The 131,160-nt window shown below is 41.1% G+C and overlaps 2 protein-coding genes across 2 annotated transcripts in view; one reads left to right on the forward strand and one right to left on the reverse strand.

Moving 5' to 3' along the window:
* LOC111221354 (magnesium transporter NIPA2-like) overlaps positions 1-8,265 on the forward strand; it is a 9,037-nt gene extending 772 nt beyond the window's left edge. The window contains exons 2-10 of the mRNA XM_022744714.1: positions 1,331-1,435; positions 2,897-3,028; positions 3,996-4,052; positions 5,548-5,638; positions 5,754-5,914; positions 6,431-6,598; positions 7,206-7,285; positions 7,394-7,606; positions 7,697-8,265. Coding sequence (XP_022600435.1) covers positions 1,331-1,435; positions 2,897-3,028; positions 3,996-4,052; positions 5,548-5,638; positions 5,754-5,914; positions 6,431-6,598; positions 7,206-7,285; positions 7,394-7,606; positions 7,697-7,897 — 1,208 coding nt within the window. The 3' untranslated portion in view covers positions 7,898-8,265. The remainder of the gene's footprint in view (positions 1-1,330; positions 1,436-2,896; positions 3,029-3,995; positions 4,053-5,547; positions 5,639-5,753; positions 5,915-6,430; positions 6,599-7,205; positions 7,286-7,393; positions 7,607-7,696) is intronic.
* Positions 8,266-32,907: 24,642 nt separating this feature from the next.
* LOC111221323 (glutamate receptor 1-like) lies at positions 32,908-89,388 on the reverse strand. The gene is made up of 18 exons (XM_022744679.1): positions 89,320-89,388; positions 68,700-68,939; positions 59,146-59,330; positions 55,788-55,841; positions 55,453-55,611; positions 54,623-54,790; positions 54,045-54,149; positions 53,147-53,257; positions 52,587-52,793; positions 52,234-52,449; positions 52,053-52,124; positions 51,773-51,867; positions 47,861-48,059; positions 47,493-47,740; positions 41,761-41,875; positions 35,867-36,001; positions 33,084-33,147; positions 32,908-33,014 (listed from the first exon to the last, which is right to left on the reverse strand). Exons 1-18 carry the CDS (start codon positions 89,357-89,359, stop codon positions 32,908-32,910), a joined length of 2,520 nt encoding a protein of 839 aa, XP_022600400.1. The 5' UTR covers positions 89,360-89,388.
* Positions 89,389-131,160: the final 41,772 nt, after the last annotated feature.

A 131,160-nucleotide genomic window follows, 5' to 3' on the forward strand; every position in this document is an offset into this window, starting at 1 on the left:
ATGTGTAGTGTTTGTTTGTTTGTTTGTTAAATGGTGTTATACGGTGTTTGGAGGGTGCGTTTGTTTCAGCTTCACCTGCGACCACAGCACTGAAAAGAACATGTTTAGATGAAGAAGCTGTTTTAATGGTCAGAGTTCAAATACCTTCAAAACTTGTACTTTTCTTATGAAGTCTTGAGTCTACAGTTAGAGGTGAGAGATGAGAGAATAAGATGTTAATGATGATTTATCAGTATTTAACTAATGGAAGTTTAAATAAATAAAGCATGTTTTACAGACTCTTATTTTGTAATCATTTTCCTTGATGTTTCCTGGAGAGAATTTAATGTAACATGGCGCTAATTACAGAAAAAATAGAGATAAAGCTCCATTTAAACCCAATAAATATTTATCCATTAGTTCATCATTAGAAACTTTATTCTTTATTCATATTTGATAAATTATGTGTTTGTCTGCAGATGAATTTCACATTTTTTGTAATTATTTGTAATTTGAAAAATGTTTTTTCCACCAAATTAATAATTATTTCTAGGTTAAATAATTAAAATAATTAGGAAATTGTTTTTTAAAAAATGACTAAAATGAACTGAGTTTCTTCAGATTTAGATTCAAATTGTGTCATGATTAAAGACACTGTGATTTTTGAGAGGGTAATGTGACCTCTGACCTTCGCCTCTATGTTTTTGCTTTTCAATAATTTTTGTTTTTTGAAGAATTTAATCTTGTTGCAGGTGAAACAGAAACATTTACCTTTTTATCAAAACTGCAGCGTCAGTGTTATCGCAGCCTGTGTATACTGAGGCCTCGCCGTTGTTGACAGTGTAAATATTGAACTGCTGCGTCGCTCCTCTCGTCGCTCCGATCAGCGACAGTGGTCAAACCAGTGTTTCAAAACCCGGCAGCAGTCTCACAAATCAAATGTTCAGCTGGGAAAACACCCAGGACACTCTGGTGACGTTTTAAATCATTTCCAAACATTTAGAAAAATGAAATTCCAGCGCTGAGTGTGAGTTTTGAAACTAAATCTTTGTGCTATAATTTATATTACAGCGTTATTTAATAATGTAAACTACAAAGGAAACAAAGGTATATGATTGCAAGTTATTTTCTCTAATTAAACACAATCTGAACATGTTTTTGTTTAAATCGGGACAAAAAAATCAGATATTTGATGCCAACTCGAAAGTTTTTTACATTTAATGTATTTATATGTTTCTCATCTCAGAGGGGGATTCTGGGAAACTGTCTCTGTAAACAGGAAATGAGAATAAACAGTTCAAACAGTCCCAGGGAATCAAACCTGACCGGTCATGCTGCTCTGTCTCTGCAGGGTCCGTGGTGAGGTTGTGGTGTGGCTCCCAGTCCGCCGTGTGTTTGGTCACTGGAGATCAAACACTGTTCCAGACTCACCTGAACAACAGCACTCACATGACAGGTAAACCTACACACACACACACACACACACACACATAGTCACTATGAAACGCCACGGTCAAACAATGACTCTCATGGTGAATCAAAATGATTTAAAGGAGCTATTTGTAAGTTTTGCTATCGCTACATAGCTAACGTTAGCATTAGCAGCTGTTTACTCACCAGTCTTGCCGAGAGCTTCAGTCTTTGTTGGGTTTACAGGACAAGAGGTTTTAATACATCCTCTGAGCAGCGCTGCTTCTTCAGGGCAGATTGGACGCTACAGTGACTCGCTATCGGAAAGTGGCGACACGGGGCGGGGCTAACTGGTTAGCATGCTAATTTTGGTATAAGAATAGAAAGTGATAGAAATAGAAGCAAAACAAGGTTGGTTTCAACCTCTGGAGACAGATGTTGATGAACAAAGGAATAAAGTTTGATGCTGAACTTGCAATGTTTCTTCTACATTGGTACATGTGGTTTCAAAAACAACAACGCACTTAATGTGTTTTTATATATATATATATATATATATATATATAAAATATAAAACCCTTTGTTAACAGGAAGAAAGTGTCTCCACACTTCCTCAACACTCAGTCACAGAGAAGAAGAAGAATAGATCTTTGTTCTGATGTTTCTGCTGCAGCAGGTTGAATTTTAAATGTTGAAGTGACTGATACTTCCCACATTTTCATGGTCAGACAGTGATTAGATCAGTTCAGATTAATTTGAATAAAGTGATTATATTTAATATTTGGTGTCAGGTTGTCTGACTGTGAAATCACTGGCTGCAGTCGGTGTGATAACATCAGGAGTGGGTGAAAGAGTTATTATGTAAAGAGGGACGTGAATGTGACAGTGGAACTCATTATTATTACATCTGGAGGGCAGATTATAATTATTATTATGTAACATTCACCGCACGGATTTATTCAATGTTTAAATTCTTCAAAATTCTATAAATGCAAATAGTTAAAGTTAAATGTTTGTATTGATAAAGGTAAAAAACAACAAATTGTTGATTTGCCGACCAATCATTTTATTTCCTTGTTGAATTAAAGTTTAATTATAATTTTTAAATGGGATCAAAAAAAAATATTTTAATTAATTTTTTACTCATTTATTTGTATTTGTTTCAATTTATTTTTGTTTTGAATTTTAGTTATTGTGTTCATGATACAATCTGAAGACACTTTTAAATTACATATTTTACCTTTAATAATTATTTTAAATAATTTAATTATTTGATTTTGACTTTAAACATTTTTTTGTCATTTATTATTTTTAATGTATTCTATTTTATTGTGTTTTAATTTTGTGAGTCTTTGCTATTCTGTAAACTTGTTAAATGGACTTGTGCTATATTGTTATTATCATCAGTAAAGTCTCTGGATGTTTCCAGGTGTGATTAAGTCATTAAACACACACACACACCCTCATGAACACACACTCAGCTGACTGACGGACTGTTTGTCTGCAGATGCAAACAGCTCCTACAACCTGTGGCTGGGTCTGACTCTGGCCCTGCTGTCGGCCTTCCTGATTGGTGGGAGCGTCATTCTCAAGAAGAAAGCTCTCCTCCGATTGGCCGACACCGGGCACACCAGAGCAGGTGAGCAGAGCTCAGGAGACACGGGAGGAGGAGGAGGTCTCACTCCTCCCTGAATATTAACAATGGTTCTGATTATTATCACAGACTCAGATTATAAGGCTCCATTCTCTCTGTCATTTCAACTGTGGCATATCTGTGTCTCTGTTGGAGTATGGAGGAGTATGGAGGAGTATGGAGGAGTATGGAGGAGTGTGGAGGAGTATGGAGGAGTATAGAGGAGTATGGAGGAGTATGGAGGAGTGTGGTGGAGTGTGGAGGAGTATAGAGGAGTATGGAGGAGTATGGAGGAGTATGGAGGAGTGTGGTGGAGTATAGAGGAGTATAGAGGAGTATGGAGGAGTATGGAGGAGTATAGAGGAGTGTGGTGGAGTATGGAGGAGTATGGAGGAGTATGGAGGAGTATGGAGGAGTGTGGTGGAGTATGGAGGAGTATGGAGGAGTATGGAGGAGTATGTAGGAGTATGGAGGAGTATGGAGGAGTATGGAGGAGTATAGAGGAGTATGGAGGAGTGTGGTGAAGACACAAAGAAATGAGGAAAATTCCCGTCATTATTTATAAAAGCCAAATTTGATTTGTACAAAGTTTGTTTAATCTGATGGAAAACAGAAAACAGAGAAAAGCAGCAGATCCACAGATTAGAGAAACTCCAACAGATGAGCTGTGAAGTTGTCTCTTTGTTAAAAACACTCATGGTTTTATATTTTCTACGAGTCGAGGAAATAAAGTCAGTCCCAGATTAATCAGAAGTTTGGACTCTGTTATGAAACTAGTGGTCAAATGAAAAGTTGCTCAACTTGGACAAACTTTGAGCAACGGGTCACTTCATGTTCTCTGACATCACTGTGATTATCTCTGAACCTGACGACGCGTTCGAACTTTGTCTCTTCATGAAATAATATGGTAATGTGATGTAAAATATGATGTGTGTGTGTGTGTGTGTGTGTGTGTGTGTGTGTGTGTGTGTAGGTGATGGAGGTCATGGCTACCTGAAGGACTGGCTGTGGTGGGGAGGCCTGTTGACCAGTAAGAATCTGTTATTTTTATGATCCACAGCTTCGTACGAGAACGACCGATAATTTTTACTTGAAAAGTGATAAAAATGATTAATTGATTTTTAAAACAGCTGCCTATAAATTATCTGATGATGGACTAATCAATGAAGTGAGTAATCATTACAGTGTTACCTTAAAACAACTCTTTTATCTGCACAGATTTTCAGCCTGTTCTGCTGCGTTTGTGGGAAAAGTTTCATTCACAAAAATGAATAAAAAACGCTAAATGTCACATTGCAGAGCTTCGGGTCGCACTGTGACAAATCAGCAAAACAAATATACAACATATTTAACAAAGTCCGCGCTCGTAGTAACTGTTCATCTGACAGAAAATATCATATTCTCTAATGACATCAGTTTTATTCAAAAGCAGCAGTTTCCAAACCTTTTCCAAATGTTGGTGACCCATGTCTTATATTTTTAATAATAATAATAACAATAGTAACTTTATCTATAAAGCACTTTACAAAATGCAGTTAGGAAGTGCTGTACAAACATAAAAACAAAACAAAGCAATATAAGACACATAGGCAAGTATAACAGAGGATGTATGTATTTTAAAATGATAAAATCAATTGAACAGACAAAAGAAAATAAGATCAAAAGTAAAAACCAAAGTTAAAAGTATTGCAATCCCAAATTAAAAGCTGCTTTTTACAGCTATGTTTTGAGTCGTGTTTTAAACTCGGGCAACGGTTTTAGCGTAAACATTATTTATATTTATATGTGTGTGTGTGTATACATCAGGGCTGGGACGATTATCCGACGTAATCGACGTTGTCGATTATAAAAATTATTCGACGTGGAATTTTAGTGTCGACGCGTCGTGTAAAACCACACAGGGTAAATGTTCATAGAACAAAACCGGAACTTTCTAATGGGACCGTTTATATTCATCGTCTTTGGTTTACCCGGATACAAGCGCAGCGCAAGGGCTGGGACAACGCGGTGACGTAATTGAAGTCATTGACTACGTGAATGATTTGCGTCTGTGTAATCTATTTAAACAACATGGCGGCGTCTACCAGCAGTACGACGGAGCGTGTGGAGCAACACGCGGCAAAAAAGGCTCACACACGGTCCTCCAGAGTTTGGGAATACTTTAATCTTGACACCAACAGTGCGGTAGTCTGCAGACTCTGCAAAGTGCATCTTCATTTGTATGTGTGTGTGTGTGTTGGACAGGGCAAATTGTTATATTAAATGACTAACTGGAAAATAATTGCAATAAAATTACTGTTAGGTTAATAAAAAAATAATTGTTAGATTAGTCTAATAATCGAAAAAATAATCGCTAGATTAATCGTTTACAGAATAATCGTTTGGGACAGCCCTAATATATACACAGTGTGTATATATATATATATATATATTATAATGACATTTTCACCATAATCGTACTGTTTTGCAAATGATATATTGGTCCACTTGCGATGTGTAATATTAATATTACGTCATGTTCGCAGTGGGAGCCGGAGAGGTCTGCAACTTTGTCGCCTACATGTTTGCTCCGGCGACGCTGGTGACTCCTCTGGGCGCTCTGAGTGTCCTCATCAGGTAGCCGTAGTTCTCAAACTCCACCTCAAGGTCCAGTTTGTCGGCACATTTTCATAATAACTTACTGTGTGTGTGTGTGTGTGTGTGTGTGTGTGTGTGTGTGTGTGTGTTGCAGTGCAGTCCTGTCCTCCTACCTGTTGGGGGAGGTGTTGAACGTGGTGGGGAAGCTCGGCTGTCTGCTGTGCGTGCTGGGTAGCATCCTGCTGGTCCTCCACGCGCCAGAGGAACAGGAAGTGACGTCACTGCAGGACATGACCAACAAGCTGCTGGAGCCTGGTGAGTCGCCCTAAATATGCGTGGCTAGGTTACCATGGAAACTGATCCCCGGTCCAACGTGCTGCAGCTCATGACTTTTTAAATTTAAAGAAGTTTTGTGGGACTTTTGCCATTAAACACATTTAAGTTGTCCAGCTTTAGTTCGGGGCGTTGTTGGGTGATTGTCTCTGATGGGTTTTGTCTGGACTGAGCCATGCTAACTGCTTCCCCTGTTTCCAGTCTTTATGCTAAGCTAAGCTAACCGGCTCCTGGCCTGAGTGGTGTTGATCTGAACGTCCATCTCTCTGTCAGTGTATTTTCTATAAATGTTGAACTGTTCCTTTAAGAGAAACCAGATTAACACGGTTACAGTGTGGAGCTGAAACGTGACCCCGCCTCTTCACCTACAACACGAGCGTTAAACATACACAGAGAAACTTGATCGACTGCCCTGTTTTCAGTGTTAACTCTTTCCTGTGTGTGTGTGTGTGTGTGTGTGTGTGTGTGTGTGTGTGTGTGTGTGTGTGTGTGTGTCAGGTTTCCTGGTGTACGTGTCGGCGGTGTTGGTGCTGTGTGCCGTGCTCGTGTTGTACTTCTCTCCTCGGTTCGGTCGCTCCAACATCCTCGTGTACATCGGCATCTGCTCGCTGCTCGGAGCCTTCACCGTCTCCTCGGTGAAGGGCCTCGCCATCGCCATCAACACCGGTGACAGACACTCAACACATTGATTTACACTCATTCACTGACGGAAGCTGAGGATCTTGTTACAAACACAAACAAAAGACAAAGAAAATAAAAATGGAGGCTGAAACAAAAGCACACAATGAGTCTCTTGCAGCAACAGTTTAGTATTTTTATCTTGAACTCTCTTTTTAAACACTGTAGGTTCTTCATTAATAGAGACAGTTTTTCATTTCAGGCACTGAATATATAAAGTGGTAGCCTCATTAAAGCTCCATGTTTTCTTCTTCTTCTGTGTTTTATTTGAAGTGTTGATCCATCAGAAGATATAAAAACCATCTCAGTGTAGTTTTACATCTCCTCTCTCAGGCTTCTCTCTGGAGCTCTAGTAACAACAGGTCGGTGAGCCAATCAGAAGAGAGGAGGCTCTGAGCCTCTCTTCTGATTGGCTGACTGTTTTCTGAGTGATCCAATAAAAATAAAGCAGATTTCAGGTAAAAACACTCGGAGAAACCAAATCCTGCAAGGTTTGGATGGTGGGTCCAGGTGGGCGGGGCTTGGTGACTGCTTTGTTGTGACATCACAAAGTTACAGAAGAAGAGTTTGACAGTGTCTGTGTTTCTGTGTTTAGTCTCTTATGATATCTCGGTGCTTGCTAGTCCTCTCACCTGGATCCTGCTTCTCACTCTCATCGTCTCCATAGTAACACAGGTAAGCTGTGATGTCATTGATCATGCAGAAGTGTTTTTGTGATGCTCAGATTTTTCCCGCTGCCATAAAAGGGAAGTCTCCCTCACCTGTGCGTGCGTCTTCCTGCAGGTGAACTACCTGAACAAGTCTCTGGACACCTTCAACACCCTGCTGGTCTACCCCATCTACTACGTCCTCTTCACCTCCGTCGTCCTGTCCACCTCCATCATCCTCTTCCAGGAGTGGAGGGGCATGTCGGCCGTGGATGTGGTCACGACGCTGGGAGCCTTTGTGGTCATCGTGGTGGGCGTGGCCATGCTCCACCTCTTCAAGGAGCTGCAGGTAGAGGCCCCGCCCTTCCTCATTAATCTGAGTGCATCACTGTTTTTTAGACATGTGATGTGAGATTACATAATTTTTTTCTTAATGCAGATGACGATGAAGCAGCTGACCAATCAGCTGTCTCAGCCGGTGGAGAGGGAGGGGCTTGCGGAGGAGGTGTCAGCCAATGGAAGAGCAGAAGAGGTACAGAGGAATAAAAAAGAGGATAAATACGGACTGATGGACAACATGGTGATCGAGAGTCTTCCTCCTATGAGAGAGGAAGGACCGAGAGTCTTCATCATCAGCTGAGACAGGAAGCAGAGACGCAGGTTTGTGTTTCCTGTCTGGACGTTGTAGTTCGGACTGCTCAGTTTGTAGTCCTCACTCTGACTGATACTGTAAAAATCCTAGTGCACTTTTTTTAAAGGCCCAGGCCTGTAGTTTGAAGACGTTTCAGTTCACTGTAGATTATTGATCCACGAGCTTTCACACAAAACACTTTTTCATTCACCTGAACACACTGTGCAGCTCCTGGACACAAATCCCCCATTTACACTCAGTGACTCCAGAGTCGACAAATTCAACAGATTCAACCAGGTGTTCAAACCTCCTCAGAAGTAACAACAGAGACACAAAATAATTTAACAGAGACTAAAACAACTACAAAGAGACTGAAAACAACCACAGAGACTGAAAACAACTATAAAGAGACTGTAGTTGTTTTCAGTCTATTTGTAGTTGTTTTCAAAGAGACTAAAAACAAGGAAAAAGAGACTGAAAACAACCACAAAGAGACACAAGTGTAAATGGGGCCACTGTCCGTTATCATCTGGAACAACACACCTTCAGATTGACGTATTTACTGTCGTTTACATCAGGACGTCATGACACGTCTCGGTGTCATTTCACCCGCTTCATTAAAAAGTTGTGTATTTTATTTATTCAGCATTTAAAGAATGAGGCTGGTGTTGGACAGTATTGTTTTGTTGTCATCACCTCCCATGTCCAGATCCAAACCAACAATGTGTTAGTCCGTCTCTCAGTACTTTCCGCGCTCGTCTGAATCTCAGCTCACATTGGTTCCTACTTCTTCTGAGGTCTAGAGAAACCACCTGAAACCCGGATCTGAATCAGCTGTAAATAAATAATAACCTGCAGTACATTTGTCTCAGATGAGACACTCGTGTAACTTGAGAGCGTTTTTACTGAAGCTGATGACGACAAGGATCGTTGCCAAAAGTCAAGTCGCATTTCTTATTTACATTTTAGAAGCAGCTGGATCAGCTGTTAGCGGCTCCTGTTCACACCGTAAACACTGATGTTCACACAGCTGTCACTGGGTTAGTTTGAGTCTGAGGGAAACTTGAGTTCTCCAGTTCTGCAGCTATAAAAAGCTATTTTTTCTTTCTGATTTCTAAGCAGGTTTTTTGGACATTTTATTCACAATGGAAATCAGAGATAATTACAAACTCAGGAAGTTAAAGTCACTCTGAATCCAACAACATGTGTTTCATGTGTGTGTGTGTGTTCAGATTTGAGTTATAACTCCCAAGGAGAAGGAGGATTTTTGATGCAGATTTTGCTTTTAAATTACCTTCAGAGCTGTGAGAGACTTTGAGCTTTTCTTGGTTTTATTTGATTCAGTGTTCTTTTAAATATTATACTTCTATAACAGTCATCAGCTTCAGTAACTGTTAGAGACACTTTTGTTCTGACATTTTACAGAAAATAAAAGATTAATCAAGAAAATAATCGGCAGATAAATCGATAACGATCATGATAGTTTGTCACAGCTGTAGTTTAACAGCTCTTAATGCTGATAGTGAACTGTTGTGAACAAGATGAAAGTGAAAGCTAACTGTCAACGAAACTAAAAATGCTCATCCAGACACGTCACGAAACCCAAAGATCTTTAATTAAATATGATGTTTAGACACAGAAAAGCAGAAAATATTCTTTCACTCTGAAACCGAACCTGGACCCTTGAGAGGATTTGAGGGTTTTTGTCCTGCATCTGATAAATTGATTGGTTCCTTTCATTGTTGGTTTTGATCTGTTCAGTGTTGACAGTAATAAAAATATGGAATATCACCAGACTCCTGCTTTAAAAAACGAGGTTTTAACAGAAACAAAATCACACTTGAACACAACATTTCAGAAAGATGTTTCCAAAGCACTTTATTCACTTTGTTAATGATCCTGTCAGGAGCTGCACCGACTCAGAACAAAACTTCTTTAACTTCCTCTTGAACAACCTCTACACTCTGCTCTGCTGCTGCTCTCTGTGGTGCCAGGATCTCAGAGCAGAGTGAGACATCTCTGTTTCTGTTCCTCTGATTTTAATCCTTCGAGTTTAGACTGTGTGAACGTTTTCCTCTCCGCTGAAGCCGGAGTCCATGAAGCAGCCAGACGCCACACACTCTCTGTCCATCACTCAGTGTTTAACTTTCAACTTTAACTTTATTAATCCTGCAGCAACGGACAACACAGAACACACACAGGCTAGAACACAATAAATACACAATAAAGTTCATGTGTCTATTCGTCTATAACGTGGGTCAGATTCACTGAAGTCAAACACATTTGATTTGCAAATTAGAAAATTACCACTAAATCTGTGCTGCAAAGATTTCTTCATGGTTTTGGTTTTAAGGTTAAGGTTCAGAACAATTGGTGATTAGTGATTAGAAATTATTTACATTAAATCAACAAGAAAAGATTAGTTGCTTCCACTAAATTCAAAATCCTAGCATCATGTTTTCCCTTTAGAGAATTTACACTGAGTGATCAGTACGTGTGTGTGTGTGTGTGTGTGCGTGTGTGTGTTTCTGCTGCTGAAGACTCAGTTTATGAAGCTCAGAGGAACAAACTCATTAAAGTGTCCTGATGACACAAACTGTTTTTCACACGTACTTTGCATTGATGCTGACCACAGCAGTGTTTGTGTTTTTTAATGGTGTGTGTGTTTGTGTGTGTGTGTGTGTGTGTGTGTGTGTGTGTGTGTTGTAGTAAACAGAAACACAACATGTCGAAACTTATTTTTAAAGCAACAGTTCAGGTGATTAAAGTTCAGCATAAAGACATCTCTTCTGTGAAGCTACAGCCAGTTAGCTTAGCTTAGCATAAAGACTGGAAACAGGTGGAAACAGCTAGCCTGGCTCTGTGAAACGGTGAGGTCTAAAGATCAGTGATCCAAGAAAAACACAGACTCTTTTTTTTTTGTTTAGCAGATTAAACAAACGAGGCTGATCAATATGTTTGATTAACAGTATCAGTAACTCAGGAACTCTGCTTTTGTCTGTTTCCTTAAACACAATCAAACTTTTATTTTGTTTGTTTTCAGTCAGTCTTTATATTTGTGATGCCGTCAGATCATTTCAATAAAGTTCAGTAAATTTTACAGTTTATTCTGTTTTTATTCTTTCCTCTAGAATCATGTGTCGGCACTTTGAGTGTCTGTCAGTTGTTTTGTTTTTCATTTGATCTTATTTTTTTAAATCATGAGAGATGACATCACCAGAGGCCAAAGGGAAAAAGAGCGTTCACAGGTGTCATGAATACAAATACATTAGTCAAATGACCAATTATCTTCGTCTTAATTTTGTCATTATTCAATGTTGTAACATTTTTTTCAAGAGGAGCTATAATCCACCTCTGTAGATCGTTACACGCTGTTCTGGTTCTGCTGTGTCTCCTGTGGGAAACTGTCACAGAGGAGAGAGAGACTGTCGTCAGTCAGCCGCCTCAGAGGACTCATTACCACCACAGCTGAGTCATCAGGAGACAGACAGACGGACAGTGAGACCCTCTTTGTCTCCTCATGCCCCCTCTTCCTTTCACTTTCACTCCGACACTACAGAGAAATTTGAATTGTAAATAAACGACACGAAGCAGCTGATCAAAGATGAAGTCTTCAGATACCAGAGTAAAAAAAATACTCCATTACAAGTAAAACTCTGCAGGCGACATGTTATTTAAATAAACGTGTCAGTAAAATCAGAAAAACGCTTAAAAAAGCTTAAATATCAAAGTAAAAGTATGAAATGCAGTAAAATGTGATTGACTCTGATTCTAACTGACATTATCAGATTGTTAATAGACGTTACAACATGTCTCACCTGTGTTGCAGGTGATTTTTACAAATATATATATAATATATTATTATTTATCATAATATAATTCCATTCAAAAAATATTAGCACAAGTGCTTTATTGAGCACTAATTAAACCTTTCATCAGCTGATTAAAAGACAAGTTGCACCATGTGACCAATGATTTACCGATTACTTCCTGGTTGCGTTCTTTCTGCACGTCCTCCGTCTGGACGTACGTGTAACTGTCACCACGTCAGAACCTGATTACACATCAGAGCGATTTAAACACAGTCCTCCTGATGTCTTCAATCAGTAACCGCGGTGATGTCAGTCGTTTCAACAAACGCCTGCTCCTCTCCTCTGATTGGCTGATTGGCTGCAGGTGCTGAGAACAATACAGGTTGTTTATTTCCCTGAAGAAGACACTGTAATGTTTGTCAGGTGAACTGACCAAAGTTCTGAGTTCTTCTTTCTACCAGGTAAGACTGTCTTTGTGCATTCTGGGTAAAATATGTGTTAATGATAACACTAACATGAGACAGTATGAATTAAACAAATTTAGACATAATTAATTTTATTATTTAAACCTGTTTTTCCTGCTGTGATGTCGTTCGACATCATTTCCTGAATATTATTAAAACCCACGGCAGGGAACAATGTGCAGGTAAAGGTTCTGGTTGACAGACAATATGTTGAATTATAATATAAATATTGTAATTTGTTATAAAGTCTTATTTTGGAAAGCCCAGTCCCCTCAGGTGATGTTCACCAGATGACCAGCAGGTGTCACTGTGACACACCACATCAGTGAGAACACAGCTGAGGAGTGTGTGAGGGAGGGGTGGTGGGCTCCTTCCATACAACATTATCATTACTCACACTTCATGTATGAACGAACACACACACACACACACACACACACACAGCTCCATAAGACACACACTTCACACACCTGAAGCTCGACACCTCCATCCCCTGTGCTCGTGTCGCCGGCGTGTCTCCGCCTCCTGCTGTGTGGTAATTGGTGCTTAGAAACTCAATAAAGGGGGAACGTGTTTTACCTGGATTCACCTCATCAGTGAAAACAGCGACCTGAATATCTGCTCGCGAGGAGTCCCAGCCTCCCCGGGGAGGTTGTTAACGGTCGTCTGCTCGACAGTAAATGTGGAATGGAAATGTTCTCGTCGTCGCCTCCACGTGACGTCAGCTTCTCGTGAACTTCACTTCACTGATGATGATGATGATGATGATGCTCGTCTGATCGACGGCGTCTCGGAGCCTCAGAGCTCCAAAAATTAAATCATTAAAAACACATCAGTGGGTGACATGTTCTTTCATCACCATGAACACACTCGCTGTTGTTTGTTTTGACTCAGGCCCACACACGCACACACACACACTCCTGCTGCCCCAGATACAGCACCAAACGTGGGTTAATCCGCCACTGAAAATAGTCCCCAAAAATTCCTTCTGTTTGATAAAAACGAACAACAGTGAGCAGCTGGGTTATACGGAAGCTGAGAAAGGCCATACTCAATATTTTATTGAATGAGATAATTATCAGGAGAAAATTATTTTTTGTGATCTTGAGATAACGGGATAATTATCTCGTTAACCAATTTTCTTGAGCTTTGTTACCTTGAGATAACGGGATAAAAAATATTTGTGAGTATGGCCTTTCTCAGCTTCCATACTTTTATGAAATGAGCCTCATTTAAAAATGAAATATTTATGACAGAAAGAAAAATGTAGAATAACCTTAAACAATCCTTCTATGGAACAGTGTTTTTTTTTAGTTTTTTTTACTCTTTACAGAAAATGTTAAATCAGGGAAAAAAACGTTATGAAATCCTGATCTATTTCATATTGAAGGAGCAAAATCTATTTCATCTCCTCACTCTTGATCTCCATCGTCATCGGCCTACTTCTGTGTCAGAGTTAACAGCCCAGGGTTAAAGGAGACACATCTAAAGGAATCTGATTAATGTAAGGTGGATTTTCAATTAAAAATAACACAGCACACTCCCCAGAGAAACTCCTCACCCCCCCCCACCCCACCCCCCAAACGTCCTTCCATGAATGGCTCTGTGCGTCGCAGCCGGGCGTTTAAGGAGGCTTATAGACAAATTACACCCTCTCAATCCAGGATCTCCGTCAGTCTCAAATAGCTTCCGTCACAGTCTTCCTACCGGGGAAATAACAGCCGTGCTCAAATCACAACAGCCCCTGCCTCCCCGTGGTTTTTAAATGGGCGGATATGCAGCTATAAACGGAGCCACACCGGCCTCCTCCTATCTGCTCGTTCTCCTGGTGTGAGATCGTGAGAGACACGGATACGCTGTTGTCTGGTGGTGTGATCTCTGAAGTCCAGGAAATGTTTTTCTCTTCAGATTCAGTCCTGAGCCTCACCTTTCAGTTTCACTATCTGCAGAACAGAAATTATGAAGAAAAAAAACCTGCAGAAATGTCCCCTACTCTAGTTGTTTCCATGATTCAGTTTTATTCATCCAGATTTTGAGATTTCCCTACCCTATCTTACCCTACCTTCATCGCCATGGTTACTATAATAACGGCCATGGCTTGGGTAGGTTTAGGAAAAGATGGTGATTTGAGTTAAAATAATCCTTGTTGTCATGGTTACAATATAAACTGCTACTTCAACATGGGAATTGAACACAACGCTCTCCTGTGTCACATTCATCCGTCCACCTCCTCCTCCTGACGTGGACTTTGTCTCTCTTTATACTATGTCACCGACACGTTTCCCCTTCGCTCCTGTCATCATTACTACGACCACTAGATGTCGCCTAGCAACAAAACCCACCTACGGGTCATAACAACCTGCTGCTCAGACGACCTGTGGGCTCGTTTTTTACAGGAGGACAGACTCCATCCAATAGTTGTTGATCTGTTTCAGGTTTTATCTCAGTTAAAACCTTTTCATTTACTTGTTGATCTGCTACTTAATTAGCCTGCTGACAGCTTTTATTAGCTCTGTGGTTAAACTTCAAAATCCTTTATGGTCGGAACAGTGTCGAGTTCATCTAACATCACATTGAGATCGCATTGAAGACAAACATTTACAAAAACTGTTAACTTTTAATGTACTGTACATACGAGCTTTGTTTTGTAAATGTGAACCAGGTTCTTCTGCACCAGAAATCATTACCACAAAACACACGACATCAATGCTCAACAGACACACACATAACAAGACATACATGTTTAAAGTCACGTCAACACTCGTCTATGTCCAACATTCAGAAGCAACAGGACGACGACGTTCTGCTTTGAGTTGTGGGATTAGAAACATAACGATGAAGCTGTGGAAGCAGACGGACGATTTATGGAGGAATTATGGAAGAACATCTGTTAAACTGTCAGATAAGAAGAAAAGTGCAGAGACGTCAGTGAAGCTGTCAGAGCGCCGCAGGATGGACACAGAATGAGCTCTTTGTGTTTGTGTCTGCGAGGCAGCCGGTTCAACCTCTCAGAGGGGATTATGGGGGTTTTTAAAATGACCATCAAACGTGGACGCAAGATGAGCAAACCCAGAAAGAGGAGCCAAGCTGATTGGCTGTCAGGGAATTAACGAAAGCCAATCAAAGTGTGCAAAATGTAATTATGGCTTTTGGTTTACAGTGACTTTTCACGGCGGAGAGTCCTTATCAGCAGCAGCAGATAAAGCTGTGATTATTATTATCATCGTGTGCTGAGTGACTGTAATTATTGGGCGGCGGAGATGAGCTGTGTGATGGTGATCATCTGGCTGCAGAGGAAACCTGCATCACACTCCTCACCGTACATTTCAGACGAAATTATATGAAATTTACAAAGTGAAGTTAGTTTTTACAGCCTAAAGTTAAAAGATAAGTCGTCATTACCAAATTTCATGAACAGGCCAAAACTAACAACATGCTGAGGCGACGTTAGTTTGATTCAGACTGAAAACAGTTCTGTGTTAATGAGTTTAGAGGTCTGCAAGACAAGGAAGTACGATCCAGGAAGTACCGTTTGAGCAACAGATTAATGTGTTTAAAGGCTAATCAGTTCATAACAGGACAGTGGTAATATTTTATCTTTTGTCAAGATGAATAGCGTTTTATCTGAATATTTGCTTTTGTTGCATCGCAGCGTTTCAGGACGACTGTACATTAGCACTATTGTGCAGCACACCAGTCTCGTCCAACATCTAAGAATCTCGTATGTTTATTTTGGTGACGAAATGTCGTGCTGACGAGTTCATTCATTTCAGTTGATGTTGATCATTTACTATGATGTTTTTTATGCCTTTCTATACCATGACATTGTTATGACTTTTTATGACTGTGAATGACTTTTTATGCCTTACTATATTATGACGTTTTTATGCCTTACTGTACTATGGGATTTTCATGACTTTTTATGCCTTACTATACTATGTTGTTTTAATGCCTTATTATACTATGAGGTTATTATACCTTGCAATACTATGATGTTTTTATGACATTTTATGCCTTATAATACTATGATGTTATTATGACTTTTTATGACTTTTTATGCCTTATTATACTATGACGTTTTTATGATTTTTTTAGGACTTTTTATGCCTTACTATTCTGTTTTCATGACTTTCTGATTTTTTATGCCTAACTTTACCATGACATTTTTGTGACTTTTTATGACATTTTGTGCCTTATAATACTATGATGTTTTTATGGATTTTTATAACATTTTATGCCTTACTATACTGTGACATTTTCATGACTTTCTTTGACTTTTTATACCTTACTATATGATTACATTTTTATGTGTTTCTATGACTTTTTATGCCTTAACATACTATTAGGTTTTTATGACTTTCTATGACTTTTTATGCCTTACTATAGTATGACTTTTTATGATTTTTAATGACTTTCTATAAGCTTTATGCCTAACTATACTATGAGATTTTTATGACGTTTGTATGACCTTTTATGCCTTACTATACTACGACGTTTTCATGACTTTCTATGCCTTACTATACTATGACATTTATGACTTTTTATACCTTACTATACTATGATGTTTTTATGACTTCTTATGCCTTACTATACTATCTTGTTTTTATGATCTTTATGACTTTTTATACCTTACAATACTGTGTTGTTTTTATTACATTTTATGACTTATTGTACTATGACGTTTTAACTTTTTATGACTTTCTGTAACTTTCTATGCCTTACTATAGTATGACTTTTTATGATTTTTAATGACTTTCTATAAGCTTTATGCCTAACTATACTATGAGATTTTTATGACGTTTGTATGACCTTTTATGACTTTTTATGCCTTACTTTGCTATGACGTTTTTATGATTTTTGATGACTTTCTATGACTTTTTATGCCTTACTATACTATGATGTTTTTAGGACTTTCTATTACTTTTTATGCCTTTCTATACTTTGACCTTTTCATGGCTTTTTATGACTTATAATACTATGATGTTTTTATGACTTTTTATACCTTACAATTCTATGATGCTTTTATGACTTTTTATACCTTGCGATATTATGACGTTTTTATGCCTTACTATACTATGACGTTTTTATGACTTTTTATGCCTTGCTATACTATGTCGTTTTTATGACTTTATTAGCCTCACTATACTATGTCGTTTTTATGCCTTACTATACAATGAAGTTTTTATGCCTTAATATACAATGAGGTTTTTATGACTTTTTATACCTTACTATATTATGACTTTTATGCCTTACTATACTATGAGATTTTCATGACTTTTTATGCCTTACTATGCTATAACATTTTTATGACTTTTCAGGCCTTATTATACTATGATGTTTTTAGGACTTTCTATTATTTTGTATACCTTTCTATACTTTGACCTTTTCATTCCTTTTTATGACTTATAATACTATGACGTTTTTATGACTTTTTATACCTTACGATATTATGACATTTTTATGAATTTTTATGCCTTACCATACTATGTCGTTTTTATGCCTCACTATACTATGTCGTTTTTATGTCTTTTCATGCCTTACTACTTTATGACTTTTTATGCCTTACTATACTATGTCGTTTTTATGACTTTTTATGCCTTACTATAGTATGTCGTCCTTATGTCTTGCTTACTTACTTACTTTGAGGTTTTTATGACTTTTTATGACTTTCCTAGCCTTACTATAATATGTCGTTTTTATGACTTTATTAGCCTTACTATACTATGTCGTTTTTATGCCTTACTATACTATGACTTTTTATGACTTTTTATGACTTTCCGAGCCTTACTATAATATGTCGTTTCTATGACTTTATTAGCCTTACTATACTATGTCGTTTTTATGCCTTACTATACTATGACTTTTTATGACTTTTTATGACTTTCCGAGCCTTACTATAATATGTCGTTTCTATGACTTTATTAGCCTTACTATACTATGTCGTTTTTATGCCTTACTATACTATGACTTTTTATGACTTTTTATGACTTTCCGAGCCTTACTATAATATGTCGTTTCTATGACTTTATTAGCCTTACTATACTATGTCGTTTTTATGCCTTACTATACTATGACTTTTTATGACTTTTTATGACTTTCCGAGCCTTACTATAATATGTCGTTTCTATGACTTTATTAGCCTTACTATACTATGTCGTTTTTATGACTTTTTATGCCTTACTATCCTATGTCGATTTTATGACATTTTATGCCTTATTATACTATGGCATTTTTATGATTTTGATGACTTTTTATGACATTTTATGACTTTTTATGCCTTACTATACTATGTTGTTTTTATGACTTTTTATGCCTTGCTATAATATGTCGTTTTTATGTCTTACTATACTATGAGGTTTTCGTGACCTTTTATGCCTTGCTATACTATGTCATTTTTATGACTTTTTATGCCTTACTATAATATGTTGTTTTTATGCCTTGCTATACTATGTCGTTTTCATGACTTTTTATGCCGTACTATTTTATGACTTTTTATGCCTTACTATACTATGTCATTTTTATGACTTTCTTAGCCTTACTATAAAATGTCGTATTTATGCCTTACTATAATATGTCATTTTTATGACTTTTTATGCCGTACTATTTTATGACTTTTTATGCCGTACTATTTTATGACTTTTTATGCCGTACTATTTTATGACTTTTTATGCCGTACTATTTTATGACTTTTTATGCCGTACTATTTTATGACTTTTTATGCCGTACTATTTTATGACTTTTTATGCCTTGCTATACTATGAGATTTTTATGACTTTTTCTGACTTTTTATGCCTTACTAAACGATGAAGTTTTTATGACTTTTTATGCCTTGCTATAGTATGTCATTTTTATGACTTTTTATGCCTTATTATACTGTGTCGTTTTTATGACTTTTTATGCCTTACTATAATGTCGTTTTTATGCCTTGCTATACTATGTCGTTTTTATGACTTTTTATGCCTTATTATACTGTGTCGTTTTTATGACTTTTTATGCCTTACTATACTATGTCGTTTTTATGCCTTACTATACTATGAGATTTTCATTACTTTTTATGCCTTACTATACTATGTCGTTTTTATGACTTTTTATGCCTTGCTATACTATGTCATTTTTATGACTTTCTTAGCCTTACTATATTATGTCGTTTTTATGCCTTACTATGCTATGAGATTTTCATTACTTTTTATGACTTTTTATGCCTTACTATACTATGAGGTTTTTGTGACTTTTTTTGCCTTACTATAATATGTCGTTTTTATGACTTTTTTTGCCTTACTATTTTATGACTTTTTATGCCTTACTATACAATGTGGTTTTTATGACTTTTTATGCCTTACTATTTCATGACTTTTTATGCCTTGCTATACTATGTCGTTTTTATGACTTTTTATGCCTTACTATATGATGTCATTTTCGTTTTCATCTTAGCCTTACTATAATATGTTGTTTTTATGACTTTTTATGCCTTACTATACTATGTCGTTTTTATGCCTTACTATACTATGAGATTTTCATTACTTTTTATGCCTTACTATATGATGTCATTTTTATGACTTTTTATACCTTACTGTACTATGTCGTTTTCATGACTTTTTATGCCTTACTATACTATGAGATTTTCATTACTTTTTATGCCTTACTATAATATGTCGTCTATATGTCTTACTATACTATGAGGTTTTTATGACTTTTTTTGCCTTGCTATACTATGTCGTTTTTATGACTTTTTATGCCTTACTATAATATGTCGTCTATATGTCTTACTATACTATGAGGTTTTTATGACTTTTCATGCCTTGCTATACTATGTTGTTTTTATGACTTTCTATGCCTTACTACAATATGTTGTTTTTATACTTTGCTATACTATGTCGTTTTTATGACTTTTTATGCCTTACTATTTTATGACTTTTTATGCCTTGCTATACTATTTCATTTTTTATGACTTTCTTAACCTTACTACAATATGTTGTTTTTATGTCTTACTATACTATGAGATTTTTATGACTTTTTATGACTTTTTATGCCTTGCTATACTATGTCGTTTTTATGACTTTTTATCCCTTACTATTTTATGACTTTTTATGCCTTACTATACTATGATGTTTTTATGACTTTTTATGCCTTGCTATACTTTTTTTATGACTTTCTTAGCCTTACTATACTATGTCGTTTTTATGCCTTACTATGCTATGACGCTTTATGACTTTATATGCCTTACTATACTACAACGTTTTTATACTTTTTTATACTGATATTTTTCTGACTTTTAATGCCTTACTCTACTATCTTGTTTTTATGACTTTTTAAGCCTTTCTTTTTAATGCTTTTTTCATGACTATTCATGCCTTGATGAAATAATATACTGTGTCATTTCGATGACTTAATATACTTCAATCAGGAGAGACTCATATGTGTGAATAAATAATCTTTTATTGCCATATACAAAACAACAGAGGAAAATAGAGAAACATGAGAACCTTTGGAGATAAACTCCCATCGTGATATCATCATATGTGAAAAAGGGGGTGAGGCTGTGCGAAATATAGGAAATCTCCCCACAACCCCACATGGATCCAGACACTGGTGGTGGCCCTGTTGATAGGTAGAAGAGAAGCTGGAGATCTGGATGTGATGAGGAGTGATGATGAGCTCGGCTTGGCTGGATATGAAGACTGGAGGTTGATGGAGTGGAGGAGGGTTAAATCAAGCGCACAGAAATCACAGTTTTTATGCATTTTAATGCCTTAATGTACTGTGGCATTTTTATATCTTAATATACTATGAAGTTCTCATGAGGTACTTTAATAGTATGAGTTTTTGATGACTTTTTATGCCTTACTATACTATGAGATTTTCATTCCTTTTTATGCCTTACTATCCTGAGATTTTCATTACTTTGTATGCCTTACTATACTGAGATTTTCATTACTTTGTATGCCTTACTATACTGAGATTTTCATTACTTTGTATGCCTTACTATACTGAGATTTTCATTACTTTGTATGCCTTACTATACTGAGATTTTCATTACTTTGTATGCCTTACTATACTGAGATTTTCATTACTTTGTATGCCTTACTATACTGAGATTTTCATTACTTTGTATGCCTTACTATACTGAGATTTTCATTACTTTGTATGCCTTACTATACTGAGATTTTCATTACTTTGTATGCCTTACTATACTGAGATTTTCATTACTTTGTATGCCTTACTATACTGAGATTTTCATTACTTTGTATGCCTTACTATACTGAGATTTTCATTACTTTGTATGCCTTACTATACTGAGATTTTCATTACTTTGTATGCCTTACTATACTGAGATTTTCATTACTTTGTATGCCTTACTATACTGAGATTTTCATTACTTTGTATGCCTTACTATACTGAGATTTTCATTACTTTGTATGCCTTACTATACTGAGATTTTCATTACTTTGTATGCCTTACTATACTGAGATTTTCATTACTTTGTATGCCTTACTATACTGAGATTTTCATTACTTTGTATGCCTTACTATACTGAGATTTTCATTACTTTGTATGCCTTACTATACTGAGATTTTCATTACTTTGTATGCCTTACTATACTGAGATTTTCATTACTTTGTATGCCTTACTATACTGAGATTTTCATTACTTTGTATGCCTTACTATACTGAGATTTTCATTACTTTGTATGCCTTACTATACTGAGATTTTCATTACTTTGTATGCCTTACTATACTGAGATTTTCATTACTTTGTATGCCTTACTATACTGAGATTTTCATTACTTTGTATGCCTTACTATACTGAGATTTTCATTACTTTGTATGCCTTACTATACTGAGATTTTCATTACTTTGTATGCCTTACTATACTGAGATTTTCATTACTTTGTATGCCTTACTATACTGAGATTTTCATTACTTTGTATGCCTTACTATACTGAGATTTTCATTACTTTGTATGCCTTACTATACTGAGATTTTCATTACTTTGTATGCCTTACTATACTGAGATTTTCATTACTTTGTATGCCTTACTATACTGAGATTTTCATTACTTTGTATGCCTTACTATACTGAGATTTTCATTACTTTGTATGCCTTACTATACTGAGATTTTCATTACTTTGTATGCCTTACTATACTGAGATTTTCATTACTTTGTATGCCTTACTATACTGAGATTTTCATTACTTTGTATGCCTTACTATACTGAGATTTTCATTACTTTGTATGCCTTACTATACTGAGATTTTCATTACTTTGTATGCCTTACTATACTGAGATTTTCATTACTTTGTATGCCTTACTATACTGAGATTTTCATTACTTTGTATGCCTTACTATACTGAGATTTTCATTACTTTGTATGCCTTACTATACTGAGATTTTCATTACTTTGTATGCCTTACTATACTGAGATTTTCATTACTTTGTATGCCTTACTATACTGAGATTTTCATTACTTTGTATGCCTTACTATACTGAGATTTTCATTACTTTGTATGCCTTACTATACTGAGATTTTCATTACTTTGTATGCCTTACTATACTGAGATTTTCATTACTTTGTATGCCTTACTATACTGAGATTTTCATTACTTTGTATGCCTTACTATACTGAGATTTTCATTACTTTGTATGCCTTACTATACTGAGATTTTCATTACTTTGTATGCCTTACTATACTGAGATTTTCATTACTTTGTATGCCTTACTATACTGAGATTTTCATTACTTTGTATGCCTTACTATACTGAGATTTTCATTACTTTGTATGCCTTACTATACTGAGATTTTCATTACTTTGTATGCCTTACTATACTGAGATTTTCATTACTTTGTATGCCTTACTATACTGAGATTTTCATTACTTTGTATGCCTTACTATACTGAGATTTTCATTACTTTGTATGCCTTACTATACTGAGATTTTCATTACTTTGTATGCCTTACTATACTGAGATTTTCATTACTTTGTATGCCTTACTATACTGAGATTTTCATTACTTTGTATGCCTTACTATACTGAGATTTTCATTACTTTGTATGCCTTACTATACTGAGATTTTCATTACTTTGTATGCCTTACTATACTGAGATTTTCATTACTTTGTATGCCTTACTATACTGAGATTTTCATTACTTTGTATGCCTTACTATACTGAGATTTTCATTACTTTGTATGCCTTACTATACTGAGATTTTCATTACTTTGTATGCCTTACTATACTGAGATTTTCATTACTTTGTATGCCTTACTATACTGAGATTTTCATTACTTTGTATGCCTTACTATACTGAGATTTTCATTACTTTGTATGCCTTACTATACTGAGATTTTCATTACTTTGTATGCCTTACTATACTGAGATTTTCATTACTTTGTATGCCTTACTATACTGAGATTTTCATTACTTTGTATGCCTTACTATACTGAGATTTTCATTACTTTGTATGCCTTACTATACTGAGATTTTCATTACTTTGTATGCCTTACTATACTGAGATTTTCATTACTTTGTATGCCTTACTATACTGAGATTTTCATTACTTTGTATGCCTTACTATACTGAGATTTTCATTACTTTGTATGCCTTACTATACTGAGATTTTCATTACTTTGTATGCCTTACTATACTGAGATTTTCATTACTTTGTATGCCTTACTATACTGAGATTTTCATTACTTTGTATGCCTTACTATACTGAGATTTTCATTACTTTGTATGCCTTACTATACTGAGATTTTCATTACTTTGTATGCCTTACTATACTGAGATTTTCATTACTTTGTATGCCTTACTATACTGAGATTTTCATTACTTTGTATGCCTTACTATACTGAGATTTTCATTACTTTGTATGCCTTACTATACTGAGATTTTCATTACTTTGTATGCCTTACTATACTGAGATTTTCATTACTTTGTATGCCTTACTATACTGAGATTTTCATTACTTTGTATGCCTTACTATACTGAGATTTTCATTACTTTGTATGCCTTACTATACTGAGATTTTCATTACTTTGTATGCCTTACTATACTGAGATTTTCATTACTTTGTATGCCTTACTATACTGAGATTTTCATTACTTTGTATGCCTTACTATACTGAGATTTTCATTACTTTGTATGCCTTACTATACTGAGATTTTCATTACTTTGTATGCCTTACTATACTGAGATTTTCATTACTTTGTATGCCTTACTATACTGAGATTTTCATTACTTTGTATGCCTTACTATACTGAGATTTTCATTACTTTGTATGCCTTACTATACTGAGATTTTCATTACTTTGTATGCCTTACTATACTGAGATTTTCATTACTTTGTATGCCTTACTATACTGAGATTTTCATTACTTTGTATGCCTTACTATACTGAGATTTTCATTACTTTGTATGCCTTACTATACTGAGATTTTCATTACTTTGTATGCCTTACTATACTGAGATTTTCATTACTTTGTATGCCTTACTATACTTTGTCGTTTTTATGCCTTTCTAAGCTTCACTATACTTTCGTTTTTGTGACTTAATATACTATGAGTTTTTTAATGACATTTTTCTGCCTTACTATACTATGTCGTTTTTATGACTTCTTATGCCTTACTATCCTATGAGATTTTTATGACTTTTTATGACATTTTATGACTTTTTAGGTCTTGCTATACTATATCGTTTTTATGACTTTTTATGCCTTATTATACCTTATAATAGTACGTTGTTTTTATGACTTTCATTGCCTTATTATACTATGAGGTTATTATACCTTACAATACTATGTTGTTTTTATGACATTTTATGCCTTACTATACTATGTTGTTTTTATTCCTTACTATACAATGTCGTTTTTATGACTATTTATGCTTCACCATACTATGTCATTTTTATGCCTTAATGTACTATGACATTTTTATGACTTTCTAAGCCTTAATATACTTTGTCGTATTTTTGTCCTTTTATACCTTACTGTACTATAAAGTTTTAATGCCCTATTATAATATGCTGTTTTTTTACTTTTTATGCCTTACTATACTATGTCTCATCTATGACTTTTCATGACTTTTTATGCCTTACTTTAGTATGACGCTTTTATGCCTATGACGTTTTTTTGAATTTTTATGACTTTTTGTGCCTTACTATACAATGACATTTTTTATGCCTTACTATATACTATGTGATTTTTTTTTAGTTTTTATGCTTTACTAACCTATGACGTTATTTTGCATTATTATACTATGAGGTTTTTATGGCTTTTTATGCCTTACTATACTATGTCGTTTTTATGTCTCATTATACCATGTCGTTCTTTTGACTTTTCATGCCTTACTATACAATGTCATTTTTGTGACTTCTTGTGACTTACTATACTGTTGTTTTTTGACTTTTCGTGATTTAATATACTATGAAGTTTATATGCCTTATTATTCTGACATTTTTATGCCTTACCATACTATGTCAGTTTTATGACTTTTCTTGCCTTACGCTAGTATGACGATTTTATGCCCTTTTTACCTACTTACTATATGTTTTTATGCCTTACTATCCTATGAAGTCTTAATGCCTTATTATACTGCCGTTTTTATGACTTTTTATGCGATACTATTTAACGCTGTTTTCATGACTAATTATGCCTTGATGAATTATTATACTGTGACATTTCGATGACTTAATATACTTCAATCAGGGGAGACTCATTTGTGTGAACAGATAAACTTTTATTGCCATGTATAAAACAAGAGAGGAAAATAGAGAAATGTGAGAATCTTTGGTTATAAACCTCCATCCTGATATCATCACTCATGAAAAAGGGCGTGAGGCTGTGCGAAATATAGGAAATCCCCTCCCCCCAGGGTCCAGGCACTGGTTGTGGTCCTGTAAATAGGAAGAAGAGAAGCTGGAGATCTGGATGTGTTGAGGAGTGATGATGATCTCGGCTCGACTGGATATGAAGACTGGAGGTGGATGGAGTGGAGGAGGATTGCAGCAAACGCACTGAAACGACAGCTGACAGCAGGAGGAGAAAAAGATGTAAAATATGACAGGGACAGTGTGATTAGCTCGTTGAGATCTACCATGACGTTTTCATGACTTGTTATACTGACATTTTTGATGACTTATATTATGAGATTTTTGTGTGCCATGGAATCTCACTTGGTAAAGTGTGTGTCTTTCTCTCTCAGTGTGAGTGTGATAAAGGCAAAAGCCTGAAAAAATAACTTTAGTTTGTCTCCTAACTTTCTCTCTGGAATCACAGCTCAGTCTTTGTCTTTCATTTATGTGTTCCTTAACCTTACCCATACATCAGCAAAGCTTTATCATAACCACAATGTTTCCCTAACCATAACCATCCAGGAAGAAGATGAGGATGGTGTGTTTGGTCTGTTCTTTAGCTGCAGTCTGTCTTTGTTATCAGGGTCTAACGGTGAATCACAGGGTCTGAAGACGAGTTTTACAGTTTTTAAAATATATGTTAGAAACAGATTCTAAGACGAGCTGATAGTGTGCACATGAATCAGAGTCATAAATCAATGACTAGATACTTTTGTTCCTTTTAACAAACTAAAGTGCCTCAAAGTGAAAGAAGCTCATTTCACTTGTTTTATTTCACACTTCTGTGTATTTCTTTACAGTGAAGGTCTGGTGTTTTGCTTGCAGCCCCTCAGGGACCCAGTCTTCCTCCTCCTCCTCCTCACTGTTATAAAAGTTTCCATGAGGACAAGCAGCAGAAGGTAATGGGCCACAAACTCCTAATCAGGGCCTTTCTGGGGCTAATTGTCGGCTTTGTTTCGGCCCCGTCTGTCTCCGTCCTCCCTCACAGCCGGGAGAGTAATGAGGTGTTACGTGATATGATGTCCCCCCTCAGGACACCAAACCATTCAATGAAAGGTCCCGGGAGCGCTGAAAAGAGCAGAAGCTAATGGAGAGAAACCAGGATGAAAACACCCAATCAAGAGAGAGAGAGAGAGAGAGCGAGGTGGAGAAAGACGGAGCAATAAACACAAAGAATGTTTGTGCAGGAAAGAAAAAGAAAAGAAGGAAAAGTTGCAGAGAGAGAAATTAAAACATTGCAACAAGAGATGGATCGATAAAGGAAAAGACTAAAGATAAAGAAAAGGTGAAGAGCCTCTGGAGGAGAACCAGAGATCCAGAGGCCAAGTTCATCTTATTGAACTTTCTGGTGTGAAACATGATTTTAAGAAAAAGCCTCATGTTCTCTGCAATGCCTCCGGTTCGTCTGTAACCTTGTACATTTTACACAAAATCGGCTGCTGCCTCATTTTCACAATTTTCCCACAAACTGAAGAAACATTTCAACCATTGAAATGCAAATCAGCCTCTTCAGGATTCACTCACGGTTCAGTGAGACCTTAACGAAGTGAGAGAGGTTTTCATTCTGCTTCTAAACAAATGAGTTTGTTCTGTAAATGTGTCGACTCGCCAACGTCTGAAGTCACCCGGCTGCTTCGACCACTTCTGTCACACACCTTGACTGGGTCTTATCAGTCCCACCGTATCCTTTCCTGATTCGTCACACTGCAATCACGTGACCTTTTCCTGGACGAAAAATGATTCGCTATCTGTTTTCTGCCGCCATGACAGCCTTCTCCACCTGGTCGTTGGTTCAAGCTGAGAAATCTCTGGTGTTACTTTTCGCCTCTGCCGTTCCTGGTTCTTCGTATTTTCTGCAGCTAAGCAAACAAACTGCTTCCTGTTTACGCCGGCCCAGTGGACGTGAATGGTCATGTGATTTGTGTTTCTCAACTGTACGTCATGTGGCTCGCAGCTGTCAAAAGGCTTTTTGTCATGAATCAAATCAACAGTAGAACCAGTTGTTTTTCCTCAACGCATGAAACAAAACTCCTCACTCGTCTTGACGGACTTCGGTTTCCCGAGGAGCAGCGTTGTTGTCATCCAATCTCACAAAACAACCTTCAGATTTTCCACCTCAGGAGTATCGATGGTGTTGATGCGTCGTGCTTCCTGCAGGGTGGTTTTCCTCGGCAGCGTCAGTGAGGTGACAGCGGATCCAGTCTGTCACATTATCATTTCAACCGCTGAGTGAGGTTTTCTCTGATCCGTCACAGTTTCTCGGCTCAGCTCAGATTTCCCTGTTGATCGTCTCTAAAGTGGATGTTTGGGGAATGCTGCTCATCAGAACGACTCCTGCCGTCTCATTTCATGTTTTTGTACTCAGTCGTTTTAGCAGCGTTCAAAACTTTTCTCTCAGAGGTTGACGTCTGTAACGAGACGTAGAGTTTCACAGTCTCAGTCTGCTGTCCTGAGCCCGAAAAGGTTCATCAGTAGATACTTAAACAGGAGAGACTCAGCCGACAGATGTGTACTGACCTACAGAGTTTTATCATGAGCAGGATCCAGATAAAGAGTTTAAAGCGTCTCTGAGCATCAACAAATTATATCATGTTTCACAAAGCGATGATTAAGGAAAATACACAGAAGATTTTAACGCTGCAGTTAGAAGAATGGTTTAGAGACAAGGGCTGGAAATCATTCCAACTAATACATGTTTTATCTGTAAGGCCCTAATATCATTTTATGACCCTGGACTCCCACATGGGGAGGGTTTTATCTGCAATATTGAAATGTTCCATTATGAGCATTAAAAGTAAACTAATGTTCATGTTTCTAAAAACCAAATTAGAGTCTCTCCCTCTGAAAGGTGCACACGGTGGGATACAGTCACACCAGACAAAAATAGTTTGTCTTCAAACGCTGTGAACTCGCTGATGCTGAGAACTTCAGGTGAGCTTTGATCCAGTTTTGTCATTTAAAAACAGGGAAAATGAGGCTACTGAAAAAAGAAGTTAATATTTTAAAGCTCCTCCAGTGTAAAGGTCTGTGTCCATGTGTAGTGTGATTATAGATCAGGTCTAGCTTCTATATTAATACTGTGAAAGTATCAAAGCCTCAGTCCACAGAGAAATGCACACAGCCTGTATTCAGAAACTGAGCCTTAAAACCAGCCGTCAGGACTTCTGGAACTTTGTGATGTCACAACAAAGCAGTGACCAAGCCCCGCCCACCTGGACCCACCATCCAAACCTCGCAGGATTTGGTTTCTCTGAGTGTTTTACCTGAAATCAGTTTAGTAACTCACTGCAGCCTCTTGTCGGCCCTGACGATGTAGCTTTTCTCATAGGACGTATTATAACGTTTTGTCTTCCAAACGCAACGATGGCTGAAGCTCTTGTCAAGCTACAATCACCATGTCGAGAAAACTTACAAATAGCCCCTTTAAACTTTACTAGAGAATAATTTAAATTTATTTTTTAAGCATCTCTTCAAATTGGCTCAGAAAATTTAATTTTAATTTTAACCAAAATAACATAAAATCCACCAAACAGACGGAGCTTCAGGACTGAGCTATGAATCTGGAATGAATTAGTTTGTTGCCTCCAAATGCATTCTGAAGGAAACGTGACATTAACGATGTTTCAGCCCATGTGCTGTGGTTGAAAGCTCCGGAACAAGCCGGTAAGTGACTCTCGTGTGGAGATTGTCAACATGAAACGGAAAGAACTACAGAAGTCGAGATAATGTAAGAGTTTTTATTAAATAGCTACTGATCTGAATGTAATCAACAAACTCAAAAGATTATAAACTCATAAATCAATTAAAAAGAACATTATTTACAGGTGTAGCTCGGCACATGTTTCATTCATATCATACAAATGTGGACGTGTTGATTCCTGATATTTGTTCGGTTTCAGAGTATAAAAAGTTCTGCCGTGCTGCCGCCTCGTCACGTGACCGACCCCCCGCAAAAACACTGAGGAGAAAATACAGGAGAGAGACGCAGAAACACGTGACCGACCTCGACGCAAGCAGCTGATTGGTCAGCACGGCCGGGGGACGTAAATGCTGACGTTTCTGAGGGTATTTTAAACAGGATCATGTAAACGCCTCCAGTTTAAAGGAATATTCACCCTCATCGTGTCTGTTCCTGGAAATGAACCAACATGGCGACATGAACGTGAGTTGTGTTTAGTCACGGTGACGTTTAGTGTTTAATCTCCTGCAACTGAAGAAAACAAACAAACGAACAAACATCTTTAACAACACAAAGGAAACAAAACAAAGTTGAACAGAACCTTGTGACGTTTCCAGGGAAACGGTGAAATCTCGTGTGTTTGCAGCATCAGTTTTTTATTTTTGCTGGATGTGTCGTCAAAGAGGTGAAGACTATGTTTCTCAGTTTGCTTGTGTTTTATTTATTTGCAGCAAGTTTTCCCTCCCACATGTGACACGATTTTATAAACGACAGCCGGTGATTTACAGTGTGAATGAGTCGTGAACCGATCAAATATTTAACGTAGAGTCAGTGGGAGAGAACGAGGGAGAAACACCTGGACATCTTAGAGGAAAAGTTTTCGTTTGGTCGGTTTAATACTGGGAATTATAATAATCTGCAGAACTCTGTAAGATGTATTTTATGTTGCTTGTTTACTGGACATTGTGTTTCTGTCGGGGAACTGACCTGATGAACATTTTTTAAGGAACAGCACCTTCACACTGTCGCAGAGGCGGTCGAGAAAGGACACTTCACAAATCGCTTCCTGTATCCGTGTCACATGGTGTCTCCTCCTCCCCGCCCCCTTCAGGAGACCAGCAGCAGGTCAGAGTCCGTTCACTCCCGTGGGAGAGGTGAACCTGAGCGGGGAAATGTCATTTTTCAGACAAAATCAGGAGAAAAATTTATTTGAAACTCTGTCTCATACTCTGGGCAGATCTGGCAACACAGATCTCCGGTTTCACTGCTGCCAACGCCGCTTTCCAACCGGATAAACAGAAGTTTAGAGGGACTTAAAAGTTAAAACCCAAATAAAACTTGTGTTTCTTTGCTCAATGATCTTCTTACTGTTATTTTCATTCTCCTGTTTCTGGAGGGAAAACAGAGAATATCATTAAGACTGATGATCTTGTTCTGGGTTGATCACATATTAAACCAGAAGATGAAAACAAACATGAATGGTGTTTCATTTCACACCATCGGCGCCGCTCGTAATGCGTCATCTTTGACCACAGAACAGCGGGCTCAGCGCTCCGTTAATAATTAACATTATTATAGATGTACACCCCCTTTACGTAAAGCCCCCTCCCTCAGATCTGTGGTGGAGTATCGCAGCTGTGAAATCCATTAAACCATAAAAAACATTTATTTTTCCTTTATTCTAAAACAAACCTCCATGTTTCTTTTCTTCCTGTTGCAGTCAGGATCTTATTGATGACTGATTGATACACAATCACACTGTGAGTCGCCGGCTGGATTTTTAAAGAGTTACCAAAACTTTCTCTACAGCTGAAGTTAAAATCAAGATGATTAATTGATTAGCTGATCGACAGAAAATGAAAACTCCTGCTCCTCGTTTTTTTTTGTTTTTTTTTAGGGTTTGAAAAGTTGATCAAGACGTCGCCTCGGACTCTGTGAGACTGTGACGGCCATTTTTTTATTTTTATTTGTTGATCTAACGTCAACATCTCGTCAGCGTAGATTCGCCATTAAATCTACTTTCAACGGCAAAAAAAGAAAAAAGAAAAGAAAAAGGATTTAGTGCCAAAATGAATCATGTGACTCGTGCGTTCGTCCCTCAGCTGTTTCACTCATCGTCAGCTCAAGTGTTCGTTTGTGTCTCAGAGTAAAAAGGTTTAAAACGTCGACATGCTCAAACTCTCCGATATGAAAGTGGCTTTTTGTGCGAACGTGACGAAACTCTCAGTGTTACTGCTGAACAGGAGGAAGAGGAGGAGGAGGAGGAGGAGTGAAGGGGAGGATGAAGAAAGAAAGAGGAAGAGGAGGGTGCATGAATTCAGTCTTTAAAAGTTAAAAAAACTCCCCCCCGCCCGCCCCCCCTCTGTTTCCTCCTCAGGTTCTGTTATTGCAGAGGAGGAGTTTCGTTTAAGACAGCGCTCGTAGAAAAAGTTCGTTAAGCCCAGGTGCTCGTCTCGCAGGAGCTCAGTCCCAGTTCAGCTCAGGTGTTGCGTTCAGGTGCTCTCTGTTCATCAGAGTTCTGTTGTATACAGTCTGTTCGGGTGAATGTGAACACTCCTCCGTCTGTCGGCCTGTCGGGTGTTTTCATCTTTTCTCCTTCACGTCTTTCTTATTGTTCCCTCCTTTCTTTCCTACCCTCACATCCTTCCTTCTTTCTTTTTCTCCTCCTTCCTTCTATCGCTTTCTCTCACCTTTCCTTCTTGTTCTCTCCTTCCTGAGATCTCCTCTCCTCCTCTTTCTTTACCTCCTCTCGTTTTTCTCTCCTTCACTCTCTGATCCACCCCTCCTTCCTCCCTCACATCCTTTCTTCTCCCACCTCCGATCTATTTCTTCTTTCTTTATCCACCCCTCCTTCCTCCTCTTCTTTGTTCTCTCCTCTCTCCTCCTCCCCTTATCCTTTTTCTTTCTTCCTCTCCTCTCATTCCTCGATCTGTTCTTTATTCTTTCTCTACCTCCCACTTCTTATTCTCTCATCTTTCCTCCTCCCTTTTCCTTCCTGCCCCCTCCACCTTTTTCTCCATCACTCCTTCTCCCTTTATCCTCCTTTCTTTCTCCTTCATCCATTCTCCCTCCCTCCTCCATCTCCTCCTTCCTTGATCTCTACCTCCTCTTTTCTTATTCTCTCATCTTTCCTCCCTCCATCCACTTCTCTCCTTCCCTTCCTCAGCGACCGACAGACAGACAGACAGGAGCGTTCTGTCCAATCAGGACTCTCGGTTTGGATCACATGCCTGTGGAGGACAGTCCCAGGCCGGCTGCCTTGCTCATGCAGGGTAAACCCTGAGCTCCGGCTTTTGGGAAGTCGTGCGCCACCACGCGTCCATTCTCGCCTCCGAGTCCCGACGCTCCGCCTCCTCCTCCTAAAACGCCCACCGCCGCCATGCCGCCGCCGCCACTGCCTCCTCCTCCTCCTCCTCCCATCCCGCCAAGGCTGGTGCTCATCATGGCGGCATCGATAAGCTCCTGCAAGACAGAGAAAGGGGAAAATTTACACTGACGAACACAGTGACGTTAATGAATCAGAGTCAAAATCGAGGGTCATGTTTGTCTTTTAACAATCAAATCATCTCACACAGAAAAAAGTGATTAAGAAAATAAAAACACGCCGATTATTTATTCATTTTTAAATTAGAAATTAATTGTGGACTGTCAACTTGAGCCCAGTACTTGTTTACATTTTGTCCCTTAGTGATTAGTTATCAGCACTTCCTGTTTGCAGTGAACGTACAGAGTAAAGTTCTGCAGGTAGAAGGAACACATCAGAGATAAGGACTTCCTCTGGAGGTGTAAATCACATTGAATCAAAAAATATGTGCAACATGTCTGTGTGTTCAGCTTATAATGTTTAATGTGTTCACGGTCTTAGTTTAGCATGTTAGCATGCTAACTCAAAGTCCAGCTGAGGCTGATGGGAAAGTCATTATTTTTACTCATAAAAAGAATTGAACAAATTCCAACTTTGACCTAACGATGGCGCTGGATGAAAAGTCATAGGATCGGCAGAGTGAGCGGGATTCATCCTCTGGGGATCATGAATGTCTGTACAACATTTTATGGTATTTCGTCCAATAGTTGTTGAGATATTTCAGTCTGGACCGGAGCGGCGGACTCATCCAACAGACCGACACTGCCACACTGCAGCGCCGCCATGAGGTTAGAGGATAAACCCTGACCACTTTGGTGGACACCACATCATTTCTTTGTTTCAGTTTCTATTTGTCCAATATTTCGGTTCATGACCAAAATACCTGCTAGACTCCAAACATTCTTGAATTTGGTGCTAATTAGTATGTTAGCATGGTAGCACCCCCAGATTAAATGGGTGAACGCAACATTATACCTGCTGAACATCAGCATGTCAGCATCACCATGAGTATTTTACCACGCAGACACTGCCGTGCCTCCACACAGCCTCAGAGCTGTTGGCCTGGACATAGACACTCCACCTCAAGCCTCTTCCACTGTGTCGCTACATGTTCGCTTGTGTTGTAATAAGTGAAATGTCAGGAAGCGATAAAGTGATAAAAGGTTGTCTGAAATCCTGACAGTGTTACAGGAGAACAAATTGCAGTGTCTCTGTCCCAGGTCTGGATGTGTCAGAAGAGGATGTGTGGAGGTAGGTAGCTGTATTGATTCCTCGCCCTCTGTGCTGCAGTGCTGCTCCGTGTGCATACATCTACCTCTGCAGCAGGTAACCGCAGTGTAACCCTGCTCCGCACGCTCCTCCATCTGCTCCGACTGATGAAATCCTCCACACACGTTGTGTCACCGCCGCCTTCAGCGGAGGGTTTTCAAGTCCTCGCTTTGTGCTCACACGCACATGTGAAGAGAATAACAAAAGTCCAGCAGAGAGGAGGGTAACAGACTGCTGCCTCTGCTGTGGAGAAAATGGCTCTAATGACTTGTTTGTTCCTTTTGAGAAGCCCATCAAAGTCTCAGTATAAAACCACCCCAGTCTGTAATGAGGCGACTGCAGTTTCATCACATACAGACGCCGGCGATAAAGAGCAGCTCGAGAGCAGAGTGTCAGATAAAGAATTCAGCTGAAGCACTTTCACAGGGCAGTAATGTTGATGCTCCCGCCCTGTGGCTGCTGTTAATCTGCTCGATCAAGAACCACTTTAACACCAGAGACGCAGCGAAGACAACGGTCCCGATGGACACGGTTCTGAAAGACGGAAACCATGAACGGTTCTCCGGTCTAACGAAGATAAACTCGACTCGTGTCCAGGTTTAGTGAGTGAAAGAAACTCCAGTTGAAAATGTCTTTATTTACTGAGGTTAAAGAGGAAGTAAAGAGTAAATTACATGGAGGTTTCCCACAGTGAAACAAACAACACCTCTGATAAAGACCACAGATTAATAATGAGTGGTCATTATCTAAACAATCATCCAGTCACTGATTGATAAAGAGACAATTGACGTCTCAACCGATCATTTGTTTCCTTTGTGGGAATTAATCAGAGCAGCTCACCAATCTCTGATCACATTTTTATTCCACCACTTTGGTCCAGACTCAAATTTCTCCACAACTATTTGATGGACCACCGCGACCTTCATGTTCTCCAGAGGATGATCCCTTCTGACTTTCATTGTCAAGTGACTTCTGCCTCCAGCGGCACCACGAAGTTCATGTTATGGTTTTGACTGAAATATCTCAAGCGTGATTAGATGGATTTTCATGACATTCGGTTCAGACGTTCATGTTCCCCTCAGGATGAACTGACTTCTCTTCTGGTTACCAGTTCACCGGCTTTACGATACTCCATGGCAAAACATTAACGACTCTGAAGCCAAGACTGAACCCATCACAATTAACCCTATAACATGTAAATCAATAAAATTTATTCCATTTAAAGTTCGACCAAGCTGTATATTTTGTAATCATTACACATTATACCTTTTTCACTTGTATTCCAACTTCCATCACGTGACTATTTTTGGTCCAATCATGATCGAGTGATAACGTCTGTGGTTAAAAGTTAGGCTAGTTTAATTAGCTCAAGATGGATAATAACTACGTGGTTGCAGAAGACCAAACAATTTCGGCCTCGTCAACAGAACTCTTCAACAGCAGTTTGACCAAAAATAATCACCTTGTCAAACCCGTTAAACAGAAGGAAAATAAAATAAAACAGAACCTCTGGACCAGGTCTTAGGACAGCTAACAAACTGGACTCACCTTCATCCTTCTCGACTCGATCCGGGACTTGTAGCAGAACTCGACCAGAGCCACGAGCATGGCCAGCCCAAGCCCGCCAATCAGAATATAAAACACTCCCGCCACGTTGCTCAGACTGAGAGCGCTCGTCTTGTCCTGTCAGCACAGAGAGGCGGGGTCAGGGGCAACCAATCGCGGCGCAGACAGTCGTCACATCGCTACAGTTTGAATTCTGGATCGTCTGAAGCTAAACCGGTTCATATGATCTAGGACATCATCATAATCTCCAAAGCTAACATAAAAACAAACATCCTTCTCACTAAGACACTCTCAGCTTTCAGAGGCTGTGACACAGGGGCAACATCAAGATCAATTTATTCATCACGGGGCTTTTTACTCGGCCCGTGAAAACCCCCGGTCCTGGAAGTAAAAGTCCTGTTCATTTTTCTCCATAGACGATGCTACAGTACAAATATGAACAGGCGCTTTATAAAATATCAAATGTACAAACATGTGGACAAAATAACTACAAGAGAGAAGTTTACTACAACTCCCAAGGTGCATTTCAGCTAGAAACGTCCAATCACTGACCTTAAAATCAATTAGCTTGCCAATCCTGGGTGAATAGAGCAAATATGGCGACGTGTTTTTCATTAAATCAAAAACAAAGTATTTTGAATTACTGCTCTGTACCAATGGTGCTTATTGTAAATACAGAACTGGGGAAAAAAAACTTCCAGAACCAGCAGCTTCTCCCGTTGCAGATGCTATTCCGTTGCACTGTGGGAAATGTAGTATCCTGCAGATCAAAACTCTGGATATCTTTGAATATTCTTCTATTAATCTGTCTTTAATAAACTTTATGGAAGTGAAGCACTAAATTGGTGAAGAAGCCCTTTAATTTTCATCCCTCGTCTCCGTTGCCTCAAATCACAGCCTTTGAAAATCCTTATTTAAATGTCACATGCAGCTTCATGCAAAGAAATTCAAACAGAATGAAGGAAAATAAAATAAAAACTCATCTCTACAGACAACGCTGTTCTTCTTAATCTCATTAATTTAATCTACTTAGTTCTACTTTCAGTTTCTACACCACAGTTTTATTGAGTATTAAAACAAAAGGAGTGATATCTGTACAATATCACTTCTGTCTTCTCAACTCAGAGAAAAGTTTTCTTAAACACTAAAGACAATGGGACTTTAATTGGCTGTTGAGCTCCTGTTTCAGTGTTTGTGTGTTCGTCCGTCACATGCATCACTTTTTGGTTTTGGTGGGCGTGGCATGACTTAGCTTTCTCATCCAATAGCATGCAACCTGTTAGGAAACAAAACAAAACAAAAAATCGAACAGGAGGAAACAGCGCTCATAGTGAACGAGGCCTTTTCCTCAACAGGAAGCGCTGTGAGGTTGGGGACAGCCTATCAGTGGGCTTTCCTCTCCAAACTGTCATGGTAACCTCAGCCAATCAGCTTCTGAGAAAACTTAAAGATGCTTAGACGTCAGACTGAAAACATATGAGGAATATGTCTAGTTGTTAATGTGTTTTATAACTCAAAATTTGAGGATATTAGATGTGAACATTGTCTCTTTCACCCATAAAACCCTGTTTTCTTTTACCTGTCCAGTTTCTGATAACAAATAGAAAGTTTGCTTCTTCACATTGCTGTCAAGTGGAAGATCAAGCCCGTTTCAACTGATGATGAGGATCAGTCAGGGCTTTTAATGCGCATAAGTAACTGGTCTCTGCAGGACTAACATGTAGCACTCAATCTGAAATTGACTTGAGAAAATCTGCCCAAACTCAACATTAACTTTCCTGGTCCCAAGAGACAGATAAAGGATAATTAGAGAAAGGGAACATTAACACCTGCAGCAGCATAACGATCTATAAAGAAACAAATAGCTGCTGTGGAAAAGAGCAAGGATATTATAATAATGTCCTCAGAGCTAATTTAGAGCCTGTCAAGTTTTTATTGGAGTTCTGATATTATAGACTTGTCTATAGTTTACAGTGAATTCTGAGGTTGGAGGCGACCGTACGTCCATTTTCCCCCCAAAAACATCAAAGCAGAAATTCTTTAAATCTGTACAGTACAGCTGAAGCAAGACAAGATAATGTTTTTATTTCATGTCTGCTTTGAGTGAATGGAATAAATCAGGTAGACGAAGGTGCGTTTCGGAAATGATTTTGCATCAGTGTGGACATGTCCTGGTGTCTCTGTGGGGTCGTCTGTCTCTCAGTGATCACTTATGTTGTAATGTCACATCACTGCCGTTTCAGTCTGACGTTAAGATCGCCTCTCTCTCTCTCCTCACCGACGACAGACTGATGAACGTTTCCCCCCGTTCGTTAGTCACGGTCTATTACACAGCGAGCTCAGAGGAAACAGGAGGTACATGACAGATTGGAGACAAAAACATCAGCGTTTGTGTGTTCGAGTGTGTGTGGGAAGGGAAGTAAAGGGAGGGGGGTAAAGCTGTGGTCAGTGGCTTCAATTTCTTTTGGTTAGCAGCCATAAACAGAGAGAGAGGAAGGGAGAGAGACATAGAGTGATAGCAAGAGAGAGAGAGAGAGACAGGAAAATATATTTGCAGTTTCAAAAATCTGACTTTTTACATCTGACGTGTATGTTTAAAAAAAAAAAAAAAAAGGAGAAGAAGAAGAAAAAAAAATCTGGCTTTTAGTCTGGAGCTTCTCCTCCAGGCCAGATTTGTCACGTTGACGCAGAATAGCTCCTTCTCTCTGGAGAAAGGCAGAAAATGAGCCTGAAAACGAGTCCTTCTCAAAACTCCAGGACACTGCACAACCACCAGGATGGACTAAAAATATAAATGTAAATGTAGCACCCACAGGCAGCCGGGATTTGCGATTAAAAGTAAAGTGATGTAAAAAGTCACATTTTTCCAGCAGAGTCGCTCGTCCGTCCGTCACTCTGTCTGCAGCTGCTTCCAGTGAACTGTGCTGACCGCAGGATTTTCTGGAGAACAGAAGGAAGGCTGAGCAGAGAAAAGCCTCTGAAGAAATCTGATGGATTTCTACTGATCTGGAGCCATGAAAACCCCTTATCTCCAAAACGTCGGCTAAAGCCCGGCTCATTTTCTCATCAATTTGCATAAAGTTTTGTGGAAACTAAGTTTATAAAAAAATAAATAAACTCAGAATATAAGCGTTAAGTACAAATTGGAGTCATTGGGTTTTCACTCGCCATCAGAAAACAAGATCAAAGTTTTGACTGATTCATCCTCCAGCTCTTCAGAAGGGTCAGCTGAACAGCAGCGTTACACTCTGAAAACAAAAAGTTTTTCAGGAAACCAAAAATAATTCTCTGACTGTAAACACAAAGGCAGAGTTTGTGCTAGCAGGTACTGAGTCTGAATTTAGATTTCAAAGTTTGACGTCGTACATCTCATTTTGAAAGGAATAGTTTTATTCACCGTCTTCCCAAGAGTTAGATTAACAGATTGACACCACTCTTGTCCATCAGGAAAAACTGAGCTACAGCCAGCTGCCTGTTAGCCTAGCTTAGCACAAATACTGGCAATACGTTGAAACAGCAAGCCTGGCTCTATCCACAACTCTAAAGCTTTCTGATTAACTGAGCTTTACAGGCAGATATTGTTACCTTTGGCTAGCTTTATGCTAAGCTAAGCTAACCAGTTGCTAGCTGTAACCTTATATTTAAGGGACATGAGAGCAATATCGATGCTGTCATCAAACACTCGACTAGACTTGGTCAAACTTAATTTATGTCCCATATTCTGAACTGACTTTGAAGCTGAAATCAGTCTGTATCAATACTGAGGCATATACTCATAGAAACAGAGTTACATTCAAGTAACTACTTTTGCTATTCGGGGAATTATCTAAGTTTAGAATCTAAAACAATCACATAAAAAGAAGAAAAGACAAACTGAATTGGACAATAGAAATTTCCAATTAGTACCAAATAATGTGCCAAAAAACCCTTTAACTATTTCTACCACACTTAGAAACACTTTACATCTGCAAAAACATCTTCCTTTTCAGAGTGTACCGGCTGTGGTTTAAGGTTTCGGGGTGTGGGTCTGATGGGGGAAACAGGGGGTGGGGTGGGGTAAACCAACACATGACCTTGGGACCAGGCCTGAGCGACCTAAAAAACTGACCTTTCTGCCGGAGTCCTTGTGTCCACACTCCCCCTTGTCATACCACCACTTGTTTTTCAACTTGTCTAAGACGGCTTGTTCATTGAGCTTCAGTACTGCTAGGTTTACTGGGATTCTTCAAAGAACCATGGGAGGAAGGGAGGGGGGGGGTGGGGGGTGGGTGGGAATAACATAAATAACATTATGCACCTCCATGTTATCTTATGTTATTGTTCAGCTCCACAGCAACAGGGCTGCGGTGGCTACAGCAGCAACAGCGGCAGCAACGGTGGCACCAACGACTTTAACAATAGTGGAATAAGCAGTAACAGATGCTGTGGTATGCTACAGAGAACACCTCAACAACAATAGAAAGGAAAACAAAAACAAACAAAAAAACAGGCACAATCACACATAAAAACTGTTTTGGAAAATGTCAGCGTCAAAGTGATATGCGTTAATACTCCATCTAGCTTGGTTTGGCCTAACTCCCTACGCGCGAGATGTGTATTACTATATCACTTTGGGTAACCGGCAAGAGCTGAAAACACTCCAGGATCTTTGGGTTTACTGAGCAAAGCTGCTTCAAGAAGATACAACCTGCTGTCCCAAAATCACAGATCATGTCAACTGTACTGTGTAGTTTGAAGGGCTGCTGCATTTTAACTTTTTGGAGGGTATGGAGTCAACACTGTTCATTAACAAAGAACTGACTCCGGAGGGGTATTTTACTAAGTGAGCTAACTGGATAAGCCTAGTTTATTGTAAACTCGGCTTCTGGACCAGAATCAGGAAGTTCTTTAGCCTTCTGTTGGTATCAAGATTTAGCCTGGCTCCCATTTTTTCAGAGCACTGCTTAAAATAATTTTCATAAATGACTCTTATCTTTCAAAAATTACAGATAAATGTCCCATATCTGGTAGACTAATGGTTAGGGCGCATTCCACATAACAGCAACGTCCACAATTCATGTATCTCTCTAGACTGTTAACTGTCAAATAAAGGTCAATTTAATACATTATACGGCTCTTGCAAACCAGTGGGTTTGATGAGCGAACTTGTCAAACTTTAATGCCGAAGGACACAATCTTAGATTTGTTAAGTGATTCAAATAGAATCTGGAAGTTCTTGTGTTGTGTTTTGGGATGCATCTATTGATGGCCATTAACCCTGTTTTAAGAAACAGTCAACCAATCAGAGCTTTGAAAGTGGGATTAAGATTGCTAATGCCATCATCCTACATAGTTATCTTACTATCAAGCTATAGACATGAAGAATAGCTTCAGAAAAATGGCTGCAAGGTTGGGAGAGACTGATGCCGCTGTGCAGGCAGTTGTAAGTCAACTTATAAAAATAGGAACTTTAAAAATCTGCATATTTCTTGGATAATGTTGAAAAACATTAACTGCCCCTAGCAACCACTACCAAAGCTTCTGTATTGACTGAAAATCAAGTCATTTACAACTGATTAGCATTAGTGTTTTTGTATTCTGAAATGTTCAAAATTGGATGAGCTCAGTTCTAGATGTGATTCTTGTTTTGTTTTTGAAAGAATAAACTGGTTCAAGTGTGTTTGTAAAATACCCCCTGGATCAGAGGGTGAGAAAAGCTAGAAATTTTTAAGGCCAAAGATTAAATAGTTGAAAAGACACCAAACATTAAGTTATATGTTTAGGTTCAGTGGTGTCATCCGGAGTGTTTAATGCTTGATAGTCAAGTTGTGGGTTGTTGCCGGTTACCCCGGTGTACCATTGCCTGTCGTTACCCGTTGGGGTTACGGTGATCTGACCTTGGAGTCCCCTCCCCCGGTGCCGCACTCTCCCTTGTCATACCACCATCTGTTTTTCAATTTGTCCAACAGGCCCTGCTCGTTCAGTTTTAACACTGCCAAGTTAACAGGGTTTCTACGGGGATAGTAACAATAGGGGATAAAAGGGAACTAGGTGTTAATGAGCAGAGGATTGCCATAGTGAAGATAGCAACATCATTACATGTATCTGGTTATGACAGGCATGTTATTATTAGTGTAATCATGAAAATAATGGGACATTAAAGGACAGCTTCACGGCTCTTCAACCCAGACCTTGTTAAAATGTTGTTTTCTGTCATTTAAAGTTGTGCATGTAACAGCCACATAGCTTCAGTTTGAAGGATTCTGTTGCAGACATTTACGGTTGTTATTTAAGGTGGTTGAATGGTTTGGTTGGGGTTAGGCACAAAAACTATATGGTTAGGTTTAGGAAAAGATCCGGGTTTGGGTTAAAAGAAGTACTTCCCTTAAGGTTAAAGGACCTTCGTCGACATGGCTTTGTCGCTCAAAGGTCCCTAAAGGTTGCCCAACAATGAAAGGTAATTATGGGTCGTAATAAGGCCCTTGCACAGATGAGCTATGGGATCAGTCTCACAAACGCAGTCACAAACCATGCTTCAATTCTTGTGACCAGACAGATTGTAGCTTAAAGAAACAAAAGTGATGTAATCGGAGTAAATCCTGGTTTGAGCGTCTTTCTGATGGTAGAACATGTAAGGCACGGGCTGACTGTGAGCTGCAAGGTTCCCAATCTCCAAAAAGAAAACACATGAATGTATATAGAGAAAAAATTGCCCCATGAGAATAATAATGCACGATTCATGGAGCATAGTGTTATTTTAGGCAGAGCACTCATAACTTTGCTACCAGTGTCAGATCCTGGAATTACAGGTGATCATCTATGGATCCAGGTATCTTCCGTGATCAAGAAATCTGCCAGGAAATCATCTTGGAACCATCTCTTTGTTGTCTCAGCAACAAAAAGGGGAACGTTATGGGCTGAGTCCAATGTCTATTAGTTAAAGAGTTGGTTCAAGACAGATTTGGACATTAATGATGTGGGATGACTGGCTCTTGGATTGTCACCTTTCTCAGGGGGAGAAGACCTAGTGCATGAAGATCACAGGTATCAAGTTGATAGTCTGACTTTCATCCACTTCAGTATTGGCTTTGGAACCAACCTCATGCACCGAGGCTGGTCTGAAGGTTTGATTGACCTCGGCTTTGGACATACCCAACACAACATACATTTGAGACCCAGCAGGCCGAGGTGATTGGGAGTTGTTGGGGACAAAACCATTGAGGCTACTCCTTTTGCCTGCGACTTGTAAATGGATGGACGGATGAAACAACTGCTCCACTGGCTTATGTTGAGCCCAGTGATACGCTAAAGCAGAAAGGTCAGGTAATCATATCTGAAGCTGTCTGTAAAGTATACAAGTGAAGGAAAACAACACTTTAATACGGTCTGGGTTGAAAAACAGCAAATTAATCCTCCAGCTGACTACTGTGCAGCAAACCTCGACTTGCATTCATTTCCATTCCTTACCTGATAAATAAAGGAGAAACAACAGTCAAATGTTTAGACATAAATACCACGTGGAATATAAAAATAACACGTTAAGGTTAGAATTAATGACGGGCAGCAGGTGGCTAAACATCTTTTACGCTTGTGTCAATTTCCCACCATCTTGTATTTCCTTACAAAATACACAAATACCCAGAAGTTGCCTGTTGTTCCCCTTTACATACCAGTGATGATCAAAGCTATAGGCAGAGAGGAAGCAGTGAAGTTTTAATGGTGGCAGCAAAGGAACAGGAATCAATGAAAGTGATCAGTGATGAGTCAGCCAGTGATGCGTCAGTTTGAAGAGACAGTAACAATAATTAATCCAATGAGAGCAACAGCAACAGAAGAGTTTTGTTCTAAAGTGAATTATGTATTGAAAAATATAGAATACATAAATAAAATAACATGAGGAGAGAACAAAAGAATCCAGTTACAATGTGCACAAATTAAAAACATGAATCCAACTACTAGAATACTATTACTACTAGAATCAAGAACAACATTGTTATTGTATTTAAGAAATGGAGGCATGTGGTAAAACTGAGAAGCTTCCTCACTTAAAACTTAAATTTCATGGTAAACCTTTGCTCAGACTGGTAGTATTCCTCAGATATCCACAACTGAATTAGAGAAATATTATCTAAATCTGGTCACAGTCAGTTCAGCAGCAGCGCTATAAAAGCTTTTACTCTTCTTGATGTTTCTTCCAGGTTTATGGGAGAGTTTTTCCTTGTGTGAACTGAAGCACAGAGGATGTCGTATGCTGTACAGACTGTGAATTGAAATTCACCCATTGAGGTGAATTTGTCATATTAGATTATAGAAATAAAACTGACTTGACCTGACATTTGCTATCAATCAATAGCCTGTTAATAACTTTATATCTCACCTGGACACCTGGAGTATTAGTCTACCTTTCTAACACTGATTCTAAATCGTCACCGTTTTGATGTTTAAAAACTGCTATTTATTTGTTCAATAAATCAATTGGATACTCTGAAAACATGTGAATTGTAACGATGTCATTTTGGAACAATACTCTCCAAATAATCCACTTAGAACAGTAGCACAGTCAGAAGTCTGACGACATCAACATGAGTGGGAAGCAGATGCTGGTTAATGGGAGTTTTCTCAGTGGAAATGATGAAAGGAAGTAGTCAACGTTAGTACTGAGACCCAGTCAACCCAGAGACCGAGAGTACAGTCTGTTCAAACTCATGAGCCACTATCTGTGATCTGTAAAAGTGATTACAAAATATGCTCAGCATTCAAGTGGTTTAAAACAACAGCGTTGCTTGGCAACTGATTAGAGAAGCTGACACCGCCTTAACTCTTTTAAAAAATGGTGAATTATTTTTCTTCATCTGCAACTCTGAGCGCATGAACAAGGAAACAGCAGAAAATCCAAGGAGAGCCACTTCTACAGCTCTGCTTCTTTTTCTTCCAAATTGTCAGTTCATGAAATTATTAATTTTCTTTACCCAAACCTAAAACCATTTTACTACGAGGGCGGAACGGCAAATCAATTTGCTTGGCTCTAATTTTCTGTCTCTGCAACAGTGACTGATGTAGTCAGGCCCAACACACACACAAACACACACACACACACACACACACACAGTTCAGGGATTAAATAATTTTATAACATACAAATTATTACATTCAGCACGTGCTAATCTCATTTTCGGACTAATTTCCTCTCTGTGACTCTGGGTTGGCTGTAAAATGCTGATGTGAAGCAGAAAGAATGAGAACAAGATGTTCTCTCTCAGAACATCTGATAAAAACATGGACAAAGTCCACTGACGTCTGGAACAAAGAACAGGAAGGAATTATTTTCAGATGCTGCTGTCAGGTAAAAACCAGGAAGCTTCCCAGGACTGAATGGATGTTGAGTGGTCTATAAATATGTAAATGCACATAATTAAATCATCTTCTTCATTACTATTAAACCAACGATTAAATTTTCTACCAAGTGTAACATTTATACATGAACAGACTTGATCATAATTAAACAGTCGAACAGATTCATTTCTTTTGCTTCTGACCCTGAAAACAAAATAACACAAAAACTACAAAGAATAGATGTATTCTTCCTGACAAAAAATACCTTGGACTAATTTGTTGATAAGTGTCTGTAAGGCTTTACTCGGTGGTCGCTGGGTGGTTGCCAACATGTTATTAGATTGTAAATCAAGTTGTAGCTGCTCCAGGTGGAACTGCTTTTAACTACTTAGCTAAACAGTTAATTTAGGCCAGTGGTTCCCAACCTAGAGGTCGGGCCCCTCCGAAGGGTCACCAGATGAATCTGATTAATGGAATAGGAAAGAGGACTCACAATGGTTGCTAGGGTGTTTCCAGGTGGTTGCTAGATGGTTGCTAAGGTGTTTCCAGGTGGTTGCTAGATGGTTGCTAAGGTGTTTCCAGGTGGTTGCTAAGGTGAGTGTAGGTGGTTACTAAATGGTTGCTTTAGTGTTCTGCGTGGTTGCTAGGGCGTTACTAGGTGGTTTCATCAATGCTTTGGGTGTGAATTAGCTCAAAGGTAGCAGTCCAGTTAAAGGCACAGTTCACTCGTTTCACAGTCCAGTAGTAATTTAATTAAATTATCAGTACTTACTTCAGTAACTATTAGTCAAACTGTTTATCCATTAAATAAAGTCTTGTTTTTTTTGTTTTTAATGTGAGGTTTTACCTGACAGCAGCAGTACTCAGATAGATATAGATAGACCGACAGATAGATAGATATATATAAAGATAGAAATGTAGGTGGGTAAGAGTGTTAGTAGCATTGTCAGTATTCTGGTGATTGTAAGGCAGAGAGACAGGCAGGTTGGCAGTCAGACAGGCATAACAGATGACAACAGACAGGTAAACAGGCCGACAGGGCAGGAACAAGACAGAGGGACACACATACTGACAAGGACAAACAAAAGAGAGAGAGAGACAAGACAGACAGAGAGACAGATTAAGAGACTGACAGTTGGACAGATGGACACACTGACAGACAGACACACAGACAGTAAACAAGCCTAAAACCCAAGACTGCTCTGTGAGGGTCAGGTTAGTTTTTGGACGTTGGTTATATTCCAAAACAGATTTTTGAGAGTAAGAAGAAAATACACGAAGCTTCTCGTTGCCTCTAAAATCTGGATTTAGAGATGCCAACAATCAAGGACACCAGACATCAGCTGTCTAAGAGAGCGTCCTGTTTGAAGCAGCGTTTCACACTCTGCAGAGGTCGGACCAAGTCACTGTTTTTCAAGTCTCCGGTAAGTTTTAGATCTTGACGCCGTATCGAGGCAGCAAAGTCCCAGATCAGGTTATAAAGGCTGAACTTTGTTATTTCAAGTCCATTTCATTTTTGCTACTGTTAAAAAGAAATGTCAAATTTCAGCACAAGTACTTTTCCCCTCAGCCTAAACATATCACGTCCCTGTGGCGCTCACCACCAATTTTTTTCTTTACAGCAAGAAAGCATTCAGTAATATTTTAATCCAGCAATAATATCAATAAGAATAAAGTAAAAAACTTGTATAAAATAAATTCATTTAACTGGGCATACTGATATCATAAGTCAACAAATCACTGTGCACCAAACACGGCGACGTTTTGATATGTAAGCACCAGGAGTTACAGTTCAAAGGTTAACAGTGTAAATGCTCCAACTGAGAAGCTTCAGGGCTCAAAGTCCATCTTCAGTCAAGAGTCACTGTTTGTTAAAGTGCAGCCTTAAATCCTTTTAAAGTCTGAAGTCAACAAATCTATGACTTGAGTCCAGGCCTCTGCATGTCTGCTCCTTGTTTACATACTGACATATTCATTTCATCAAATTATTAAAATACATATTTATTTTGGTTCCTATAATAAATCTGTTGTTTTAATTAAAATCTCATTAAAATAATATTTTAATCCATTCATTTACCTTTGATTCAAAACCAAGAAAACAAAAACCCACAGGATATAATGTCTCTTAAAAAGTAGACCCCAGTTTACTAACTCAACATGTGCATGTGTAGGTGATGTGGATCTATACATGCACATGGCTGCTCTGACTGCTCTACTTTCCCACAAAAACAGACAGAACAGGACAGCGACATCGACCCCACACTGACCGACCCCTGTCTGGAGATTCAGAGTGTACCTGAGGGGCGATCCTTTGGGCGTGGCCACTCCGTAGCCTTTAGAGTCCAGGTTGCCTCCTACTTTCATGGTGTCGCAGGGCTTCCTCTGCTCGATGTACTCGTTCATGGAGGACTCCAGCAGGTAGGCATACTTCCCCTTCGACTTTCTGACTCGCAACACACCTTCGTTGGTGTTCTTGACGAACACCGAAGGGTCTGCGCTCCGCATGTATGACCACATCTTCTCAAAAACGGCAATCTTCGACCTCTGAAGACGGAGAAAGACAGTCAGGTTGTTTTGACACCGTTTGTCTCTCCTTGAGAAAGGGAACTATAGTTTGGAATAATACTGACATGTATAAAAGCAAGAAGAGCAATGTGTCCTCACCCTGAAGAACTCTTTAGTGGAGCCTCCGTCCAGGGTACCGTAGGCGATCTCCGTCTGCTTGGCCAGGTCCTCTGCGCTCTCTATGGGGGAGACCATCCTCTCTACAGTGAGGAAGGCTGCCAGGTTGGCTGTATAGGAGGAGATGATGATGAGGGTGAAAAACCACCAAACTCCTCCGACAATTCGCCCTGAGAGAGACCTGGAGAGAACAAGGAGGAAGGGGAGAAGAAAAGCTTTTATTTACCCAGGATAGTCTTTCTCAGGAACACCTTGTTCAGACTCAGTTATGAAGCTGCCCAGAGCTGACGCAGGCTGATGAGCAGCTCCACTGGATCAGTTGGGTTTCAGGACATTGCTTGAAGGTAGTCACTCTTCTGAAGCAGCAAACGTTCAGTTGCAAACCTCAAGATGGCGTTTCTAACCTAAAGGCATTTCAGTATATTAATAAAGTTCAAGAAAACTGTCTTTTCAATCCGCATCATATCTAAAAAGTAACAGTATCTGTACGTACATGCTCGCACTTCGCTCTATCATCAGCAAACATAAGTACAATTCACACCTATGCAGACGATGCACAACTTTCTATTTAATTATCTCTTGATAGAGAAGAAGCTTTCTGAAGGCCTCATGTTGGGCTCTTGATTTTCTTTATCAATAAAATAGTCAGCAGATTAATTGATAATAAAATGAATTGCTAGTTGCAGCCCTGGTTGATTGGTCTTCCTGCCTCTCTGTAGATCCAACACTCTGTTGATGCCATGTTCTTCTGTGTTGTCAAATTTCCCCTCGACGAATACTTTGGTTCATCACAGGCCGTTTCCATTCGAAGTTCCATCAATATTCTTGGTCCCTTCAGGATGAATCATCACATCTTTTGTAACCCCTTCCTGATCTTTCTTCAAGCACCACCATCAAGTTGAAACTGTCCACTATAAGAAATATCAAACTCTCAATTGACAGATTGCCATAGAAATTCCTGATCACATCCTTGTGTCTCAGAGGATGAACCCTGCAGATTTTAGGTTGGGTCAACAAATAGTTCAAACGCTAACTGTTCCTAAAACCACAACATCTGGGCTTTTACATCTATTTCAACACCTGATCAATAAACTATGGATGTATAAGAAGATTCCTTCTCCCCAGATGATGAATCCTTTTGGTTTTTAATTAAAAAAAAAAAAGGATTGTTTCATGAGTCCTTTGTAACGAATCCGGACAGAAAGTTTTGAGGATTTGTGAGAATGTTGGACTGATTCAAACCATGTTTTTGAGTTTTCAGCTGGAGGCTCTGCTGTGTGTTGTACCTGGATTATTTTTACAACAGGTGTTCTTTTTTTCTTCAGGAGTCTAATCAATCAGTTCACATATTACATGATCGTAGTCACGTAACCTTTCATAATACTAGCACTCTGTTCTTCGTAGCGCTGATTCCTACTTGAATTTTAAAAGAGACATTTAAGGACAGAAGAGAGTCTTTTATGTACCACACAGTTTGACTAGCTGTCACAGCTGCGTATACACAATCGCACATCGACACACATATAAAGCCAGAAACGACTGCAGCACCAGAGATCAGAGTCTGTGACTCTGTGGTGTGAATCAACTCCCAGTAAACAAACATGAAAGAAGCTCAGGTGAAAAGAGGAAACAAATATTTATGTTCAGACGCAGGAAGTCAACAAAGGTTAATCTCTAAAAACATTCATGAGATACACAAGGACATTTCCATGATCCAGATAAAACACACATAAACACACAGATGCTGTGCTAATGAGCGAAGGCTTTGTGATTCTGTCACAAATGTCCTTGTTGATCATAAACAGTGCTTTAATGGAAGTGGAGAGTTATTTGTGCACAAAGAATATCAACAACAACTCGGTGACAGGTTGATGTCACAGAAAGAACCAGGCTGCAGAAAAAAAAAGAGGCTGTACAGTAATTTATTCAGCTGACGGACACGACTGAATAATCTTTGTTTTGTTTCTAGAGATAAACGACACTACAATAATTAACAACAAGTACAAGACTTATTTATTTATTTGCTGCTTCGTTGTTTATTTATAGGGGACTGGGCTTCATGAAGGAAACTGACATCTAACAGTTATGCAAATGTGTAAAGAGATATATGTGACACGTCAGCTGGACTGTTAATTAACATGTGTTATATGATATAATTGCAGCCGTTTTTGTTTATTCATTATGTAGTTTTCTTGTTGCCCGCGGTGACTGGAAACTGCTTCTTGGAAATGACTCACATTAACAGCTGCTTGCCTGTTTATTTTGCACATGGTTCCCTGAATGTCTCTGTAGTTTGTTTTTGGTTGTTTAACTTGTGGGATTTGATGTTGGGAAGGTTTTCAGAGAGCTAAACCTGAGGACGCCTCCCACTACAGGTAACCACATGGTACACCTGTTGGTAATAATTCTGCGCTTTGGACTCCTCTTTTTCATCAAGCGTGATGTTTATTACTAATATTAAAGGGTGTGTTATGTATGAGCGTGTACATGTGTGTGTGTTATGGTGCTACAGTAGGTGTGACGGCTCTGCCTGCAGGGCGGCGTCCACACCTCACATGAGCATCAAATACATCGACACAATCACACAAATCACATCAAAGAGACACTGAGGCCACACACACACACACACACACACACACACACACACACACACACACACACACACACACACACTAATACTGTTCGGGCCTCCAGTCCTGTCCAGCTTGTCTAAAGGTGACCCTGTGTGATGCTACATGTGTAGGTCAGTTAGTACAGTGCTGTTTTTCCACAGTAAAACCTGATGTGATGAGCGCTCAGCCGTGTACTGGGACCACAACACTAGACCATGGACCTGGTCTCAGGTTTCAGAACCGGTACACCTCCAGAGCTGAGCCTTAAAACCAGCCGTCAGGACTTCTGGAACTTTGTGATGTCACAACAAAGCAGTCACCAAGCCCCGCCCACCTGGACCCACCATCCAAACCTTGCAGGATTTGGTTTCTCTGAGTGTTTTTACCTGAAATCTGCTTTATTTTTATTGGATCACTCAGAAAACAGTCAGCCAATCAGAAGAGAGGCTCAGAGCCTCCTCTCTTCTGATTGGCTCACCGACCTGTTGTTACTAGAGCTCCAGAGAGAAGCCTGAGAGAGGAGATGTAAAACTACACTGAGATGGTTTTTGTATCTTCTGATGGATCAACACTTCAGATAAAACACAGAAGAAGAAAATGGATATTAAACAAACACTAAACTCTCGTTTCAGTGCAAAGCAGAAAGAACCTGATTATCCCCAAAAAACCTGCCTCTTGTTTTGACAAATAAGATATTTTCTGTGTTGAAGCTTAATATTTCAAAACTGCTAATGATGTCCGCCACAAATCCAGCTGGACACACACACACACAATATATAATGTAGAAGGAGACATAGGACATTGCTTTAATGAGGTTATGAGGAAAACAATTACTGAAAAATTCATAAATGCGCGCAAACACACACACACACACACACACACACACACGCACGCACACACACACACACACACGCACGCACACACACACACACAGTACAGTACATCCAGAATAGAAGCTGCCTCAGGCTTTAACTCAGCAGTTACATATAACAAACCCGGCAGCACGTCACACAGGATGTGTTTCATGATGTGTGTGTGCGTGTGTGTGTGTGTGACGATACTGTATGTCTACATTAATAAGTGCTGTATATCACTGACAGTATGGTTGTGTATCAGTTTGTAACAGGACATCCTCTCTTGTTCTGGAGCAGCGGTTCTCACAGTTTATCAGACACGTTTCTGATCCGACAAGAAAAACAATCACAACAAAAATCTATGAACCAAACAGGCGACGAGAGCGAGTGAGTGGAGAGTCAGGTGTGGACCAGGTGTCCGACCTTACCTGGGGGAGATGTCACAGCCCTGCTGCATGAAGGCCCCGAGCGAGAACCACAGAGAATTAAAGATCCCGAAGTCGTTGGTGTGTTCTGGAGCCTCCTTTTCCTTCTGCTGGTTCTGGTTCTGAGACTGGGAGTAACCTGAGAGAGGAAACATGTTACAGACGGACCGAGCGGCACCATGACACTGGAAACTGATGATGATGATGATGATGATGATGAGGAGGAGGTACCTGGAGAGTGAGTGAGCTCAGAGGAGGAAGTGGGCAGAGCTCGTCGAGAGGCGGAGGAGGCCAAAGTTTCATCTTCATCGTCTTCATCCTCTCCCTGCCACTCGTACGGACTGAAGCGACTCACCTGAAACACAGAGACACGGTCGGCACAAGGACACGAGACTGTGACCACACACATATACACACACACATACACACACACACACACACAGCAGCAGCAGCCGCCCCCTCACCAGGAAGAGCACCACGCTGACACCGATGTAGGCGAAGACGATGCACATCCAGATCTCGTAGGCCAGCGGGTCGAGGAAGGAGAAGACGCCAGGTTTGGACTTGGTGGGTTTCTTGATCATGATGGAGATCCCCAGAGACATGAACGGTTTGGTGAAGTCGATCACCTGCTCTCGCACCAGAGTGATGGTGAGCGGGGCGACCGCCACGTCGGCTTTCTGCAGCAGCAAGAAACAGCAACGATTTGACATCTTTGGTTAGAAAGAGACTAAAGGAAGAATTTCGCAGCTGTGAGTCAACAAACGTTTGACTCCGACACAAACTGACTCTGAGCCGGTTCAGGTCCGTCACTCACCCCGTACACCAGTTCTCCCACCATGCCGTTCCACATCTTGGTCTCGGCGTCTCTGGCGCCGTACTTGCCGTCGCCCACCAGCTCCAGGCGGTAGGCGAAGCCGACGTGTTTGGCGATCTCCGAGGCGAGCTCGGCGCAGTAACCCTCGTACTTGTCGTTCCCCACGAACTGCTCGTGGTTCTTCTTCAGCATCATGTAGGGAGCTTCCTGTACGAGAGACGAGACCGACGTCACTGTTTCTACCTTCAGGTTGTTTTACTTCACGCTCCAGATCTACAGTCATCGATACTCATCAACTGAACCAAACCCGACTGTCGAGTGGTTCTCAGCTTTAAATCTTTTAAACTTTAAATCTAAATTGAATCACTTGCTTTTTGTTGTTGAAGACTTTAGTAACTTTTAAATGTTTAAAGCTGAACCTTGTCAGATTTGGATTCATTAAACCAGAATTAAAACCCGACCCTGACTACTGAGTATGATGATGTCATTCAAACCCTTTCAAGGAAACAGAAACGAGCTCTAAATAAAGAGGCAGGCGGGTGAAGAGCAGCGCGTCTCACCAGGATGGTGGTGACGACGTAGGTTCGGTTCTGCAGACCGTAGAACTCCTCCACCACCGGCCGGTACACGGCTGTGTTCACGTAGCCCCTCCTCTCGTTCCAGTAGCCGATCTGAACACAACAGAGCACCGTGACATCACACTGTCGTCTCCCAGTCACCTGCCATCTCTTTAAAACAGAGTCTAATAGTGTCTCTCCAGTGATTTTACAGCCTGTGTCTGTTCATAGACCCCAGGTGCTGATACAGGTGTGCACATATTAAAAGTTAAAACACTTTCCACGAGACTTAACAAATAAATAAAGTCTATGAAATGCTTTTACTTGACATGAGTCTAATTTTCTGATTAGATACAAGTGCTGCATTTCATTTAAAGGCCCATATAGTCTGACGGTAGATGTCCATGTGTTTGATTATAAAGTATATACCAGGAAGAAGAAGAAAAGATGGAGCTTTAAAAAACGACGCATCACTCTGTTTCTTGCAAATAATGAAAGATAAACTTCATGAGATTGTGTGAGGGACTCAAAAGGATTCAGATTTGATAAGTGGATCAGTTTGGATTCAGTAAGACGTCATCAAACACCGACCCGTCTCCATTTGAAGCCTCGACCTCAAAGTGACATCCCATAATCTACAAAGCCAGCGTCACCGTGGACCTTATCACAGCGAGGGCCGGCGTCTGACGGAGTTTAACAGAAAGCTGAGAGTCTGCAGGTTTTTACACCAAACGAGTGCTGCAGCAGCTGATCCGACTGATTATCACACCTTTAATCAAAGAGGAGGGAGCTAATTATCGAAAGGAGCTGAGGCGGTGAAAACCTGCCGCGTCGCTGCGGCGTCCGACTCCACAAACTTCTGCTCAAATTAAAGCCGTTTAACAAAAAAGAGGAGCAGCACCTTCCTGGGTCCGGTGTGGCTCAGCTCCATCACAGTCAGCGTGTAGTTGGTGCGATGTCCTCGCTCATCGAACTGAACGTGACCTGTCAGCCCCTCCAGACGCACCTGCAACACACACACACACACACACACACACACACACACACACACACACACACACACACACACACACACACACAGTTTTGAGTCTGCGTTATCTCCTTGGTTTTCCTCAAACTTTTTGTCCTCAACAACTTCCTGGTGTCAAAAATGATAAAAGTTTTTCAGTAAAGACTCGTTAACAACTCGAGGTTTGTCTTATAGTTTCACCTCGTTAACGTCCTCATGATGATTTTATATAATAACGACACATGATGACTGAGTGTTTCCACCTTGACCTGCAGTGAACCAATCACAGTCTCATAAACACAGATTCAGGGTTTCATCCTCAGGAACCAATCCTGTCAACTTGTGGGGACGGGGGCGTGGCTAAATATACCTGAAACCTTGTCTACAGAGAGCGAGAGAATTAGCATTAGCACAACCGCTAACACTGTGTCAGCCACTGTGTGTGTGTGTGTGTGTGTGTGTGTGTGTACCTGTTGCAGGGCTCTCTGGATGTCGATGCCCTGACCCCAGGGAGCGGGGGGGTTGGCCAGACACTCCCCTGCGTTGCCGCGGCGAGAGATGTCGATCCGCTGCCGCCGCAGGTTCTGGAAGGCCGTCGCCATGACAGTGACGCCGTCGTAGGTCAGAGCTCCCGTGTACTGAGGCCCAGGAATAAAGTTAATAAAGTTAAAGCCCGTCACATTCACATGAAATGAAACCGTGTTTCTGAGTTTACTGTCCGTCTGTCCATCACTCCTGCTCTGGATTCAGATCAAACATGGAAACGATGCCGTTTGTACATCAGCCTCTCTGTTTACGACTCACTCTCCTATCACACGTTACTGACGCAGTGAGATTCAACACTACAGACCACAGCAGCTTCCAACTGCTCTGAATATCATGGTAGGAGTCATGATTTTATCAGCCAATCAGCTTCTAGCCTGACGTCAGCGGCGAACGTCTCCCTGGAGAGTGTTTGTTTGTGACTCGTTCAACAAGCGAAGGTGCAGGAAGAGACGTGCTCATGTGGCCAATTTATTAGGTACACCTATAAACTCTAATGTCCGGTAGCTCACTACAAAAACAATCATGTTGAGTATGAAGTTTTATGTTGAAACATGTTTGTAATATTTTTCTCCATCAAAACACCTTTCAGTTAGAAACAGTTCAACATCAGAAATATAAATATTTCATCTTTTCTCAGAAGAGAAAACAGGATGGAGTCGCTCTGACAAAAACATTTAGTTTCAGCTCCAAATAATTAATCATTTATGTGTGTGTGTGTGTGTGTGTGTGTGTGTGTGTGTGTGTGTGTGTGTACCCTGAGCCTCCTGCGGGCCAGCTTCAGGTCTTTGCTGTCGAAGTCCAGCCAGTCCTGGTTGATCTTCATCACAGCTGGATCGGACCGGTTCACCAGCTGGAAGCCCGTCACGTTCGGCCCCAGCTTCTGAAACTCCGTGACATTCATGTCCATGAAGCCCTGACGCGCACACACACACACACACAAACACCACACCACACCACACACACACACACACACACACACACACACACACACACACACACACACACACACACACACACACACACACACAGTTTCATGGACTGAACACAGGTGTTTGGTTGTGGTTCCTCCCAGTGAACAGACGGACTCACCAGGTTGGCCAGGATGTAGTGGTAGTTCTTCAAGTTTCTCCTCTGAGCAGCGATCTGAGCGATAGAGAGTCAGAATAAACGATATGCTAATCACATTTCTGATGTTTCTAATGATGATAAAAAGCATCCATTACAGATTCATCACACTCATCTGTATGTATGTGTGTGTGTGTGTGTGTGTGTGTGTGTGTGTGTGTGTGTGTGTGCGCCCTCTCAAACAGCTGCTAATTGGAAGACTCGGTTCCTCTTTGAGGAATTAATTGCTCATCTTCACCATCAGAAAGAGATGCAAAGAAAGAGATTTACAAGAGTCAACTGATACAGGCCAGGGAGAGAGGAGGAGGAGGAGGAGGAGGAGGAAGGAAGATGGAGAGAAAAGGAGAAAATGAAGGAGGAAAGTAGGAGAGAAGTTATAAAAAGGAAGAAGAGAAGGAGGTGGAGAGGAAAAGCAGCTGTAGAGGAGGAGGAGGAGGAGGAGGAGGAAGCAGGTGTTGCCTCCCGCCTTCCTCTCAGGTCCAGCTCTTAATGAGCATCAGTCGATGGAGGATCGTCCTTCATCCTTCCCTCCTCCACGTTGGTGATCCTCTGACTTTTCATCTAGCGCCATCAACAGGTGAGTGTTAGTGGATATAAGCAGGTTTTCTTTTTTTTTTTTTTGCGCACACTGCAGCTCGCCGTTTCATCCCCGAGTGGCCGCGGTGTTTCCGGTGTAACCGCACCGTGCTGGACAGGTGACAGGTGTGTCTACAGTGTCTCTGAAAGACGTCACAGCAGGAAAAAAACAATGCTACTCCCTCGTTTACGGAGTTGGCGGCTGCTGACAGATGTGTTGGACATGTTGTTATTTGAATGTTTAAATACAAACAGTCACTTGGTGAAAAGATTCAGGTTGTGTTTTATTACTTGTTGAACATTTTCAGCACATTTTAACAGAACTGTGATAATTATGACATTGAATTTCTAAACCGTTTCACGTCTAGTCTTTATTGTGTTCTACTTTTCTCTTGCTCATCGTGCCCGACCCGGACCAGTTGAATAATCAACCCGTCAGCTCAGCTCATCATCACCACCCAGCAGATCCACGGCTCCACCTGATACCTCGCTCACATTCAACCAAACCAAATGAACCAGATGAAGTCAGACTAGAGCCAGGCTGAACGCCACCTGATGATTTCAGCCGAGTCACAGAGAACAAACTCAGCCGAAGCCAACAGCTTCATTTCACAGATCCAAAACACCACCTGATACTTCAGTCTCCGTCCGCCAGCTGGAGTTCAGCAGGAAGAGGAGTTTCCCAAATGATGGCTGGTCTCTGGCCAGAGTTCACACTGATCAGTTTTTGGCTTCGGAAAAACTGAGTCCATAATATTCCAACATGTCCTTTTCACTGCAGAAATATCGTCTTTGCTCTCACTCTCTCTGTTCTCTCTCCTGCCAGTTCATTAGCAAAGAAGCTTAAATCAAAGTTTCATTAAAAAGGTGAAAACAGCTGCAACTGAAGAGCAAAACAGTCAGACACATGTGCTGCTGCTGCTGCTGCTGCTGCCGAGAGGAAACCAAACAAAACTAACAAACACACAAAACAATTAAAAGTCTGTCTGTTTGGGGGCGTTGGTCCATGATGGAAACGGGATGCGTGAGCGTAGCCGTTACTGGGAGACCTGGTAAGACTGTTCCCTCCCAAACAAACCCAACAAGCTAAATCTGAACAGAAATATTCAGAAAACAAAGACTCAGCTGAACCTTTTCTTATTTCACACACCACGAGCAAAACATTGACAGCTACTGTAACAGATGTTGTCGTGGGATTGTTGAACATTTGAAATGCACTTATTTGTTTTCTTTCTCAGAGTTAGAGGAGAAGATGTTTACCGGTCTCACGAGTGCTCAACAGATTAGGAATTACACTTCTAAAACCTTGTCAGAGTCCCGGTGGACAGTTAAGAAAACAGTGCAACAATCTGTGTAGCTGAACCAGAGATATCCTTCTTCCTTGTTAAAATCTGGTGTTTAAATTACCCACAATGCACCGGAAACAACAACACTCTAAGTCAGCTTCAGTTGATGTTCCTGGATTTTCACTCACAACAGACTCTGCAGTTTTTACTCAGAATGCAGCAGCAACAACAAAAAAACCATCCGGCTACAGTCACTCAGATAACCACTCTTTACAGCTGTGGGGAGAAGAGAAGCTTCAGAGCGAACAACACGTCCAACCTTGAGGTGGATGGTGTCCCAAGGATCGGTACTTGGGCCCCTTCTCTTTGCAATATACAGCAACCGCTCGGGTCCGATTATGCGCTACGCAGACGACACCTAACGATACCCGTTATTCCCGTTTGAGTTCACCGTCCGAGTACTTGTAGAATTTCTCCAATGGAAACGTCACGTGAAAACAAATTCCCGCTCCGTAGTTTAGAAGACGAGTTATCTCCTGTGTTGTGATGTAGATTTAAGTGTCTGCTGTTTGTTCAGACGCTTACAGACTCTTAACAGCTGGCAGACAACAGCAGCTTCCCAGACGGAGCTGAGAGCATGAAAATCAGAACAGTTACAGAGCCGAGCTGAGCAGAGCCAAACGGGTCCAAGGCTAAAATAAATTAAAGAAAACCACAGGATAAAAGGCTCGTCTTTATTCTGGTGAGGTTCATCTCCAGCGTGGAGTCCTGATGGTTCTGTTGCAGCATGGTCCGTCATGTTCACAGGCCGAACAGCTTCAGGTTGTTTAAAGCTCGTTATCACCTCAATATTCTAAAATTATCACTGCATTTAATTCATGAGATCTAATTAATCCCTGTCTGTCACCAGGTTATTAGATTTTCTGTTACCTCGTCATCCTGCATATTAAATCTTATATTTTTCTTTTTTTAAACACGATCCCTGTCAGCTGATCAGTGCTGGACTGTGAGCTGTTGTTCATCTTGTCTCTTACTTTACTTTACCTTCTTTCTTTTTTTTCTTTATTCATTGATTTTGTTTATATTGGTTTTTTTATCTGTAACTTGTGAGCTTCCTGTCACACCTGTGTAACATCTGTTACATGTCTGTCAGCTGTTTGTGCAGCGTCTGAAGTGTTAGATAATGAGATTAAATATTATAAAATCTCTGGAAAGTGACGATAAATTTTTCAGATATTTGCTTTACTACACCGAGCAGCTGTTGGAGGGTTCGGGAAGGTTAACAAACTAAATAATGATTGGAAAAAATACCCATTTCTTTCAACTTTTGGATTTTTAAGTGAATAATATAAATAAAATAAAAAGGATTGGATCACAGGATGCCGACGAGCCCACTGTGATAATCCTGTTTGTTTTTGATCTTTTCTTTATAGTCAGACTGATCTATCAGACAGTTTTACCAGGTTGAGGATGGAGTTGAGTCGATCCAGCTCGCAGTCGATGATGATCTGATAGTCCTTCTTGTAGTCCAGGTCGGCCAGCAGCTTGATGAAGGCCGACTCCGTCAGCGTGTCCAGGTTAACGGAGGTGACCTGCCAGCCCTGCTCCGCCGCCGTGTCCAGGATCCTCTGCAGCACCGACAGACCTGAGAGAGAGAAGAACCGGATACATCAGGACATTCATCTCTGAGATTAGTTGATAGTGGAGTGAGGACAGAGCTCAGACCTGGACACCCAAGCTAAAGCTCCGGCGCTAACTGACGCTTGTTTACGTTTCTATTTCTGAACAAGATAAATCAGACGTCTTCGAGATGTTGGGAGGCGTATTTTTGTATTTCACGTTCCTACAGTTTTCAGAGTGAGATTTTCTTAACAAACACCGTCTGTCCTCACAGCTGACATTTCCACTTGCAGGTATTTTTCATGTGAAACACTGAGGAGTGGATCTGAGGAGGCTGTGGCTCCTCAAACTGAATGTCAAGCTGTTTTTATTTTTTTTTGGGGAGGAATCAGACTATTGTGATGTTTGCTGTCTGCCTCAGGCTCAACTTGTCCTGGTGAAACTTCAAAAAGCCGCTTCACACTCAGACACACCACAGACTGCTGATGGTTTTATTTTTGTTTAAGAAATGACAGAGAAATATAATAAATATCGATGATGATGATGAATTCTCAGAGACTGGGATTCATCTGAGAAGAGTAAACTGGACTCTTATGTTTCACAGAGCCTCCTCTCCTGGGCTCTAATCCATTATTTAGGCAGAGAAATCTGACCTCACACAGTCGGACTGTCAGCAGAAACACAATACACCAACAACCTGGAAAACCTGATGCAGTTAAAACCAGGATGAGGAATCTCCGGCCACACTAGCAGCTCTGTGAGGCTGCACTAAATGGTCACATTTGTATGCTAACAAGCTAGCAATGATAATGTTGCCAACATTTGGAAATTAGCACTAAACAACACAAAGGCGACAAAATGGGAATGTCAGTAGTTTGGTCATAAATCAAAATATTGGACAGATTTAAATTCAGGATTAAGTTTTTACATTTCATCTTCTTGGGAATGTGAATGTTTGAACCAAATGACACAGCAGTAAAACCATGTCAACCTCATGGTGGCGCTATAGTCAGGGGATCATTGAAGTCAGCAGGATACATCCTCTGGGACACATGAAAAAGAAAAGTAGTAGTATGTAGTAAGTGTTGAGTTTTAATGGTTGGTAAAGAAATTTGGGCTGCATCTTTTCATGAAAGCTGCTTTATAAATAAAATTATTTTAATTAAATCAGTAAATAAATAAGTGAAATTGTATTCATATAAACCTCAGTAAAAGAGTTTTACAAAAGAATAAAAGGTTAGAAGAACAAAAGACTTTATAACAGCAGAGATACTACAGTAAAAACAAAAAATAGAGGCATTATAAATCAAAAATAGCCCTCATAATAAGTCAAGCACAAAAACAAAATAGGTCTTCAGCTGTGACTCAAAACACCCAAGAGAGTTTGCTGACTGGACTCTCAGGGGGAGACGGTTCCACAGCCTGAGACCCAGGACAGCAAACACACAGTCCCCCCCGTGGTTTCAGCCGACTAGCAGTCCTCCCTCAGAGGACCTGGGGGGCCTCACACGGGTATAATGCATTAACAGTTCACTGATATGCTCTGCAGCAGGATTATTCAAGGCCTTACAGATGAATTGAATCCTCAGTGTAGGGATTGGATGAGGTCTTCTTGCTGCAGAGCTGTGGACCAACTGTGACCAGGTAAAAGCTTTTCTGTAGCTGAAAATCATGCCCAGGTTTTTCAAAAAGGATTACTGCACTGGTGGCTGATGAACTGAGGATGTCAGTAGAGACCTGATCTGGGGCGAAAAACCAGGACAAACATTTTGATTTACCACTTGTGGAGAGTCGTTAAATTTGAGAGGCCTAACAAATAAGTAGAGCAGTGCATCGTCAGCATAGCGATGACAAAAGCAGCAACTAAAGTGTTGGATCAGGTGCCCTGAGGGGAGCATCTATACAATGAAAATAAAATGGGTCCAAGAATTGATCTCTGAGGAACCTCACAAGTCAGAGGAGCAGAGGAGGATCCCACCGTTTACCCGCTGAGACATCTATAGCAAGGATGATGACAATCCTTCAAATAACTGTAGGTTAGTTCAACCTAAACCACAAATAACAACCTGTTGGCAGTGTTAGAAGAGAAGTCAGGGGATCCGGAAATATCTAACAAGTGGACTGACTGTAATTACATTCCATAGAGCCACGCTGATCCTATGGCTAAAAGAAATACTAAAGTAACCTCCAGAGGGGCGTGCAGACCTCTACGACTCCAGACGAGGGCGCAGAGAAAATCAGGTTAAGAACTTTAAAGCTCCACGTATCAATAGTTAACGGGTTAACTCTCAACTCTCAACTCCGTCAGAGAGCAGCTGGTGAACACAGTAGAGCATTTAGCAGCTAAAGAGCCAGATATTTCCTTCAGGAGCTGGTGGAGACCAAACATGGAGCTAAAAGACAGAGAGGGAACACTGGGCTGAGAGCCCTGTGCAGGGAAAAATAAAAAAGGTAAAAGGTGTGTCCATCTGCCACCACTGGCACTGGATGTAAATCGTGCACTGGTCCAATATGAATCTAATTTCTGGATATACTGGTTTTTGTTTTTTCATGCTTGTCATCAAGTTCCTCTTCTGCCCCCTAGTGGCCAAACAATCTTCAATACATGGATCTTCAAATGTCTTCTAGTTTTGCTCTGTTTAAAATCCTGTGAGTCAACGCACAGAGTAATCACATCAGCATTTTCCAGTCTACACACACACACACACACACACACACACACACAATGTTCAAAAGAGACAAGTCAGCAAAATTCAGCTCGACTTCAAAGACTAGAGAGGCGCATGAAGAAGAAGAGACTTCAAAAGATACTGTCTCTCTCTTTCTCACACACACACACACACATGTGCGCACACACACACACACACACACACACACACACACACACACACACACACACACACACACCTCAGCCAGGGTTATTACCTCTCTCCGTCAGAGCAGTCACAGTCCTCCACAGAGAAAAGTGCACGAGACACTGTTCACTGAGTTTGTGATCGCCGTCGTTCGACCTGCTGTTGTCACTGTGCCAGTCGACCTGTGACAGCTGACATCACTGATCAACACGACGACCACTGCTGACTTCCGTCACGCACATTTAACATCACGTGTGCTCCAAGAGGAGAAAACACACTGGAGCTCGTTTAGCGTTTTAAGTTGTGCTCAAAAAGACAAAATATAGTGAATTTTAAACTCTGGTTCTGTGACTCTGACATCCACCAGAGAGACAGACTGATCTGAGATCTGTTTGTGTTTGTTGAAGAGACATTATCTCTGGATACGAGAAGCGAGGCCGTGGAGGTGGAGTGAACAGTGACTGGATTCTACTTCATGTCCAGCTGCTGAAGTGAGTTTGAATTTTTGTCATTTGGGCAAAATCTTCCGACTAAAGAGAGGCTGATTGGAGACAGAATCTGTGGAAAAAGATGATTTTTACGTTAGTGGTTTAAGCTGTATCCAGTGTAAAGGTCTGTGTCCATGTGCAGTGTGATTATAGATCAGGTCTAGCTTCTATATTAATACTGTGAAAGTATCAAAGCCTCAGTCCACAGAGAAATGCACACAGCCTGTATTCAGAAACTGAGCCTTAAAACCAGCCGTCAGGACTTCTGGAACTTTGTGATGTCACAACAAAGCAGTCACCAAGCCCCGCCCACCTGGACCCACCATCCAAACCTTGCAGGATTTGGTTTCTCTGAGTGTTTTTACCTGAAATCTGCTTTATTTTTATTGGATCACTCAGAAAACAGTCAGCCAATCAGAAGAGAGGCTCAGAGCCTCCTCTCTTCTGATTGGCTCACTGACCTGTTGTTACTAGAGCTCCAGAGAGAAGCCTGAGAGAGGAGATGTAAAACTACACTGAGATGGTTTTTGGTTCTTAAAACCACAAATATATCTTCTTACAGATCAACACTTCAAATAAAACACAGAAGAAGAAAACATGGAGCTTTAATGTTAGGGTAAGTCGTCAGGAAGTGAATGGAAGTCGATGTAAAGTCCCGAGTTTGAAGATGGCCGTGGTCCGAGCCATGAGTTCTGAGTACTCATGTAATAATGTAGTTATAAATACCGAGTGCTCATGGGTCAGGAGGTGTCGCGCTGGTGTGATGCCTTCACATGACGGTCTGTAGTTAGCTCATCACTCTCGACACTCTGCTGATAATTACAGCCGCGTGATAGAGATGATGTGATCACCTCTGACGGGGAACCGCTCATTAGCATCCATACGGTGACGGTGTTTCCAGCTGCAGCCGAGCAAAGTCGAGCGCGTTAATGATAATGTATAACATTCAATTAGAGATACAGCAGAGCGAGAGACTCCCACACTGACAGAGAGAGCGTCAGTCACTGAGACTGACACACACAAAAAAAACAATAAGGAGAGATGAAACATAAAAATAGGAGGTGTACAAGAGAGAGGAGGGTGGAGAGGGAAGAGTTTTATAAATATAGACACTAATCTGCTCCCTGTTCTGCATCTGATCTCCATAAACATCCTGCATGCATGTCATTTACTATTAATGCTCTGAGAGGGGAGGAGGAGAGGAGGAGAGGAGACAAAAGAAAAGAAGAAAGGAGAGAAAAGGAAAGATGACATGAGGACACAAGGAAGGAGGGAGGAGAAAAGAGGAAAATATAGGACAGAAAGAGAAGATCAAGATGAAGACTGGAAAAAAATTGAAGGAAGGGGAGGAAAGGAAAAATGAAAATGGAAGAGGCGATGACAGAAGAAAAGAGTCTAGAGATGAAATCAATGGAAAGAAGAAAGAAGTGTAAAAGAAAGGAAAGAAGGGAACAGGGGAAGATGAGGAGGGCAATGTAGGAAAGGAAAGAGGAGAAGAGAGAAGAGACAGGAAAGGAAAGAAGGGATGAGGAGGAGGAGAGGATGAGCTCTTACAGGGAATTACAGCATCAGCCTCCATCTGTCCTCAGACGCTCATTAAAACGATACTGTTTGTCTGATACTGGGCCAACTCAGGGCCAACACAGGGCCTTTATGTCCTTTATGTTAGAACACACTTTATTGTGAAAGAAAACGTGAAGAAACTTATTTCAAGGAGACGCAGAAACAGATCAGAGAAGAATAGAAACCCCCAGCTACGGCCCGAGCGAGGGTCACATCGGGGTAATTAATCCTTCCTACGGTTTTAATTACAATGATTTTTCACAGGAAACCTTCGCATGGAGAGAGGCTTGATTTACCACAGTTTGACACCTGGAAGTCTGTAACCATGGCAACAGCAATGGCGGCCTGTTGGCAGGTCGCTTTGACCAGACTGAAATATCTCAACAACTGCCGGATGGATTTTCTTTTAAAACTTTGTTCGGACCTTCATGTTCCCGTCAGGATGTAAACTGCAATAACTTTTGGTGATGCGACGTTTCCTCTAGCGCCACCATCAGGTGAAACACCTGCCAAAACTAATAAACACTTTTCCCACTGGAGTCCTTCCTTGTAAATTCATGATAACGGGTTCATCAGGAATCAGTCTCTGGAAACGACTTCAGCCCTTTTAATGCCGACTAGAAAACAGTCCTCACAGTTTTCTGGTGCGGTATCTGATCCCTCGTTGGACTTTTTCATGTGCTTGACTTCCACTCAAAAGATATATTGAAATTTAACCTTATAACTTTAACTAGTGAAGTTTCTATTCAGCTACATTTACACCAAACTGTGGCCCAAACACCAACACTTGTGTCCTCAGCCAACATCAGCGAGTTTGCACTGTCATTGTCCATGACACGTTAGCATTTTAGCATTTATGTACTATGACTAAGTGCAGTCTCACAGAGCTGCTGACAGACTCTTTAGCACTGACTGATTTTTCTTCTAGAAGCCACTAAGCTGCGTTCACTGCACCAAACAGACTCATCTCATCAATATGTTCGACTGTTTTCACTCTTAAGGATTTAATGTTTTCTCGGCTTCAGACACTTCGCTTTGAGGGAAGTCGAGTGTTGCAAGTCAAAGTCATAAAAACATCAAACAAAACATAAAATCAAGACAAACACAAAAAACGTCTGAAATGTTGAGTTAAAAAAAAAAAAAAAAACTGACGACTCTTTGTTTGTTCAACTTGAAAGAAAAGAAGAAAAAAAAGACAAACTGTCTCTCTCTCTCCTAACGTCTCCCTCGCTTGTAACGTGTGTGCTGGTGCGTAAATGTGCGACTAAGTGTGTGTGTGTGTGTGTGTCTGTGCAAGTGTGCATGTCGCATGTCAAACGGTGTGTTGGCGAGACATTAGCCTAGCGATGCGGCAGCAGTTATGTCGACCACACACACAGAATCAGTTTCATGTTCAATTACACATGGTCTCTGTTCATGCGAGCTGATGCTCCCTGGTTTATTTTCTCAGCAGCTGCTGTCTGTCCCTCTGTCTGTCCCTCTGTCTGTCTGTCCAATGTTTCTTTTTTCTAATTAATGAAAAGTTTCACCGAGCTTCGCGCTGTCCAGTTCAACTCCTCTCCCGATGGCACTTTTACGGAGCGCAAGAAGACAAAAGAATAGAAGAAAGTAAACGACTGCAGCTAAAGACAGAGAGTAACATGTAAAAGCTTTCTCAGTCCTCGGGACAATTCAAGGATCGGAGGAGGAAGAAGAGGAGAGAGGAAGACAATATCAGGAAAGACAAGAACAGAATAAGAAAATAATGAAGAAGAGGAAGAAGATAGATAGATTTAATTTATTGTCACATCTTGACCAGATCTGTCTTGAAAACGAGGTTGTGTCAGTGTCAGCAATGTTTAACCCTTAAATGCATAACTGGGCCACAAATCATTTGCAAAACAGTACGATTTTTGGGGAAAGATGTAATAATATATATTAAGAATTTGAAAATATAAATAGTATTTTTTATAATCAAAAGATCTGACATTTAAAAAACTGTTTTAGCATCCTAGGACCATATTACTGTCTAATTCATTCGATGTCGCACTCATCTCCTTGGTATTCCTCAAACTATTTGGTGAATACTCTACAAAGTGGTGGAACGAAATTGTTCTGGCTGTAAAATGGTTTCCTTCTTACTCGACAAGAAGTCAAGTCTGTGACGTGAAGCGGGGCTGTACGAGACCCCGGGTACACGACATGCGAGGTGCCGCAAGGCTCTATTTTAGGGCCTCTTTTATTTCCTCTTTATATAAATGATACATCAGCCACTGTGAAACGCAGGCCCTTGTTGTGGTCAAACACTTTGTACTGAGAAAGTTCCCGTGTCGTCTTTTATAGTGACATGGTGATTGTGTCTGTTCTGGTCGGTGCAGCGGTTTGAATACTGAATTCAAGAAGAAACCGCATGAGATGAAAAAGAATAGTAATCATTATTAATTAAACATGTCCCCTCGAATGAAATTAGAAGTACAGCTGCATCACACTGTATGTACTGTACAGCATTAATGTGGCGTTTTATGAAACAGGGTCACAGATTTATGAAGAAATTTTTATTTACAGGTTTGATTCAGATGGTCGTCGTCTGATGAGGGAGTTGTTTCATCTGTGTCGTGGTGACGTAGTTTTAGTTTCAGGTCGTGTGTTTTGTGTTGTTGGAAATCAGAGTTTTCACTTTAACTTGTTATTCCTTAGATTTTTTTTTATGTCTGCAATCGATAAATAAATCACATCATATCCAAAGTACCACACACACACACACACACACACACACACACACACACACACACACACACACACACACATATATAAAACCAAAGAGGAGGTTGTGTGTGACTGTAGCTTCTGTATTTTTACAGCAGTCAGTCGGTGCACAGAGTACAGCCTTTACTGCAAGGCTGTATCCATGGCAACGGGATGGAGCGGTAATTATGGGATGAGTCAGGGTCAATAACTTCTTTATCTGTGTATATATATATATATATATGTATGTGTGTGTTGAATCAAGGTTAAAACAGACTTGTAAGTTCATTATGTGATAAATGGTCGGGTTGTTGATCCTGTACACATCTGTTTGGAGTGTCCACACACACACCCACACACACACACACACACACACACACAGACACACACACACACACACACACACACAGACACACACACACACACACACACACACAGACACACACACACACACACACACACACAGACACACACACACACACACACACACACAGACACACACACACACACACACACACACAGACACACACACACACACACACACACACAGACACACACACACACACACACACACACAGACACACACACACACACACACACACACAGACACACACACACACACACACACACACACAGGTATTATAGTCTGTTGCAGTGAGTTATCTACCTGCAACCGAGCAGAGAATAGGCAGTCACTGTTTACTGAGGGGAGTCAAGTGAGGAGAGGAGAGAACATTTTATTAAGGAGAGTTATGGAGAATTCAGGGCGTGGCCTCTTTGAGTGACAGGTGAGCGAGCGTATGCTCGCCACAATCTGACATGAACCAGAGTCTCAGCTCCACACAGGCCCCTCCTCTTTGTCCATATTTGGATTAGCTGGGAGTTAGGGGGTGGAGTCAGGCACTGTCAAGATGGCGATGGTGGAGCAGCTCACTCTGAGTCACAGAGGCTGCGTCCATCTTTATTTACAGTCTGTGGTCGTTCAGGTTGACCGATGTTGATTTATTAAGCAGCATTAAATGGACGTTTGTGCAGGTGGTACAAAGGTCTGAGAAGTCGACTGCAGAACAGTAACACCTTCTACTTCTTTTATTCTCTCCTTTAAAACATTCCCCAGCTCCTCACCTGTTTCCTCGTGTCTCTTCTCTCCTTCAGACCGATTCCAGCTGTGAAAAGTGCTTCTGCTGCTTGTGAAAACGTCGCTTCTTCAGACGTCGTGTGTTTTTTAATCCCTTCCCTCCCGTCACCAGACGTTGATAGTGGACATAAACTAAAGCTGTGTTCGAGGCTCTGGGCCTCAGGAAATCCCCTCTGCCTCCCACAAACAGCTAATGTCTCCCCAGCAGATGTTGAGGAGCAATAACATTAGACAGACTGCCATGGCGAGGCAGACGGTTACGCACTATTACACCACACAGACTTCCACCAATGGTTCCTGGGCAGATGTAAAAGGCAATAAGATTAGACAGAGTCTGCCACCGACTGTCAAATGGACTAGAACGTCAGATCGAAGGCCGCAGGGAGACGCGAGACCCGACTGAGGGAGGCGGGAAATGACAGAGCTAACTGCCCTTTTTGTTAATTCTCTTTGTTTGTTTGTTTGTCTGTCTGAGTCGACGAAGTGAAGTTTGACTCAAAGTTTGTGTCTCTGAGAGAGAACCTGTGAGCGGCTGACAGGATGAAGAGAATGAAGACTGTATTCTGCAGAGGTTAAACTGCGTTTCGTGGTGTAAACGAGTGTGAATGGCGTCTGCTTGTGCTCACCTGAGTCGGAGCTGTACATGTAGACGAACCTGGTCCAGTAGAAGTGCTCCAGCAGGGCCATGAGGGGCTCCTGCAGCTGGGGCCGCAGCTGCAGGACGAACTGGTTGTTGGTCTGGACGGGGAAGGACGGCGTGACGAAGCAGACGTGAAGCGAGCCGCAGAAAGACATCAGCATGTTGACCGTCCGCCGGTCGTACAGGCCCATGATGGCGTACACGCCCTTCGAGAACTGGGAGCAGACTGGGAACGAAAAGAGAGAGAGAGGATCATTAAAACAGAGGTCGTCGTGTCACAAACTCTCCTGATTGGCTGAATGGTAACCTCACATGTGCTGTTGGAAATGAGTCTTCGTAACCACAAGACTGCTGTTATTTTTATCATCCATTCATCTCTTCATTATCACTGATCTGCTGCTGTTTCCTTGTGTTTTGTATATTAATTGTCTGATTCTACATATTACATTATATTATTTATCTTTTTTTTTTTATTTATCACGTTTCTCCAAAACTCAAACACGTCGATATAAAAAGGTGAAATGGAGCAAAAAGCCCACGAGGAACCCAAAAAAACCTGATTACGTCCAACAGACCTAGAAGCACCAAACCAAAGGATGATCTGTATTCAGTTCATACCGTGTTCTGTACATCCTGGTGACGTTTTGGGAAGGCATTAAGCCCACTGCTCGTCACAGAGCATCTGTAGATATTTATATTGTTCCCAGTTTAATCCGTATTGAAACAATGAGTGGAAAATCCAAATATAACTGATCCGAACACAAACAACAGAATTAAAAGCACCGGACTGGAAGCAGCCGTGACTCCAAAATTAACTGACAGCTCTTTTCTGATGCTGTTTGAAAAATAACAATCAGCTGACACACGTTTTCTTTTTTCATCTGGTCGTCCACTGAAATATATCGACTAACTATTCATCACACTGTGTACAGATACTCATGGTTCCCTGAGGATGAACTGTAATATATGGAGGTAGATTTGTCTCAATATTATTTGGGTGAACAGGTCGACAAGAAAAAAAAACAGCTAAAAGAAGACTGCATGCTCTTACTTTGAAAAGCAGAAAATGGCGTTGTCATGAGGCGATCACGTGATTTGTTTCTAAAAATGTTTTTATTTGTGGAATTTGTCCGTTTTACATTTGCAGGATATTTTTTGAGTTTAGAAATGTAACTTTTGTGTTTGTAGAAGGTGTTTTATATTTACAGATCAAACATTTACTCAACGATTGTCGATATGTTCGAGACAAATCTACCTCAACAGTAAAACAGACAGTGCGGATAAAACAAAGCCTCTTCCGCTCTGGTCAAAGTGACCACAGAGAAGCAGCAAACACTTTTTAATCTGCTGGAACAAACTCACAGAACAAACTCAGCTTCACAACTGTTTTTCTTTTTGTTTTAACTCGGGGCTGCAGACTTTTATTAAGATAAATTTGGGACAGTTTATTCAGATGTTCCACTGCTCTATATCTTTCTTTATTCTATTTTAGCTTTTATTTTATTACATTTGTTTAAACCTTACCTAAAAGAGTCTTTGTATTTTCTCTTGTGTTTCTTTTTCTTTTATAAAAGTCTTGTTGCTGACTTGCTTTGCTCTGTAAGTGTGCAGCTTGTTTTTATTCCCAAATGTTGCTACTGAAATAAAAACTGGCAGCACAGCGCTTCCCTGTGGAAGTGTTATTACATATGTATGTATGCAAGTATCTGACGCGCAGATGCAATTTAAAAAATTTCAAAACATATACTTCCATGTTTTTCTCTTTTATATATCATAGTTAGGACATATCTTTTATATTTACGTATATATTTTTTTGTATATATATATGTATTTGTGTATATGCATCTTTATTTTTATCTTTATCTTATGATCTACTTCATATTTTATATTCTTTGCTGTAAGTCTTCCTAATTTCCCGCTGGGATCAATAAAGTTTTCTGATTCTGATTCATGCAGGAAATCACGGCAGCGAACATGTAAAGTGTGGACAAGAAAAGTGAATCGATTTCTAATCAAACAAAGTTGTAAAATGATCCAACCGAACCCAGCTTGGTTTCTAAATCATTTACCCAGAATTCCCTGGTTTGTGGTCAACATGGTTCTTCTATTCCTCCAATGGAAAAATAGTGAAGCTGAGACCTTTGTTGTTACTTCCTGGTTGTGTTTCTGGCTCTAACACACCTCTGGCACCCACTCCTCTCTCTATCTCTCTCTCTCTCTGTCAGTATGCATCCCTCCATCCTCCTCCCTGACATCCACCTTCTGTCCTCCTTCTTTACGTCTCTCTCTGTCCACTAATGTCTCTTGTCTTGTTGTCTCTCTTGTTTTCAAGCTCCAGTTCCTTTTCTTTTTCCTTTTTTTTTTTTTACCCAGAAATCGAGGTCACCAAACAAACCCAAAGTAAGATCCAGTTCATATCTTACACTCACACTGTACCTCAGCTTCATTTACTCCAGATATCAATCTTGTTATTTAAAGTTCGTATTCAAACCAACACACACACTCGTCCCTGACCTGCCTGTGATTTCTGAACGTCATTTGTCACACGTTTATTATTTTATCTGCTTTTGTCTGTTTTTTTTTCTTTTTCTTCTTCTTCTTAAATCTGTGTGCAGATACAGAAGAGCAGAATCTGTGTTTGGTAAAAAGCTAAGAGATGATAAAGTCTTCTTATCTTCACGGCAGACAGACGTCGTCTCTGCCGCTCACTTATCTGCTGCTGTGTGGCTGATAAAGTGCAGTTTCCTGTTTCACACAAAAGGCTTCCACAGGGTAAATCCCTGCGCACACAATGGCTGTAATCAAATTACTCTTCACGCAGAGCTCCTTCACAGTCAGGGATTAAGTCTTAAGACAAAATAATACTCGCTGCCGAGGCACCACGAGTCATTCTCTGAATCAATGTCTCATTTTATGGTCTTCTGGGCACAATCGCATCCAGACTGTGTGAAAACATGTCCGCCGTATCTGTGTCATCGCCCAGAAAATCCTCATTTGGACAGAGAGCGGTGACGCCCGAGCGGAGCTGAAGAGAAATGAGGACGTGTGAGCAAGAGGCTGAGGGTGATAGGCTGAGACACCTGTCAATCAAACAAACGCACCCTCGAAACAGAAGCTCTCCATAAAGTTTTCTTAATGAAACAAGCAGATAATTCCCTCGGGAGCTGGTGGAGACCAAACACAGAGCTAAAAGAGCGGGAACACTGGAATGACCACAACACATGAATCACCATGTTGATCTGTAGCTGCTGGAGGTGGAAACAACTGTTCACTAAAATCAACTTAAAAATGGATGGTGTCAATTCACAGCTCGTTTCTGCTGAAAACAAAAAGGAAAATCACCTCCTCGTGGTCGTATCCCTCCGCCACTTGGACTAGTTTCAGGTTAGATCCCTGTTTATCCAGAGTCGTAGAAAATATTAAACATTTGAGTGAAATTTTGTCATAATTGCTGTGAAGTCTTGAGTTATGGCTAAAAAGTGTTTTGTGAGGTCACACTGACCTTTGACCTTTGACCACCAAAATCTAATCAGTTCATCTTTGAGTCCAAGTGAATGTTTGTTTCAAATTTGAAGAAGTTCCATCGAGGCGTTACTGAGGTATCGGGTCCACAAGAAGGGATGTATGGACAACCCGAAAACAACATGGCTGCTGCTCTGAGGAATAAAAATTATTCTTTTTTCAGGTTTTAAAATTAAACTGAAGACGAAACATTTGAGCCACTCAAACTCAGTGTGTCCTCATCCTGAAACATCCATCTCATCCCTTTCAAACCTGTTTAATCCTGATGTTAAATGAACAGCAACAATAAGTCAGTATTAAATGAGCCTCACACCGTCTGTGCTGACGGACGTCCTCGTCTGTTCTCACTGTGTGTCCTTGCTGCAGCTCCAGCTCCCTGTGGCCAGGCGCTAACATGCTAACAACGAGCGCAGTCCCCTCTGAGCGGGCTAGCACTGGAAATAACTATTCCCTCTGGGGCCACGCTATCATGCTAACAATAGATGTTTGTCCTGGGGCAGATGCTATCATGCTAACGAGGTATCTGTCTCTTAGCATTAACGCTGCCGTCCCACTGGGACGTCAGGACGCTCCTTCATCAAAGAGGGACAGGCGGCGGAGAGTGGACAGATGCTGAGAGCTCTGGGAAACTCTGTGGTTATTTGTGTTAAGGTCGACAACATCGTCATGACGAGGGTCCAGATGTACAACAACCTATAGGACGAAGCAACGAAGTGAATCTGAATTTACATTAGTAACACATGAGCTGATGTCTCTCTGTGATCATCAGCTTGTAAAGTTTGTGGCTGTATATCAACCTTTTTAAAGCTGTGAAATAAATCTGCAGGAGAAATTCAAGGGTTTTCTTTTAGACAAATACAAATCTTTTCTACACATGTACAAACTTGAGTTACTGTTCATATGGGTTAATATCGGACGATTTCATCCCTAATTATTTACATCCAGTGCCAATGGAATTTTTTAGTTTTTTACTGTGACCAGATGAGACAAGATATTCCTGTATTAGTCCCACAGTGGGGACATTTGCAGTGATAGTACAAGAAAGAAAAAATACAGCAAAATGTCAGTAACAAGTACTTAAAAAAGATAAATAATATGTACATTTAGACAATAAATATAACAAAACACAAGTCAATGGCAGCAGTATTTTCCTAATCCTGAACATTAATAAGGTGGAAAACCTCATATCTGATATATTAACTTGAGTTGGCTTGTGGTGTTTGTGTCACGTGATGAATCTCAGTCCAGTGTTCCCTCTCTTTTAGCTCTGTTTGGTCTCCACCAGCTCCTCCTTAGCTGCTAAATGCTCCACTGTGTCCACACAGTGTAAAGGTCTGTGTCCATGTGTAGTGTGATTATAGATCAGGTCTAGCTTCTATATTAATACTGTGAAAGTATCAAAGCCTCAGTCCACAGAGAAATGCACACAGCCTGTATTCAGAAACTGAGCCTTAAAACCAGCCGTCAGGACTTCTGGAACTTTGTGATGTCACAACAAAGCAGTCACCAAGTCCCGCCCACCTGGACCCACCATCCAAACCTTGCAGGATTTGGTTTCTCTGAGTGTTTTTACCTGAGATCTGCTTTATTTTTATTGGCTCAGTCAGAAAACAGTCAGCCAATCAGAAGAGAGGCTCAGAGCCTCCTCTCTTCTGATTGGCTCACCGACCTGTTGTTACTAGAGCTCCAGAGAGAAGCCTGAGAGAGGAGATGTAAAACTACACTGAGATGGTTTTTATATCTTCTGATGGATCAACACTTCAAATAAAACAAGAAGAAGAAGATATGGAGCTTTAAAAATCAAAAAGTGAAAAAAAAAGAAATCTGTCGTGACACCAACCCCCCTTTAACTATTAATATTAATGAAGACAAACGTTCCACAAGGACGCTCGTCGTAACATGGCGGAGACCCGGCTGACCTCGCCTCGTGCCCACTGAGGGTCCTCCAGTCAGACATCTCGCTCCTCACCACCTGAGGCGTTTAGACAGAGCTTTATTTAAACACAGCCCAGAGACGACGACAAGCGCCACAGGGCCCACAGCTGAGACCGCGTCTACCCACAGAGCTGCTCATCCTCCTGACACATCCGTCCGTCCATCCATACTGCAGATCTGTCCGTCTGTGACGAATACCATTTGGAAGGAGGGAGAACGGAGAGGAGGGGCGGCTCTGTCGGCAGGTAATAGGGAGGACGTCTATCGGCGTCATCATCCTCCACTGACCCCCGGCTCACGACCGTCTCCTTCCTCCGCTGAGAAGACGAGACAGGACGGCCCGGAGACACACATCCGGCGATCAGGTCACTGTTTGACTCCGTCGTCCTGCGTTCCCGTCACTTAGCCCGACACTTTTCGCCGCCACTTTCCCAGAGATAGAGACGTCCAGTCAGGACAGAAACAGAACGAGCTGTAATCCCAGCACCAAACACTTGAGACTGACATTTTATATTTGCTGTTTGTTTTATCTGAAGCGACACCCGAGTGCAGCGGGAGATTCGGCTTGAAGCCCGTGACGGCTGACATCACGAGACGCCAAAAAGGTCACAGACAGTACAGAGGAGTGGGCCGAGACCCTGATTCCTTAGAGCTTTCTTCCTCTCACACTGAATTCACATGTTCTCCTGGTTCCTCGTCGCTGTTTGTCTCAAGTCTCTAAACCTCAAACTGAGTCTTACTGAAGACAAACCATCTGCCAAAGTTCAATATTAACACGGCTTCGTCCCACCTTTCACCTTTAATTAGAATCAGAATACTTTATTGATCCCCAGGGAGGGATCAATAAGTAAAGAAGAAATGTAACAGCAAAGAACAGAGAATAAGAAGTATGAATAAATGAATAAATAAATGATTGCGTAACGTCTGTTGACCAGGGTGAAATAAGTCAAAGAGCCCGTCAGAGTTTCATATGTCACAAAGCTAAGGAACCAATCCTGTCAACTTGTGGGGACGAGGGGGCGGGGCTAAATACACCTGAAACCTTGTCAGTACAGACAGAGAGAGCGAGAGAGAGTTAGCATTAGCAAAACCACTAACACTGTGTCAGTTACAAGCTAACAGACAACATAAACAAATAAATGATGCCAACTAGCTAACTGGTCCGAAAAGATGCTAACTACGCTAACTGTTCTGAAAAGATGCTAACTACGCTAACTGTTTTAATTGATTTGTTGCTTTTATTTGAGGCGTGACAGTAAACTGAACGTCACCTCAGTCTGTGAGGAATCACAACATCTTCCTCTACTTCCGGGTGTTTTATAGACCAACTGATGAATCAACGAATACTCGATAATGGTAATAGTCGTTTAAGTTGCAGCTCCATTATCAGTAAATCACATAATTAACTTTATCAGAGGTTTCGTTGTGACCTCAACACGGCGAGGAGCCGAAAAAACATCTGCTGTGAAAGACAGAAAACAGGAGGTTTTTCTCTGATTCTTCTGGGACTTTGACTCAGAGACTCGAGGCGTTTTCCCTCCAGGTTCACGGGTCTGAGAGGTCGACGATCACACCTTCACTTCAAACACACACACACACACACACACACACACACACACACACACACACACACACACACACACACACACACACACACACGAGATATGAGGTTTTCATCCCCAACTCCCAGAGAGATGAATGGCACCGAGCACCCGTCTCAACCTCAGGCTCTAATTAATGTGTTTAGTAGAGATGCTGAATAATAGATTAAATGGCTGCCTTCCTAAGGGTGATACACCATTCACACACACACACACACACACACACACACACACACACACACACACACACACACACACACACACACACCACACACACACACACACACATCGAGTCTAAAGTCATTTTTGGCAACTGCTGCCTCCGAGGCATCAATGCAATAATCTCCTGCTGAGAATTGGAACTCTGACTGACACACACACACACCCACCCACACACACACACACACACACACACACACACACACACACACACACACACACACACACACACACCCCAACAGTCGCAGGTTCAAATCCCACCTGTCTGACTCTCGTCTGTTGCGTCCATGTCTACATTTACATTTTAGTCGTCCACAGAGATTCACACACGTTTCACTCCAGAGGCGACAAGTCAGTGTGTGTGTGTGTGTGTGTGTGTGTGTGGGAACTACACAACTAGTGTAGTTGTTCCTTCTGCAGTGGAATCATAAAGAGTGAAATCCACCTTTGGATTCCAGTTCTCAGTCAGCTCACAGTTCAGCTGCTGCTGAGCTGAAAAGACAAAGTGTCTTTGCCAAAAACTACGGGTCCTCTCTTGGACAAAAAGGCTCGTCTGAGGCGACATTAACTACATGTCAGGAGTAAAAGGAGGACGACTGACTGATTTTCCTACTTTCAAATTCCCACAGAATCAGTGCAGATTCAGCCTGAATGACACAGAATTGTTTTAAAGAGTTGACATAAACTCATCGGTGTCCTCTGGTGGACCAACTGTCATGTGACACTGTTTCTAAACAATCCTAAAATTAGAAATTAGCTCTAGAGACCAAAACAGTTTCTGTACCAGGCTGTAAACATGTTTATTTCTGCTGTAACGTTGGACATTTTAACATGGGAGTCTATGGGGACTGACTCACTGTTGGAGCCAGACTCTAGTGGTCGTTAGAGGAACTGCAGCTCCTGGTTCTTCAGTGTTTGGCTTCATTGATGCTTGATCGCAGGTGTGGATTCAAAGCCTTAACACACCTGTCGCTTCACACAGGTGTGCAAAGACTGATGATGATGCAAGAGAATAAAAAAAGAAAGAAAATGAAAGAAAAAAACCCAAAATTAATGGAACACGGCGCCTCTATTCAAACCCTGCAGTTTATTTCCTCTTTTTCCTTCGGTTATCTTCAGTTTTGTTCTCTTGGCATCTGATACAGTTTGTTTGTCCGACATGAAACTAAAGATTAAGATTATTAATTAAAGATAATCCGCTTTTTCTCTGCTGCCAGCCCCTCGTATCTGAACACCGGCTCTTCTTTTTCTAATTATTTGCCAGTTTGTGTTGCTGAAGATAAACGTCTTTCCAGGCGATACATGCAACGCTCTCTTTTTTTTTTTTTTTTAACGCCGCACTTTATCCTCATTTCACATTTGAGGCGTTCAACTGAGCGTGTAACTACGAGTGAGTCCTCAAGGGCGAAATGTCACCAGCAACCCACCAGCTCTCTCTCTCTCTCTCTCTCTTTCCACCGGGCTTCCCGCCTAAATGTCTCCAACACCATGCATTCTTTATTTTTTTATTTTCTACACCCATAAACAATAAAATAACAGCAACTATGGGGAGCGGGGCAGTCGTGTCCTGTCCCTCTGTCGTCTCAATCTGTATGCTCCTGATAAGGGAAGCCCTGGCAGTGAGAAAGAGGAGAAACACCATTTAATTTCCCCTCCGTCTCCCTCCCTCCTCCTCCTCCTCCTCCTCCTCCTCCCGTCTTCATCTGAACCTCTGGGAGGGCGGTGAGTTGAAATGCTAGTTAGCCGGCTCTCATGCAGCTGCGGCTCAGTGGTTACAGTTTATGTTTAATGTGCAAACTTCAAGGCTTGAAGATGCAGAGGAGGAGGTTGACAAACCGCAGCCATCTGAAGAAGTTTCCGCTGGTTTCACTCACAGAATCAAGGAGCAGCCACGACCCGTCTGAACGCAGCGTCTCCTGGTTACTCAAGTATCAACTTAGCAGGATTTGTTACCTGAATGTCCACTAGAGGTGTCGAGTAAAGCCACTAACAATAATATGTCTGTATTCGGATTTATTTATTTGCCTCATCTGATTCTTTTTATGCAATAAATTTGTAATTGGTTTGGGCCAATATTCAATAATATAGAGTATCGCGATATGTCCCGCTGTATGTGATATTTTCCATATCGGAATTATATTTGTCTTTCTTGCAGATTTGTCTCTCACTTCACAGCTTTGTACCTTGACATGTGACAAATTAAACATAAAACACAATCATATAATTATATATTATAAACTAGAATGACCTCCTCCCCCACTCGGACTAGTTTCAGGTTACATCTGTTTATCCAGAGTCACATAAAATATTAACTAAGTTTGTCATAATTGCTGTGTGAAGTCTTGAGTATTGGTGAAAGAAAGTGTTTTATGAGGTCCGATGACCTTGACCTTTGACCTTTAGCCACCAAAATGTAATCAGTTCATCCTTGCATCCAAGAGAACGTTTGTGCCAAAAGTGAAGAGATTCCCGTGAAGAGTTCTCGAGATATCGTCTTCACAAGGCCAAAAATGTGTTTTGTGAGGTCCCCCTGACCTCGACCTTTGACCTTTGACCACCAAAATCTAATCAGTTCATCTCTGAGTCCAAGTGAATGTTTGTGCCAAATTTGAAGAAGTTCCGTCATGGCGTTACTGAGATATGGCGTTTACGAGACGTATGTACAATCGGAACATCTGTAATTGTTACAGACTGAATGAATGAATGAATGAATGAATGAATGAGTGTGAGCCTATACAGTGAAAACTGTAGGAGGAGTCGTCCAGAGGTGGGAAAGTATTCAGTGCAACAGTATCAACACGTCCCATTTCTACAGATGCATTAAATCAAAGGGAGCTGTGTGTGTTTGTGCAGCTGTAACTCCACATCTGGACACGTCACTGTTTAACTCCACTTCCTGTAGGCGACCTAACCGCCTGAAAAATTACCTTTAAAAAAAAAAAAAAAAAAAGAAGAAGAAAAAAAACCTCAGTTTCATTCATCTTTGCTGACGGAGGATTTTCTGCAGCTCGGCCAAAACCATTAGAAAAAAAAAGCAGTATTTTGTCATGAAATTTGTTCCATCCTGAGGTTTTTTTTTTTTTTTTTTTTTAAATGTGCAGCTGGGTGTGAGCTCATGAAGCCATAAGCAGAGCCCCGAGTCTGTGTTAACATGGGGTCACACTCAGGTTAGAGCTCCATTCAAAACCCTGTTACATGCTCTATTAGACTGCGATGCTCGCTCTACCTCCCCGTCTCTCCCAATTTCACTTCTATTCACGTCTATTCAGTCCACCTCCATTCAATTCGGCCTGATTCGCTGGCATGAATGCGACATCGTGTCGAATTGCCAAAAGCGCCTCACTCCATTTGGGTTCCTTCATAATAGGATGTGTTTATTATTGCAGCAACACATTCATTAAGATTCAGACTCCGCTCTCTCTCCTCTGGTGGTCTACAGTGACTCCTCCTGACCTCTGTCCTCGTATCTCAACGCACATAAAATCAGCTGCCGGAGCGAGTCTCTGAAACTCTTGTCTCAAAGTCTCAGCTGCAAAGTGCTCGGGTCTCACAGAGTCAATCATAAGAGTATAAATGAAAAAAACAAACTGACAACGTTAGATAGTAAACAGAGTAAACAACAGCAGTGGCTCTAAATGTGCTCAGATAAAGGAGGGAAGTAAACAGTGTGTATGCAGGGTCTGCAAAATATTAGTCAAAGACAAACCAAGGAACAACACATAAAGGCAGGAAAAGAAAAGGCATGAAATATATGCAAATGAGAATAATCTGGTGAACAAATGAAGACGTAAGCAAAGTGGAGCTGCTGATAAATACGAGGAAACGAGGAGCCGGGAAATAAAGAGAGAAGAGAGTTGAAACAGAGAAACCCTCTGAGGGTTCAGTCCTCCGATAAACACACAAACAGCCTGACAGATCTGAGACACATCACAGGTTAGTCACTGACTGACTGTCGACATGACTGACTGTGTGTCTGTGTGACGGCGGCCCAGACAGGCAGCTGCCTCTGCATTATTCCTGTGTGTCATTCACTATAATGAAGATGACACAAACGGAACAGGAGCAGAACGTCTCTTCGGTTCTCGCGGCGCGCTCGCGTCGACTGCGGACTGTTCTGCACTCGGTACCGACTGTGACAGAACACTGGGTTCTCAGACTCCGACAGTCGGTCACACTCTGAGTCTGGAGCTCGACAGTCACGAGCCAACGTTTACACAGACAACAGATATCTCAGCAGCTACTGGACGGAAAATACCACAAACTGTTTTGATGATGAAGTTATTTTATTCTAGCTAGTTTCGGTTCCAGCTTCTTAATTAAATCAAGTGTTTCACCTCGTTAACGTCCACATGATGTTTTTATATAACACAGACACATGATGATGAAATAATCATCAACACCATGACTGAGTGTTTCCACCTTGAACTGCAGTGAACCAATGACAGTCTCATAAACACAGATTCAGGGTTTCATACATCACAACCCTCAGGAACCAATCCTGTCAACTTGTGGGGACGGGGGGGCGGGGCTAAATACACCTGAAACCTTGTCAGTACAGAGAGAGAGAGAGAGAGAGAGAGAGAGAGAAAGAGTTAGCATTAGCACAACCGCTAACACTGCGTCAGCCACTGCCAGTTACAAGCTAACGAACATCATAATAAATAAATAAACAATGCCAACTATGCTAACTGTTCTGAAAAGATGCTAACTACGCTAACTGTTGACATTTAATTTACCCAGTGCTCTGATTCGTGACCACATACCTGCAGAACTAAAGACACTCATCAGCCTAAGGTGTAGGTTACATTGTTACAGTAATTAGCCAATTTAGCATGCTAACATAAAATAGGGACCATGGCAAACATCATAAATGCTGAGTATATGCTAATATGTAGCATATACTCTCATATATATTAGCATAATACCCTGCTAACATTGGCGTTTAGCTCAAAGCACCGATGTGTTTAAATGTACAGCGTCATAGAGCTGCTAGCGCGGCAGTTATCAGTTGATTAATTGATCAAAAAGTAAAATGTGCTGGTAAAATAATCGATAATTTACTTGTTCTCGCTTCTCAGTGAGTATTTGCTGCTTTTCAAACTTTTTATGAACAAAACAAGTAATTTTTCTTCAGTTTTCCAACATTTCAAACACTAAGTGATTAATCAACAGAACAATTATCAGGATAAGGTCTTGTTCCTTTTCTTCCAGTAGTAAACACAGTCGTGTTAGGAATTCAAAGTGTCACAATATATAAAAGAAATGGGATTTTCAATATTGATCCCAACTGATCAGAAAGTGAATATCTGTATATAATTTTTCATTACTTTACACTACAGAGAGAAAACAAGCAACAAGCTGAATAAAGATAGTTAGATAGAAGTTATTTTTGTTTTCTCGTCTTCATCTGTAAAAATAAACACAGGAAGTCTCACAGAAATAAGAGTCTTCTGTCGGGGCCTAAATATAAAGATGTTTTTTGTGAAGTGAAGTTGGAGGACGACAGAGTTCAGTGTGAAGTGAAATGGAAACACTGTTCATACGTTACAGCGACAGCTCTCGTGATGGTCAACACCAGCGGGGCGTCACGGACCCGGACACGTCGTGTCTCTGTCGCAGGAGATGTTGTTGATGTTGAAGCTGCACAAGAGACGCAGCTGCAGGTTTTTCCATAAAGCTCACAGCTTATTTCATTCATATAAGCTCCGAGTGCACAAATCCCTCGTGGTGCTCGGCTGCTCTCCCACCACCACCACCACCCAGCCCCCCCCCACCAGATGCACCCTGCCGTGTGAACGCTGTGTAGGTACAGGAGAAAGACATCATGGAGCCTGGATCAGACCACACAGCGTCTGTGGTTCTGTTCACACCTGGTACTAACACAAGCGTCAGTGATGCGATCTCAAGCGGTCAGTTCACACCTGGATTTAAAATGCATCTCCACACACGTCCAGATTGACCACTTGTGATCGGATCTCACTTCCCTTCTGACCTTCTACAAGTTTAACTCTGACCAACACGTCAGGGTCAACAACCGCGGCGTCATTAGCATCGCTGTTAGCATCACTGAGCGCATCGTACACGACGTCTAACTTGGCAAGACGCGGTGAAACATTTGTGACGTGGTTCTTACATCAGATGACCAGATGCAAAAACTAAATTTAATATTGATTTAACACTAGAAATAATAACTTACTACATAAATGGATTCAGAAGTCAAATATTGTCTAGACATTTGCAAAGCCATGAGCAATCAGCGATCGTTCTGATCATCGTCGATCGTCGTTATCATCGTCCACAGGAAAAACCCGAACGCACAAAACCAGAAATATTCAAACTCTTCATCAGAATCATCAAGCCGTGCGTTCACGAGCCTCGTTTCCACTCCCATAATTAGATGAAGACTCTCCGTTAATCAATCAGTTTGGATAAAAAAAAAAAACCAGTGATCAGACGCAGAGAAGAAAGACGAGGAAGAAAAACCAGAATCTGAATCTTGCCAAAACATACGAGGAATTTTCTTTGGTGTTTTGGTTCATGACAATAAACATAAGAAGAAGAAAAGAAATATAAACAAAAGATGAAACAAGCAAGTAATTGCAGATATCTTTAAATATAAACAGAAAATTTTTACAATAAGATAAAATATTTACAATAAAAATGTGAAGAAATATTATAGAAAAAGATAAATATGTACAATTTCACTGACTGTGAAACTGATTCTACTTCAGTACAATCACTGCAAATGTAAATTTTACTCTTAACGAGGCTCCAGAGGCTTTAACACTGTGATTAGTAAAAGTTAAGTTAATAGAGTTTAACAATGACTCACAATAAATAATAAGGATATTAAAGATGCTGAAGGAAACATTGACACACAATCACAATTATTATTTCTGTTTATGAATTGTTAAATTGTTATTACTGTGTAAACTTATGACGATAATAGATGAAGCTCCGTGAGGTTTGTCATTTTATTTCATTTTATTTTGTATTTTCACTTTAACTTGAATCGCTTAAAAAACCGTGTGTTCACATGGTCAAAGGAAGGTCAGGTGACACAGTCTGGGTTTATAAAGACTCATTTCTGTGCGTGAAATGGCGTACACGTGTTCTCTGAGTGTACGCATCATTAACGAGTCTGGCCCCGGTCTTATAATGCGACTCGTCCTGTGCTGGGACTGAAAGCAGCAGCTTTAATAAAGCACAGTGATCCTCTCTGCGTCCGGACTCTGCTCGCTGCTGCAGGTTATTTTTCTAACCCAGACGTGAACAGAGTTTGAATGACGGAGCTGCTGCACCTGAACTGATCCCACCTGCCCTCTGGTTACTGCTGACACCCCCCCCCCCCCTCCCGCCTGCCCCCCGCCTCTCTCCGTCTTCTCCTGTGAAAACACTTGTCTCCATTTCTGTCCTTGTGCTTTCTTACGATTTAAACTGAGATTATGATCCAGCGTCTTTAGGGTCTTTACAATTGAATTCATCTAAAATGAGTTTGAATTTGAACCAGTGAAGTTCAGTATCGACCATGACAGGTCGTCCGTCCTCCACGTCGTGGCCCCGGCCCTGCAGGGGGACAAAGTCTAGTTTAAAGACTTAAATCGTTTTAGTTATTATTTGTTGTAAAGTTGTGTTTATTCAGTTTCCGTCTGTTGAGTGATGAACAGACAGAAAACCTGGAGCGACGTCTGATTATATTATTGCATTACACAGGAAACTGCCGCGTACCGACAACGACCTTTTGGCCCTCGAAGGTGAATCTGGTGTTAAAACCATCAGTTTACTGTGATGTGAGACAAAGAATGGATCTGTCTAATGTTTGATATGATTAAGTTGTAGATTAACTGTCTGTCGATCGACTGATTGATTAATCAACTGTTTCAGCTCTAAAAAGAAGCGTTTTATTCTCCTTCTTATGCCGAGTCTGACGACCTCTTCATATCAACATGTCCTCCCTCTCTCTCTCTGCATCATGTGTGGAGCTGCAACAGTTAATCAATTAATTGATCAATCGATCGAAAGAAAATGAATCGCCAGATATTTATGATCAATTTTCAAGTAAAAACTGAAATTTCTTTTTATTTCTTCACGTCTCAAATGTGAAAAGTAGTTGTTTTTCTTGGTCGTAGTTATAATTAATTTAACTTTGCTAAGGGAGGGGCTACGACACACACAGAGAGGGGAGGGGCTACGACACACAGAGAGGGGAGGGGCTACGAAACACATTGCGGGGAGGGGCTACGACACAGTGAGGGGAGGGGCTACGAAACACAGAGAGGGGAGGGGCTACGACATCAGAGAGAAATGTCAGCGTAAATGACATCAGAGAATGAAACACGTGCACATACATTAGATAAATAAATAAAACATTTCATTTTGTTATTTTTTAAATTATTTTATTTTATTTTTTAAGGCGATGGTAGGAAGGAAACTCTGTCCTCCCTCTCTCTCATGTTTTCCTCCCTATACTCTGCCTCTTTTCTCTCTGTTACTACAACCCTCCCTCCCTCCCTCCCTCTGTCTGTTGTTTTCTCCCTCGTCTGTTGTTGTGTGAAATGTAAAACAGACTGAGCTCTGCCTCCTGTGAGACTCGCTCCACAGTCGGAGCGGAGCAGCTCGGCTGCATCTGAGCTACAAAAACAAATATGTGTGAGAGAGCAGAGACTCGCTCCCAGCTCACACTCACTTTTATCAGGAATTAGTCTGAGCGACGCCGAGCTGCAGGAGCGACAGCTGCTCGCACGGAACGACAACCAGCTCACACAAAACAGACATGACACGGTTTCATCAAGTTACAACAGCCAGGAGCGCTAACGAACCACGTAACATCAGGGGCCTTGATAACGACCCCACAGAGGTTAAAAACCCGGGTCTGGAGGTGAAAACCCAGGCGACTTTGGCCCCTTTTTCTCAGCTTGTTCAAGGCGGGAATGTGGAGCCTTTATTTCATCTCGTCGTTCTAATCAATCAAACACTGTGGCTCCTCCCCCACCGCCCAACAAATCAGCTGCTGATTTGTTCCACCATTGTCAATAAGAAGCTTCTTGACGTTACCGGTTCTTGGACGACACAGATGATTTTACTCTGACATACGATCTTCTTCTGAGATGAATCGTACAGATAGCATCATTAAAAGTTTCTATATTTACATATTTAATTTCAAAAGTTCAGTCTCTGCTAACCAGACCATGTTAACTGTTAGCTAGCCTGCTAACTGCAGCTGGAGACAGCAGTCCTTTTTCTGCTCTGCAGCTCTGCTCGGTTAGCTTAGCATAGCAGCACATGAACCAGTTATCCACCTGATTAGAACAAGAACTGCGATCACCAGCTGCAGTCCAAGTCTGTCTGCTGGACCAGAGACCTGCTGCAGGCAGGACAACCCCAGGTGGAGCGAGCTGGTTATCAGTCAGAACTTTCAAGTTAAAATGCTTAAATATAGCAACCCACAAATAAATAAATAACAGCGCTGTCCAAACAAATTCTCCACATCAACTAAGCAAAACGTCTGATTGGTTGTGACACAGCTCGTGAGCAGAAGACAGCACTGTGGGTGAAGAGAGGGACTTTCAGAATAAAACCAGAGCGGAAACAGGATGCAGATGGTGGACTGTGACCAGAAAACACTGTCATGTGATCTTTTGGCCTGATCACCCACCACCTACACGTCCGCTCACATAACCGCATCAAGTGTTGTGACCTCAGCTCGGACAAAGACTAGACTGAAACTGAAAACCAGGTCCAGATGTTAACGAGTCGAGCTAAACTACAGCAGAAGATTGTAAAGAAACAACACACGTTATATTATACGTTTAATGTTCACATTCAATCCAGTGTCATTTGTGTTATTTGATGAGTCTGTTTAGCCTCAGCTTCCGTGCTTCTCCTCAGACTCCAGCTTTTGCAGCTCAGTGTGTCACAATAATCTTATCAGACGTATCACTGACGCCCCAGAGGAAAAAAATCCTGCAGCTCACAACTGTGTTTTCTTTACCTCCGATTCTGAGATTACCAGATCTAATCTGTTTCTCCTAACACCCCCCCGGACAGGCAGGGGTGTGTCAGGTGTGGAAATCCCACCAAAGACACAACATGCGGCGAGCTAACACCAAGCCAGAGCTTTGGATCATATCAAATGAAATATCATGTGATTAAATGCCATCTGCCTCTGATGGTAAGTTTCCCTCTGATGCCAAACCGACGCCGTTAACGGACGTTTTTTTCTTGTGTGTAATCAGAATATATCTTCACCCTCCAGCAGGAATATAAGAGTCTTTCATGAAACGACAAAATACCGTGTTCACCAAACTGCAGCCAGATTCTCCTCGCTTTAATAAAGAGGTAAACTGTGGTTCTATCAGCGTCTGCACAGTGTGTGTGTGTGAGTATGAGCTTTGATGTCTGCTCTGATCAGGATGTTTCACCTTGCTGGGTTAAACTCCCCAAACGCTCGTGCAGTATTAAACCTCCGCTCCGACCAAATCAAAGGAAGAGATTCTGTCAGATGAGATGAAGACGACCTCCTCCTCCTCCTCCTCCTCCTCCTCCTCCTCCTCCGTGGGACCCTGTGCAGCATCACTCAGCGGAAACACAGGCACTTGTTACGGCACTTGTTGATTAAAATAAATAAATAAATAAATACTGAGAACAGTGTGTTGAGGTTCAGAACATCAACCAGGAGCTGGAGGCACAGCGTGGGATTTGGCGGCTCTGCTGGGCCCTAAAAACTAAATGTGAGAGAGCGTCGTTAAGGAACGCCGGAGCTCTAAACGCCACTAAAGCCTCTGTGATACGCAGCAAGATTTTGTTTTCATCTGGAAGACGCAGAGCAGGACGCTACGTGAGGCCGTTGAGGGGGGAGGGAGGGGTTATAGTCTACAATTAAAGCTTTTGTTTTTCGGATCATTCCAGTGTTTTAAAGACTCTCATCGACAGATTAAAAAAAATAAAGGGATTCAGTATTCTGGCAGCGTGGAGAGTTTCCACAGAGTTCACCGTGTTAAATTTAATACTTTAAGACCTTTTTAATACCACAGAGAATGTGATTTAATACCTGTTTCCCCACAGTGTGAAGGTATGATGGGAAACCTGAATAGACAAAGTGGCCTTAAATTCTTTATTATCATATCACAGTTTTGTTCCTTTCAAATCTGTAGGTTTTACATTTATTCCCAATGATGTAACAATTAAATTAATAAGACCTGTTTGGCTACTGTTTGGTTTAGTTAGTGAATAAAACCAGATGTTCACTTCCAGAGGAATTAAAAGAACGACTCAATTTAAGTCCTGCAGGAAATATAAAGGAAAAGCTAACTATGAAAAAAATCTGAATAATTAATACATTTCAGAGTCTTTTTGGTGTCGGAGGGAGGGGGGGCTTTGAGTAATGACCTCAGCATTCCTGCAGTCCTGGTTACCGTCCTGAGTCTGTCAGCAACAGATTAAGACAGCCGCTAATGTCTGTCGTCGAGCCGAGGGTCATTATTACATGTGCAGATTTAAATACAGGTGTAATGAGGCCGGCTGGTAAATTCAGCGTTCTGGGCAGAACAAAACAAGGTCAGCACATTGTTCTCCGCCGCTACTGCACTGTACTCAACGCTCCCCGGAGCCGGAGTCCATTTAGTGCTGAGCTCCCTCTGGTCTTTACATCCATTTACTGCAGCTGTCTGCTCTTTTAAAGCCGGCCCTCATTTACCTCTATTTTCTCTAAATCCCCCATCTGCTGAATGGAGTCTTGGTGATGGAGGAACGAGGCACTGACCCGTGACAGACCTGCAGCGAGGAGTCTGAGGTCACACTGACAACACACCTGAAGAAGACGTTACTGTAAATAACCAAAGCTACCCTAAGAATCGACATGTTACATTAAGTGAGGCTACAGCAATGACTGTCTCACCCTTATCTGACCTTTAATAGACCAAATGATTAACCAACACAACAACGGACACAATGTGTTTTGGCCTGGATCAAGATTTCAAGTGTTTTTTGTGGCCATGTGCCTCTTTCTTGACACTTTCTCTTGACTATTAATTAAAGTAACCAATTGAAAAATAATAAATTACCTTGAGTTTTTGCTACAAGGCCCGCTATGAGACGATGATCTTCACAGCTACAACAGCAGCAGCAGTGAGAGTGTTTGCTATAGGTCTGATGGTCCCACCATAACCAGATACCAAAACACATTAGAGCAAATATTACCGTCTACCGAGGGCAAGAGAAAATATTTCAGGCTATTGTAAATGAAATTTAGACTCTTTATTACCTTTTAACGCCTTTTCCTTTAGCAAACTACACTCTAGATTTTTCAAAACGCTTGGACACATCTAGAGCCGCACCTAATGATTACTTCCACTATCGATCAATCTAATGTATTATTCATTCGGCTATAAAACGTCAGAAAATCATGAGAAATGCCTGTTAGTCCACAGTGACGTTTTCTCTGGTCAACTGTACAAAACCCAAGAAAAGGGTCGAGTACAAACCGGACAATCGTAGAAAACCATCAAATCTCCAGCGCTGAGGAACTGGAAACAGAAAACGTTTTCACATTTTTGCTTAAAATTGACAAAAATTATTATTTGATGATCAAAATTGTTACCAATTAATTTTCTGTCAAATGACTAATTAATTAAATGTGTTAAATCAAATGTGATCAAATTCATGCTTTTCTGGAAAGTTGACCTGCATCAAGACGCCACCAGGAAAACATGTGCTGCAGGTGTTTGATGCTACTGTGCTAAATAGGTAAATAAATAAAGTAAACAACTTCACAACGTACAACGCTTTCCAGCAGGTGGTGCGTTGCATCCACTGCAGCTCAAACACACTCACTGAAAACAGTGAATTAAAAATATGAGGTCAAACAGATCTACATGAGCCAAGAGTCTTTGTTTTCTTGCAGCTCTGTGATACAGTGAAAGAATTATTCAGGTGGACAAATGGAAACACTATTGAAGCAGCAATATAAACACACAACCACCGAGAACGTCACAACACAATGCAACTGGAATAAAAGCCTGTCTACGAAGTGTAAGAAACACTGAGACTCAAACACACAACCAACACACTGCAAAACCAAAACCAGGAGCCGTTTGTCAAACCACAAGCTGCAGAGATATTGATGATTCTCTCTGGATTCAGCTCTTAAATAAAGTCATCTGATCCTGCTGAGCCAGTATTATAAACCTTGAAACTACATCCACGTTTGGAGGAATTACTCCACCAACATCTGTAGTGAGTCGTGTGGATTCTTGGAAATCAACTTTTTTAAACTAAAAGTTTCAGAGTCTCAAACCCATAACACAGACTTTGATTTGTTTCTGAACTTACAGGCGTAGGTCATGGCGAAGCTGCTCCCTGTGTCCACCATGTCCACTTGTGGTACCAGCTTGGGGATGTCCTGGTGCTGCGCCAGGGCAAAACGAAACACCTCGTACTCGTGGGAGCCGGTGGGGAAAAGGCCGCCTGTTCAACAGACAGACACACACACACACACACACACACACACACACACACACACACACACACACACACACACACACACACACACAGAGGGAGTTACTTCCTGTCCCGAGACACATGGACAAAATAACTGGCTGAAAATGTCTTTTTGGTTAAAAAATACTTCTTGTAAACTTCTTCTAAATGTGAAGATTTGTTGCTTTTCTTTGTCATTAATGAGGGTGAAGTGAATATATTTGAGTTTTAATAAGAATTTAACAGAATAATACAAGCAATCTGAATAATTCACACTCATGACAAAAAGAATAAAAGTTTTAACAAATGTGAAACTGGGTTTCAAACAGTCTGTGGCTTTAATCTATTCCAGGTATGACAAGTCTGGGTAAAGTGGTCTTTGATCTTGACCTGGTCTGATGTGGTCTACCTGAGAAGGAAGTAGCAAAACCTCCCATTTTGATGTTTTCAAAAAACAAAATAAAAGGTCTTTTAAGAGTTTTTAAACCAGTCTCTTTGTTAATCTCATCTAAATTTAACAAGTCCACAGAGGTTTTTAATCAATCAATCAATCAAACTTTATTAGTATAGTCTGTTTCATACAAGTTAGTTCAGTTCAAACTGCTTCACAGGCAACTGATAAGCTAACAAGGACAAATCAAGTAAGAAAGCAGAGAATGAGATACAATAGAATAGATTTATAAAGTTATAATAACATTAGCAAATATATATATATAATTAATAATAAAAGAACAGATTAAAGTGAATAAAATAAGTGAATAAAATAAAGTGAAGAGCTACAGTTTGAAAATGTCAACACTTCCGGCCTCTCTCAGGTCCTCGCGGAGACTGTTCCAACGGCTCGGAGCAGTAAAGCTAAAAGCTGCGTCACCACAGGTTCCAGTCCTGCACTCCGGAACAATCGTGTTTTCACAACTACAACAAAAACTTCCACAAACCTCAAACGTTTGAAACAGTTCCTGGAGTCTACTCGATCATCAGGTCCATGTTTAATCAACTTATTTTCCCCTTCACCTGTTGAACCGGAAGCTAACTTCACTGGAGGCCCATTTCTTCAAATGAATCCAACTTAAGCTAACTGACGTTAACTCGCCTTTAAACGGTTAAAAGACGTAAAACTGTCGAGTAACATCGGTCACCGTGTGACACACAAACGGACAACCCTCGTGCCGTCGTCAGTCCGATGCTACACAAACACAAAGAGCGACATTTTTATGTTGTTCGAAGACAAAACTTTACCGCGCTCGCATCGCACCTGCGACTCTTTCCGGCGTTACGCCTTCAAAATAAAAGCTTCTAAATAGTATATCAAACGTGTAAAACTCACAAACAGTCTCAAACATAGATATATACATTCAATCTTTGAATAAGATAGTAACTAATGCTATCAGATAAATGTAGTAGAGTAATTAAAGTAGAAGTAAAAAGGAATAACCTCGAAACTATACTTAAGTCGAGAACTGCAGTTAATGTAAAACACTGCATTAAAGTGACCAGGAATACAAGGCCCAGATTACTGTTATCACAAAAGTAGTAAGTAGATTTTAAAAATGACCATGTGATAAAATAAAGTCCCTGCGTCTCACTGTTAAAGCTCATAATCTCCCTCATGTGACTGCCTTATTTTGAAGGTAAAATACAGCTTATTGTACCTAGCATAATGGAAACTGCTTACAGGACAATATGGGGATGTTATAAGGATATTATTGGAAGAGTATATGATTTATTCATCAGAACTATAAAGGCTGGAAGCAGTCCATCTGCTCTGACAGAAGGCCTCGCTGATTCAATAAACACATCCAGAGAGAACTCGTTCTTGACTTTTAGTGCTGATGCTCACTGGTTGGTATGCAGGGTCAGACGCACACGGACTGCAGGAGAGAGTTTATTCTGGTGAAATGCAGGTTAGTTCAACTTGCTGGCACATCAGCACCAAACTGGAGAGGAAACTACCGCAGCGGGAGTCTGAACCAGTGGTCCGATGAATCACATTATAATTTCATTTTGGGAGAGTAACACGCTCTGCAGCCCTCAGCCACCTGATCCACACTGAATGTGACCAAACCATTCGAGGTTCAAATGCGACTAAAACAGTTGATGGAGGACATCCGGTGCACAAATGTCCCAGTGAAATCATTTTAGAAAGAGACGTGTTGAGATTATTGATACTGATACAGGAAATAAAACTGATGATCTGTTTGTTCAGATGGTGCCAGGGCAACATGGGTCACAAGACGCTTTCTATCATCTTTTCTACATCAACAACCAAGATGACCACAGCTCAAAAACGTCTGAGTATGTCAAGAGATCCATTATACAGTTTTTCCTGTTTTAGCTAGTGGTGGAAACTATACTGAAGTACAACTTTAAACTACACAACAGAATATAAAATAATTCAGATAGTTCACCTCAACCAGCTCTAACATTAAAATGCTGCTTACACAATGATGCATCAATAATTAAAGTCCAGTAATATCATACATATAATAATAGAACCTCTTACAGGGGTGATTCTGCAGAACAACCACTTTTACTTTTGAAACTTTAAGTACATTTTGCTGATGATAATTCTTCTGTACTTTTACGATTTTTAACGCAAAATATTTATATCCACTATAATATATATATATACTGTATATTATAGCGGAATATTTACACAATGTAGTATTATTTGATTTCTTCTATGTGGTCTTAGCTGCCAAAATCTCCTCCAAAACAAAAATCTTGTCATTAAAAAGGCAACTCAACAGTTTCAAATTGGATTCGCTTTGGGTCACTGCAAAAATCACAACACCTTGAAGAAGATTACCTACTGTACAGAACTGTATATCACAGATGATTTACAGTGGCAGCAGAGGTCCTTGTGTGCTGAGGAAGTTGTAGCCCACCAAGTGATGGAAGTACTCAGATGTTTTACTCAAGTAAAAGCAGCAGTGCCACACTCTATCAATACTAAGTTACAGACTAAGGTCCTGCATTCAAAATCCTATTTATGTAAAAGTACAGAAATATTAGCATCAGAATATGCTTACTCATTATGCAAGATGGGCCATTTCAAATGAATGTATACAGTATATTATTTTATTATTATTACTGATGTATTAGTGTTTGCCTTAGTAGTATTGTCTAAACCTGTTGATTATATTTTGTTTTATTAATCTGAGTCTGCAAAAATAATTAAAGTCGCAGTAGTATCAGTCACCAATGTTGCAGGAAAAGCTTAAGTGTAGTGAAACATTATCAGATGTTATGTGGAAATATCCCTGAAATATTATGAAGAATATATGGAGGCTACACTCTACCAGCTCCCACGGGCTGCAACATCCCAGAGGAAATATTATAGGAACCATTAAACACACGATCCCAAGATACTATAGAGAATTACTACCATACTGTAGGCGCTGCTGAGCACCTTCATAAGTCAAGAAAGCACACTACCTTGTAATAAGAATAACTGATGGATTTGGATCAATCATTTAATCAATCAACAGAAATTTAATCTGCAACTATTTTCATAATTAATTTATTTGTCTATTATTTCAGTCAGTTCTTAAGCAAAAACGCCAAAGATTCTGGGGCTCCAGCTTCTCAAATGTGATGATCTTCAGGTTTATTTGTCATATGTAACAGTAAATTAATCATCTTAAGGTTTGGCAATGTCATTAAGACAAAACAGGCGTACTGAAGACATTGCCTTGGGCTCTGAGAAACTGTGATTGCCATTTTTTAAAGTAGTCTTTTTAACATTTCATTAATCAGCAAATCAAGAAAACAATTGGCAGAATAACAGATTGTGAGTTATGTAAAAGAAACCTTTAGTAGACCTATATTTCAGGAGTGTTACAATAAATTACTGTAGGCTACAAACTGTAAATCCTGGTATGTACATTTAACCTGGGTAGTCACGGCAGATAAAACACATACACACAAACACAATTTAACTCAATATGGGGAGTTATTTGAGTTACATATACAAAAGTCAAGAGCTATACACCCAGTACATCACATTACTATACAATTACATCAATGTATAAGACTCTGTCCATGGTGCTGATTCCTACATTAACACTATACGACTCTGTCCATGGTGCTGGTTCCTACATTAATGCTCTATGACTCTGTCCATGGTGCTGATTGCTATCCTGTCAGTGAAAAACAACATTACTGTATCTCTGAGCACCTGAACACACCTACACCATTATGGTAATATTTTACTTCAGTTGTTTATGTTGTGGGAACATTTAAGTGCAAGAGACACAAAAATACTGTAAGTCACAACATGAATATATGAATACTAATATACTGTAAGTCACAGAGGGAATCCCAGCTACGGGCATTATTACCAGCGTGCTGACTGGCACTGTATAAACACAATATAACAACAGGAATATTCTAGTAATATTCTAGGATTATTATATGCACCAATATTAGGAATGAATGACTTTTAAAGGTGCTGCATTTGGCTTCCAAAAATCATTGATTTCTAACATATTATATGAAAAATTATGTAAAGATATTAGGGATGTGTTAACGAAATATCACTGGAGTTGAACCTCAACACAGTGCGTCATTATATGAACGCATAGGCTAATTAATGGGTAAAATATAAATGAATGTGTACGCCTAGATGAGAAATATAGGAATATATAGTGTTACAGAAACTAGAAGCTTCAGATTTTGGAATCAGAAATGATCTGAGATGATTATTAGACTAGAGAAAATACAGATGAAGACCGGGTCTTCTGGTCCCGGAGCACCCCTGGGCGCAGGCACCCCTCAGCCCGCCGCTCACTCACCTATGTTGATATTACTTGGGAAACTTGTGCCGCTGCAGAGCCCGATCAGCAGCAGCGGCAGCAGCAGGAGGACCGAGGGGAGCGGGGAGCTCTGCAGCCGCATGTTTCCTCCAGCAGCAGCACCGACGGGAGACGCGGAACAACCGGCGTAATCCCATTCACTCCGGGGCCGGTACAGATCCACCTCAGCCCGGCCACAGACTCACACATCCACCGGCAGTCTGCTTCAGTCAGTCCTCTCTCTCTCTCTCTCTCTCTCTCTCTCTGAGTCTTTCCCTCTCATCAAACATCCATAGTTGAAGCGCAGAGCTCTGCTGCCGCGTCGACTCTGGGTGTCGGAGTGTTTGTTCACTGTTTCTGTACCCCACTCTCTCTCTCTCTCACTCTCTCTCTCACTCTCTCTCTCTCTGGTCATGCAAAACACCAGTATGCTGTGTCTTGGCAAAGCCTGATGGATGAGGAAAAACCGTCCTCTGATCCAATAAACAGGGTGACAACACGAGTCAACACCACACAACTCACAGTGGCATAAATTACATAATGACAACGACCAGTGGTGGAAAGTAACTAAGTACATTTACTCAAGTACTGCTGAACATTCATCTAAGAGACTCTCTTCTAAACGTCTGACGTGGTTAAATGATCCAAAAGACGCTGTGTATCAGAAGTGTTTTTTCTTCTTTCCTTCCCATTAATCATCTGACCCTCTGGAGGGCCTAGACCCCTATGTTGGGAACCACTGGAATACAGCTGACTGTATGAAGTCGTTAAAACCAGCTTCAATTCTAATATTAAGAATCTAATAATATATCAGTCACAGGAGACATTTTTCTCTACTTTTACTTTTGATATTTCAGGTACTTTCATATACTTAAGGTACACACTTAAAGTACTTTTACTTCAGTAGGATTTTGGATGCAGGACTGTTGTATTGGATCAGGATCTGAATATTTCTTCCATCACTGACAAAGAAAATAAAACCAGCAACAGCTTCACCCACACAACCAGTAACCACTTATAATGTCATTATATCCATTATATCCACACAACATTAAACACAACAGTCTCTTTTCTGACACGTGTTTAATCTGTGGAGGAAACAAATTCCACACATACACTGTATGATATATGATGTACCTTGTAGTTCTGGCCGATATAAACTGGAGTCGTTGTCACTGGGATATTTCTAATAAAAACAAGCGATGGGTTCAGTAATCTGTTCACATCCAGCTGGAAGAGAGAGAGTGGGCAACAGCAGTGATTTCAACCCACAGTGAGAACTGTGTACATACGTGTGGTATCACGTCTCTGCAGTGGAGCTACTTTTTAAAATATGATCATTACTGATGTGAAATATTGTCGAATCTACAACATAAGCTGCAGATTCTAGATGTGACAAAGCTTCCTTCAGCACATCAAGACTCTGGTTGTCAGTTATTAACCAGTGGAGTCAGTGAGATCAACCCAGAGATGCCAGAATTGATTGAATTTAAATGTTCAATCAATCACTGACACGATAACGATCTTTAAAACCTGATATCAAACATCTGCATGTTCCCTCACTGGTTGCGTTTCCATCTATTGTCTGTTTCTCTTCAGCTGACTTCAGACTGAACAGCAGACACTGCAGAAGACGCAGCGTAGGTCTGATCGATCAGTTCACAGGATCTCAGGCTCGTCAGGGAGGGAGAGGTCAAACATGAGCGGCTTCAGCTCGAGCCATGTTCACGATCAGTCGAATATCCAGATCATCTCTGAAACATCTGTCGGTGAGAGGGTTTGTATGAACGAATTAATGGATCATTTTAAAGGTTAGAAAAGGACAAAATGAGATAAAGAGGGACTGTACAAAGTTATTAAAGGTTTTTCAGAAAAACAATTGAAAACTTTGACCTGAAGATGGCGCTAGACAAAAAGTCAGAGGATCACCAATGTTAATAGGCTGCATCATCTGGGAACAATGAATGTTTGCACCAAAAGTTGTCAAGACATTTTAATAAAACACCAAAAATTCAACCATATTGAAAGATTCATCCTCTGGGTGCCATGAATGTCTGAACCACCTGTAGTTGTTGAGATATTTCAGTTTGCCATGACGCTAATAATCACTAAAAATAACTCTGTGCAGTGTATTTTATGCCTTGGTCATTTTTATCTATATTGTTATTAATAATTCATTCATGTACACTATCCTCTATCATTCTTATAGAAGAACATCAAACTCCTCTTTATCAGGAGCAAAGGGAAAGTGAGCACAGCGTTAAAAGTTGTCTGTTTCTACAGTTTCTAATCACAAAATGTCCGCCCTCCTACACAGTTTGCCCACACAAGGAATAATGGGGACGCTGATAATCCCCTTCTATTCACTTTCTAACCAGCCAATTTAGTGAGACAAAACAAAGAGAGAGAGGAAAATGATCACCCTCTTTCATCCACATCCCTGCCTAATTAATTTATCTCCAGCCGACAAACAGGCTAACGGCAGCGTAGGTGGATGCACTAAAACAAGACAAATGATCAACTTCTGGTGACATGCAGTGAAGACTCCTTCTCATCGCTCACAGCTCTCATTTATCTGCGTCAGTCTTGCAAGTGCCACTATATAAACCAAATAATTCTCACTTACTCATCAGAGACGTTAAGTTACATTAAGTACAACAGAGTCACAATCACGGTCAGGTTTCAGCTCTACCGGCCGAACATATCCACAACCACAAATTATCCCGTACTCTGAAAAAAAAAAAAGAAAAGAGATTTTCAAATGTAATTTTTCTGTGGTTTCAACAACACAAACCAAATTCCATTCACTGTTTTTGTACTTTTGTAGCACCACAAGTTTAAGAAGACAAAGTTCTAACTTTTAACTTTATTGTTAGCATTAATTATAGCGCCGGTAAAAACCAAGTAGGCATTAAAACTGAAGACGACTACTTCACTGCACCAAAGTGAAAAAATGACACTACTGAAAATATATCTATGATACCTCTATGATATCTCTATTGTCCCTATTAGCAGTAGAAGCATTAGTAACAGTGGTGTTAGCAGTAGTAGCAGTGATATTGGCACTAGTAGCGGGAGCGTGTCTATGTTCCCACAGCCCTATGTTAAGAAATATTGGACCATAGGGTTTCCTTTTGAGAAAAATCTTAGGTCTTGTCCACATTAACCCGGGTAAATATAAAAATGCACATTCACAATGAAAATGATCTCCATCCACACTAATCATTTTCAGAACGCTTTGCATCCACGTTCCACGGCGTCTTTACATTTACCCACCTCAGCGATCGTTTTTGTAAAGCATCGTTTTCAGTTACGGAATTCACTGTTCTAATGTGGACGGAAGAGCTAACCGGATAAATATTACCCGGGTTAGTGAGGGCATGGGCTTATGGGAACATATAAGACTGTGGGAAAATAGGGCCTAACTTTCAAAACATTCTTAGAAATGTAGGAACATAGGGCTGACCCCCTAGTAGCAGTGATGTTAGCAGTAGTAGCAGTGGTGTTAGCAGTAGTAGCAGTGATATTAGCAGTAATAGCAGTGATATTAGCAGTAGCAACAGTGATATTAGCAGTAGTAGCAGTGATATTAGCAGTAATAGCATATGGTATGGACCAAAGTGGTGGACAGTCCCTGGAGGACAGGAAAGTTATACACTTGACTTTCTGCCTCATTATTATTGATGTTGTTGCTCTTTTCTTTTATCTCATGAACAGTGTAGTTTCCACATATTGTTTGCATATGCTAATACAGCAGCCTGCCCTCGAACAGGATTGTCTGGGTGTTTCTTTATGCTAATGACTAAGAATTTAAGAGCAATCCTGGATCAAGAAACAAATCATGAACATGTCACGAAAAATAAACAGGAAAAAGAAAATCCCACTCACGAGTGAAGCCTGTTGCTTTGGTGCAAAGGTGGTTTTGGGGCCGCTCACTCCATCATGTTACCAGTCCATGTTAATGTCATGTAATCTGTAGTAAAGGAACAAACTCCGTGTTCAAATCAAACTTTAATGTTAGTTTGAAGTTGTTTTGTGTGAGCGTGTCACTGTGCTGCTGCTTAAAGCCCCGGTGTTGCCTTCAGGTGCGACACAACAATATTTCTATATATTAAATGATCTAAAACAGCCAGTAGGCTCATGAAAGAGTGATGCTTTTAATCTGCAGTTTTCCATAAAGGATGATGGGAGAATGAATAAATGATGATGGCACGGTGCCCACACAGCACTATTTCACCCATGCACAGTGTTTGTAATGTGTGTGCGTACTGTGTGTAAAAGCTGGTTTACAAAGCTCCAGTGAGTGTAAATCATAGATGGGGAAGGGAAGTGTACGTACAATTCTGATGTTGTGGCTCTGTTGTTCTGTATCACCCCCTCGTCCTCCCACGCACCCCGCCCCCGACCCTCACCTGTCACTTAACGTTTACAGAGCGGCCGTCCGGCTGATGTGACCTAAACATGTACATGTAGATAAGCTCAGGCCACGCGTGGAAAGCTCGTGCCTTGTTTTCATCACAGATGCTGAACAATGGTAGCGATGTAAGGCGTGTTGACCTGTGATGTGTTTGTGATACATAAAGAAAAAACTGTTTTATAGACACGATGGCAACAAATGTCAGACTTCACCAAGAGAGACTGCCGTTCATTTCCTGTTTCCTACCAACACAGACTGACGTTGTCGTTCCTCAACCTTAATCAAATGATTATTATTGTCACCATGACTACAAAGGGCCCTTAACCATAACAGTTATTGGTTGCCTGCTCCTTCTCTCTGTGCTTGCTGTTAGGACGCCGTTGTCACCAGCGACCATGGTTCTGTCTTTATGGGTTTTTTGAGCGACCCGGTGCAGCGGCATGTGATCTGTCTACGGCAGGACAAAAATAAAACAGCAAAACCTGGAGCGCTTTGTGGACCTCCGTTGTCATGGTTACAATAATAAACACGCGGGCTGCACTCACAGCGGCGTACCTAGCTTTGTCGCCATGGTTACTATAACAACGGTCAGTTGGTTAGGTTTAGGCACAGTAACTACTTGGCTAGGTTTAGTAAAAGATCATGATTTGGGTTTAAATAAGCGCTTCCTCAATATCACACAATCTTTGTTGTCATGGTTACAATATAAACAGCTGGTTTCCCATGGGAATCGAACACACCGCTCTCATGTGTCACATTCATCCATCCACCACCACCTCCTCCTGACGTGGACTCTGTCTCTTTACACTACGTCACCAACACTTTTCTCTCTCTAACCCTAACCCTAGATGTCGCCTAGCAACAAAACCTAGTCATAATTGGATCAACTATGATCATTCAGTCACTCACTCACTCAGCACAATTCAAGTTTAAAAAAAAGCAGCTAATTCCTACATTTGAGAACCTGGAACTATCAAACTTTTGAAATCGATACTTTCTGCCCATCGACTAATCAATAATTGAACTGATCACTGCAGCTTGAAAACTACACTAAGAGGGCAGTGTCTTCTGTAAAAGAAACTGGAATTTATCAGTCTTTCATTAGATGATGAAAAACTGATAAAAGTGATCATTTTGGACAGATTTTTTCTCCACTCTGTGATTATCATTTGTAATGTAAATAATGTTTTTTTAATGATGTAACATGATGTTTTCTCTGTTTCATCACAGCCGCTGAGGCGTTTTAGACAAACTATCCCCCTTTTAAATTTAACTCTTACTCCAATAACCAATGTCTGTTTTTAGATTTCACTCAATGTGACATTATTATGAAAACCAAGTGTTGTGAATTGAGTTTCATTTTAAAGCTTCTGCAACAAACTTTAATCCCAGGAGCGTTAAACTTTAATTGACTTTCTTATTTCAACATAAAATATTGCCTGTTATTTTTTGTACTTCAGCACAAAAGTTCACATCCATTGTTTCTGCCACCACACACTCTGTGTAATTGTTGATACAGTAACTGCTCCGTGAAGCCATTGTTGTTATTGATTGTTCTTCCTGCGGGCTGAGCTGCCTCATGGAAACTACAGTGGACTGAGCTGCAAACCTCGTGCTGTTCAAGAAAGAATACGTAGATAAAGAGAACTCCCTGTCTACCTGTAATGTGCATTTCAACACGCCATTAAACTTCATTCAGTTCACGACCGAGACGTTTTTGTACGAGCAGCGAGTGGACGTGTCCTGCTGCAGTGTTTCTCTCTGCAGAGACATGACTGCAGTGGCAGCTCTCCCTCTGAAAACTGCTTTAATCTGACCCAGAATCAGATCAGACACCAACTGCAATAAATGGGAAAGAATTGGTCTCCATGACAGAACTGGAGAACCACACAGCACAAAGTTACAGCAGCAGCACATGTCGAATCTTACAAATAAAAAAACTCTGCAGGTATGAAACATTATATTTCACCGCAGGTCTCTCAGTGCGGCGCTGCCTCATGGTGCACAGGGAAACACTAGCGATCAATCAATCAGTCTGTCAGTCTTCTACCAAGCTTTGCTGTTATGAATCTTGAAGCACTTCCTGTTATTTAAAAATCAAAATGTTCCTAGGATTCTTGAATTTTAAAGGTCCATTATTTTACACTTTTACAGTGTTTAAATATAAGAAGATATATTTGTGGTTTCAAGAACCAAAAACCATCTCAGTGTAGTTTCACATCTCCTCTCTCAGGCTTCTCTCTGCAGCTCTAGTAACAACAGGTTGGTGAGCCAATCAGAAGAGAGGAGGCTCTGAGCCTCTCTTCTGATTGGCTGACTGTTTTCTGAGTGCTCCAATAAAAATAAAGCAGATTTCAGGTAAAAACACTCAGAGAAACCAAATCCTGCGAGGTTTGGATGGTGGGTCCAGGTGGGCGGGGCTTGGTGACTGCTTTGTTGTGACATCACAAAGTTCCAGAAGGAGGAGCAGCTTCCTCTCGTTTGACTTGAAGTTTGTTGGAGCTGAGCACGAAGCCACGATCAAGCAGCTGGTCTGTAAACTGCAAACTGAAACGTTCATCTGGAGTCCGGTCTGAACAGCATGACGCAGTAACAGGACCACACTGAATTAAATAAAGAAATCTAAAAATTACAAGAATAAAGTCATGATATTACGAGAATTAAACATTTTAAATTTTGAGAGAAAAAAACCCATAATATTAGGAATATTAAAACAACCAACCAAACAGGTGAAAGGACGGTCAGTGGCAGCTGCTGCTTGTCTGTCTAACTATAGAACAGACTCAGTTTCTTCCCAATCTTTTCAATGTCCTGATGATGATGATGATGATGATGATCATGAGCCAAAAGATGAAGTATCTCCTTATTAGTGAAACCTCATTTTAAAACTTCTGATATTTCCCGTTTAAAACAACTTTATTTTCATAATATTACGACTTTATTACGTCCAAATGTTGTTGACAGTTCTGGAGACAATATGGCTGTTTGACTAACCTGGATACGACAGGGGACGATGATGACGGCACTATGATGAAGGCAGGTCACATGATGTAATAAACTGTACCTGTGCACATGCAGCGCAGGTGTTTTACATCTTTAGATTTTGGGAGAAGAACCTCATCACTCAGCATCAAAGCAATCATGTGTCTCAGGTTACATAGAAAAACAAAGTGCTGCCATTCATTATGAAACAGAGCAGTTTCCCTTTAACCTCAGGGGGTTGGGGTTTGGGGGGTGGGGGTGGGGTTGGGGGGGTTGGGGGTCCTTGTGGCTTTGTGCCTGCTGCTGATGAGAGTTCAGACAACCTCAGCATGTGAATCCATAATAGGTCACCTATTAATAAAACATACACACCCTCCTCCAGCTCTGTGTGTGTGTGTGTGTGTGCGTGTATGTGTGTGTGTGTGTATGTGTGTGTGTGTGTGCTGTCACTGAAGCTCATCCCTGTGCTGTATAATGTAAACGTACTGTATCTTTATGTGTGGAACTCACCTGATGTTTTATTGCATTACAATAATATTATAATGTACAAACATTCCCATGTGATGTCACGATCAGCTGATCAGCTGATCACCTGTTCTGAAACATCTGCAGCACCTGATGCTGTTTCTCTGGCTGAATGCTGAGTGTGTGCATGTGACGTGGGTGAGCTGAGATGTGACTGTAGATCAGTGACAGTGAGATTCATCCACAAACTGAGCGAAAATTTAATAAATATTCGGAAATTTGGAATATGAGCACATTTTTTGGAAAGTGAAGGTGTGGGAAATTTAAATTTTATTTTTTATGTTTACAAAGTAAGAATTTTTTTTTTTTTTAATTGATTGACATATTTCATTGAAATTTAACGACTTTTTAAAAGTGAAGATAAAGATAAAGGAAAGTGTAAACGGGACAGTTTTGGTTAAGAAAGGACATTTTGGAATACAGCAGAATCTTTTAAAATGTGAGGATTTTTTTTAAGTGACAAAAAGTTTTAAAAGTAAATACTTTTTTGCGGAATTTAAATAGTTTTTGTAACATTTTTTATGAATGATGGAAATATGGGACAGAACATTTGGAAAAGTGAAGACATTTTCATAAAGTGAAATTTGGGGTAATTGAACACATTTTTGAAACTTGAGGAAAGTTGTGGAAAGAACGGACATTTCTGTAAAATGGCAACATTTGTGAAAACAGGGACATTTTTGGGAAGTGTGTAGATTTTACCAAAGGGCTTTCTGAGGGCTGAGACTTTGTTTTAGGATGAGGACGTACGTCAGCGAGTTTCCCGACATGTTTACAAGTACAAAGACAAAAAGTGAAAAACTCTCCGCCTCCTCCCGTCAAAAACTCATCCTCACTCATCCTACAGAATAACAGGAAGAGAGACAGTGATTATTAAACACCTCCACTCCATCACTGTGTCACAGGCTGATTGTGTTTTTCTTTCTTCACTGTGTAATCAAACATCGTACTCTCACGCCTCCTCTCGCATCAAATCAAAGACTCTAATTGCAGCGTCTCAGCGTGGTCTAATTAACACACTCGTCAACACGAAGGTCAAATTAACTTCGTCCTCAATCATTCTTTTACACTTGAACGCAGCACACACTCACACTCACACTCACACTCACACACACACACACACACACATACACACACACACACACACACACACACACAGCCTTCAGTCTGTGTCACCTCCATCAAATCCATTTTACCCAGTCATCCTTCCATATCTTCCCACCTGGGCCAGGTTGGTGTTTTGGGTCGACCAGGAAGTCCTGTTCTCCCAGCAGCTGATTCAAAGTCACACTTTAAGAAACACTCAGTGTGTCTGCGGGGCTGAGGGGGGTTTTTAAACAGCTTGTAGTTTGCTCCTTCACAGAGAACATTTGCATCAAAAAAACATCAGATGGTAAAACACACAGCGGCTCCTGAAGCATCCACACCCCTTCACTTCTTTTGCACAGTTAATTCTGCCATGCATTAAATTTTAAATGGCCATTTTATAATCAGCTCCCGGTTTACACATTTCCACCCGTTCTCCACCAGATCGTCTCTCGTGCTTTCCAGCCTTGATAGTCTGTTTTTTGCTGCCTGTTTTCGACCACCTGACTTTGCTTACTGCCTGTCCCTGCCTGCTTTTGTCTGCCGCGCCGTGATAAATAATGAATAAATGTGAACTGTTTTGAACTTTTCCCGGTGTCTCTGAGCCTCTCTCCATCCCGAGCCGTGACAAACCGAGCCAGAGGGGCCTCGGTCAGGGAGGCGACCTCTAACAGAGCTTCAGAAGTCCCCTGCAGAGCTGGAGACTCTGCTGGAGGGACGAGCGTCTCAGCAGCTCCCCGTCAATCAGGCCTTTATGCCAGACACATGACAGTCTGCTGGAAAGCCTCCAAACAGTCTCATCATTATCATCAGCCGGCTGATAGCAGAACATCTGTGGAGACACCTGAACACGGCACCTGAGAGGATCTGACTGGGATCACCTGACCCAATACGACTGGAGGCTGCAGCTTCTACAAAGTCCTGAATCAAGGGTCTGAATTCTTTCGTAAATGATGGATTTCAGTTTTTGATATTTTTAAAAATTTGAAAACTACCACGATCTGCAGCTGCTCTGTGGAAACTGTGCTGAGGAAACCTCTGCCGTGACTTTCTGAGGCCACTGTATTTACAGGAGATAATGAACTGCTCCTTTAACTGTGCAGCCAAACACCTGAGGAAACCAGGAAACACGCAGTGCGCCCTGTTTTATTTATGGCCTCTGTGCATTAAAGCTGTCAGCTGGCATCAGCGGGCGACCGCGCGCCGTGTGTTCCCGGGTCGCGGGTTCAGATCCAGCTCAGCGGTGCCAGCCTTGTTCCTGCTCGCTCGCCGTCAGCCCGAATTGTTTACCCGAGCAGTTTCAACAAAAGCACTTAAGTCAAAAAGCACTTTGCGAAGAAACAACACGTCACAGTTACAGAGGACACATTTCTGGAAAATGAGTTCATAAGATTTCACTGCAGGAGGAAAGACGGAGGTGAAGTCAGATCATTTGTCCCTGACACCATCCGTCCTGTTCTCCTCTGTCTCCCCACACCTTCTCCCTCCATCCTTCTTTCCCTCCACAGGTCATTTTGTTCCTGTTTCATGCCCCCCCCATTAAAAAAAAAAAAAATCAAGAATAAAAACTGAAGGATAAAAGACGGATGAATGGAAATGAACTCATTATTAACTGTTTGACTTGCTGTAACATTAATGAGCGTCTTTCATTCAGTAACATTATCTTCACCTGATCTCCTACAGTGCCACAGGAACCTTCAGCACTTCCTGTTCCCTCGTCCTGAGGTCTTTGGGTTTTTGGTTGATGACTGACATCAGGTCTGTGTTTAACACGAGCTCAAGACATTTTCATGTTTTATTCTACAACATAAAATACGTCAGTAAAAACTCCAGTCCTGATCCTTGAAGCTTTTACGTCTCGTTTGCTAACGAGCGTCTGAATTAGACACAGAGGTTGTCGGGAACATTAAACGTCGTCAGGTTGAACATGAAAACTGATCTCACCAGTCCACCTTTACAGCCTCTTTAACTCACCAGTCCACCTTTACAGCCTCATTAACTCACCAGTCCACCTTTACAGCCTCGTTAACTCACCAGTCCACCTTTACAGCCTCGTTGTGTTTCTACTAACTGTCAGAGGAAAGGTTTTAGTAGAAGAGGTCAGAGCTGAATCAAACTACAAGCTGAAGTTTAGTGGTGGTGATGCTGAAGTCATGTGACCGTGGTGTTGTTGGTTTACAGCCCAACATTAGCTTTTTACTTCTGCTCATTGAACATCATAAAGTGGCTCATTAGTGAAGATGATCCTGCTGAACGAAACCTGTCAGGATCATTAACTGTTGTTTATTTTCTCTAATAATCCAAAAGTCAACGGCAGAATCCCATTGGCTTTCTGTGGAGGGAACCAGGGTGAAGCTAACTTCAGGGTTAGCCTACAAAAACACATGGTCCCAAGCTTTAGTGAAAGTTGATTTAGATAAAAAGCTTCTGCCAAATTGAGTAAATGTAAAATGTTATCGATTGATAAACGTGGAAACTCTTGGTTCGGTTCTTTACTAAATAAAAACAAACACAATGCGGCGGAGCTTCTACCGGAAGGCCACAAACCCTTAGTTCTGTGAATGGTTAAAAAATGGAAACTGTTCTGTTCCTCCTCTTCACTCCAGCTCTTCCTTCGTCTCCTCCGCTGGCAGGAAGTCGAGGAAGGAAAGACGTCCTTTCACCAGCTCGACTGTCAGCAGTCGTTAGAGATCCTGGAGACGAGAGGAGGAGGAGGAGGAGGAGGAGCTGTTAAGCGTTTCCATTCATGTTTCTGGGTAATTTTTCTCTACTGGGGGATAAAGCCCCCCACTGTGAGACCTGTCAAAATAAAAGAGAGGGAGAGAGATGGAAAGAGATTTAACAAAAAGAAAGAAAGTGAGGGTCTGACTGGTGAAAACTTCTCCGGCCTCTCAGTGACAGTTCGGCTCGGAGCAGAAGAAATAAAAGCAGGAGGTTTTCAGATGCAACAATCAGGGATGTTTAAATCAAGCGGCTCTGCTTTCTTTCCCTCCGCTGTTTGATGTGTTTATGCAGCAGCGGGACGTAGGGGCGGAGCTTAACGCTCCAGTGGACCGTCACAGTTCATCCTGAGGGGAACATGAACGTCTGAACTATGGTTCTTGACAATCCATCCAACAGTCGTGGACATATTTCTCTCAAGATGACCTGAAGGTGGCGCTAGAGGACAAGTCGGAATGTCACCAGGAGCTGTATGGTTCATCCTCTGGGGAACATGAACGTGTAACAATCCATTCAGACATTTTACAAGGACAGGTGAAGATTCCTACCTGCAGGTGGCGCCACATAAGAAGTTAGGGGATCATCAGTCGTTAGGGTTCATCCTCTGGTGAACACGCATGTTGTAACGCTCATGCCCTGAAGAACAAATATAACTTCAGTCTATTCTAGATACATCTGTGATAAATGTTAGCATTTTAGCATTAGCAGGGTGTGAAAGAAGAGAGTACGATCCAACTTTTAAAGTTCGGCTTGTTGCACACGGTGGACAGACACGCTCTTAACACGAAGGAAGAAAAACATGTGATGGGGAGGTTTTGGTTTTTGGTTCTTAAAACCATAAACTTATCTTCTTAAGGATCAATACTTCAAATAAAACACAGAAGAAGAAGAAAATATGGAGCTTTAAATAAAGTTTTTATCAAACATACCTGTCGGGCATCATGAAGAGTCTTGGGTCAGTCCAAGGAGAGGTCAAAGGTAACGATGTTCAGCTTTAATCACTTTCATAGTCGATGGTTGAACTGACAAGATTCAGAGTCGATATCAAATCAGAAACTTTATTGATCTGCAGGACGTGGACATTTACCTGTTGTCAAATGTCATATTATATATAACAACAACTGCTGCTGCTGTACAGATGAAAATGAGTTGGTCCGTCAGTCACCATCAGACAGCAGCCTGTTCACTGGCTGCAGATGAGAGAGGGGTGATGATCTCCACCAGGCGGTGCTGCCCGGCTCAAAGGCTCCTCGGTGCCTTCAAACAGTCAGTCAGAGTCTCTCTTAACCTCAGGAAACAGCTTGTGTCGCCTCTGGAGGCTGAAACAGTCGGTGGAGAGGAGATGGTGGGACGAGCTCTGCAGGGCGTCGTGTTGGTCTGACGGTATCTCCACACATTTATTTCTCTTGAATGTACATATAAATATATATATATATATATATAGATAGATAGATAGATGGATAGATGGATGGATTATCTCCTTCGTCTCTGAACCAGCTGTTATCTGTTCGCTCTTGTCAAACCATTAGCAGCAAATCAGCTTTTAAATCACTTTCTAATTGCTTTTTATGCCAGTTGTCATGGCAACCGCGCCACTCTTTGAAGCCATTTGATGGTTTTTAGGCTCCTTCAGGGCTCTACTACTGTGTGTATGTGTGTGTGTGTGTATGTGTGTGTGTGTGTGTGTGTGTGTGTGTTGCTGGCTAAGTCGCTGCACCTCTCTCTGCATTTATTTGTGGCCCAGTAAATCTGCGAATCATCAACGCCGTACTGACACACACACACACACACACACACACACACACACACACACACACACACACACACACACACACACACACACACACATACTCTCCCTCTCTTCATGCTGGGATGGTGGTTGTACAGAGCTGGCAGGGAGGCAGGCAGCTGCAGGGAGGAGCGTTTTAATCCTTGGATCTGGTCTCGGGGAGCTGCAGGTCTGCGGGGAGCAGAGAGAGACCAGCAGCCAAAGGTCACAGGTTTTAATCCCCGTCACCACCACCACCAGCGGATGTGGTTAGAGCGCTCGGCTGCCCAATGGCCTGTAATTATAACTCAGTCCGACACAGGGGTCCAGCATCGCGACAACGTTAAAATGATGCTGAATCAGCTGCTGATGATCAACAAACAAAGTGTCAACACACCTTCAGGGTTCATACTAGAGTTAGATTTATGTTTACGGCAGAACCAGATGTGTTTTATATCGTATGGTTTCTTATTAACCCCTGCAACAGGAGGAACTCCAGACACCAGGGTTTCATACGTCACAAACCTCAGGAACCAATCCTGTCTACTTGTGGGGACGGGGGGCGGGGCTAAATACACCTGAAACCTTGTCAGAACAGCGCGAGTTAGCATTAGCACAACCGCTAACACTGTGTCAGCCACTGTCAGTTACAAGCTAACACACAACATAAACAAATAAAAGATGCTAAATGTGCTAACGGTTCTGACCCGTCTGCTAGTCTCTGGTTCTGGTCTCAGACTCCTCCTCTGAGTCTGGGTCTGACTGAGGCTCCAACATGAGGCTGAGTCTCTCTGATGTTTCCTCCTCTCACCATCTTGATGCTCTCTGCTCTTTCACCTGTCCACCTGGAGCCAGCAGGTGGGCGGGGCTCAAAGCCTGATCCAGGTTTCTCAACCAGGAAGTGAGAGGAGCTGAGCTTCAGACCCAGTTTTCAGAGGGTTTGTACAGAGTGTAAAACATGTCTGGAGGAACTTTAAGGTCAGTGTGCTGCAGACTGAGACCTTCAGTGTGTTTGTTGTTGGAGGTGAAGTCTACACTGTTCATCAGAGAGGACGAACCAACAGTGACAACAACACACCGTCAGCACTTTACACACATCAACACACTCCCCCTCCATCGCACAGTACTGAGTGTGTGTGTGTGTGTGTGTGTGTGTGTGTGTGTGTGTTCATCACACACTGTATTTGTTTTGACAGCTGAACAAAGAGATCAGAACAGAACATGATGTTGTTGTTTATTAGATTTCATTACACTGAGGGATGATCCACCTTGGCACCGAACCACCACTGCCAGATCCTCCATGTGGTCCCTGCTCTCCAGTCCACCACACCTGCAGCCGGTCACCTTCACTGACCTGTTATACCAGCTGTCAGCTAACTACTGACGAATGAGGAGAAGATGACCCAGCGGCAACAGGAGAATAACTTTTTTGTTTTGTTTTTTTTTACACAAATTCAAATTAAAATATTGACTCAGGTGTGAAAGTGAAACTGCAAAAACTCATCTTAACCATTTAAAAAACAATATATCAGCTTCATTTACTGAATCAGTCTTAAATGATAGAGATGTCACAAGCTGCTCAAAGTCCCAAGTTCCTGCTGCTCTTGTTTCACATTAAAAGCACTGCACAACTGAATCACATTGAGGCTTTTATTGTGAAGCAGTTATAGCGGCTAACTGCTACTATCCAGTCGTGGAACTGACCTGAATTTCTCATTCATCAGTTTTTCACAGTTGAAGGAGTGGACTGACTGTTCATGCTGTGTTTTCTCTGGCAGGATGTGAGCGACTCTGTGGACTTGTATTTCTGGAGGGTAAATTTTATGAAAATGGATCTTTACTAAAATTTGACTGTTGTTCAAAGACTGGAAACAGGGGAGTCTGTCTCTCCAAAATTAAAACACACACATACCAGCACTAAAGCTCGGTAATTATCACTCTGCATCTCATTAGTTTTATCTGCACACCAACAACAATGTACAAACAACAGTTTGTGGTTTTATGGTTTGCTGGAACCGCTCCTCTCGGGACACAGGGACTGAACAAATGAGATTCAATGTGCAGGTGCTTTTGTTTCCAGGTTTCCCCCTGCTCCCAGTCTTTACGCTAAGCTAACGCTACATCCGCACTCATACGTCTTGGCATCACTTTTACTTTTCACCATTGCTGCTCCTTGTTTGTTGTATTTTCTGCAACTAAGAAACCAACTGCAGAGTAGACAATCTGCTTCCTGTTTACACCATCACGTGCATGCCGAGTGCACGTGAATGTGTTAGTATCTAATATGGAACGACAACACTTGTCTGGATGGAGATAGTTTTTGCTTTAAAACACGCTCATCCTGAAAGACATCGTTCTTGTTTCAAAATGGCATTTTGTATTGAAAATTAATAGGGAGCTAAAACACACGTCCAGAAGGAGATCATTTTCGTTTTAAAACACCGTTTTAACATGAAAACGTATTAGTGCGGACGTAGCCTATAAGCTAAGCTAACCGCCGCTAGCTTCGTGTTAAGATGACGGACAGACGTGGGAGTGGAATCACTCTTCTCATCTCACTCTCAGCAACAAAGCGAGTACGTGTATTTCTTTTGTCTTTTATGTGAAATCTCTGTCAAAGGAAAATTCTAACAGAAGTTCAAACCGGCTTAGAAACAAACTCAACTAATTTACAAGTCAGAGCCGAAAGCAGCGTTTCCCCCCTTCAGAACACAGAGGCGTGATTTGGTACCAAATGCAATCAAACAGAACAACAAAAGACAGCGCTCCCCTCCAGTGTTCAGCGAGGAAATGGGGGTGATCATTAGGACATCAAATTGGATTGCAGAACAAGAAAAGCGCTGGAAGGAATTCACAACTGTGCACTTTGTACAAAAAGCTGCTGCTTGACAGATTGAATTACAGCCCAAAATGGGGGAGGATTAAAGTCATGCAAATCAAGAGGCGATGCCATAACGAAGGGGGAAACTGTCAGACAAAAGATTTTCCACTCACAAAGAGGCAAATCTAACATCACCCAGAGCTTAAGAAGATAGAGAGTTAACCTCACAAACGGAGAACAAATTCAGGTAAAGACAGAACATGATAATAAGACCTAGTGACTTAAATGATCGTTTCTAAACTCTCTCGGTCTTATAGCTTTCGCACTCCCTCCTCCTGCCTCTGAAAACACTTTACTCACCAGCATCAGCAGCTTCAAAACGAGTCTAGTTGAACAAAATTACACAAACCACTCTCTGACCTGACCTGGTGCATAAAGACAGACGGAGTGGAGGTCGGGGGGGTTGGCGTCACCTGGACGCTTCTGGAGGATTTAGACAAAAAACTTTCGCTTTGTATTTTCACCAACTCCTCAACATGATGTAAATCAGAGGGACACAGAGGAAGAAACAGCTTGACAGCCTCTGCTGATGAGAAGATAAAAACGCTGAATTTGTGCATTTCACTTGAAGATGATTTCCAAACTGTTTCGATGAAAGAAAAACTTCCTGGCCCACACTGGATCAAACTTCCTGCACAACAGATGAGCAGCAGGTGATCCACACACACACACACACACACACACACACACACACACACACACACACACACACACACACACACACACTGAAAAACCTGAGGAGATATGAGGAAATGTGGAGTCGTTTCAAATCGGAGGAGCTTTATTAAAAATATCACCTGCTGTTCTCAAAGACTTCCTGTTCCGTTCTCTTCTTCTCATCATCCTTCAGCCTCTCCCTCTCCGTGAATACTAAACGTCACACTCGGAGATCACCACTCACACGTCTTTTCACATTAAGCATCGTGTGCAGAAATTGCATTGTTTCCTGCATTAACAGAGTCTTTTCCAGGACCTTTCCTCATATGACAGACAGGAATCACACCATACACCAATATGTTCCCGTCTGTGCAAGACTCATTTAAAACAAGGGCAGTCGATACTTAATTTATCACTTTTTCTTAAGAATTATATTAACCTGCTGCCTGAACACCAATGACTAAACAGTAGCCGACAGTTTTACCTACAAATCTAGCTAAATGTACGATTCAGAGTTGAATTAGCTCAGATTATTTACAGCCAATCTGTTTTATCAGTGTACTACACTTTTGATAATTTACTAGTAACAGGAAGTGACATCTTTAATGAGGTTAACAACAACCACTCTGAGCTACTGCTGCAAAAGTTAAACATTTCAAGTCATATTATGGTCTGTTTTACCTGAAGAACGCAGCATTGGGTTTGAAATGTTGAATCACTAACCTTAAACCTACAGGCATAACAAGCAAGCAAGCAACTGAAGCTAACATGCTAACCCATTATTCACCAGTTTAAAACAAGTTTAGAAGAAAACGTGAATCTATAAACCTAATAAAAAAAACTTGGACAGTTGCAGCATTGGGTTTGAAATGACGCTAACAAAGTAAACAGTGCCGTTAGCGAGTATTTAGCCGTTGTTTGACTGACATACAGTTGGGCTCCATACATTGTATTGACCCTCCAATCCAACTCTTAGCAATGAACCAACAAGCAATTAAAACCTTTGTCTCTAGCAAAGCAAGAATCACCAACCTTAAACTTTTAGCTACACACAAAACAAGCCAACAAGCAACTGAAGCTAACTTGCTAACCCATTATTCAACAAGTTTTAAACAAGTTGGGAAGAAGAAGTTCATATATAAACCTAATAAAAAAACTACCACAATTACAGTTGCAGCATTGGGTTTGAAGTGACGCTGACAAAGATGCTAGCAAAGTAAAAAGTGCCGTTAGCGAGTATTTAGCCTACCACAGTTAGCAGCCATCAGGGACTTCAGTTGTAAATAATCCAAACAGCAGCACGTGATGCGACTTCAGGGTGCGTTCACTGCATCGCCAAACAATACCAAACAACTGTCGCCCATAAACTAGCTTACCATTTGAACGTCAACATGATGCTGAACACACCTGTGCCTGAAAAAAGGAGAAAGCTGAAATTATTTTCCAGGACATTTGACTTTTTTCTCAAATTTTCCACGACTGGAAAACTGGTCAACTTTCTTCTGGGTTTTCCAGGACGCGTGGGAACCCTGAATAAACTCCACATGTAGTACTGTTATGAAGAGTCCCTACACATTTCCATACTGTGCAATCAGACTTGTTAATGCTGAATTAAACAGCAGACTCTTTGTCTTGTTTTACATTTACTGATGCTCTCTGTGTCTCTGACCTTAGAGGCTTGTTAACAATTCCTGCTTCTTTTTTATATTTATCAATTTAAACATGTTTTATAGTCTTTATTGTTTTTTTTAATGCACGTTGTAACACAGGTTTTTAAAGTGAACTTTTAAACAAACTTTCTTGCTGCTGCAGTGTTGGTCTGTCTCAGCAGCCCATACTTCAAAAAGGACAAACAAAAAACTGCATCAGCTTATTTACTGTATCCTAAGCACTTGTTATGTATGAACTTCAGATGAAATTTAGGCTTGTGTAGAGAACAAAGAGTAATACGGTGCAGTCATACCCTGATTCGAGCGCCTTCTCCTCTCAAAAACAGCAGTCTAATGTTTCCTGGGAGATGAAAGATACTGAAAGCTACTTTGTCATCATGAGTATAAAAAGTGTTTCTGGTAATTTTTTCTGTCTGAAAGCACTTTTCTCTCCATGACTCTGCCTTCCAGGTGCCGGCGTGCTGTGATGGTTTGTTCAGTCTGCGGTGAGTCGGATTTATCTGCAGCTCTGCAGAGCGGGAGACAGTGGTGGACTGTCGGCGTAATAAGGTTTAATGTACACATTCATTTAGAAACTGCAGATGATAATAGCTGCTGTCTGACAGTTTGGATCAGGTTATAGAGATCAGATTCTTCTTCATGTTGATTTTCAGCTCCTTTGCAGATTTATCAGCAGCATCATTACTGAAGCAACATGAAACAATCATCATCAGACAATCAAACAGGTTTTAAATCAGTGAACCTCATTATCTAAACTAGCCTGATGCTCAGATTAAGTCTCCATTTTTGTCTTTGCAGGAGCTTGTTTTGCTTAAATCAGAGGGTAACAAGTGTAAATGGTAAACACGCAGCACTTTACAACGGAAGCCACAATCACTCATTCACACACACACACACACACACACACACACACACACACACACACACACACACACACACACACACACACACACATTCAGGCAGTGAACTCTGGAGTTAAAAATGAAGCATCAACATGAAGAACCAGAAGCTGCAGTTCCTCTAACGACCACTAGAGTCTGGCTTACAGCCTGGTACAAAAACTGTTTTGGTCTCTAGAGCTAATTTCCTCCTTCATTACACCTGTTTATATAACTCACCTGTTTACATTTTATTAAGGGCTAAAGTCATGGAGAATTGAGGGCGTGGCCTCTTTGAGTGACAGGTGGGTGAGCATATCGTCACCAAAGTCTCGACTGCACACACACCCGCCTCTTTGACCATATTTGGATCAGCTTGATCAGCCCCCAGTTAGGGGGCAGAGTCAGACAATACCAAGATGGCGACGGTGGAGCAGCTCACTCTGAGCTTCAGGGTGACGTCATGGAGGTGACGTCCATCTTTATTTACAGTCGCTGACTGACAATTTTATCCATTTAAGAGAATGGATCACTGTTGTTCCCACAGTAACGGCCAGATGGATGGTTTTTTTTTTTTTTGTTTGCTGAATCTGGGTCAGACGTGGTTGTGAATTGATGCCGTTTGATGGTTTTGATGTGTACACCTCTAGTGAAGCTGCCTCGTTACGAGATGTTGCAGACGTCTTGAATCTGTGTTCTGAAGCTTCACACCGTATTAAAACAGCATGTAACACTCACAGGTGTCAGACAGTAACTCTCACCTTCTCCACTTTGAACCGCTCTCATGCCTTGTGTTGTGAGAGAGGGTCGATCGCTGGCTGCTTCCACAAGCTGATCACAGTTTCTTTGATGTTCACAGACGCCAAATTAACATGAAACAACAAACGGAAACCTCTGTTCACTTCGTGGTGTCTGCAGTAACACACGAGTCATTACTGGTCTCCACTGTGATTTTCTCTCATCTTCAGAGTTAAGATAAACCCAGATGACGTTTAATTTATTTTGAACAATACACAAGCGCGGCGTTGCATATTCATGAGGTCTGTTGGTGTCCAGTGTTGTTTTAATGCGAGGTGAGCAGAGCGGCGGGGTGTACGCCTGATTTAACTCCTCAGAGCCTAATGGACGGAGCCCAGAGAGTGCAGCGCCGCACGCTCAGGAAGCTTAATCAACCGTGAGTCCATGCGTGCTTCAGCCCACGCAAGGCCCTCAACATGCTAAGGGAACATTTCCACAGCGACGCGCAGCTCACCTTGTCCCCCAACGGATCACTAATGAGCCACGGGGAATGTTTCCAGGTCAGAGGGAAGATGAGAACAGTGATTCGCCAAAAACGTTCAGGGTTCAGTCTGCTGTGAATCTGAACGGGCACAAACCCAGGGACCCGAGGGATCAGGGGCCCCTGGGCCACAGCCTCTGTTACAAGTGCAACGAAAGCAATTCAAACAAGTATAAAGAGAAACACAAAACAGACACAAAATGACTGCAAACACATGCTGCAACAACCGCAAAGAGACACGAAATGACCAAAAAGAGACATAAAGCAACTACAAAGACACAAAACAACCACAGAGAGACACAAAACAACCTCAGAGAGACATATAGCGACTACAAAGAGACAAAATGACAATAAGGAGACTTGAAATGACCAGAGACAAAGAAAATGGTCAGAAAGAGACACCTGTTGTCTCATCTCCATGCTTGTGAGGCAGGTCAGTAATAATATTATTGTGTAAGATAAAAGCTGAACGATCATTTCCATCTTAGCTTGAGACACAGTGTCGAACGTTTGACAAACATTTGTCAGAACGATTTTATGAGGTGATAATATGTCAGTGCTGTGTTTTGTGTCTTTAGTCACGCTAACTGTCAGTTGGTCAGTTCATCACTTTGATCCAGACTGAAATGTCTCTACAACTTTTTATTGGATTGATTGATTGATTCCTGTTCCCCTCAGGATGAACTGTAATAACCTCCTCTGACTTTTCCTCTGTCAGCTCAACTTTTTCATTTGTCCAAATAACCTGCATCGGCCTCAAACATTAGCATGCTAACTTGGTCATGAGCTGAGCATGGTCAACATTATCCCTGCTAAACGTCAACATTGTCATTGTGAGCATGTTACCACGGTAACGTTATCATTTACTTCAGTGCAGCACTTTCATTGAGAAACAGGTTGTTTTACTCTTCAGTGTTCGCAGCTTAACAAAGTGTTTAGCAGCGTTTAATGATCATTGAATACATACTTTCTGAACACAAGGAAGAATTACACACAGTCCACGTCCCCGTTGTAGAATTAACACAACCAGGAGCATGAAGGAGCCTCCACCCCCACAACGCCTGGCCAGCACATCAATAAATTATCCAACAATGTGATGAGTCAACTAATACGGCACCTCAACCTTCCCTCAACCTGAACTTTCCACATTTTTATTTCATAAGCTTTTATTCCTTTTACCCAGAGAGCACTGCTCTCACCAGGAGGTGGAGGAGAACCAAAAGAACCTGAGACAGAGAAAACTCTGCCTGAGGTTTTAGCTCCAGAGTCGGGTTCAGTTTGTTTTTCACGGCAGCATCAGAAACAAAAATCACCGGCAGCATGAACAGATTCTTCCATTCGCTAAACTCCCGCACCAAGCATGCTGGGAGATGTAGTTCCTCTAAAGGTAAAACTCTAAAGGAAGACTATGGTTGGGTGCAATTAGAAGTTTGCTCTGTTGCACCTGTAACCACACCCAGTAGGTGGGGGTGGGTTTTGAATCCACCAGTAACAATGAAAACTGATTTAAAGAGAAGCAATTAAAGGATGTAAAGACACGGAAACAGTACTGCTGAAAAATTACCATGAACACTAAAGTACTAAAGTAAAAGTATGTGATTTTCTTTTTAGAAGGAGTAGGAACATCAGAAGTGTATATTCAGGTGTCTGTGTTCTACTTCTCTGCACTTCATCCACCAATTAAAAACAAACAGAAATATAACGCTCAATATGAACATGTGCTCTGCTTCATATTCCCATAAACACTGAGTTCAGTTTCCTGTAGTTCAGCGTTCAGGTTTCTGTCTGGGTGGAGAAACTAATATGAAAACAACGTTTGGTCATTTAGTCTTTGCTTTTATTCAGAATCATCTCATTTCCAAAATCACAGACGTGGCAAAAAGCCGTAACAATAGGGTGAAAGGTCGGCGGTCGCAGCATCCTGACAGTGATGGATGGAGCAAATACATATTCCTGTGACCCTGCAGTGATCAGGGACATAAAGGGAAGGATAAACAGCTGATGAAAGGAGCTACTGAAGATACTTTTAATTCAAAATGACAAACATTTGTCATTTGTTTTGATTGATTCAAGTTTTCTATATTTTTCATCAGCTCTACAAATGTACACTGTAAAAAAATTACAACTATCGAAGCTCATTTAAATCTTTTCACTTGATTTGAAGCAACAGCTAGCAGCCAGTTAGCTTAGCTTAGCATAAAGACTGGAAACAGGGAGAATCAGCTACCCTGGCTCCAACCATTAGCATCTGTAAAGCTCATTACTAAACACGTTGTTTCTGAGCCACACAAAAATCTAAATGTAAAGGGAGTGATGTGATGAAGATTTGCTGGGACCAGTATCTCATTTTACACTGGTCCGTAGTGTTGGGCCAAGCTTCACATTGGAGCAAAAGACCAACTTATTTTAAGCCCAACAAGTTAATGCCGCCTTCACTTTATATCATTCAAACCAGACGTCACTGATAGCGGACCGTGGTCCAGATTTGGACCCAGACGCCGTCCTGTCCGGACCTGGACCCATTATATAAGTTATAGAGAATTATTACGTCCTGACAAAGCGTTTCTATTTTCATTTATTTTCTATTTTCGAGTCAGTTGTTGAGATGTGTTGAGATTTTTTGTTCTAGAAATGGTTGAGAGTTTACCACTAAGAAGAAACATGGAAAATCAAGCTACACTTTTAATTTCATTTTGTAAGATTGACTTCACTATATGTTGTCAAAAGCCCTCTGTTATGAAGTTATTACTTATTACATCTGTTATTTTCCTTGAAATGCTAAAAGAACATATAGTTATTATTAGTATTATTATTATATAGAGAAGGAAAATATTAATGAAGACCCGCAACCGATGCTCTGTCATCTAACTGGACCTCTTTGAATTTGAATTGAGTACACCAGATTTAAAAAGTAATTTCAAGCAGAAACTTCCACAAATCAGCAGCTGTTTCAGTAAAACATAAAAAAACCTCCCGATAAACATCAACAGGACCTCAAACCTGAACCACCACGTTCTCATCATTATCAGGACCATTATAAAGTGAACTCTGAATCTGTAAATTGACTTTTCCACTGATCGGACTCCATGCCTGTGTGTGTGATGTAACGGAGGTGTTGCGGCTCTACCTGCAGCTCTCAGGTCAGCCTGTACCGGTGTTAATTACCGTCCTCGCTCTGTCATTCTGTTTCATGTCGGCTCATTAACCTGCTTCAAACTGTCTGTTTACCGACACCGTCTGCTGCAGCCTTCTTCCGCTCTGCCTCTCGCTCTGCTCGCGCTCGCTTTGCTCTCCCCTCTTTTGCTCTTTCCTTCAACTCTTTCTTTGTTCCTGGAGTTTTGTTTTTCTGTTTGTGTTTCATCCACCCATCTGTCTACCTCCTTTCTGTTCTCCCTCTCTTTTTGTTTGGACTGTCTTATTTAGTCTAAAGCCTTCGATCTCAAATGAAAAACAACCTTCAGTGCGCCGTCTTCCTCTCGTCGCCCTCTTTGAATCGCTTTCAAATGGTTTTCGTCTCACTTTAAACTTCTACCTTCTCCCTCAAACTCCTTCTTGTCCTTTTTCTGTCATCGTTTCCTCTTCTCTTTCTCCCTCGTCCATCCAGCCGCCTCTGTGCTCTCTTCCCCCTTCATCTCCGTGAATCATGAAGTCTGAACGGTTCAAGGAGGTCATTAGTCGCCTTTTACGCTCCATCAAATATTCAGCTAAATTTTCAACTGGTGGTCTTCACTTTGCCAGACAGAGAGAAATAAAACGAGGGTGTCACATCTAAGTCTCTTGACAAGCTCCTAATATCCTCAAACTCCACCTCAGTCAGACACCACCTTAAATAGAAAAAACTAGAAAGACCCTCCTCTCAGACTGCACAAGCAAGTTTGGAATTTAATTAACAGTAAAGGTCTTCAATCCATGGGTCTGGGTCTGTTCATTCACAGTTTGTAAGAGAGTAGTGTTGACCCCGAGTTTGGATCCTAATCATTAGATCTTTCAAACTTCAAATACATGGAAACAAATAGAATAGTTGATATATGGAAAATATTTATTCCGTGGTATTGGGTTCGATAACAAGTTCCCCACTGATACAGATCAATAAAGTGAACAAACGAAAATGACCGACTGGCTCATCAACATATAGCTTTAGCCTCTTTTAGCTAGCATGGACAGCGACGACTTCCCGGAAAGCAAACTCAAATGTGTGTAGCAGAACCATACGACCACAAAGTTTTATGCTTAGTCCATTGTTATTTACAAAAACAATATTGTTACTCCAACATAAACTGAGAATATCCATTTTTATGATACCATCAATTATGCACATGGCTTTTTTTTATTATTTTTTTTATAGGTGAAACCATATGAAGATGACAACACGTGTTTGATTCTCATGAAGCCATCATCCATACACCTACAGGCACTGAAACTGGATCTACAATGAATTCATTCATAGTTCTTAAGAATGTAGTGATAAACCTGAATTTGGATCCGAAACACTGGATCTTTCAAACTTCACAGACATCTGCTGCTGACCAATGGAAAAGTTAATAGATGGAAAATATCACGTCCACGTTATCGGGTTACCACCAAGAGGGAAACCTGACAACAGGTTCCCCACCGACACAGACCCCTGACATTTACAAACGAAAACTACTGACTGACACATTGTCAAATAGCATCAGCTTCTTTTAGCTAGCATGGACAGCAAGGACTTCCCAAAAATACAAACACAAATGTGTGTAACAGAACCACGTGCTTGGCCCATTGTTATTTACATAAACAATACAGTTACTCCAACATAAACTTATATAACTTATATTATAACTTAATATCCATGTTCATGCAGATGATACCATCATTTACGTATGTTTTTTGTTTTTTTGTTTAGCTAAAACCATATTAAGATTTCAAGATGTGTTTCAGTCTCATGAACCCATCATCCATACACTTAATGGTACTGAAACTGAATCCAGTGTGCGGCGAAGGTAAAGTGCTGTTTTGGCGGGAAGATAAAGCGAAGAAAATGTTCTAAGCGAGCATTCATTTCAACAGACATGGGATTGTTTCAGCGGGTATTTTTTTTAAAAAGTGTCTAAAACTGGAGCATCATAATACATAGCTGGTAGAAGAATTAAAAGGATAGAGTCAAGAGACACACGGTGAATTGACAAGTGACGTAAAAAAAAAAAGAAAAAACAAACTTCCCCTGCTTTCAGTTCAGTTTCCAATGATCATTAAAAAGTTTGAGATAAGTAAAACTGCAGTGAGGAGCTTTATTTGGCCTCCGTATTTTTTTTAGGCTGCCAATGTTTTTGAGATTTTCAAGTGGGCCACGAGTTAGAAAACATTGCTGTACATAATTAAAAATACATAGAGTATATGGATGTTGAAGCAATGATACACTGATGACTCGCACCATGCATTAGACAGAAAGCAATGAGCAAAAAAATGTAAAAGGGTCACTCCTCTGAAGAAATTTCAGTCCACAGAGTCTCAACACCCAAGTGCTGCTCGACTTTGTCTTATTTTAGTAAAAAGTGTCTTTGAAGTCAGGCTTGATTTAGAAATCTGAAAACCTTTAGCTGCTGTGAGCGCGAGGCGACTGATCGTCAGACACTGTGGGGGAGAGGAAACAAGGCTGCTGTTTGAACGACGGACAGCAGATTGTTGGGATGTTTAATGGTTTTGTTCTCACCCTGATTAAAGAGCCGCGCTTCGGTTAAAATAGATCCAGACGTTTTATTTTGGGAGGCGACAGTCAAAAACCGTGAAAGGGAAACACAAGTTTATCGGGTGTATACTGTGAGGAGAGACAGCTGGGTGTGTGTGAGTGTGTGTGTGTGTGAGTGTGTGTGTGTGAGTGTGTGTATGTGTGTGAGTGTGTGTGTGTGTGTGTGTGTATGAGTTTGTGTATGAGTGCGCTTCAGGTTCAGTCATTATGAAAACTGAGGAGTCGGCAGAATAAACAGCTGATGGACTAATCCCCCATCTGGTCTCTGTCTCACACACACACACACACACACACACACGCACACACACACACGCACACACGCACGCACGCACACACACACACACACACACGTTTTGCCAAAACACACACACGGTCTGCCAAGAAATGCAATAAATGAAAAAGAAACAGTCACACACCATTTTGGCAAACACACATGCTCATACTGATACACATATAGACACACACACACACACACACACACACACACACACACACACACACACACACACACACTCTTTGATATGCTCAATTCTTGTGTTATGTGTATCCAGTGATACAGCAGCAGGCCACGGTAATTGTCCCATTTACAGACACACTTGGGAAACCAGTGAGACATGCTGCCAACACACACACACACACACACACACACACACACACACACACACACACACACACACACACACACACACACACATTTTTAAGATAGATGCCACTTCAAACCGTTGCCTTGCATCTCCACAGGAAACAAAGTTCCTAATTTTTCGAGCGAGCATGTGTTTGGTGTTTTCTTTAAAAATCTTTTGAATCTGAAACTTTTCCCTGTCATGGTCGGGGAGTGGAGGAACAACCTGAGTCACAGATGAGTTGGTGCCACAGGTGAGAGGTGTTTCTAAATCTGTAGCAGCTTGTGCAGCTCTCAGCCCCATGGAGCAAAATAAATCCGGCCCGTACTCGGGCCACAGACTTGTTTCCTTCTGGCCCAGTATAGGCCCGGTTCCACGGCCTGAATCCGATGCCAGATCCCACTTCCACATCTGGACCAGTTCTGGCGCACACACAGAAAATCTTGTGGCTGTGAGACAACTCCAGAGGTTGACAGCCGGAATCTGCCCAGATGTAGAAGAATATGGGCCAGACTCGGGGCAGGAGCAGAAGTTTCATTGTATGTACTCGTGTATCAATAGTGTGAACGGGTGAAGCGTAACGTGCTTTGAGTCGTCGATAAGACTAGAAAAGTGCAAGTAACTAGAGTCCATTTACCGGGCTGATTTTAAGGTAGGGAACACCATGGTTAAGATTTCAGTTGCATACTGAACCAGTACTTGAAAACACAAGAGGCCGGTCCCTGAAATGAAAGTGTCTGGAGGGTAGAGGAGTCTGTGGTGAAAGTTCAACGACCCCATGACCTTTTCCTCTTGGACAAACTGCAGTGAAGTCTCTACGAACAGCTTAAACTAAAACGTCTTCGTTCTTTTTCTTTCTGCACTCACTCGCTTTCTGTTCGTTTGCATAACATAACACTGTGCAGCGACTTCAGTAAAGTCTCTTGAAAAAGAGATTTCAATGTCAAGACACCGTCCTGGTTAATTAAGGTTTTAAAACACTCGGCTTCCTCTGCCTCGCTGTAGATGAACAGTGTAGTAAACAAAACAGTGGCGTTCAGAAAGCAGCAGTGAGACGCTGAAATGAGCCTCTCTCTGTGTGCGGAGCTCTCTGCTTTGCCAAACCTCTGTGCTTGAACTCACTTGTTTTTGGCTGTCAGTCAGACAGTGTTGTAACAGCAGATTCTCAGTAACAACCTGCTGCATAATGACACACTCTGAGCTGGAAACCTGCAATGCCCAACAAATGAGATGGGGACAAAACCTAGGATCTCTCCCTAATCTAAACCAAGTTCTAGGAGAGTCTGAACAGAACCATAAACTGTTTAATAATGGAGTCACTACAGGCAGGATCAGATATTTTTCTACATTTTCCTTTGATACATCTGACATGTTCAGCATCAACATATTTGCAACTTGGTAAGTATTTAAATTCACATACTTTGGTCACAATTACATTTCCTACAAAACGTATTTGCTGCTGCAGATTAGTTGTATATAAACCTAATTTCTGGGAGGTGGGAAATGAAATGTCACACTTCTTCCCATAAAGTCTGAGAATATGAACGCTGTCCAAACCCGGCTGTCAATCAGGCAACAAGTATATATATTTCCTCTGCAGTCAGAGTTTGACCAGGCAACATGTGACTTTAACCGACTACGACTGAACTTGTGTCTGACATTAAAGCTCCTCCAGTGTAAAGGTCTGTGTCCATGTGTAGTGTGATTATAGATCAGCTCTAGCTTCTATATTAATACTGTGAAAGTATCAAAGCCTCAGTCCACAGAGAAATGCACACAGCCTGTATTCAGAAACTGAGCCTTAAAACCAGCCGTCAGGACTTCTGGAACTTTGTGATGTCACAACAAAGCAGTCACCAAGCCCCGCCCACCTGGACCCACCATCCAAACCTTGCAGGGTTTGGTTTCTCTGAGTGTTTTTACCAGACTGTGTTGTTATCTCAGATTAGGCTGACGTTTACTTATATACTGTTTCAATCATGGATCAGCAGGACTGAAAGGTTTGGTTATTTTCTGTAGTGAAGTGACTCACGTCTCCAGTTTGTTTGGAATAAATTTCAAAACTTTTAATCATACATGTCGAGGGGAGATGACAGTGAACAGCTTCTTTTTACATTTTACCATGACGCTTCAACAGTTTTAGCCTGTAAAAGTCAGCGTCAGCGTCATGAAGTCCTCTCAGGTGTCTCCAGCGCCACGTCCCAGCCATATACAGTGTTTCTATTGCTTTATAGAGGATCATTAATGTAATTGCTTCCTGTTTGTGAGTCAGACCCAGCTCCCTGCTGATTCTGCTGAGCTACAGACAAACAACCTTGTTTGCTTGTGCTGTGTCTGCGTGAGTAAACCAAACTGCATTTAGCAAAGAGAAGAGTAACCACTTCATACACAAGAATATACACAGACAGATGTAGAGCAGAAATACGCACAATCACCACAGAGATCAGCGTGTAAATCTCACATGATGGTTGTTCATGTTCAGCTTTGTATTTATTCTGTTTGTTGAACATGTAAATACAGTGGCGTTGTTACGGTTCGACTGTGTTCATGTCACCTGGTCATCTTGTTGTATGAATGTTTCCACTTTCACACCTCAGATCACAGCGCAGTGGTGTGAATTTGCTTTTAGCAAACACACACACACACACACACACACACACACACACACACACACACACACACACACACACACACACACACAGGGTCAAATCCATTACCCGAGGTGAAGAGAAGGCAGCTGACAGCAGCACCTTTCATTCCTGAGGGACACACACACTCGAGGTGCTTTCACACAACGACCCTTCACTGTTCACGTTGCGCCAATTTTGCTGATAATAGATCACGTGCCGAGCGGCAAGTTCACGGTTTCACTGCAAATCCGTCTTTTCTGAAAATGTGGTCACAGTTGAAAATGATAGTTTAAGTTGTAAAAAAAAAAACAAATAACAAATACACGTGTAAAACTCTGAGGAGAAGCAGGACACACACTCGCTGATGCTTTCACAGTTTCACAGCAGGAAACACAACGATGTTCTGACAAACACGATGAAGAGTAAACAAGCTGGTAAACATGAAGGTAAACAATTCAAGGCGAGGTCTAAACCTACTATATTTAGTGTAGTATACACTAGTATATTTACTGCAACATGCTCACTCAGAGAGACGGACTATCTTTCTCTTTTCTAAGTTATTTTTTTCAGGCTTTTCCCTTTAATACAGTCATAATGAGAGAGAGAGAGAGAGAGAGAGAGAGAGAGAGAGAGAGAGAGAGGATGAATAGAGCAAACGGCCATGGTCGCCGGTTTATTTATTTTAGCAGGAGTAAAGTTACTGAGTTTTAAAAATAAAAGTAAACAAAAAAGGACTTTGTTAAAGAAGCGACAGTAAATTTAGTAATTAGTTTGTAACATATTCATTAATGTAAATGTTATGTAATGGAGATCAAAGACTTTTTAATGTCTCTGTTAACAACTGTAACTCCTCCTGTTGAGGCTGCTGTGTAAACAGATGATAAATGACAACATAGGAAAACTACACGGAGAAAATGAACTAAAGTACTGGACAGATTAACATTTGTAGTTGCACAATATCTATGCAAACATTGCAGAAACTGCCTTTAATGAACCTGTTCAAGTCGCATTGACAACACACTGTACCTGTCTGAGTATGTGTGTGTGTGTGTGTGTGTGTGTGGCAGGTGTGTGTTTCCTGATGCAGCACCATGAGCTCCGTCCTCTGGGAGCTGTGTTAACACTGAGGTTAATGGGAGCCGACCTTCATGTTAAATAAAATGTTAATGTTAATCTGCTCAGTGAGCGACAGTGACCTCAGACCACTGAGCTCAGAGTGGAGCCACAAACACCTCCACAGCTGCTGCTCACACTTCCATGTACTTCACTGATCAGGTTCCTGCTCTCATGAGGATGAACCCTTTAGAGTTTAATGACCCCTCCACCTTTCCTCACTGTCAGACTGTGGCTGTAATGGAAACTGCAGCCTCTAGGGGGCGTTAGCACGTTAACAGTTGTTTTCAGTCATTCATGGTCGCTAGAGGATGAAGCTACTTCTGGCACCAACATGAGGTCCTGTAAAATATCTCAAAACCTACTGGATGGATTGACACAAAATTTTACACAAACGTTCATGGTTCCCAGAGGATGGATCCTGTACAGTTTTGTGACCATGGGACATTTCCTCTAGCGCCACCATCAAGTCTCTATTTCAATTTGTCCAGTATTTTGGTTTATGACCAAATACCTGCAAAACATCCCCATCAGCCCCAGCTGGACTTTGTGTTTAGTGCTAATAAGCAATGCTAACCATTAGCATATTAGCATGCTGAGTGTTCGTCTCTTCATTATCTTAAATCTCTGCTGTTTTTTGGGTTTTGTGTAATTTCCTGTCAACCCGAGTTGAGGCTCTTAACAATCACACACACACACACACACACACACACACACACACACACACACACACACACACACACACACAAACAGCTGATTTTGCAGTTAATATAACTGCAGTTTGTTTTTTTAATTATGATTTGACTGTAGATTACATCAGTTAGTTCCTGCAGCAACAAAAAGCTTTTTCTGTGCTGTAATGGAGTGATCCTGATACCACACACACACACACACACACACACACACACACACACACACACACACACACACACACAGATTTTCATGCTCTGTGAGCAGCGTACCCAGAGAGATAGTAAAAAGACTTCACGTCTCCTGACCCTTCATTTGCCACAACACAAACATACAAATTGCATGTATGTATCTCCATGTGTGTGTGTGTGTGTGTGTGATTAGTCATGGATTATTAATCCATGAGTGCATGTGTGTTGTTGTGATGAGAGTGTGTGATGTACCGTATAAGCATGTTTCTCCATTAATGCTCTACTGATCCCCAGCATGTTCAGAAGAACATGGAACGAAATGAGGATGATCAGTGACACACACACACACACACACACACACACACACACAGTTGTATAGAAACGGTTGATCATGTTTTCAGAACAGCTCTCTGCTCTGGCTCCTGTTCACCCTCCAAATCCACTTCACTCCGTCTCTACTGTACTATCACCCATGATGTGTCCTCTCTGGCAGGGTCAAAGGTCAGGACGGAGCAGCCTCGAGCGACGCGGAACGTAGCAGGAAGGAGGTTCAAGTGGCGCCGAGATGAACCGCCCGCCGCCACCCGTCCAGCCGACGGTCTGGACCGCTGCTGTTAACGACAGAGTCACCGACACCGAAGGATCTAAGACTGTTCAGACTACGACGACGCTTTTCTCAATGAATCTGAAAAATCTGAAAAGTCCAGCTCGGGGTTTCAGCGTGTGTGTGAAGAGAAGCTTGAACTTTCTCTGTGATCAATTATTCTAAATGTCAGTAAAGCTGAAGACACTGAGCTGCTGCAGGTCAGAGCGGGAACACAAACTGAAACCACGACAGACTGAACTCGATATGATGGATTATAAAATGGAAAAAATGTGATGTGGAAAAATATGCAGGTGCAGCAGACTGATTTAATTCACTTTAATTTGGAGTAAATTAACAGAGGTGGATAAACTAAAAGCCAGAACTTCAGTGAAAGAAGTTCATTTCTTATCTAAAAAATCTTTGAAGTTTGTTGCCTTGAAAATTTGAGTTTTCTCAAATTTTTGTCACCGTGATACGGAAGAAAAATAACTTGAACTTTTTTAACTAAGAGGATTTAAATCTGTTTATTCATGATGGACCTCAGAGATAACGATGTCCTCAGGAAGTGGAAGTCACACTTCATGATATCACTGTGTTTCATGTCTGTGTGTTCACATCTGACTCAGTTATTATGACTCTGAGAAGATTTTTGACTCTCAGTCAGCTCACAGTTCAACTCTCCATCGCCCCCTTGGGGAGGCTCGTGTCTCGCTCTTCTAGCTTCACAGATACAGATAAAAAGTTATTTATTTGCAGATAAATGACCTCATCCTCCTCTTCCTCCGTTTCCTTCTCTGCCTCGTTTCTCTTGGGGGGGGGGGGGGCTCCTGTCATCAGCTGCCCAGCCTAAGGGCCTCACAGCTGGGGGACACTTCTGCACAGCCCTGGGCTAATCATGGAAATGACCCAGCCTGTGTGATGTGTGTGTTCATCAGCAGCAACTAGGAAGAGCCCAGGAACTCTCTCTCTCTCTCTCTCTCTCTCTCTCTCTCTCTCTCTCTCTCTCTCTCTCTCTCTCTCTCTCTCTCTCTCTCTCTCTCTCTCTCTCTCTCTCTCTCTCTCTCTCTCTCTCTCTCTCTCTCTCTCTCTCTCTCTCTCTCTCTCTCTCTCTCTCTCTCTCTCTCTCTCTCTCTCTCTCTCTCTCTCTCTCTCTCTCTCTCTCTCTCTCTCTCTCTCTCTCTCTCTCTCTCTCTCTCTCTCTCTCTCTCTCTCTCTCTCTCTCTCTCTCTCTCTCTCTCTCTCTCTCTCTCTCTCTCTCTCTCTCTCTCTCTCTCTCTCTCTCTCTCTCTCTCTCTCTCTCTCTCTCTCTCTCTCTCTCTCTCTCTCTCTCTCTACATCTGAAACTATTAGAAATTAAAATGTCAACAGTTTGTGACGTAGCAGAAAGAGTTTTACTGACTTCATATGTTTGTGAGGAACTAAACGCTCCATTAAACGCCTGATGTCTTTACACTGGGTTGTAGATACGACACATCAGAGCTACAGCTGCTTCTTTGACAGGATCCGCTCTCTGAACTGGATCATGGGTTATAAGTGTTGGAGTTTTATTTTCATTTTAAATATCTTTATCTGTTTGACTGAGCTGCTGAAACCCAGTTCTAACCTTTGACAGTGGTCAGGCTCTCTGTCCCTGTTGTTTGCTGCCATATTATTGTCTTTACTGGCACGCTATGAATCTTGGGATATGTTTGGCTACGAAGGATCCACCCGTCGGAGCCGCTCTCGACCGAAATGAAACGTCCTAGTCGCACCACTGTGACGCGATCGGTCTTCAATACTGACCTTCCAAATTAAAACACTCACTATAGCTATCTTATATAGCTCCTCATGAATACGTAACAGCTAACAGCGCTGTCAGAACCAATACTCCATGTGACCTGAGCAAGATGTTTAGATATGCAGCTTTTTTTCATTTGTGTCTTTTTGTTTTTGCATCGTTTTCTGAATTTGCAGCAACGATGCACAAACAGGATGAAGATGATCCTGCTGAACTGAACCTGTCAGGATCATAAACTGTTGTTTATTTTCTCTAATAATCCAAAAGACAATGAAAAAATCTCATTGGCTTTTTGTGAAGGGAACCAGGGTGAAGCTAAATGATGCTAACATCCAGGTTAGCTACAAAACTACATCATCTATATGTTCTACGAATAACATAAAAAACATATTCATATAATATTATATATGAATATATTATATTGACAAATCACCATCGACACCTCGACTGCTCAACAACAAATTTCAAACCTTTTTTCACTATTTTTTTCTACTAAATTAATAATTAAAGTGGATTTTTTTCACAGTACTCTGGTTCATATTCATCCTCAATCCATCTCTCTTTTCTGTCCATCCAAGTTTTGCCCGTCTGTTCCCATTCCCTCCCTCCCTCCCTCCCTCCCTCTCTCCCTCTCTTCATCCCTGACCTCCCCTCTCCTTCTGTCGCTCTCCCACAGACACAGGCGCACACTGAGCACGCTCAGTGGGGAGCGTTAGTCACGAGACGGTCTCATTACTATTTGAGAGAAATGGCTAATGAGGGTTAATAAGACACCCAGCAGGACTGACAGGCGCGTGTGTGTGTGTGTGTGTGTGTGTGTGTGTGTGTGTGTGTGTGTGTGTGTGTGTGTTCAGGGTCTAATCATCTTGTCGTCTCCGACCAGAGACCGACGTGAGAAGAGATGGAGGGATGAAGGAGGGACATGTGAACGTAAACAGTCACGATCACACAGCTCAGACGTCAGTGTGACTCAGCCGATTGCCACAGTTCACAAACAGGTGCTCTTCGTTAGTTGCCACGGCAACTCTGGAGGCAATCAGAAAGCCTATTAGTTAGTGCAAGCCAATTAGATGAGGTTATTCTAGATTAAATTATATTAGACAAGATGAAGTTAGATCGAGTTCGAGGAGACGATGAGGTCGAATGACAGAAACCAGATTATTGGACAAAATAAAACGACGGGACGAGATTAGACACGAGGCGAAATGAGAAAAGACTTGATTAGATCAGATAAAATAAAGATTGATTAGGTTAGAACAGTTAAAGCTAAATTAGATGACACAAGAAAATGACAGGTTACAATACGAGGAGAAAAAAGTGAGATCGTGAGTGACGCCATTAAACGTCTCGTTTTTGTCCAAAACACAAAAAATTTTTAATTCACTATATTGTAAAATCAATGATAGTGAACGTTCTTATCTGAGAACCTGAAACGAGCAAAGGTTTGATATTTCTGCTTCACATCATGGAGCCTAAACTGACCCAAATTACACCCCCACCCCCACCTGAGAGATTTTGTCCTCCATTTAATATGATGAAGTGTTTGAAACCCATGACCAGAACAGTCATTTATTCTGTTATCCCCCCCCCCCCACCCCCCCCCTTCCCCCACTGACTGATTTTAAGCCTTTCGATCAACTCATCAATTAATTGACTAATCGTTTTAGCTCTAAATGGAACGTGATGTTTCTCTGTGTCTGCTAGTTTACCTTCACAGCTTTATGAGGTGATTTTATCTCAATATTGTTTTTGAAATATGGAAAAAAATGAAGTCCAGAAATGTTGATTCACATCAGCTTTAAATGACGTCCCCGTCTCTGACAGTGTGGTCGCGGAGGATTACAGCATTTACACGCTTTCGTACATATGGGACTGTCACTTTTATTAAGACAGACTTTTATTGCTTGTTATTGCTATTTATTTGCATATTTCAAATCACTGTGATATGAGTGTAGCGGTGAAACAACATGGCTGCAGAAGGTAGGAGGCTGCAGACCTTCTGCTCTGCTGAGCCTGGAAATCTGATCATCACACACACACACACACACACACACACACACACGTTTTCTCTGCCCGTTCACCATTGATCTCTCTCTCCTTCTTCCTCTCTGAGTTTCATGTCTTTGTTTACTTCTCTTCTCTACGCTGCTTCCTATTTTCCTCTCTCTCCCCCATTTCTCCATCAGTGTTTCTCTCTCCTCGTTTATCTCACTTCTTTCTCTTTTTTTTAATGTTTTTTCTCTTTATTTACTACGCTGCTAAACCTCCTCCTCCTCCTCCTCAAACACTGCTCCTCAAGCTCCCATGATGCTTCTCTGCACTGTCACACCTGTCCAGAGGCCATTTCACATTCAGCACTCTCTGCTGTTTACAATTGTTCACAAACATCAAAAATACACACACACACACACACACGCGCACACACACACACACACACACACACACACACACACATCAGTGGTGTGTGTTACAGGTGTGTGTTTTCTCTCAGGTTGGGTTCAGTTGACAGCACGTATATGAAGCTTTTATTCCCAGATGGTGTGTGTGTGTGTGTGTGTGCGCGCGTGTGTGTGCGCGCGCGCATGTGTGTGCGTGCGTGTGCGTGCGTGTGCATACCTTGGAGCCAAGTGGTGAGCAGCAGCGTCAGCATTCCTCTAAGCAGTTCACCTGCAGAAACACACACACACACACACACACAC

This window comes from Seriola dumerili, unplaced genomic scaffold, assembly GCF_002260705.1.
Source record: "Seriola dumerili isolate Sdu_G_001 unplaced genomic scaffold, Sdu_1.0 BDQW01000086.1, whole genome shotgun sequence".
NCBI lineage: Eukaryota > Metazoa > Chordata > Actinopteri > Carangiformes > Carangidae > Seriola > Seriola dumerili.

Bases quoted from the DNA above. Each gene is read 5' to 3' on its own strand.
- LOC111221323 (XM_022744679.1), bottom strand. From the start codon at position 89,359: ATGGTGGACACAGGGAGCAGCTTCGCCATGACCTACGCCT. The intron at 52,125-52,233 runs GTGAGGGGGCGG...TCTGTGTTTCAG, and splicing joins TCAGCGTGGTGCTCTTCCTG to GTGAGTCGCTTCAGTCCGTA. The intron at 41,876-47,492 runs GTACACTCTGAA...CTATCCCCGTAG, and splicing joins CCCAAAGGATCGCCCCTCAG to AAACCCTGTTAACTTGGCAG.